Source organism: Dendropsophus ebraccatus, chromosome 12 (genome assembly GCF_027789765.1).
Source record: "Dendropsophus ebraccatus isolate aDenEbr1 chromosome 12, aDenEbr1.pat, whole genome shotgun sequence".
Classification (NCBI taxonomy): domain Eukaryota; kingdom Metazoa; phylum Chordata; class Amphibia; order Anura; family Hylidae; genus Dendropsophus; species Dendropsophus ebraccatus.
Window position 1 is genome coordinate 10,089,768 of NC_091465.1, and position 110,081 is coordinate 10,199,848.

Below are 110,081 nucleotides of genomic sequence, written 5' to 3' on the forward strand. Positions count from 1 at the left end.
GGTGATAAGAGGAGACTGCAGTAAAGTGACCTGTACAGCATTGCAGCGTCATGTGACATCAGTAGATAGAGGAGACAATAGCAGCTCCCTGTGGAATGACCTCTGCACAGGTCACAGAGCGTGCTCAGTAATGTCTCACATTCATCTCATGAGAACAGTGTCTATGTAGTCTATGTACATGTAATGCTTTATAAAGAGGCAATATGGCCGCCCCCATAACAATGTCCAAATAGTAAAATAATTAAAAATAAAGTCAGAAAATAGAAACAGATTAGAATAAAAGAACAAATTTTAATATCTGACTCTAATCAGTAAAAGAAACTTTAGGTGACACATTCCCTTTAAGCATTTACGTTGGCCGGCAGTCACCTGACCTGAATCTTACTGAGTCTTTGTGTGGAGAAAAAGGTTAGGAGTAGATTCCCACGTCCTCCTCTTCCTCCTCCTCCTCCTTCCATTAGAAAATCAATATCTGGATTACCTGGAGGGAGGGGGGGAAGGGTGGTAACTGATGTATATGTCTGTGATTCACATGTTGTCTATTTCTCAATGTATTTCATCTGTAGGTGCATGAGGGGGGGGGGGGGAGAATCTCAACTCTGTTGTGGTTCCTCCTGCCTCTTCTCTTCCTCCTCTGCACACTCTGATCTCTGCTCCTCCTGCCTCTTCCTCTGCACACTCTGGTGCTGTTGCTGCAGCTCTTCCTGCCTCTTTCTCCTCTGACCTTTACTGCAGCTCCTCCTGCCTCTTCCTCTTCTGCACACTCTGATCTCTGCTGCCTCTTCCTCCTCTGCACACTCTGATCTCTGCTGCTGCAGCTCCTCCTGCCTCTTCCTCCTCTGCACACTCTGATCTCTGCAGCTGCGGCTCCTCCTGCCTCTTCCTCCTCTGCACACTCTGATCTCTGCTGCCTCTTCCTCCTCTGCACACTCTGATCTCTGCTGCCTCTTCCTCCTCTGCACACTCTGATCTCTGCAGCTCCTCCTGCCTCTTCCTCCTCTGCACACTCTGATCTCTGCTGCCTCTTCCTCCTCTGCACACTCTGATTTCTGCAGCTGCAGCTCCTCCTGCCTCTTCCTCCTCTGCACACTCTGGTGCTGATGCTGCAGCAGCTCCCCTGCACTTCCCAGACTCACCTCTAGGGGCCGCATTCCGCCCTCAGCAGACGCATCCTCATCCTCCGCAGCCATCCTCGTCATCCTTCACTTTCCGCCCCTCCTTCATCCTCACAGCCGATTGGCTGCTGCCTGTGTATCCCGCTCAGCTATTGGCTGAGGTCCCTGCCAGTAATGTGACGCACACCGTGTGTCCTGGCTCTGGCTTCGCTCGGCATAGGGGCCTCAGTTAGAGCTAGACAGCCGAGGAGGAAGCATCGGGCCCCGGGAGGGTCAGGAAATCCTCACACTACAGCACATCCCCGGCCTCAGTCCTCCAGGTGCCCCCGGGATCTCCATGGCGGGGCTCTCCTCCGTTGGATGACTGTCCCAGCCCCACGGTAAGTCGCGACAGCTCGTCCTATCGCTGGAGAGAATCGGGATAGTGCTCGGGGTGTGGCATCCTGACCGGGAGCACAACAGGGTGACATCAGGTGACGTCACTGCGGCCCGGCAGCTGATCCCGGGAGGAGGCTGTCACCTCGGGCTCCTGTGTCACGATAGTGACGTCATATATCGCGGGAGGGGCCGTGTCTGGCGTCAGCATGAGGGAAGATTTATTATCCTGCACCCTGATGGGTCACAATAGCAGATCCAGTGCCCTACAGCCTGTCTGTGTATATATATATATATATATATATATATATATATATATATATAATAGTGTTAGTGTGATACAATGTGTAATATATAAATATACACACATCACATCTCCATATACACACTGATACATTGTATATAGATATATTGTTACATTGTATCCAGCTGTTATGCTCCATGACTGGTGATCTCATCTGTCCTATAGATTAACCCCTTCCTGCCTGTATTATGGATGGATTTGGGGTGGGGTGGTGACTGTTCTATATACTGGGCCGGACAGTCGCTGTACGCAGACACAACAGGGCGTCAGCCGCCCTTCTATACGGTGGAGGATGCGGGCGATCACAGGGAGTCGATTCATGGTGCATTTTCCTTAGGGAGATATTAACCCCTTGCTGTGCAGAGACTGACATTAACCCTTTCATTGTCTTAACCTCTTCCTGAGCGGTCTCGGTGCTGATGCAGCAGTCAGTGGATTATAGATAGTGATGTAGGAGTATATGTGGTTGGGGTCCCCTCGGTGATTCCCCCCCCCCCCCCATCAGGCCGGTGTTTATATCAGTATGGCCCCCCACCCCTTTCTCTGCTGCCGGTGCGTATTCTGGATCAGTCGCCTGCTGCTGGCTCTCCCCCCCCCCCCCCCCCCCCCCTTCCCCTGATCTATATTTTCTTCCAGCATAAGCAGAGATGTGAGCGGCCTGTGTTCTCCGGCCAAATGAGCTTTACAGATGTCTGCTGGCCTGGATTCATGAGCTCCAGCAGCCATATTATGTGAGGAGAGCCCAAGATGGCAGCTCTGTGCGTGGCCCCGGCCCCTGCAGCCATCATATCCCCTCCTATAGCTGAGAATACCTGCCGGTTGTATATAATATGGGGGGGATAAACCATATTATATGTTATCTATCTATCTATCTATCTATCTCCTATCTATCTATCTCCTATCTATCTATCTATCTCCTATCTATCTCCTATTTATCTATCTATCTATCTATCTATCTATTTATCTATCTATCTCTCTACTATCTATCTATCTCCTTTCTGATTTGTATGGTGTATTAGCATTCCCTGTCTCCTGTATGGCAGTATTTGGCCTACAGATGTAGTAGAGCTGGCTCAGTCATTAAGGATATTATATGAGTCATCATACAGTGTTGGCACAACACTGATCAGCCATAGCATTAAAACCACTGGCAGAGGAAGGGAATACCATGGAGTATCTGGTGACACTGGGGTCTGTATCTGGAGAAGTGACTACTCAGATCCCATTGAAGTTGATGTGGGAAACAGGAAATCAAACAAGTGTAAGGATCTGAGCAGGGGTGAATAGTGATGTGTAGATCCAGAGCGACCTGTCTTGTGGGGTCTCCATTATGTAGTGGTCAGTACTGGGTCATGAAGGCCCAAGGCTTATTGATGAGTGTGGGCTTGAGGGCCCATCTGGTCCAATCCTACAGAAGAGCTGATGTGTGGCCTACTGGGGGAGCAGAGTTGTGTTTGGCTTCTTACTTAGTTGTTAAATGTTTTTTTGATGGCGGCTTTAAGATAATGTCTAGGCTTACCTGCAGTCCTATGTAAAAGCAACAAGTCGGTGCTACATCAAACATGTTTGTTTTTTAGGGACCACAAGTGACCATCAATATACATGTGCCAAATGACTAACTCAGCTCTGCTTCATCTTACAGCTCCTTGTGTGGTGGTGGTGGTGTTTTCTGGTATACCCATAGCTCTATCATGGGACAGACAGGAATGGGGAACTTTGGCCCTCCAGGGTCCAGCTGTTGCAAAACTACAATTCCTATCATGCCTGAACAGACCATGCTTTAGCATGATGGGAGTTATAGTTTTGCAATAGCTGGAGGGCCAAAGGTTCCTCATCCCTGGAGAGTGACGGACTTGGCTCTGCTGTATTTAGTGACACGGCTTAGATCAGGTTGTTACCGGAGGATAAACCTTGTATCACAAGTAACAAATTCACTCCTGCTGCATTAAGCAATCTCAGCTCTGCTACATCATTGTGAATTTATAAGAGATACTGAATTGCAGCTTCTGTGTGACTTTGGCCGTTGTTTGATGGTCAGAGATTCGCAGCTGAAGGGTCACTTTGCATATGAAACGTTTCCCCACCCCGGCTCCACCGCTGGTGATACGAGTGATCTCCCCCGTGCGCGGATTAGTGCACTTCACTAGTGCGGCTCCAATCTCTCCCAGACACAAGTGTTTTCCTATGATGTCACTGCTCGCTGGAGCCGGTTTCCATGGAAACCTGATGACGGAAAAGAGCTCCGACTAATGATTTATTAAGACAGGATTTCTCGTTACGGTGCCGGCAGAAATAGCCGTGACGTCATGTGGGCCGTGATTCAACCGCCTCATCGATGACCAGGGGCTGACGGGGTTCTTATTCATCTTGGAAAGCTGAGGATCATGCATGATGCATTATATTTAGCTTTGTGATTGCACCTCGAGCCGTGCCAGGTGACAACCTCGGCTCTGCCCCATCTGTTCATATAAAGAGAATATGTAACGTTAGATTCATTGTGGCTGGTTCTGGATGTCTGCACTGACAGGCAACACAAATGGTTGGTACCGTGTCTGTGGTGAATGTTACTGGAATAGCAATGGGTTATATACCTAGTGCAGGCCTCTAGGGGGAGGAGAATGACACCAAAGAGGGAGTGGCTATATCAAGCGCCGCCCCTTTTGGCCCTGCACTGTGTATAACAGTGTGTCAAGTTTACCTAGAGCGGGGATGTCACACTGCAGGCAATTCCCATCATTCCTGCACAGGCAAAGCATGATGGGAATTGTAGTATTGCTATAGCTGAAGGGCCGTACGTTTAATACCATCATTCTGTGAGTTGTACCCCAAGATTCTGTGGTGTTCATGCATCAATGAGCGGTGATTCTGTGAAATTAGGAACAATGAAATATAACGTAGGACCTTGTTCACACTGAGTTTTGTTTTTTTGTTTTTTAGTGAATCCTGCCTAGAAATCTGCATGAAGTATAAATCTCATTGACGTAAATACACACGGTGCATTTTTTTTCTCCCCCCCCCAGTGACACTTAAGAAGTTTGTCTTAATATCATGTGGGCTGCGATAGAGATGGCGTCAAAATCATTGGCCAAATAAAAAAAAAAAAAAAATTCTAAAATCCTCACGTTTACAGAAGAATTCTAGAATTTCTACCCTAATTCTGAGCTTTGCTATGGGGAAATTGTTACGTTGTATCAAAATACCAAACAAAAGCAGCCAATCAGATGACAGGGAAGTATCGCAAATGAGAAAAGGAATGTGATTGGCTCCTGGACTCCTGGTGTGTTGTATGATTGTTAGCAGCTTAGGGTATGATAGTCCGGGTTTGGTGGCCTGGGGGTGATGGTCCTGGTTTGGTGGTCTGGAGGTGATGGTCTGGGATTGGTGGTCTGGAGGTGATGGTCTGGGATTGGTGGTCTGGGGGTGATGGTCTGGGATTGGTGGTCTGGGGGTGATGGTCCGGGATTGGGGGTCATGGTCCAGGATTGGTGGTCCAGTGGTGATGGTCCTTGTTTGGGGGTGACAATCTGGGTTCGGTGGTCTAGGGGTGATGGTTCGGGATTGGTGGTCTGGCGGTGATGGTCTGGGATTGTTGGTCTGGAGGTGATGGTCTGGGATTGGGGGTCATGGTCCAGGATTGGTGGTCCAGTGGTGATGGTCCTGGTTTGGGGGTGACAATCTGGGTTTGGTGGCCTGGGGGTGATGGTCCTGGTTTGGTGGTCTGGAGGTGATGGTGTGGGATTGTTGGTCTGGGGGTGATGGTCCGGGATTGGGGGTCATGGTCCAGGATTGGTGGTCCAGTGGTGATGGTCCTGGTTTGGGGGTGACAATCTGGGTTCGGTGGTCTAGGGGTTATGGTTCGGGATTGGTGGTCTGGCGTTGGATCTATAGGATGGGTATCTAATATGTGGTAGTGGTTACGCCCGGCCCTCGGGACATTCCTCGGCATTCTGCTGTCACATCGCTGGAGCGTTACTTTATATGAACATTTACACATGTGAAATTCCCATCATTCATCTACCAGATCTGGTTCCTCCATTGTCCGGAGCCGCACCCGGCGTGTGGGATTTGTCTCCATATCACGAGAGTGCTGGAATATCCCTGCATTATAACCCAGGACCCTATGGAACCCATCTGAGGTCATTATAGGATTGCCCGGGTTATGCTAGTTTGATTCTAGAGGCTTTCGGGTTATAGATTATGACCTCACACAGTGATAGTAGATGGCACATAGTGGTGGGCCGGCCTGATAACCCCCAAATAATAAGCTCCATCCTGATCTGTGATCTTAGTAGGGTCCAGGCTTGTGACCTTACTATGAACGCTTGAAACATTAGGCATTTTAGTCTGGGTTTGCATATCGCAGTAAAGTACCATGCTGCAAAACCACATGTTTTGCTGCAGTTTGAATGAGAGCAACCTCTCTTGTTGGTGGCGTCATTTTATGGGCTGTAGTCATCACACAGACGTTAGCCCACCAGCCCGTATTCACATGCATGCTCTGTTCAGATGAGCATCCATTCCTTGTGCTTACCTGTTATAGCTGATGTGGAAGACGTAGGATTTATGTCATCTTGGTTTATATTTTCCCTTCGATTTCTAATGCTGCCTACCTACATTTCCCATGAATCCTCTGGCTTTGCAGAGAGAGGGGGCGGAGTCTCATTACTGCAGTTCCTAATGAGATCACCTGGTGAGGAAAAGATCAGATAGTTGATGATGTCATCTTGTAGTTCACAGGAAGTCAGCTGACCCAGAACAAACCATTTCCTTTGAGACCCTGTGATTTTCTGTGGGTCAGGCTGCTGATCACATGACCCACTACAGTGATGAAATGCATGGAGAAGCCTTCTATAACACTTCAGGCACCCCTATACACAGTCCCACTAATCCTCAGGCACCCCTATACACAGTCCCACTAATCCTCAGGCACCCCTATACACAGTCCCACTGATCCTCAGACATCCCTATACACAGTCCCACTAATCCTCAGACATCCCTATATACAGTCCCACTAATCCTCAGGCACCCCTATACACAGTCCCACTAATCCTCAGACATCCCTATATACAGTCCCCCTAATCCTCAGGCACCCCTATATACAGTCCCACTAATCCTCAGACATCGCTATACACAGTCCCACTAATCCTCAGGGACCCCTATATACAGTCCCACTAATCCTCAGGGACCCCTATATACAGTCCCACTAATTCTCAGGCACCCCTATATACAGTCCCACTAATCCTCAGACATCGCTATACACAGTCCCACTAATCCTCAGGGACCCCTATACACAGTCCCACTAATCCTCAGGCACCCCTATATACAGCCCCACTAATCCTCAGGCACCCCTATATACAGCCCCACTAATCCTCAGGCACCCCTATATACAGCCCCACTAATCCTCAGGCACCCCTATATACAGTCCTGCTAATCCTCAGGCACCCCTATATAAATAATAATAATAATCTCCCTAACCCCAATAAAGCTGTAATCCTGAAGAAGAACTAATCTAGATCCAGTGATCAGCACAAGGATCTGCCGCGCTGCCTGTAGATCTGACTCCTTCATAGTAACCAGAGATTGCTGTGTCCAGGTGTAGGATCTCACCATTGGTTACACCGGACTCTGCTGTGTTGGTGCTCCGGAGATGAGTATGTCATGTGCAGTGTGTGTTGTGGATGAGCTATAATTACAGATGGCGGCCCGGTCATTACAGCCTCATACAACAGGTTCCTTTATTACCTTTATTCATTGCTTTGCAATAAAACCGCCCACCCAACCCATCCGTCGGCCCGTGTTATTCTACATTCTCTTCATTACCTAGAAGAACCTATGGGCAGATGAAAATATCAAAGTCACTGCAGCACCGAGCACTTTAGGAGACATTGTGGTATGGCGGTCTCAGTAGCGTGGGCGTGCAGCGGTGTGCCTGGCGGTCTCAGTAGTGTGGGCGTGCAGCGGTGTGCCTGGCGGTCTCAGTAGCGTGGGCGTGCAGCGGTGTGTCTGGCGGTTTCAGTAGTGTGGGCATGCAGCGGTGTGTCTGGCAGTCTCAGTAGTGTGGGCATGCAGCGGTGTGTCTGGCGGTCTCAGTAGTGTGGGCGTGCAGCGGTGTGTCTGGCGGTCTCAGTAGTGTGGGCGTGCAGCGGTGTGTCTCGCGGTCTCAGGAGTGTGGACGTGCAGCGATGTCTCTGGCGCTCTCAGTGATGTGGACGTGCAGCGGTGTGTCTCACGGTCTCAGTAGTGTGGGTGTGCAGCGGTGTGTCTGGCGGTCTCAGTGATGTGGGCGTGCAGCGATGTGTCTGGCGGTCTCAGTAGTGTGGGCGTGCAGCGGTGTGCCTGGTGGTCTCAGTAGTGTGGGCGTGCAGCGGTGTGTCTGGCGGTCTCAGTAGTGTGGGCATGCAGCAGTGTGTCTGGCGGTCTCAGTAGTGTGGGCATGCAGCGGTGTGTCTCGCAGTCTCAGTAGTGTGGGCGTGCAGCGGTGTGTCTGGCGGTCTCAGTAGTGTGGGCGTGCAGCGGTGTGCCTGGCGGTCTCAGTAGTGTGGGGATGCAGCGGTGTGTCTGGCAGTCTCAGTAGTGTGGGCGTGCAGCGGTGTGTCTGGCGGTCTCAGTAGTGTGGGCGTGCAGCGGTGTGTCTGGCGGTCTCAGTAGTGTGGGCATGCAGCGGTGTGTCTCGCAGTCTCAGTAGTGTGGGCATGCAGTGGTGTGCCTGCTGGTTTCAGTAGTGTGGCCATGCAGCGGTGTGTGTCTGGCAGTCTCAGTAGTGTGGGCGTGCAGCGGTGTGTCTGGCGGTCTCAGTAGTGTGGGCGTGCAGCGGTGTGTCTGGCGGTCTCAGTAGTGTGGGCGTGCAGCGGTGTGTCTGGCGGTCTCAGTAGTGTGGCCGTGCAGCGGTGTGTCTAGCGGTCTCAGTGATGTGGGTGTACAGCGGTGTGTCTAGCGGTCTCAGTCCCAGTAGAGAAGTGAAAGTTTTTGGTTTTGGGTCCTGGGACATCTTTCATTTTCAGTTTTGGTATGAGATAGTAGCGGATGTAGAGGAATTATGGTTGCCTGCTGCAGATGCAGAGAGCTATTGTATCGAGATGGCAGGATGTGAAGGATGGGTGGGTATTGATTGTGTTTGTTAGTGGGGGTGAGCATTGGTTGTATTAGTTAGAGGGGTGAGTATTGGTTGTATTTGTTAGAGGGGGTGAGTATTGGTTGTATTTGTTAGAGGGGGGTGGGTATTGATTGTATTTGTTAGTGGGGGGTGAGTATTGGTTGTATTTGTTAGGGGGGTGGGTATTGATTGTTAGTGGGGATGAGTATTGGTTGTATTTGTTTCAGGGGTGAGTATTGATTGTATTTGTTAGTGGGGGGTGAGTATTCGTTGTATTTGTTAGTGGGGGGTGAGTATTCGTTTATTATTAGTGGGGGGTGAGTATTCGTTGTATTAGTTAGTGGGAGGTGAGTATTCGTTGTATTTGTTAGTGGGGGCGAGTATTGGTTGTATTTGTTAGTGGGGGGTGAGTATTAGTTGTATTTGTTTCAGGGGTGAGTATTGATTGTATTTGTTAGTGGGGGTGAGTATTGATTGTATTTGTTAGTGGGGGTGAGTATTAGTTGTATTAGTTAGAGGGGTGAGTATTTGTTGTATTTGTTAGAGGGGGGTGAGTATTGGTTGTATTTGTTTCAGGGGTGAGTATTGATTGTATGTGTTAGTGGGGGTGAGTATTCGTTGTATTTGTTAGTGGGGGGTGAGTATTGGTTGTATTATTAGTGGGGGGTGAGTATTGGTTGTATTTGTTAGTGGGGGGTGAGTATTTGTTGTATTTGTTAGTGGGGGGTGAGTATTGGTTGTATTTGTTAGTGGGGAGTGAGTATTGGTTGTATTTGTTAGTGGGGGGTGAGTATTTGTTGTATTTGTTTCAGGGGTGAGTATTGATTGTATTTGTTAGTGGGGGTGAGTATTCGTTGTATTTGTTAGTGGGGGGTGAGTATTGGTTGTATTATTAGTGGGGGGTGAGTATTGGTTGTATTTGTTAGTGGGGGTGAGTATTTGTTGTATTTGTTAGTGGGGGGTGAGTATTGGTTGTATTTGTTAGTGGGGAGTGAGTATTGGTTGTATTTGTTAGTGGGGGGTGAGTATTTGTTGTATTTGTTAGTGGGGGGTGAGTATTGGTTGTATTTGTTAGTGGGGGTGAGTATTGGTTGTATTTGTTAGTGGGGGGTGAGTATTGGTTGTATTTGTTAGTGGGGGGTAAGTATTGGTTGTATTTGTTAGAGGGGGGTGAGTATTGGTTGTATTTGTTAGAGGGGGTGAGTATTGGTTGTATTTGTTAGAGGGGGGTGGGTATTGGTTGTATTTGTTAGAGGGGGGTGGGTATTGGTTGTATTTGTTAGAGGGGGGTGGGTATTGGTTGTATTTGTTAGAGGGGGGTGGGTATTGGTTGTATTTGTTAGAGGGGGAGGGTATTAGTTGTATTTGTTGCTGTTTATTTGGCGTCTCTGGATGTGTGGAATTCCAGCTAGCTATGGTTTGTGTCACGCTTCTGGAAGAAAGTAGGATCAGGGTCGGCCTCTGTTATAAATTACGTAGCGCTCTGGCATCTTCTATGGAGATCCCTATTTTATGGCGACTTACAGTCCGGCTTTCATAATTAGTTTCAGTCTTTTTACTGGAAAAAAGTTTTGCTAGGAATTTCTGCTGGTTTGTGATGGCAGCTTCAGGCCTAAGCCGTAGAGTCATGTGATAGCGGCATCAAGCTCATTGCAGGCAGTGTAGCTGATGCATGATGGGAGTTGTAGTTTTGCAACAGCCAGAGAGTCACATCTCAGGGAGAACAAGAAGCTCCCATGCCGCCAGGTCCAGAGACGTGCAGAGAGTTTTATTCCCTCTGATATAGGTTTTGCGTGTTCAGTTTTTCCCAAGATGCATTGCTTCTAAAGAAGACTATCCCTAGGTCCAGTGTGGTATAGAAGCACCATACAGCTCTGTGCCAGGGACCCTGTGCACCCGTCCAGGCTCTGGGCCTACCATGGACTTCAGATGTAATGATAGTAAATGAGGCGTCCTGGCTGTGCCGGTGCCCACATGGCGTGTGTACAGTATGTCCCGTGCTGCCGCTCTATATAAGGTCCCGTTCATGTAACAGCTTGAAGAAGAAAGGCAAAAACCAGAAGTATCCACCCTGGGTCTCCATAAACAAATCCGGCGTGTGTCTGGAGATGAAAGACATGTCCTACATTTATAGGCTTTAGAGGAAGATGGCCGCTTCCTCTGTCATATCGTGCACATGGCGTCCCCCCCCCCGAAGGCGCTGACTGTGTTTGGGTTTCATCGGGTCCTTCTTAAAGGGGTTGTCCAGCTTCAGAAAAACATAACTTTTTTTTTTTCTTTACAAAAACAACGCCACACCTGTTCACAGGTTGTGTGTGGTATTGCAGCTCAGCCCCATTGCTGTTTTTGGAAGAAAGCAGCCATATTTTTCTAATCCCTTAGATCCCCGGTGATCTAGAATAATGTTCATGTGCACAGGCCTCCTGCAGAATAGGGCACCTATTTACACAGAAAGATTATCTGCCAAAGATTTGAAGCCAAAGCCAGAAACAGACTATAAACACAGATCATATAATCTTTCTGTGTAAATGGACCCTAAGGCTAACCAGCTTCTTGTTGAAGTCAGTGCTATTCTCAATGTAAAAAATGGCCGCTTCATGAGCTGTGAGCATTCGGTGCCAACACCATCCAGAACGGGGCGAGAATCTCCAGCACTCGGGAAACTTCAGCAGAATGATGCTAGATGTTGGAGTGATCTCATCGGGAGGAGGGGGCTCCGCTCTTTGTCTGGCCTCCCAGCCCCCTACCATGGCTCCTCACAGGTTCATTCTCTTACACTCCCTTTTAGAGGTCAAATTCTTCACATCCAAATGCCAGGACAGCAAAAAACCCTCTATTATTCCAATTCCCTGGAGTCGGAGGAGAGTCATTTACCACACTGAGGTTTATTTTTCCTCGTGCAGCGTTCTCTATAACCTCCAAGGTCCGGCCGCCAGACGTTAAGGTTTAGCCGATAGCTGTTGCTTTTTATTAGTTAAATCAAAGTTAATTCTTTTTTGACCCTAATAAGAGTCTGTAAATGTCATCCATTTACAGCATTGACCGTGAGGGTTGTTTTGCTTGTAATACTCTGTTTTCCCTGCGGAGGCGCTGCAGAGAAAACCAGCACTTGTGCACATTTTGTTTGTTTTGATTGGGCCATTCTTGTTTTTACTTACCTAAAACCAGGTACCTGTAGAGATGAGTGTGGGTCCCAGATTATACGTGCGATGGGGATACCCCATTAATAAAGATGTCACCAGGGGACCTGACCTTGTGGGTGTCTGTCATCCTAAGAACCATAGCCTTGCCAGGTCAGTGCTGGTGTTCAGGCACTATGCAGGAGCTACACGATGATTGTGTGATCCCTGATGGTGGATGTTGGAAGAAAGGAAGATGTCATCATGCCTGTTCCGGCCAGAGGAGTCTGTTAGCAGCTTAGGCCGGGTTCACACTGCGTTTTTGCTATGTTTTGTTTTTTCCTTCCATTTTATGCAAAAAAAACGATAAAAAAGACGCGTTTGTGTGCATCCATTTTGTTTTACAAAAAATATGGTGGACCGTATTATTGTGTACTCTAAAAAACTGGTGCATTTTGAGCCGTTTCCCTCACCACCACCACCGCTACCTTTCGTTTCGCGATCGCGCGCCCGCAGCCCGCCCCCCCCCCCCCCCCCCCCCCCCTGCTCGCAGCCCGGCCCCCTGCTCATCCGCAGCCCGGCCCCACGGTCAACCGCAGCCCCCTGCGCCGCTCCGATCGCCACCCCCGCTGCTCCGATGGCCCGTGACCCCCCCCCCGCACGCCGCTGCCACTCCGATCGCCCCTGCCCCGGCCATGAGCATACGTTACATGCTCCGCGTTACAGGTCTTCGACATCCCCGGCTCCGCTCTTCAGTGCACTGATTGGCTGAAGAGGGGAGCTGGACTATCGCGCGACGACTGTTTACACGGAACGATTGGCGAATTTTTTGCGAACGGCGATTTATGAACATGTTAAAAGATCAAAATGAACGATTTTTCGATCGTTCGCCGCGTTTACACGTACGATTATCGTTCGAATTCAATCGTTATCGCAAAAATTTGCCCGATAATTGTTCCGTGTAAACCCAGCATTGGGGTCCATTTACACAGAAAGATTATCTGACAGATTATCTGCCAAAGATTTGAAGCCAAAGCCAGGAATGGATTTGAAAAGAGGAGAAATCTCAGACTTTCCTTTTTAACCTGTTCTCTGTTTATAGTCTGTTCCGGGCTTTGGCTTCAAAAATCTGTCAGATAAATCTGTCTGTGTAAACGCACCATTAGATGAAGACGAATTATAAACGTTCGCAAACAAAATTGTTTATTGTTAACCTGAAATCGTTCACCATATTACACAGAACCATAATCGTTAGTTATGATCGTTACTACAACCGTTTACTCCATCTGATCCCAGTAAAAGGATGAACGATTAGTGAACGAATATGGAATTACAGCGAAGGATTAACAATGATTTTAGGGTCAGATCTAAATCAACGATCAATGACACACGAACAATATTTCGATTGTTGCCTGCAATTACACAGAAAAATTATCGTTTAAATCCAAACGATATAACGATTTTCCGCCTGGTAATCGCCCTGTGTAATTGGGCCCTTATAAAGAATAGTTATTAGCTGGATAAGCCTTCACCCAAAAGCTATTGAAGGTGTCTTTGCAGCTTTAGGGCCCGTTCACACTAGTGAATCCGCGCAGAATTTCTGCTCAAAACCTCCGCCCCCAGACTCTGCACCAAGTCCAGCCTGCGATCTCTTTCAATACCTCCGCGCCTTTCTGCTCAAAGAATTGACATGTCAATCGTTTGAGCGGATAGGCGCGTGAGGCCTCCCATTGAAAGAGATAGCAGGTGGGATTCGGCGCAGTGTTTACAGGGGGGTCTAAGAGTAATTTCAACAACAATTCCGTAGTGTGAACAGGCCCTTAGGCATGTTCAGCCGGTGTATACGTTCATCTTTGGATACATGATTGCTATAACTATTTTTGATTTTATTATTGTTTAGTATTTTTTCCCCCTTTTTTTTATGCTGTCATCATACTGCACAGGTGGAATGGGGTTGGAGCCTGCCTCTAGTAAAGTGCATCTATTCTTCAGTGCTGGATATACATGGAGGGAGCGGTTGCCATGGAGCGCCCCGTATACTGCAATAGTCACAGAATTAGTGTCACAGTATTAGTGGCACGGCAGTCTTTACGGCTCATGCATTGTTATGTAACACTGGTTCAAGGGTTTCCTTGGAGGGGGGGATGCTTGTGACCATGGTGACAAAAAGTTCTGTATAGGAGATTTCAGTAATACATTTTAATTTTTTTTTATACTTTTTTTTTTTTTTTTTTTTTAATTATTATTTGGGTTACACTAGAGCAGGGATAGGGAACGATCGTCCCTCTGGCTGTTGCACAACTACAACTCCTAACATGCTAAAGCTTTGGCTGTCCAGGCATAATGGGGGTTGTAGTTTTGAAATAACTGGAGAGCCAAGGTTCCCTACCCTCGCACTAGAGCAATGTAAAAAAAAAAAAAGTAGACCTACCCTTTAAGGTCTGATCTCTGTCATTATAACATTGTGTGCTGGAGCTCATCATTCCCAATAGTAAGGATGGGGATATCTGACATATTACATCTAATAATGTGGATCCAGTTGCTGCCTTCCATACAGTGTGATTTGAGGTAAAGAAATGGCTGGTATAAATCAGCGCCATGTCCTGGATGTGCTCAGCCCTTTTCCTGCGTCACATACCACCCGCTGGGTCATTGACATAACACAAGCTGCTCCCGGCGGGTGACAAATCTTTCCTCTCTAGCGCAGATATTAATAAGTGATGCCGGGCACTGGCACAGATATATATTTAGACTCACTGTGGATGGGATGGGGGGTGGGGGGGTGGGGGGGTCGCCGTATAGAAGACACAATACGGGGGGAGAATTCTTTATGCTAAATTTACATTTTATTTCTCTACCGTGTACATGCACTGACTTTATGCTGGGCTTAAGCTTGTACTTAGAAGCCAATCTGAAAAAACTGAGTTGCAGTGTAAAGCATGAAACCATCGTCAGACTATTACTCGGGATGTTAGCATGTATTTTCCTCCTGACCTAGATCTTATACCCCCCATCCATCGGTTCTTCATTCAGCATTAGGGATATTTAAGGGTGTAGTTGACAAAAATAATCTATTAAATCAACGGGTGCCAGAGATTTGTCACTTACTTCCACTAAAAAAATCTTGTCTTCCAGTGGTGTATTCTTTCCAGTCTGACACAGTGCTCTCTGCTGCCACCTCTGTCCATGTCAGGAACTGTCCAGAGCAGCAGCAAATCCTCATAAACCTCTCCTGCTCTCCAGACTGGAACAAATACACCACAGGACATGCAGCAGCTGATAAGCACTGGAAGACTTGGGAATTTTTAATAGAATTAAGTAAAAAATCTCAGGAACTTTCTGGCACCAGTTGATTTTAAAGAATACATTTTTTTGGTGAAGTATCCTTTAAAACCCAGCAGAACATCAGTTCGAGTGCTGAGATGCAAGGTCCAAGATGAAGACTATGGAGGATGGGAAGAGACTATATAGAGACCCTGCCAGACCCTATCTATAAAGCATCATCTGCAGTGCTGGGTATCCTGCCCAGACTATATACATCCAGCATAGATGAATAATAACCCCGGAGCATTGCCGGAGCTCACTATGTGAAGGGGCGGTAGGAATTTATTTTTGCTTCAGAGCACAATTCCTCTGGGATGTGAATGGCGGAGGTTTATGAGCTGGAAATGTTCCTGCTGTTTGCAGTGGACAATGGCGAAACAATGACTTTGTAGTCTGAGCCGCGTCCTATTGTCCCTGCGAGGTGGGGGCTGCTCAGGAAGAACAGCTGTGGACCCCCCTCTTGGGCTATTGAAGCCCCCCTCTAGGTCCTGGGATATGCGGATTCCTGGAGAGAGAGGAATTCTATTTCGGGATTGAAACAGACAAAATTAACTTTCCTAGAACCTCTTACCCTTCAGTATTCTGTCTGTAGGAGAGTTGGGTGACAACTACATCTAGCTTTCCCAGGCTCCTGAGTGGCAGTGATGCTCTAGTGCAGGGATGTGGAACCCTCGGCCCTCCAGCTATTGCAAAACTACAGTTCCCATCAGCCGGAGGGCCGCAGGTTCCCCATCCCTGTTCTATTATATCTTTTTCTGAATGATGTGCATCTTGGTTGTCACCCAGCTTCCTTCCCTGCTGGGTCTGCTATCTACCATTCCTTTAACAATGGCCGACACAGCGCAGAGGTAGTTTTTCTACTTGGGCGAGTTGGAGAATGCTAATTGACTGTGACTACTTTCTCATCGTGATATCGGAGTGGGGTGGGGGGAGTAATGGCCCAGCTAATGGCTGCAGCGTTACGCAATGCCGAGATTTCTGGTGACCCAAATATATTTAGGAGAATATGGGAACCTAATCCTATTGTGCTCCATACACCAAGAAGCCGAGCGCTTGTCTCTGTGATCTCCCGAGAAGCATCTGAGGAGCTTTGAAGTCTGGGAAGCAAAGCGGAAGGAGATTTTTTACTTCTCCCTAGAACTGTAGACATTGTTATCCAGCGCTCGTGGGTGAAGGTGACGGCTGGGAGAAAGTGGATCAATCTATAATAGGAGTAGATTCCGATAATCTGGGATCCACTAGTCTGGTAATGACTGGAAAACTTAAGTACGCCACCAGTCCTTGTCCAAACTGAGGCAGAACTACAACTCCCATAATACCCTGACAACCTGGGGCTACACAAGGCCTCTTGTGTCCCCCAAACTGTGGCCCTCCACCTGTTTTAAAACTACAACTCCCATCTTGTAGAAGTTACACTGTTCTGCAACTCTTAGGCTGTCGTTAAACTACAACTCCCAACAAGATGAAGGCTGTCAGGGCATGCTGAGAGATGTAGTTTAGCGGCAGCAGAGGAGACACATGTTTGGGAATAGAGCACTGTTTTTGCAAAACTATAACTCCCATCATGCCCTGACAGAGCAAGATGGAAGGAGAAGAGACTCTTATTAGGGAACACAGCATTTCTGTGCTATTGTGTCCAGTAAATGCCAGGCACCATGACAGAAACCCTACGAATCACATTATACTCAATGGAATCTGTTAGGCACTGTGCGTATCTGTCTTTTTGATGGATCCATCAATGTCGCATTGTTGTATGATAAGACTGAACAATGTAAATGTTTAATGCAGATGCGAACGAGCCCTAGGTGCCTCCAGATTACAGTAAAATTTGCAGTTTCGGGCAGTTCCCCTTTAAGAGAGGGCCTTCTCCACAGGGAAACTGAGCCTGTTGCCTGTAGCAACCAGTCACAGCTCAGCTGTGTAGGGAAGGTGAAAGCAGCTCTGTGATTGGTTGCTAACAGTATAACAGTGAGGCCTAATCTAGATACATGTTGGCCTTGTTGCCCATAGCAACCAGTCAGAGCTCAGCTTTTATTTCCTTTAAAGTGCAGATAAAATGAAAGCTACTCTGTGATTGGTTGCTACTGTAGACTAGTAAGACAGTGAGGCTTAATCTAGATACATACCGGCCTTGTTGCCCATAGCAACCAGTCAGAGCTCAGCTTTAATTTCTTATACTGCACTAGAAAAATGAAAGCTACTCTGTGATTGGTTTCTATGGGTTATGGTTTCTCATCATCTGGCTCTGGGGCATGATGGGAATTGTAGTTTTGCAACAGCTGGGGAGCCACAGGCGGGTGAACATCGTGCTAGACAATGAGGCCCATAAATCATTATGGCGGCTTCTCAGTTTCATCTCCACGTTCTTCTAGGAAGCCTCAGTCAGGCATGTGGGATGAGGTTCAGGTGACCGTGTCACTAAGAAATACTCGGCACTTTACCATTCTGCATGACTCTGCACTGAGTGAGTGGCCGAGTGACAGCTGCGGAGGATCAGCGATCTGTACATGACACCTGCCTAGGAGGTCGGCCAGGGCACAGCGCATACAGTTTGGCCTAAGTGATATATCTGGTCTGGTGCATGAGGTAAAACTGAGCGGTACTCATAGCATGGCTTGTGGCCTTTTTTCAGTTTGTGGTGGTTTACACACACTCGTGTGTAAATGTTATTTTGTGGTTTTTGTGGCATTTTTCAGATTACAAACTATGTGACTCAACAATGAATCAATGAATCACATGACTGACAGGATTTGCTCTGGAGAAAAACACTCGTAATACTGGGGAGATAAAAGACACACCAAAAAAAAGAATAAACAAAAAGTGTTATGATCCTCTCCTGCCTGATCACCCCCCACTGCCGTTCTGATGGTGTCAGGTCCCATACGGTAAAGTACAACGAGTTCCAGCGGCACAGTCAATATAGAATCCAGATATAAATGAGTGCGCGCCTCACCAAACCGAACCCAGGTTAGTCATCAATCCAAACAAAGCATGAAGAAGAGATAGCACGACTCCAGTTCAGGTACGGTTTGCATTTAAAGGGGTTATCAAGCGCTACAAAAACATGGCCACTTTTCCCCCCTCTCTTGTCTCCAGATTGGGTGGGGTGTGGAGTAAATGGAGCTTAATTGCAAACCACACCTGAACTGGAGACAAGAGAGGGGGAAAAGTGGCCATGTTTTTGTAGCGCTGAATAACCCCTTTAAGCTCCATTCACTTTAATGGAACTGAGCAGAAAAACCCCGCCGAAGCTGGATACAAGAGTGGGGCTGTCTCTGCGAGAAAGTGGCCATGTTTTTGTAGCACTTGATAACCCCTTTAATACACACCAGTGCGACGTTTCAGCACTGCTTAAAAAAGGCTTCATTTATGCCGAAATGTCGCACTGGTGTGTATTAGGCTCTAAAATTCACATGGACATGCTATCTCTTCATGATTTTTTAGGTCCCAGATGGTGACACAAGGAAAGTCCCGCTCAGCCGATCAGTGGCTGAAGCAAGTTACCACTATGGCTATTGAGACAAGGACCAGCAAGTGCTGATCATAACGACTGGTGGGATCAGTCTTCTAAGTATCCTGAACAACCCCTTTAGGCCCCATGCACATGTCTTTTAAAAGGCTTGGTCAGTATTTCCTGACTGTAAAAAATAAAAACACAGCTTGTCTTCTTCCTTCACGCTCCCTCTCATGTGCTGGAGTGCTGGGGAGAGAGCGGCCTCTTGTGGCAGGAGGCATATTGCTGCTTCTGGCCACAAAGGTGACTGACAGGGTGGGGAGCCAATGGCTCACCATCCTGTCAAACATGGCTCTGCATTTGTATGCTCTCCTGAGTTTTACAGGCCAGCACAGCAGGGCACTTGCCTGGGTGCTTACACTGGCCCCGGGCTACATAGCAGCACATCTGGAGCTGTCTAAAATTCCATTATATAGGGCCTTTGTGCCAGAATTCTTGATAGAAAATAAAAACAGGACAAGATCCAAATTTTCCTGACTTTTTTTTTTCCAACACGGACTCCCTTCAGGAATATACAGGAAGGACGAAGCGCTTTCCCTATCTGTATTCCGCTCATCGGGCTGCCGCGCTTTGAAGTGTGCTCCGCTCCGTGCCGCTCCTTCCCAAGTGCTGGGAAAAGATGGATCCCGTCCTGGGAATCTTCATCAGGTGATTGGTGCAGAGCATACCCTAAGAGGGTCCCTAAAGGGGTGTTCCAGATAGATGCATTATTATATATAGTCCTGGGCCCGCTGTGATAATAAAAAACAACCAATAATCATCTACCCCGCTACCTTGGGGAATTCACTGTGTTGTTTTCTGGTTTTGTTACTTCCTAGTCTCGGCAGTGAGGGCCACTCATTGCAGAGCTGTCTTGTCAGCGATTGGCTGAGCAAGCTAAATGTTATATTTTCTTTAGGGAAAGCTGGGTGACAGCATTGTAGGGATCCCTAATGATTGCCGTATTGTTTGTCTTCTGTTGACCATGAATAACCTGTAAATCTTTCCGGCGGCCATGTTCCTGGTTGGACCTTGTGAATGCTGCGTCAGGTCGGCCTGGTTGTGATAAGGCTTTGGGAGACGTCTGTATTGTACACACAGTTTTCTTAGCCGGCTGTTGACATTTCCCTATAGCACAATAGTCCCTGTGCAGACAGACTTCCCCTCAGATCCGGCCCTTGTGTCCAGTGTTGTTACTGTCTTCTTACACTGTTGTCATTGTGTTCCGTTTTCACTTATTAACGTCTCATTGTTTCATTTTGTTTTCCAGAATGAGGACCTGAGATTTATCACCCCCGCCAGACTTTCTATTCTTTAATTTATCCAATTGGCACGTCCCTCCCGCCGCCAACCACCACCATGTCGGGCGCTTCTGTGAAAGTGGCCGTTCGGGTTCGCCCCTTCAACAACCGGGAACTCGGCAAGGAATCAAAATGCATCATCCAGATGCAGGGAAATTCAACCAGTAAGTGCAAAGCCTTACCTATACACATTCACATTACATTGGGCGGCTGCAGAGGCAAGATAATCTGCATTGGGGCAATGAAACCTGCAGTTTATGTTCAGTTTTGAAACCCAATTTTACATATTGTATATGGCACAGGTGTCAAACTTGCCGCTCTCCAGCTGTTGCAAAACTACAATTCCCATCATGCCTGGACAGCCAAACCTAATGCTTTGGCTGTCCCGGCATGATGGGAATTGTAGTTTTTCATGGCTGGAGGGCCAGGAGTTTGACACCTCTAGAATATGGAAACGATCTACATCAGGGGTGTCAAACTCAGGCCCTCCAGCTGTTGCAAAACTACAGTTCTCATCTTTGGCTGTCCAGGCATGATGGGAATTGTAGTTTTGTAACAGCTGGAGGACATGACTTTGACACCTGTGATCTATATAACATGTTGAGTAATGGTGGTTTTACACGGAACGATGTATCGTTCGAATTTGCACAACAACGGTCGAATTGGAACGATAATCGTATGTGTAAACGCAGCGAACGATCAAGCGACGAGCGAAAAATCGTTCATTTTGATCTTTCAACAAGTTCTCAAATCGTCGTTGATCGCAAAAAATTTGCAGATCGTTCAGTGTAAACATCTTTCGACGATTTCCCCTATGTGTGAGATAGGCTTAAGCGATCGCAAAACGAATATTCCGTACGATGTATCTTTCCGTCTAAACGGCGATCGTTATAAAAATAAAATTGTTCATTCAAAATCGTTAATCGTGCGATTGGGCGAATTATCGCTCCGTGTAAAACCACCATTACTTTGTGAATGCCTTGCATTACTTAGTCCGGAGGTACAGTCACAGTTCGGATGGATTTTATTGGAAACAGCCATCAATCTTGTCATCGGATGTCATAGATGAGGACAAATTGGGGTATAGCACTCTATTCAGACACTGAACAAGCAGTAGATACTCAGAGATCTCAACTCTGACGTTTTTAGTGTCATTAATCTAACTCAATACAGTAAATTACTCAGGATCAGTAATATAATGCATGTGCACAGCAGCAGAATACTGAGTGCAGCTCTGGAGTATAACAGGATATAAATCACTCAGTGCTAGAGAGGTAATGTATTGTATTCACAAGTAACTCGACTCATTTATCAGCTATCCCCCTCCTTAGCCAGGATGCCTGGCTGCAGGAATACAGCTTTTTCCTTTATACTACAGTGTTGAGCGTACTTGTTCAGCATGCAGCCTGCATACACCCTGCAGTTTCTCAGGCTCTCTCGCTGAATGTGGCCGGCTCCTCCCTGCCCTGGGCGATTGTCATCAGTCGGGTCACAGAGGAGATACAGCATACAAACAACACAACCCAGAGGCGTCACAGCCTGGACTTTGTCCTTCTTCTGAGTATAGTGGGGACTGACCTGACATGAATCTATTGTTATGAGGTTGTATATATTGGCTATGATGTTCAATAACATGTGATCATTTGGTATTTGCATTTGCGAAATGTGCAGGTATAGGCGTCATGTGACCCATGGCTGAAGGAGGGGGCGCTATATAGTGCATAGAATGTAAAGGTAGATGTTCTTTCAATGTGTCGTCAGAAAATGACTTATTACATAAATAATGTTTTTATGATAAACATATTTGTTAAGAATTTTTGGTGATTTTTTATAATATTCCATTTTTCTATCTATATTATACAATAATCCTGATATCTTGTAGTTTTCATTCTCACCACTGGGGCTAAAACTAAGCAGAGACTTCCTGTTGTGTCTGTGGTAATAAGAGGAGGCTGCTGTAAAGTGATCTGTACAGCATTGCAGCGTCATGTGACACCAGTAGATGGAGGAGACAATAGCAGCTCCCTGTGGAATGACCTCTTCACAGGTCACAAATGTTTTACATTCATCTCACGGGGACAGAGTCTGTCTATAGTCATCTATGTCCATGAGTCTTGCCGTAAAGCATGTCACTAAATGCTGTTAACAATGTACAAAAAGTGAAGAAAAAAAATTGCAGTCAGAAGATAGAAACGGATTGGAATAAGAACAGGTTTTAAAATCTCATTCTAATCAGTAAAAGAAACTTTAGGTGATCCATTCCCTTTCAGTTTGCATTGTGTTTTATGCAAAGTTTGATTCATTTTGGGGTCTTTCTCAGGTGAGCAGATCCTTCTAAGCAATGTAAACCAATGCAGGTCCATAGAGACGCTGGACAAATTCAGCTCTGCTAATTCTGCCTCCTCGTGATTTTGCTTTGTGATCTGACAGTCGGAGTGTAATATATTATTTACCTTCCAGTGCGATCTAATGGAGCGAATGAGAGGAAACCGCGTCACGTGTTTATGGCAGCAGGTTACTGAGAAGGAATTTTAACAGGTTGTCCGCCTCGCTGGAGAATGAAATATTTACAGATTGTCCAAACTTCAGAGCTCCTTCGTGTATCGCGCAGCATGTGATTCTTGGTGTTTTTCAGGCTATTTAGGGCTCATACCAGAGTTAGGAAAGAATGCAGGAGAGATGGCAGCTCAGCGGTGGGAAGGGCCGAGCCGCACAGGGACGCAGGCTGCCAAGTCCATCAGGGCTGTGGTGGGTGTGAGGAGAGAGGGGCTTTGTGTCTGCTACTGTCTTACGCTTTGTTACTTTGTATTGCTCTAGCTTCTGAGGTCTCATAATAGATAGATAGTGATGAGGCCTCATCCTGTGGCTCGCTAACTTCTACCATGGAGAGCATGATGGGGGTTGTAGTTTTGCAACTGTACATGTAAAATATAACCATATAGCATTGATTCAAAAATCTCTCATTGTTTTATATATACTGCTTCTTTATGAAAACCTGTGTGTCTCCATAGTAACAGACTACAGACAAATCCTTTTGTAGTCTGACCCTGCAGTCTTGTTACTCCACTCCCTCTGTAGACAGTAGAAGAGGAGGGGGACACATAGGAAGAAAAAAACTTCAGTGTTTTACCCAGAATATTTGATCATCTGGTTTCTATCACATTCTATCGACACAGTCTTAGTCATTTTAGATATTTTTGATAAGAAATACTTTATCGCCTTCGTCCATTGTCATATGTGTGCATACGTCCTGCTGTCTTGTCTCATATGTCTCTTTATGACAAGGCGAAGCCACCTGGGCAGGAAGACACCCCCTGATTTCCAAAACTCTCTGCTGCGTGACCCTCACCCCTTCCCGCTGAGTCTGTATTGTAACCAGACCTCGGGGTTTTTTTGTACTTTGCGCCGTATGAAGAGCCCAGAGAGGATGAACATTACCAGTGAAAACATCAGGCGTGGAGCTGGGATTCCACATCCTTTCACAGTGAATCATGGCAATGTTATGGGTTGCAAGTGCCAAAAGAGAGGAAAAAAAAAGAAAGATAGATGGGGGCTTTGGGCGTCTCACACTGTGGACATCAAAGAGCACCTGTCACCTCCATATAAGTGTCGGGAGGGTGAGCCTTGTCTCATGCGCTAATAGTAAAGGGCCATCCTTTTTGCATATTTCAGCACCCTGGGAAAGCTGGGTGGCAGCCCCTATAGGAGCTGTAGGTAAAGCTAGTTTGTATTTCAGCCACTTTTCCCAGAAAGTCCTAGAAAACTAAGAACTTGACACAATTTTCGGAGTTTAGATGAAGCCTCTTTAGACTCTGTTCACATGTTACAGTTTCTTTCCAGTACCGTGTAATCCCAGTATAAATGCTGCAGTACTGCAAAAAATTTGCAACATGTGAACACAGCATATGCAGAACTCCCATCATGCCCTGGCAGCCTTTGATGGGGGTTGTGGTTTAGCATCAGCTGAAGAGTCACAAATTGGGGAAAGCTTGTGTGGAGTAACTACTTCAAGTAGACCGGTCAGAGCCTGATGGGAGCTGTAGTTACCCATAAGACCAGTTAGAAATCTAATGGGGGTTGTCGAGGGAGGGTTATCCTCATAGTATAAATTGAAAACATATTACTGGGGTACACCATCACTAAGATCAGCTTCAGGACGCCCACTGATCCTGAGGATGAGGGGACTAGCTCAGTCCTGCATCCTGACATGTTTCTGATCATCTGGCTGTGAAGGGAAGTGCAGGGTGGTCTCATTCACTTCTATGGGGTCACACTGTGGTTCCCTACATAGCTGCTGGGAAGGCAGTGCTATGCAGGGGAGACAGTAAAGGTAATGCAGCGCTGATTCAACATTGTGGCCCCTGGTTTTTTGGATGATTGGGGTTCCAGCGGTTGTACCTCCACAAGTCATAGAGTGATGGTATATCCTAGCAATGGGACTATATCACTTTCAGACTTCTACATCAACAACGGATGGTGGCGGTTGTCATCTCCTGTCGCCTCCTTGACAATTTATTTTTGCGGGGGCAGGGGGTCTGTGTTCCTTAATCCTGTATCCAAGGCCTGAACAAGCAGAGCCCCCAGATATACACTTGGAATGAAACATTTGCCCGGCACAATGTGTTGCGGCCAGTTCCTGGTTTTCAGGCCTCTCCTGTTTCCATTGCTTAGGAACAGTAATATTTGTGTGGGGAAGAGTCGGCCCAGCTGCCGTCACATGAGCCCGCTCCATTAATGCTGGTATGCTGGCAGCGGGCCCGGCCTGTGTGCACATGGGACGCATTGGAAGGCTTTAGCTTCAGGATGTGATTGAAGTGTGGCCGACACAATGAGGAGAAGAGTGAGGCAGGTCTTGTCTGATGTATCTCCAGCCCTGTATACAGCTGCTGGGATCCATGTATACAACATCGGCCCTGTATACAGCTGCTGGGATCCATGTATACAACATCGGCCCTGTATACAGCTGCTGGGATCCATGTATACATCATCAGCCCTGTATACAGCTGTTGGGATCCATGTATACAGCAGCATCGGCCCTGTATACAGCTGCTGGGATCCATGTATAAATGATCAGCCCTGTATACAGCTGTTGGGATCCATGTATACAGCAGCATCGGCCTTGTATACAGCTGCTGGGATCCATGTATACATCATCAGCCCTGTATACAGCTGTTGGGATCCATGTATACAGCAGCATCGGCCCTGTATACAGCTGCTGGGATCCATGTATACAGAAGCATCGGCCCTGTATACAGCTGCTGGGATCCATGTATACATCATCAGCCCTGTATACAGCTGTTGGGATCCATGTATACAGCAGCATCGGCCCTGTATACAGCTGCTGGGATCCATGTATACAGCAGCATCGGCCCTGTATACAGCTGCTGGGATCCATGTATACAGCAGCATCGGCCCTGTATACAGCTGCTGGGATTCATGTATACATCATCAGCCCTGTATACAGCTGTTGGGATCCATGTATACAGCAGCATGGGCCCTGTATACAGCTGCTGGGATCCATGTATACATCATCAGCCCTGTATACAGCTGCTGGGATCCATGTATACATCATCAGCCCTGTATGGAGCTGCTGGGATCCATGTATACAGCAGCATCAGCCCTGTATACAGCTGCATTGCAGTTGATCAGGACCTTGTATACAGTAGCATTATCCTTAGTAGGATCCATGTTTTTATTTCAGTGGGCCTGTATATACTGTAGCTGCATTGTTCTTACTATGGGCCCTGTATACAGCAGCATTGCCCTCACTATGGGCCCTGTATACAGCAGCATTGCCCTCACTATGGGCCCTGTATACAGCAGCATTGCCCTCACTATGGGCCCTGTATACAGCTCTCGCCCTGCCTATAGCCCCTGTATCCATCTGTATATCCACATGACACATCCATCTATCTATATCCTTGCTGATAAGAGGGCCCACAGCCTGGGTGTCTCCCGCTCACAGAGGCCGCTGGGTGAGGAAGCCCTTTTGTTTTCCCAGCCGGGGAGGAACGATTTCCTGGCTCCGGGTTCAGGTCGTCCTCTAGGGGCTGACATTCACCTTTTCTGTGGTTGTAAAGATTTGGGCCTTTTGATAAATCTCTGTCTGTGTTGCAGCCAATGACTCGATGGTTTCCAGCACTGCTGCAATGTCACGGCCATTGTTTTGGGGATGTTTGGGACATAGCGTGATGCTCACCCCCATGTAACCTCTGCCTTACTGTGTGCAATACTGCAGATTTCTCCACTTCTTGTCCTCTTCCCTGTAGGACAGAGGATACATAGAGGATCTCTATTGTTCACCCATTGTTTCCCAATTCAGTCTGTTAATTCGTGAACCAGGAAGCTCAGCCTGAACTAAACTGTGATTTTGGATTTTTGCTCCCATATGTGCAGATACAAATGTATATGGGGCAGTGGTCTCTCCCGCTCTCCAGCTGTTGCAAAACTACAGATCCCAGCATGCTGGGCAGCCTTTGGCTTTGTTATCGATCATGCAGAGACGCTCAGAGCATCAAGCTTCTGTTCCGAGAAGACCTCAGTTTCATTAGTAATATTCTCGCGGTCTTCAGATGTCTCTTTGCTGTAGAAGCCGAACGCTGCAGAACATAATGATCCATCTTGTCGTAGTCTCGGATTAGATCGGCCTCCTGCATCGATTTTCTGCACTTGATGGCTCAGTTCCATATTGACCATTTGGCCTTTCTCTTTTTGGCTGTCGCTAATGCCTTAGATTGCACAGAGCCCAACTGTGAGGATGGTAGAATAGTAATAGTAATATAATAATTAACCCCTTCCTGTAATAAAGCCCCCCCCCAACTTTGCATTGCTCTATCTTTTGGCCAGTTTTTTGTCTGGAAGGTTTGCATTATGGAAGCTATGAAAAGCATGAAATGCAGTATAATAATAAGCAAAAAAAAAATGCAGTAAAAGTAACATTTGCTGATATCATTGGTGTGGACAGTAGCACCCCCTAGTTTTTGTAAAGCATCTGAATTATCCACCTTCAGTATGTGTTTCTTAAAGGGGTTATCACTATGCAATTAAGCTCCATTCACTTCAACGGAACTGAGTTACAAAACCTGCACCCAAACTGGAGACAAGAGCGGAAGAAAGCGGTCATGTTTTTGTAGTGCTGGATAACCCCTTTAAGTTGCCCACATAACAGGTACTGTAGGTATTCCTGCACCAGTACAAAGCAAGAAAATTAAAGGGGCAATCTAGCCTTATAATATTGATTACTTATCCTCAGGTTATTAGTATTAGACTTGTGGGGGTCCCAACCCCAGCACCCTCACCTATCGGGGCCATGGTGCAACCTCTTCATTGTTTTTCATTGCTCACTCCTGCAGGTGCTGTACTGTTAGTAGCTGTGGTGAATGGTGCAGCATTGTTGCTCCATTCACGTCTTAGCAGTCACCCTGCCAGAGGCAGGATAACAAAGAAAGGTAATACCAGTTTATAGGAAACACAGGCTCATCCAGTCACAGTAGGGGATAATCACAGCTTACCCATCCCTGCCAAGGAACCTCTGCATGTGTCACAGAGCATGCCCACAACACTCTACAATCAGTAGGGGATGATCACAACTCACTCTTCCTTCCTAGGGACCTCTATACGTGTCACAGAGCATTCCCATAAAACTCTACAATCAGTAGGGGATGATCCCAGCTCACCCTGCCCTGCCTAGGGACCTCTGCACTTGTCAAAGAGCATTCCCACAACACTATACGATCATTAGGGGATGATCACAACTCACCCTTCCCTGCCAAGGGACCTTTGCACTTGTCACAGAGCATGCCCACAACACTCTATGATCAGCAGGGGATGATCACAGCTCACCTACTCCCCTTCCCTGAACAATGACATGTGAGCAGGTTACAGAGCATGCCCACAACACTCCACAATCAGCAGGGGATGATCACAGCTCACCTACTCCCCTTCCCTGCTCAATGACCTGTGAGCAGGTTACAGAGCATGCCCACAGCACTCTCCCTTAGAGTCGTCTCCAGACCCCAAGTCTCTGTGATCCATGTAGCTGCTGTATGTATATGGAACATGCATAAAATCAGATTTATTTGGTTTGTGCTTACATTATATAGTATTAGGTTAGGGGTAACCCTATTATTTGCATTGGGATGTTGTGTTCTCCTCTCTTGTGCACAGTGTATGGCTTCTGTGCAATGTGACCAATGTGGCACTGACTTGGTTGCCATTCCTGAGATACTTCTTTGTTTTACTTGTTGCCCTCAGTGTAATAATTCATGATTTTCTGCCACTAGTTTGGTAGATGCAATTATATTCTGTGTGACCCCTGACCCGTAAGTCGCTCGGCGTTGCCCTTCACACATCCTGCACGCTCAGCTGAAGGGGTTTTGTATCAAATGACTCTGTTAATCCTTCAGTGTTGTGCCAGGACGGATACTGACCAGCCAGGCTTCTAGAAAAGACCGTACAATGTGCAGGACTGTAGTATCCTTGTATGAATGTGAGTGTGTGTGTGTATTATTGTATGAATGTATGTGTAGTTGTATGAATGTGTGTGTGTATGGTTGTATAAGTGTTTGTATGGTTGCGTGGATGTGTATTATTGCATGTGTTTGAGTGTGTGCATGATTGTATGAATCCGTGTGTGGAGGGGTTTCTGAATGGGTGTGTGTATCAATGTGTGTGTGTGTATGTGTGGTTATATGAATGTGTCTCTGTGATTGTATGAATTGATATGTACGGTTGTATAAGTGTGTTTGTGAATGTGTGTGTATGGTTTTCTGAATAGGTGTGTGCATGAATCTGTGTATTTGTTTGATGTAACGTGGATTTTGGATGAGATGTATTATGTTGTATATCTATGACACCTGTGTACACGGACCCTTTATTTGTACCCTCATGTGATACCACCATAATAAATTGTGCCCCAATCTGCCCATACACCTTCAGTAGCCAATGCCCGGACACCTGTTCAGCCAACAATTAATCCCCCTTATCCCGTATACACATGAGCGCTTGGTTTGGAGGAGTGTGTGTGTGTTTCCGGTAGAGAAGGGAAGGAGCAGCCATAGCCAGACCTGTCTAGTCTCATCTCAATGGAGAACAAAAGTGTCTGATGTCATCTGTCACAGTCTGCAGGGCCCACATACATTAAAGATGGCTCACAATTTACCTACATTTCCAGACATGTCTTTGCAGCTGGAGATGGTGCAGAATGTCCTCTGTGTCTGTGATGGATCTTCTGGCCTTGTGCAGGATGCCGTGTGCATCTTCTCCATATATATATATCTATATATATATATATATATATATATATAATATATAATGGCTTTATCATCCAGCAGCTGCACAGACTCGCTGCCGTCCAGACTTCATTCACCTCCCTCTTCCCTGGAGTCTTTGATTAGCGGGGGCTGCTGAACTTGGATAAAGCTCTAAGGTTGTCTGGAAAACATGGATACAACCAATGACTATATCCATGATTTCCACATAGCCTTAGGGCTTTATCCAAGTTCAGCAGCCACCGCTAATCAAATGCTGAAAGCATGCTCCAGGTTCGCTCATCTCTATTGGCAGCCGATCACAGATCATGGATCAGATTTTACACATCTCATCAGCTTTCTGCGTGGACGCTGACCGGCAGTGCAGATTCTTCAGTTCCCACCGTGTCTGTATCTGACCGCTCATCAGCATGGACTTCTAGGTCTTCCCAATGAGTTCAGTGATGGAACAATTCACAATAAATTCACAATGGTCGTGTACAATTCCTCTACCCTCCTATTTGTATAATCTGCAGCAAATCTGATTTTGTCCTTATAAAAAGTCATATAGATGTAGCTGCACAATATACCAATGTCCCCCACAGAACCATACCAACAATATCTATCTATCTATCTATCTATCTATCTATCTATCTATCTATCTATCACCTATCTATCTATCTATCCATCCATCCATCCATCCATCCATCCATCCTTTCATGTCTTCCGATTTGCAGACACTTTCCTCACTCATCTTGATGTGCCAGTGACCTACATCAGTATGTCAGACATTGCAAGGAGTTGGCTCTTAGTTGTGTGGCAGACGTTTGCCGGGCTCCCCTCCCCCTATCACCCAGATTGAGGATCTTTGAGGTCTGTTCCTGCTGAGGCCCCCTGATCCAGCTCCAGACGACGAGGGGTTTATGTGTGATCCTGGTACCATCTGTTCTGCGCTGTTCCTTATACCACCACGCTGTAGCTTTGCTGGATCTCTCCTCTTTGTGTCTGGATTTTCAGGTGCAGAACACGAGATCCTGCAGCCGGCGTTTGCGCGTTTTGATGTTAAAAGTCGTTTTCAATGTAGGGAGAACACAGTGCACTTATATCCTGACATTGACAGCTACAGAGAGATGAGTCATGTGCCAGCAGTGATAATGGGATGATGTCATCTGCTCTTCACCAACAGCAATGACATCACCGCTCAATTTATATAAGGGCTTAAACGTAACTTGATGCTCTTAAAATCTACGCATTGATAAGGGTTGTGGCTCAGCTGCTCCCCTCCTCCACATCCTCAGAATTCTATGGTGTACTGTTATATTGTCAGAAAAGGCTTTTTGCAGAAATCAATAGTACAAGCGATTTTAAGAAACTCTGTAATTGGGTTTATTAGCCGAAAAATGGATTTTTATCATGAAAAAGCAGTTTGAAGCTCTCCCCTCTGTCTTCATGGTTCTCTATAGCAGTGATTTTCAACCTTTTTTGAACTGCGGCACATTTTTTATACTTAAAAAATCCTGGGGCACACCACCAACCAAAATGGCACAAAATGACACTAAAACAGTACATATTATATATATAGTTAATAATATAGATTCTAAATGTATTCATACTTCTCCCCCCTACTTCTCTCCTGTGCTTCTCTCCACCATACTTCTCCCCCCTGCTTCTCTCCTGTGCTTCTCTCCACCATACTTCTCCCCCCTGCTTCTCTCCTGTGCTTCTCTCCCCCATGCTTCTCTCCTGTGCTTCTCTCCTGTGCCTCTCTCCACCATACTTCTCCCCCCTGCTTCTCTCCTGTGCTTCTCTCCACCATACTTCTCCCCCCTGCTTCTCTCCTGTGCTTCTCTCCCCCATGCTTCTCTCCTGTGCTTCTCTCCACCATACTTCTCCCCCCTGCTTCTCTCCTGTGCTTCTCTCCCCATGCTTCTCTCCTGTGCTTCTCTCCACCATACTTCTCCCCCCTGCTTCTCTCCTGTGCTTCTCTTCACCATACTTCTCCCCCCTGCTTCTCTCCTGTGCTTCTCTCCCCCATGCTTCTCTCCACCATACTTCTCCCCCTGCTTCTCTCCACCATACTTCTCCCCCCTGCTTCTCTCCTGTGCTTCTCTCCACCATACTTCTACCCCCTGCTTCTCTCCCCCATGCTTCTCTCCTGTGCTTCTCTCCACCATACTTCTCCCCCCTGCTTCTCTCCTGTGCTTCTCTCCCCCATGCTTCTCTCCTGTGCTTCTCTCCACCATACTTCTCCCCCCTGTGCTTCTCTCCTGTGCTTCTCTCCACCATACTTCTCCCCCCTACTTCTCTCCTGTGCTTTTCTCCACCATACTTCTCCCCCCTGCTTCTCTCCTGTGCTTCTCTCCACCATACTTCTCCCCCCTGCTTCTCTCCCCCATGCTTCTCTCCTGTGCTTCTCTCCCCCATGCTTCTCTCCTGTGCTTCTCTCCACCATACTTCTCCCCCCTGCTTCTCTCCTGTGCTTCTCTCCACCATACTTCTCCCCCCTGCTTCTCTCCTGTGCTTCTCTCCCCCATGCTTCTCTCCTGTGCTTCTCTCCACCATACTTCTCCCCCCTGCTTCTCTCCTGTGCTTCTCTCCCCATGCTTCTCTCCTGTGCTTCTCTCCACCATACTTCTCCCCCCTGCTTCTCTCCTGTGCTTCTCTCCACCATACTTCTCCCCCCTGCTTCTCTCCTGTGCTTCTCTCCGCCATGCTTCTCTCCACCATACTTCTCCCCCTGCTTCTCTCTACCATACTTCTCCCCCCTGCTTCTCTCCTGTGCTTCTCTCCACCATACTTCTCCCCCTTCTTCTCTCCTGTGCTTCTCTCCCCCATGCTTCTCTCCTGTGCTTCTCTCCACCATACGTCTCCCCCCTGCTTCTCTCCTGTGCTTCTCTCCCCCATGCTTCTCTCCTGTGCTTCTCTCCACCATACTTCTCCCCCCTGCTTCTCTCCTGTGCTTCTCTCCACCATACTTCTCCCCCCTGCTTCTCTCCTGTGCTTCTCTCCCCCATGCTTCTCTCCACCATACTTCTCCCCCCTGCTTCTCTCCTGTGCTTCTCTCCCCCATGCTTCTCTCCTGTGCTTCTCTCCACCATACTTCTCTCCTGTGCTTCTCTCCACCATACTTCTCCCCCCTGCTTCTCTCCTGTGCTTCTCTCCCCCATGCCTCTCTCCACCATACTTCTCCCCCCTGCTTCTCTCCACCATACTTCTCCCCCCTGCTTCTCTTCTGTGCTTCTCTCCACCATACTTCTCCCCCCTGCTTCTCTCCTGTGCTTCTCCCCCCTGCTTCTCTCCTGTGCTTCTCTCCACCATACTTCTCCCCCCTACTTCTCTCCTGTGCTTCTCTCCCCCATGCTTCTCTCCCGTGCTTCACTCCACCATACTTCTCCCCCCTGCTTCTCTCCTGTGCTTCTCTCCACCATACTTCTCCCCCCTGCTTCTCTCCTGTGCTTCTCTCCACCATACTTCTCCCCCCTGCTTCTCTCCTGTGCTTCTCTCCCCCATGCTTCTCTCCTGTGCTTCTCTCCACGTAGCGCACACGTTGATTGGATGCGTGCATCACGGCCCGCCGCAGCGCACCACGCAACTGCCCACATTATACACTCACGGGCCACTTTATTAGGTACGCCATGCTAGTAACGGGTTGGACCCCCTTTTGCCTCCTTCAGAACTGCCTCAATTCTTCGTGTCATAGATACAACAAGGTGCTAGAAACATTCCTCAGAGATTTTGGTCCATATTGACATGATGGCATCACACAGTTGCCGCAGATTTGTCGGCTGCACATCCATGATGCGAATCTCCCGTTCCACCACATCCCAAAGATGCTCTATTGGATTGAGATCTGGTGACTGTGGAGGCCATTTGAGTACAGTGAACTCATTGTCATGTTCAAGAAACCAGTCTGAGATGATTCTAGCTTTATGACAGGGCGCATTATCCTGCTGAAAGTCGCCATCAGATGTTGGGTCCATTGTGGTCATAAAGGGATGGACATGGTCAGCAACAATACTCAGGTAGGCTGTGGCGTTGCAACGATGCTCAATTGGTACCAAGGGGCCCAAAGTGTGCCAAGAAAATATTCTCCACACCATGACACCACCATCACCAGCCTGAACCGTTGATACAAGGCAGGATGGATCCATGCTTTCATATTGTTGACGCCAAATTCTGACCCTACCATCCGAATTTCGCAGCAGAAATCGAGACTCATCAGACCAGGCAACATTTTTCCAATCTTCTACTGTCCAATTTCGATGAGCTTGTGCAAATTGTAGCCTCAGTTTCCTGTTCTTAGGAGTGGCACCCGGTGTGGTCTTCTGCTGCTGTAGCCCATCTGCCTCAAAGTTCGACGTACTGTGCGTTCAGAGATGCTCTTCTGCCTACCTTGGTTGTAACGGTTGGCTATTTGAGTCACTGTTGCCTTTCTATCAGCTCGAACCAGTCTGCCCATTCTCCTCTGACCTCTGGCATCAACAAGGCATTTCCACCCACAGAACTGCCGCTCACTGCATGTTTTTTCTTGTTCGGACCATTATCTGTAAACCCTAGAGATGGTTGTGCGTGAAATTCCAAGTAGATCAGCAGTTTCTGAAATACTCAGACCAGCCCTTCTGGCACCAACAACCATGCCACGTTCAAAGGCACTCAAATCACCTTTCTTCCCCATACTGATGCTCTGTTTGAACTGCAGGAGATTGTCTTGAACATGTCTACATGGTTGCCGCCATGTGATTGGCTGATTAGAAATTAAGTGGTAACGTGCAGTTGGACAGGTGTACCTAATAAAGTGGCCGGTGAGTGTAATCCGCCACTGATCGCTGCGCATTGCTGGGGAACAAAACACAGGGGCACCATAGTTTGGGGAACTTTCCCCGCGGCACACCCGACCATGTGTCGCGGCACACTAGTGTGCCGCGGCACACTGGTTGAAAATCACTGCTCTATAGAGATGGGAGGGCTGGAGGGAGATGAGGCACTAAAACAGGACAACAAAGAGTTAATTTACAGCTACATCACAGGGCTATCTCCTCTAAAGTCAGCACTGACCTCTCTGACCATTGAATACTGGCTTTTTCTGCTCTCTGCTGGCGACAAATCTCCCTCCTCCCCCCTCCCCTCTCCCCTCTCCATAGGTTACACAGGGCCCAACTGATGTGAAAGAGTCGAGATTTCCTGATAATGAGCCGCAGATGAGAGAGAAGAGAGGGGGGGACCTGGGGAAAGTCTTCTTGAATGCAAATAATGGTATATGGCCTAATAAACCCAATTACAAAGTTTTTTTTAAATCGCCTGGACTATTGATTTCTGCAAAAAAAAAAGACACTTTAAAGGGGTAGTCCACCCAAAAAAAAATTCTTTCAAATCAACTGGTGCCATAAAGTGCCAGAGATTTGTAATTCACTTCTATTAAAAAATCTTAAGTCTTCCAGTACTTATCAGCTGCTGTATGCCCAACAGGAAGTTGTATTATTTCCAGTCTGGAGAGCAGGGGAGGTTTTCTATGGGGATTTGCTGCTGCTTTGGACAATTCCTGACATGGACAGAGGAGGCAACAAAGAGCACTGGGTCAGACAGGAAAGAAAACACCACTTCCTGCTGGACACACAGCAGCTGATAAGTACTGGAAGACTTAAGATTTTTTAATAGAAGTGAATTACAAATCTCTGGCACTTTATGGCACCAGTTGATTTGAAAGAAAATTTTTTTGGGTGGACTACCCCTTTAAAGGAGTTTTCCAGGCTTAGGGTATAAACCCACACACCGTATACACAGCGTATTTACTGCTGCGATACGCAGCGAATACGCAGCAAAAACGCAACAAAAACGCAGCAGATTAGATCTAAATAACTGAACTCAGCATTAAATCTTCACCATCAAACTGCTGCGTATTTGCTGCGTATTTGTTGCGTATTTGCTGCGTATACGGTGTGTGGGTTTGTACCCTTAGGGTATAAACCCACACACCGTATATGCAGCGTATTTACTGCTGCGATACGCAGCAAATACGCAGCAAAAATGCAGCAAAAACGCAGCAGATTAGATCTAAATAACTGAACACAGCATCAAATCTGTACCAACAAATCTGCTGCGTATTTGTTGCGTATCTGCTGCGTATACGGTGTGTGGGTTTGTACCCTAAGGGTACAAACCCACTTGACGTATTTGCTGCGTGAATCAGTCTTAAAAATAAGCAGGCAAAACGCAGGTTGGCTTTATACGATTGTTCTGTGTTAAAATACGCAATTGCGTATTTTTGAAGCGTGAAGCTTGTTGTTAGCAAAGCATAAGTTGTTAAAATACGCAATTGCGTATTTTTGAAGCATGAAGCTACATGCGTTTTTCGCACAGGTTGTTAACAACTGATGCTTTGCTAACAACAAGCTTCACGCTTCAAAAATACGCAATTGTATAAAGCCAACCTGCGTTTTGCCTGCTTATTTTTAAGACTGATTCACGCAGCAAATACGTCAAGTGGGTTTGTACCCTTAGGGTACAAACCCACACACCGTATACCCAGCAGATACGCAACAAATAAGCAGCAAACACGCAGCAGATTTGTTGGTGCAGATTTGATGCTGTGTTCAGTTATTTAGATCTAATCTGCTGCGTATTTGCTGCGTATTTGCTGCGTATCGCAGCAGTAAATACGCTGCTTATACGGTGTGTGGGTTTATACCCTTAAGGGTACAAACACAAACAGCAGATATGCAGCTGATCTGCAGCAGATACGCAGCAGATTTGATACTGTGTTCAGTTATTTAGATCTAATCTGCTGCGTATCTGCTGCGTATCGCAGCAGTAAATACGCAGCGTATATGCCGTGTGTGTTTGTACCCTAAACAAAACATGTCCACTTTCTTTCAGAAACAGCCCCACTTTTGTCCTCAGTTTAGGTATGCAGTTTTGCAGCTTATTTCTATTAAAGTGAATGGCGCTGAATTGTAATACCACACACAACCTGAGGACAGGGGTGGCGCTGTTTTTGCAAAAAATAGCTGTGTTTTTTTCTTATTCTGGATAACCCCTTTAATATATGACAGCCAGCATGTTTCTCTTGATCAGTATGTTCATCATTATATTTCCATCTTTTTCTTACCCAGTATTTCCAAACCTGCGGCCTTCCTTCTGTTACAAAACTACAGCTCCCATCATGCCCTGACAGTCCCAAAAGTGTCACATGTTGCCCCTATGTGGATCCTCTCAGCGAAGGAACGTTTCTTGGTGCTGCCCCCTCTCCGCAGGACAGGCTATGCATTACTTACATCCATGAGGCTTTCTCCTGTACGTTAATTTTCCATAAACGTCATTGTTCGCCTTTGCTTTCATGCGTCATTTATTCCTGTTGGTTTTTACAGTCCTGCAGCAGTGCATCGTGGGTAACATGTAATTATATGAACTTCGACTATTGTTTTCCTCCAAGATAATTTCCCTGGAACAAAGCACCAGCAGGCCGCACTCCTAATAGGCTCCCAAATTAGATTTCTTTCTTTCTAGGAACACCATACCCCGGCCATGATGACGATGATGTTCAGGGCCCCGTCACACAGCGCTCACTTGTCATGGACAGGATTACTGCTGTTACACGCATCATTGGCGAGTTGCATCATGGCTTATTGTCTAGTCACATCCACATCTGCATTCAGGATGGAGTAGATTGCACCAATCGAGAACACGCTCCTAACATTGAATGAACATGTATACGTAATGCAGGGAAGTATTGGTGCCCCATACATCAGGGATGGGGAGACTTCAGCCCTCTAGCTGTTGCAAAACTACAATTCCCATCATGCCTGGACAGCCAAAGCGAATTGTAGTTTTTCTGGAGGGCTTAGGGCATAGCGGGGTCTACAGCCCTGTACTCTGACCCAGGAAGTCTCCCTCATCTTCCAAATCATAGCAGATCCACTTCAGGCTGGGGCTTACATCTGGGGACAGGACTGTGGAGGTAATCTCTTCACAACTGTAACCCCTCTGTGTGCCCACATCTGCCCTGCTTATTCTATCATGCTCACTGCAGTCTCCGTCAGCCCTTGTGTTTCCCATTCTCTCCGTACCTGCTATAATGTGTCTGCACTTACTCTCAGCTATACACACTGCTGCTATAATGTTCCTGCACTTACACTCAGCTATACACATTGCTGCTATAATGTTCCTGCACTTACACTCAGCTATACACACTGCTGCTATAATGTGCCTGCACTTACTCTCAGCTATACACACTGCTGCTATAATGTGTCTGCACTTACACTCAGCTATACACACTGCTGTATATAGACGTTTCTGTCACTGTCCTCCTGCACAGCTCTGTGATTCTCACTTCCTGATTGTTCCATGCTAAATACACACTCCTTCCCCATTGCTGTCATGTGACCACACAGACCTCTGACAGCAGCCCTGCTTCTCTATTCTAGCCTGTTGTACTACACTACTGCATTTGGACCTAAGCTGTTAGGGCATGCTGGGAGTTGTAGTTTTGGAACAGTTGGACCTTAGCAGTCAGGACATGCTGGGAGTTGTAGTTTTGGAATAGTTGGACCTAAGCTGTCAGGACATACTGGGAGTTGTAGTTTTGGAACAGCTGATTGAGCCACAGGTGGGGGATCACTTCCCTAAAGTCTAGGAACCATGAGGTGGGTGGGTGAGTCCTGGCCCATTGACCCTCCTCAGCCGTCACTTCCACGTCCATTGTGATCCCCCCCCCCCCCCACAAGCCTCTTCCTATAAGTTCTTTTGGGTCCGGTTTCCTCGGGAGACGTCCCCACCCTCTCCTTGTCGGGATTTACCATAAGTGAAGGTTATAGAAATTACTTAGATTACCAAACACTCACAGATACCGAAATCCTCTCAGGCCCCGGAACGCAGCTGGTGCTGAAGGCGTTAAGAGGCTGCCGGCGAGATCCGGGCCGCGTATAATACCATCAGTGCGGAGTCGCTGGTTTCTGCCACTTCTGAGCGGTTAATTATAACCGAGGTGACAGATCTCAGGAAACTTTTATTCTTTTGTTTGCAAACAGGAGTTTATAATTACAGCTCCGCAAAAGAAGGGATCGGCTGCGGCCGACACCGGAGGATGAAACATCCGCTCCACATCCCCGTCTGCACCATGGCATTGCACCAAGGCATCTAAACATAGCAGCACTGCCAGCCGACAGGCGCGAGAAAGCCAATCCAGAGAAACCGCATCCACAGAAAATGCCAAATTCTGGGGCATCTGGATGCAGATTTTAACCCCTTAAAGGGGTAGCTCAGCAAAATCAACTGGTGCCAGAGATTTGTAATTTACTACTATTAAAAAATCTCAAGTCTTCCAGTGCTTGTCAGCTGCTGTATGTCCTGCAGCAAGTGGTGTATTCTCTCCAGTCTGACACAGTGCTCTCTGCTGCCACCTCTGTCCATGTCAGGAACTGTCCAGAGCAGGAGAGGTTTTCTATGGGGATTTGCTGCTGCTCTGGCAGTTCCTGACATGGACAGAGGTGGCAGCAGAGAGCACTGTGTCAGACTGGAGAGAATACACCACTTCCTGCAGGACATACAGCAGCTGATAAGTACTGGAAGACTGGAGATTATTATTATTATTTATTTTTATTTTTTTTAATCTACAGTTATATCTACTGTATAACTTCCTGATACCAGTTGATTTAAAAAAAAAAAAACCTGAACTCCAGGGCATTAAGGGGCAGAAAAAAGAAATAATTAACCATTTCACCGCCGTTACAGCTGATCTTGGGGGGCATCTAATGGGGGACCCCCTAAGACTGGCAGGTTTTGTGGGTACACAACCCAAATGTAGTCAGACCTGGAAGGCCTACCATGTAGTATGCTCTTGTTTGGCTCGGATGAACCCTTGAAGGCACCTTGTTGTATACGGTTGGCGTGTAATTATACGGTCCTGGCGTGCTGCTTCGATGCCGCCGGTGACTCACGTGTAATTGGAAATAGTGAGGCGCGGGGTTTGGGAGGATTGTTCACCTCTCGCTTTCTCTTTTGGAAACAGAATGTTCACTGTGAGTCACCATTATCCCTAATCCTTTCAGGCCCGGCCTCTGCAGCTGCTTCCATATCCCCCGGGGAGGGACGTTATCGCCTGGCAACCGAGCGCCAGGGTAATGTGCTGCTAAACAGGGACCCTGCTTCTATTTATACCCCCCACACCCTCCGGCCACCATCTTTATCTGTGTAATAGTCACCTGCTGTGCTGGGCCTGACCTGTTAAGGAGAATGATAGACCGTAGTACGGCCATCAGGTGCACCCTCTATTACACCGTTATATACCTGCCTTTACTTACTGCTCTCATTGACCTTCCATTGCTTTATTCTATTTCAGTCACAACAGGTGTAACCGCAAAGCCCTTTAAAGTCCTTCTTTTAGGCAGCATTTCAGCCTTTTCTACCCTTAAAACATGTCTTACAAGGGTCCCTGCCCATACCCTCCTTTTTCATGGTGGTTTAGACTCCAAAACTGGAAAAAGTTATTACAGTCTCTCCCGACTTTAATGGATAGGGATACCCCTTTAAGTCATGTTTATGATAATATATCTACTCATTCTCTCTTCCTGCTCATCTGAACCAAATCCATGTATTCTTCATTCATTCTCTATAACCATCAATGATTCTTGGGCCGTCACTATGTATTCTTCATTCACTCTCTATAACCATCAATGATTCTTGGGCCGTCAGGTTGGATGATGTAAGCAACGTGATCTGATTGGAAGCGTCTAGGCCGGCAGTGATGTGACATTGATCATCGTCCCCTTGTCTGTCTGCAGTAGTCTGCACAGTCCCCCGCAGCTGTTGCCCGCAGGAGTCAGCCCTCCAAGCCTGTGATGATAGATGACAGGCAGGAGCAGGCCAGCGGCTGCAGTTTTTATGTGACATTATTGGCAGTGATTTTGCATGGGATTTTTTTTTAGAGAACATTTTGTTCTTGTTATATACAGTTTGTTGGTTGATGACGTAGGACATTGCTAGGAGCCGCCATTTTATGGTATATATATATCATCCCTATACACATAAACAGTTCCTTATACCTGGTGCATATTACGTGATACAGATAATGACATCTAAGTAAATCAAAGGGGTTGTTCACAATTTTTTTCTTTCTTTCAAATCAACTGGTACCAGAAAGAGCCAGAGATTTGTTATTTACCTCTATTAAAAAATTCCACGTCCAATACTTAACAGCTGCTGTACGTCCTGCAGTGACACACTGCTCTCTGCTTCCACCTCTGTCCATGTCAGGAACTGTCCAGAGCAGTAGGAAATTTCCATAGAAAACCTCTCCTGCTCTCCAGACTGGAAAGAATACACCACTTCCTTCAGGCCATACAGCAGCTGATGAGTACTGGAAGACTTGAGATTTTTTTTTAATAGAAGTAAATTACAAATCTCCGGCACTTTCTGGCACCAGTTGATTTGAAAGGAAAAAAAACAGAGGAAGTAATTTTAAACCTATGGTTGCAAAACTACAATCCCAGCCGTTGTCTGTCTGGGCATGCTGGGAGTTGTAGTTTTGAAACAGCTGAAGAGCTACAGGTTGAAGCCCAGTGCTCTAGACACTGTTTGGCCAGGGCCCCCTCCTATAGCTTTTATGGGTTAAATTCCATTCTGTATACCTTATAAGACATGCATCAGTCCTCTCAGATAGGAGGGATTACATAGGATGAGCTTTTATGGCCGCCTATGTTTCTTTTGCCTCTAGAAAATATTGATCTCAGCATTTTTTATACCTTCATTGCTTTTCCTCTGTGATCCTGCAGCCCAAAAGGGCAGAGTCTGAAATAGCGCTTACAGTTTGGCTAATGCGGCTATTTCTGGTGGGCCGGAGACTTCTTCCAGGGAATCACAGGGACATTACATCTGCTAGAAAGCTTAGCACATACCAGGTGGTGGCCTGATCCCTGGGGCCGGCTGTCAGTTCCTGGGAATCCTCCTCTTACCTGTCCTCCTCTCCCTATGACACAGACAGTGATCAGGAATAAGCGTCCTTTCACCTAGGCTAAAGTGGCTAAATAGTAGTTCACGGCAGCGGGTACATGGTAACCCGGGACACAGGGGCATTACTATATGGGGTTGCAGAGGTCGCAGTTGCACCAGGGCCCTAGGGCACCGCTTCCCCATAAGACATCAGTATTACAAATGGCACATGGTAGACACAGGGCCCTGTTACTGACTGCAAGTGACATCTCTGCCTGGGTGTCCGTGTTACCAGGATTGTCAGTCCCTGAATGACAGTCGTACTGAAGTTTAGGCATTGGCTTAGCTACGATTCTAGGTACTGAACTCTGTTGTCATGGCTTTGGATCTGTGGATTGTGTTGCCATGTGCTTGGTTGCTGGTGTTGCTATGGTTCTGGGTCCTTGCCTGGGTGATGGTGTTGCTATGGTTCTGGGTCCTTGCCTGGGTGATGGTGTTGCTATGGTTCTGGGTCCCTGCCTGGGTGATGGTGTTGCTATGGTTTTGGGTTCCTGGGTGATGGTGTTGCTATGGTTTTGGGTTCCTGGGTGATGGTGTTGCTATGGTTCTGGGTCCCTGGGTGATGGTGTTGCTATGGTTCTGGGTTCCTGGGTGATGGTGTTGCTATGGTTCTGGGTCCCTGGGTGATCATGTTGCTATGGTTCTGGGTCCCTGGGTGATAGTGTTGTCATGGTTTTGGATCTGTGGATTGTGTTTCCATGTGCTTGGTTGCTGGGTGATGGTGTTGCTATGGTTCTAGGTCCATGGGTGGTGGTGTTGCTATGGTTCCGGGTCCCTGGGTGATAGTGTTGTCATGGTTTTGGATCAATGGTGGTGGTGTTCTTATGGTTCTTGTTCCCTGGGTGATGATGGTGGTGTTATTGTTCTGGGCCCCTGGGTGATGGCACTGCCATGGCTCTGGGCCCCCGGGTGATGGCGCTGCCATGGTTTTGGGTCCGTGGGTGATGGCGCTGCCATGGTTTTTGATCCATGTTTTCTTGTTTTGATTGCAGGGTTATGGTGTGTCCCAGGCTGTCATGGTGTTAGACCCCTGAATGTTAATATTGACGTGGTTCTGGACACTGGTGTTGCTATAGTTCTGGATCCATTTTTTTTTTTTTGCCTTGTTCTGGATCACTGGATGGAGATGTCATGGTCTCTAGGAGGTGGGGATTCTGGGTTTGCGGTTGTTGTGTTTTCTGTGGTTCTGGGTTACCCTGGGTAATAGTGATGCCATGATTCTGGTTCCATGGTTGCTGTCTAAGGTTATGACCACTTCCGCTTGTGTGTTTAAGAGTATTGCAACTGTATATTGTCACCTCTCCGTTGTAACTCACATCTTTCTTCTCTTGTCATTCTAGGTATTATCAATCCAAAGAATCCCAAGGAACCAGCTAAAAGTTTCAGCTTTGACTACTCCTACTGGTCTCACACCTCGGTAAGTCACCCCTTCTATGGTGCTGCACATTTACCAGTAGATGGTCTTACACCTCAGTAAGTCACCCTTTCTATGGTGCTGCACATTGACCAGTTGATGGTCTCACACCTCGGTAAGTCACCCTTTCTATGGTGCTGCACATTTACCAGTAGATGGTCTTACACCTCAGTAAGTCACCCTTTCTATGGTGCTGCACATTGACCTGTAGATGGTCTCACACCTCAGTAAGTCACCCCTTCTATGGTGCTGCACATTGACCAGTAGGTGGTCATTGACCAGTAGATGGTCTCGGTACTGGCATTACTTGCTGAAGCGTTTGTAAAGTTTTGTCACCCATATCTAAGGACACACTTACTGATTATGTCATTTCTTTCTTTATACAGCCAGATGATCCCTGCTTTGCATCCCAAAGTCGCGTGTACAATGACATTGGAAAAGAGATGCTGGAACATGCCTTCGAGGGCTACAACGTTTGTATATTCGCCTATGGGCAGACGGGTGCCGGCAAGTCCTATACGATGATGGGTAAACAGGAGGAGACACAGGCGGGCATTATCCCTCAGGTACAGTCATAGTCTAATCACTGTCTCCGGGCTCTCATCTAAATCTTCCGATATCTGACATGCACACACAGGCCTGAGCTCAGTTTATAGGCAGCTAGTTAAACTAGGCATGTTTATAGAGGACGGGATGAAACTGAAGAGAACTCAAACCATGCACTAGATGATACTGAAGAGAACCGACACCATGCAATACATGATACTGAAGAGAACAGAGACCATGCATTACATGATACTGAAGAGAACAGAGACCATGCATTACATGATACTAAAAAGAACAGAGAACATGCACTAGATGACACTGAAGAGAACAGACACCATGCATTACATGACACTAAAGAGAACAGACACCATGCATTACATGATACTAAAGAGAACAGACACCATGCATTACATGACACTAAAGAGAACAGAGACCATGCATTTACATGATACTGAAGACAACAGAGACCATGCACTAGATTAGTGCTTCTCAAACTCTATGGTGCTCGCTCGTCCCTGGCTGCAAAAATTTTGTACTTATTTTGTTGTTAAATACAAATGAAGGGTAGACTGAGCAATAGTTTTATTTTTGCATGGACTTCCACCACAGTTGATGAGGCTCTAGCATCCTCTCTGTCAGTCTGGTGAGGCCCTGTCATCCTCTCTGTCAGTCTGGTGAGGCCCTGTCATCCTCTCAGTCAGTCTGGTGAGGCCCGGCATCCTCTCCCTCATTCTGGTGAGGCCCGGGCATCCTCTCCGTGTCAGTCTGGTGAGGCCCCAGCATCCTCTCCGTCAGTCTGGTGAGGCCCCAGCATCCTCTCCGTCAGTCTGGTGAGGCCCCGGCATCCTCTCCGTCAGTCTGGTGAGGCCCCGGCATCCTCTCCGTCAGTCTGGTGAGGCCCTGTCATCCTCTCTGTCAGTCTGGTGAGGCCCTGTCATCCTCTCAGTCAGTCTGGTGAGGCCCGGCATCCTCTCCGTCAGTCTGGTGAGGCCCCGGCATCCTCTCCCTCATTCTGGTGAGGCCTAGGCATCCTCTCCGTGTCAGTCTGGTGAGGCCCGGGCATCCTCTCCGTCAGTCTGGTGAGGCCCCAGCATCCTCTCCGTCAGTCTGGTGAGGCCCCGGCATCCTCTCCGTCAGTCTGGTGAGGCCCCGGCATCCTCTCCGTCAGTCTGGTGAGGCCCCGGCATCCTCTCCGTCAGTCTGGTGAGGCCCCGGCACCCTCTCCGTCAGTCTGGTGAGGCCCCGCCACCCTCTCCGTCAGTTTGGTGAGGCCCCGGCACCCTCTCCGTCAGTCTGGTGAGGCCCCGGCATCCTCTCCGTCAGTCTGGTGAGGCCCCGGCATCCTCTCCGTCAGTCTGGTGAGGTCCGGGCATCCTCTCCGTCAGTCTGGTGAGGTCCGGGCATCCTCTCCGTCAGCCTGGTGAGGCCCGGGCATCCTCTTTGACAGGCATCACTGTGCTCTGTTGGGTGAGGCCCCACTAGGAAAAGTTTGAGAAGCACTGGATAGGAATAACCCTTTAAAGTGACACTGACATCTCTACATAGGTGTTAAGGGTAAATTTAGCGTTTTTCATACCTTATTTCATATCATACGTCATGGTGCTTGTTCAAGTAAAAAGTGTCCTTTTATCAACTGCAGATTGTATTAAGTGGGCGTGGCCTCAAGGCATTAGCGCCACTTAGTCCACAACGGTGGCGCTGGCTCCGCCCGCTTAAAGCCCATTGGTTGGCCGACGTAAAGGGGTGGGGTCTAGACCTTTCGGCCAGCCTGTTCCAATGGCCGGTGAGGAGGCGGGGCCAATGGTGCCGTTGTGGGCGGGGCTAAGTGGTGTTAATGCCGCCCACTTAACACAATCTGCAGTTGATAAAAGATGACTTTTTACTTGAACAAGCACCATGACGTATGATATAAAATAATGTATGAAAACCGCTAAATATACTCTTTACACCTGTGTAGAGATGTCAGAATGCAAAAAGGAGGTGACAGTGTCACTTTAAACTGAGGAAAAGGGGACACATGTCATATATCAGCCTGTGCTTCCATAATGTAAAAAAAATATTTTATTCTCCAGTGCTAAGTGTCAGAGAGGCGTTCTTAAGCTACTGAACTCCTAAAATCTGTAACATCTCCTTGCTCCCCCTCACATCCCTGTTTCTGCTTGATTGACAATAACCTGGCAGCTGAGTCCTAAGCAGGGTCAGGAACAGGGATGGGAGGGGGGCAAGGAGATATTACAACCCTCAGTAGATCAGGAGTTTGGGAACGCCTCTTTGACACTTTACACTGGAGAATAAAAGCATTTTCTACATTCTGGAAGCCCAGAGGGATATATGAAAAGTATCAGGTGTCACGCTGACCTCATGGCATATAACAGTGTCATCCGTTTAGAATCCATATGGCAGATGACAGATTCCCCTAGTCGGCCATTTTTCCTCTAACCCTTCTCCTTTTTTCTTTCCCCAGCTCTGCGAGGAACTGTTTGAGAAAATCAACTGTAATAACAACGATGAGGTCTCCTTCTCTGTAGAGGTGAGTAGTCATGTGACACAAGGGCTGACAACACATCGCACTCGCGTCTCTGTAGCATGCCGGTAGGCCTTATATATCTGTGGGAAACATCTCCACTGTCTACAGTCTGTACTAGTGGTCAACATATGGCCTTCAGATACTGCAAAACTACAACTACCAATCAGACCTTGACTGCCTTGGGGCATCGCCGGATGGCCCAGAGCACCAGCTCAGCCCGCACAGCCTGCCCCCTCCCAGGCTGCCCCCTCCCAGGCTCTAGTATGAAAGCTGATAACTGCTTGGATGGTAGTATATGTTATACATGTCATATATGAATGTCTTCTTGCTCTCCGCTGTAAGTCGTCCTTTAGTACAGCTCCCCGACAAGGCTGCCGGCTGACGTGACGATCATCCCTGCTCTTTGCCATCCCCTGTATTTCTGTTCCGCTTGGAGCACTTTATATGATTACATAAGATTACATGCCGCCATACAAAGCGCTGGGGCTTGTGGTATCCGTGCCGGCAGGTTACACAGCTTTCTTGGCATAAGCAGGTTAGAAATTGCAGTGCCTGTTATGGGGACCGGATAATTGCAGGTTCTGATAACAAGGTCAGAGCTTTTATCTGCGTCACACAAGTAACTTAAGCTGTGAATCACTGCAGGGCAATGATATTAAGTAGGACCCTGCTTCCAGGGAGATGGTGATGACTAATGCAGAGTCATGGGGCACTTCTGACTATTAGTTAATGCAGTCCCTTTAGTCAATTCGCTGCTGACATCATATAGTTGTGTTACAGATACGTTATATATACACTCATCATACACTTGTTCAGATAATCACTGTCTCCCCTGGACTCCTCCATATTCATGTGGAGAGAAGGAACAAAGTTGATGCCAGACACCTCTGGTGGTGGCTTATCTCACAGAGAACAAACATCCAACATGCCTGATTCTGTCCCTTGACAGATAATGTGGGGAGGAGTTTAAAGGCCCCCCCATACACATTAGAAAGCCATCCGGTCTCGCCAACTCATATGTAACGCGTATGGTCATTCCTACAGACACTTGGTGTCACGATTCAGGGAGGGGAAGGTCATGCATGGCAGCCATCAATGCTGTAGCTTTCATTTCAGGGGCTTCTTTCCATTAGATTGGATGCTTCTCTTTAGCGTAGCATCACAATTTGCGGTGTCAGCATCGAAAACCATACATTATGTATAGGAATTGATTCCCTTGAAAATCCATATCTAACTATTAGCTCTTCAGTGACACATGTGAAGGAATCTGGTGGCTTTTCCCCGTATTAAACCCGATCCCATCCCCCTCGAATGAGACGGACCTGCAGATTATTGATGATTTTAGTCAGGGGTAAAATAAAGCCCTGAAACAAGGGGTCCCCTATAAACCATAATTTTGGGGATTTTTGCCAATATAATTTTTCATACAATAGTCAAATAAATTCTTCATTTTAAACCACAGAACAGATGTCGCTGGATCAAAACTGGTCATCTTCCTTGCAAATTGATTGATCCCCCCCCCCCCCCATTGTGTGTGCAACAGATACTTAGCAACAAGGTGCCTGTACTAAAGGATTCTGGGAAGTAGATGTTATGGAGATAATAATGGATTTGATTACAGCCTTGTGTACCGCAGCACACTTTACATTTTATACGCACGGGTATAAACTGCTCTCACGATTCTCCCAGATCCAGGGCTTACCGTCGCTGGTTATATGCAGCAATTGAAGATCCCGACTCTTAGTGAATTATTCATTGCTTCCTTCTAAAAGTTTAATGCATACATTACTAATGTGCACATAAGAGCCTAACAGCTTCTTCCCATTCACATGATAACAAATGAATAGATTTATTTTTTCTCTACAATGATGAGGTTTCAGTCTTCCGAGCCCACCAGCCTCTGTAATGGGAGCACATAGTAAGCTATCGGATCAGTAGAGCACCACTGAATGCAGTCTCTTTATTCCTACGTGTATTGTATGGGCTACATGTATTTATTTCAATTGCTCCAAAGTTTTAAGCTACAAACTAATGAAATATTGCAGGGAAATTTTGGTTTGGTTTATAGAGCACCTATGCATGTCTGTGTGGCTCCTGACTACAAAACAAACCCTGCGTTGTCAGATACGGTGGCAGTGTGTCATGGCCCTCCCACTGTGGCTGCTCTTTGTGGACAGAAGGAGGAGACTTGACACATGGCTGTAAGATCTGACTGCACAGGGTCTGTTTGTAGTCTGTAACCATGGAGACACAAAGGTCTGCATTGGAACCATAGACACTAAACAGTAGATTTTTAAGAAGGACTATAAATAAATTTGCTTAATTTTTACTCAGGAATAAAACAATAATTGGGGTCAGATTGGGGAATGGACAGAACATGCTATTCCTGAGGATCCTTGACTATAGTGGGAAATGAGAATCCTATCCATAACACTTTTTATGTCATCTCCTCCCCCTTTTTATCTCCCTACAGGTTAGTTATATGGAAATTTACTGTGAGCGAGTCCGGGACCTGCTAAACCCTAAGAACAAAGGTAACCTGCGGGTAAGGGAACATCCACTGCTCGGGCCGTATGTAGAAGACTTGTCCAAGTTGGCCGTCACCTCTTACACAGATATTGCGGACCTGATGGATGCAGGAAATAAGGCCAGGTAGGTGCTATTGGTGCGGCTACTGTATTTGCCCATGTGTCTGCAACTTGATCACAGGGCACATGGTGACCATGGGGCCAGCTTTATCACTTTGAATGGGCACTGTCCCTTAAAAAAACAACTTCTGACATGTCCTAGATACAAGAGAAATGTCTCTAGAGCATGTCAAAAGTTTTTTTTAAATTGACAGGGACACGTTAAAGGGGTAATCTAGTGCTACAAAAACATGGCCACTTTCTTTCAGAGACAACACGACTCTTGTCTCCAGTTAAGGTGCGGTTTGCAATTCAGCAAAACCCCACCCAAGCTGGAGACAAGAGTGGGGCTGTCTCTGGAAGAAAGTGGCCATGTTTTTGTAGCGCTGGATAACCCCTTTAAGAGTTGACCACTTTGGATAATAGATACTTGGGTAATAACTTTATCCACAGAGATTTGTAATGTTGATGTGTGATAATTAGGCTGTAGGCCTGGATCTGTAGATATGTCAATAAATCCTTCTATACATTGTTGGAATCAGATGCTTACATTTGCTATGACTGGATGTAAATCATTCCTGTTATTGTCTTTGTCAGGACTGTGGCCGCCACAAACATGAATGAGACCAGCAGTCGCTCCCATGCAGTCTTCACCATAGTCTTTACTCAAAGGAGGCTGGACGTAGAGACTAACCTCTCCACAGAAAAGGTGATCAGAAACAAATCAATCTCTTATGGATCTAGTAAGCTGTGTGATATTACATGTGCTTTATGTGTGTCATGCGATGTATGATGAATGTGTCAGGCTGATGGGTAACATAAGAAAGTCCTAATACATTGACAGTGTATCTCCCTGGTAGTGTTGCCGTTCAATTAATCAGGCTATGATCTTCTCTACAGGTCAGTAAAATAAGCCTGGTAGATCTGGCCGGGAGCGAAAGAGCCGATTCCACAGGAGCAAAGGGGACCCGACTAAAAGTAAGTATTCATCCTTGTTAACATCCCACAATCCTATGGACTTGGCATCTTTATTAACACATAAACTGATCAGCAGTATTAGTATGTGTTTGATTGAGCCTGTTTTCCTATTGGATAAGAACTGATCAAAACTACACTAATAATACTTCAGTATAAAGTATAAAGTATAAATATTCATAGCTTCATTATGGCAGCTCACAGTCTGCATTCACTCTGCTTGTATCTCCCAACGACAACACTTCCTGTCTCTGCACTGGCCTTGTCATAGGTACATTGTTCCTGCTTTTCAGGTAGGGTATGGATATTGTAATGGATGTCGATTCGGTCCCATGCAGTGTTCCTATGATGTGGTTGAACAAGGCCAAAACATGTACACAAAGGGGAGATTTATCAAAGGGTGTAAAATTTAGACTGGTGCAAACTGCCCAAAGAAACCAATCACAGCTCAGCTTTAGGTGGTGCTGAAAGGAAAGCTGAGCTGTGATTGGTTGCTGTGGGCAGTTTGCACCAGTCTAAATTTTACACCCTTTCATAAATCTCCCCCAAAGTGTTGTCATGGGGAAGCAGGAGAAGAATTGTAGCAGGCTTTTATATCCAAGCTCTGTTACTCTAGAAAATAAGTTTTGCCATGGATGAGGAGAGACCTTATATGTTACATTGCACAAATGCTGATCCACAGCAGAGAGTACACAATAAATTGGGAAACTTTTCTGTGGATTTCCCAAAACCCCACAGTTGTGCATTTTGCTTTGGATCTGCAGCAAAATCTAATACACTGCCATTTTTTTTTATTTCCCCCTTTAAGTCAGTGGGGAAAATATACAATACATTTGCAGCATTGCTGCAGCATACATTGACAAGCTGTGAATTTTAGATCTGCACCACAGGCCAATATCCCTGTGGAAATCTGGCTGATTTATAGCCGCTCTCTATTCCTGTTAGAGGTCAATTTCCCTGTGGAAATCATGGTTATTCTTTCCAATGTATATGGCTAAGGTGTCATCAGATCTCCTCCACATTGCTGGTACTGGAAACAATGCAGATTATGCTGAATGCCGCTGTACAACTTGACATGGTGACAAGTGTTTTCTGCACCTCCACGTCCACAATATCTGCAGGATTCATAAGTAATACACAGTGTCAGGTAGAGTAGGGCTGTGTGTTCCTTTAAGCCCTTGTCAAGCTACCTTTAAACTTCTCCAACCACATTACATGCTAATAGTGAGCCTGACGTTACCATAGATCATGAACCTTGGCCCTCCAGCTGTTGCAAAGCTTTAGCTTTGGCTGTTCAGGCATGATGGGAGTTGTAGTTTTGCAACAGCTGGAGGGCCAAGGTTCCCTACCCCTGCCCTAGATTGTAACTTGGCTAAAGGTAAAGAGAAAAAATTCCTGTTCAACTAGTTTTGAAATAGCCAAAGCCAAATAGCCAAATACCCTATGGGTATTCAGAGAACTTGTCGAGTTTTTGTGATCTTGGCGATTTCCAAGTTGTAGCTGATCTACAGTGAAAGTGAACTGAATGTCTTGTAGCGTCTTGAGATGAGAAGTAATCTGGTGATGCTTTGTGTTTGCAGGAAGGGGCTAATATCAACAAATCTCTGACCACTCTGGGGAAGGTCATCTCCGCCCTCGCAGAGGTGGTAAGTGTTCCTGTAGGGTATAGATCCTGGATTCTGCTGGAATTCGCCTGGTCTACCTAGTGCCAGACTAGATGGACCAAGTGCTCTTTTTTTCTGCCGACAATCTTACACAAAATAATTCAGCTTAATAGTAAATGAGCAATAAAGCGAAGCAATACAATAAAATCCTAAACGTAACCATCATTTGAAAAAACCTTTAACATCTTCTATAAACATGTCATAAGTTGTGATCAGCAAGGGGCCCTATATCACATGGAGCGATAATTGTCCTGAACCAGGCCGAAATCCCTCCGTGTAATATAGACAACGGTCAGACAAAGAGCCAATGGTCAACTGATTAAAAATCATTGGCCGTGGACTGCACGTTGCTCCATGTAACAGAACAGATAGCACAGCCCACGCCTGGTGATTCAGTGTATAAAACAATGAAGTTATTACTTACATGTCCAGGCAAGGGCTGCATTGACATTGCTTACGAGATATATATATATACACACACACACACAGCCCTTGCTACACAATAATTGAGCTGTGTAATAGGCTCTGTGAACAAGGGTCTAGATGCTTCCTAGCTGCTTCTCCTCCCAGCTTCCTGCAGGAGTCAGGCTCCATAGACTCGCTATAGATCCTGCAATGAGATTGGCTGAGCAGCTCTAAGCTAAGCATTCTAAGTTTGTTCTAAACAGCCAGTACTCAGCAGACCAAAATTTTCACTTGTCTGTATGACATGTCACATAGTAATGTGTTAAAGGCTTTTTCTATTCTTAGGATATCAGTCATTGAAAGGGCCAAGGCGCTCTGATGTGCACCACATCCCCTTAATAGTTTACCAAACACAGCGACTGGGCCTAGTTCTGAAGCCATATGCAACTCTGGACCATTGAAGCAAATGGGTTTTTGCTGCATTGTTATGTTTAGTTGCTAGTAGGGAGAGCTGAACTTAGGCAACAATGTTGTGGCTGTATCTAATACTGCACATGAATGGGACTGAGTTGCAGTACCAGACACAGCCACTACAAGGCGAACGGCACTGTGCTTGATGAACAATCAAGGGAATGTGATGCTAGCCATGGCCTGTTGTGGGGGCTGGGAGCTGGACCCCTACCAATCTGATATTTAATGTGCCTTCAGTAGCTGAATTCCAAAAAACCCTAATGTCTCTTTAGATTTACTTTTACCTTTGATGCAATTTTACCTTTGACCCTTAAAATTTTAGTATGAGAGTTTTTGCTCCCTCTGAATCTAACATCAGGACTCAGTTTCTCATTCTAGTTCCTTAATGCAAACCACACGCAACTCAGGTGCCCCATTTGGGTCCTGAAGACGTCACACTACTACAGGAGCTTGGTATGTGCTATGCAGGTCTGCACCCACAGCACCAAGTATTGCCTAGACTAGGAAAATATCCTACACCAGCTTATATTTTGTAGTTTTTAATATAGTAGAGATAGAGATTTCCCATGGTGCATCTGTAGACTATGCTTCACGCTCTATGATTTTCTACAGGCTCCAAATGCAACCACTGAGGATGTGAATGTATATTAGGGCAGTGCAGATAGTCGGGTAACAGCGCATCTCTCGCATGTAAAACCTGTGCACGGGGTAGTCATAGGCTGCATTGTCATGATCCTTAGGCCAGACTGTGAGAAGCATAACTAATACCTATTACAGTACATGAATTAAAGATCAGGGATTTTATCTAAGGGATACACCAAGGAGCCTGTCTGGCTCTGAAGTGCATTGCTTTACAAGCTGGATTTATTTTTGCACATACGCAGTTGTATAGGAGCCCCCCTCCCCCATGTTTTTTTTTTGTAATTCTTTGATGCAAGGCAGGAACTGGGAACCTGTTGTCCTCCAGCTGTTGCAAAACTACAATTCCCATCATGCCTTTGGCTGTCCAGGCATTATAGGAATTGTAGTTTTTGCAACAGCTGGAGGGCCGCAGGTTCCCCATCCCTGATGTAAGGGTTAGAGGTCCACTTTGCGTTGCACACAATGACATGTAAGGTATATGTGCATATGGCCTTTTCTGACGTCTGTGCTCTCCTCCTCCATGCTGTCATATCAGGATAACTGTCCCAGCAAGGTACGTGTAGCTGCTCAGTGTGAACACTGTCCGGTGTTGTACAGGATGCTGCATTATTTTTCCTTTTACCTGTTTCGCCATTATGTTGTCAATGTGTTTCTGACATAGTTGCATATATCATAACTAGGAGCCGATAGTTAAAGAGTTTTTTATGCGTTTGAGGTTTTACTTTAATGTCTTTGTATTATTTTAGAGCAAAAAGAAGAAAAAGACAGACTTCATTCCCTATAGAGATTCTGTACTCACATGGCTGCTGCGGGAGAATTTAGGTATGAAGTGCTGCTCTGGAGGCAATATCCATGAAGAATTTGTGAACCATCATGGTGGGCTGCGTGGATGTGTCTGCTAAACTACTTAATCCTTCTCTTCTCTTAGGTGGAAACTCTCGCACTGCTATGGTGGCAGCTCTGAGTCCAGCAGATATAAATTATGATGAAACTCTCAGCACATTAAGGTGAGGAGGAAGAAAAGACTGTGATAGATTAAAGAGCCTCTGTCAGTAGGTTTATGGGTAGTATAAACTAGTGACAGGGAAGCTGAACAGAATGATGTATCACTTACATTGTTGTGTGCAGCTGATCCAGAGATATTCTCCTGAATAACATGGAGAAGTCCTGGATATGCATGAGCAGCAGCAAACTCCACCCACCAGCTTCTGATTGGCAGTTATCTTTCCATGCTGTGTATAGGCTGTCAAGTGTCAATCAGCAGCTTGAGGACAGGGGAAGGGGTGTGGCACAAATCCAATTCTCCTGCATATTAGGAGAACGACTGAACAAAATTATGTAGGTGATACACCGATCTATTCAGCATTTCTGTCACTAGTTTATGTTGCTTTCATTTTAGGCACCATAAACCTACCGACAGATTCCCTTCAAAGGGGTTGCTTAGCAATGTCCCATTGTAGAAAAATAGATAAGCAGCATGCATGCAAGACCACCACTCCATTCATCGTTGGTCAGACCCCCACCATAATACAATGCTTGTAATATATCTACATAGAGATCCATATATGACTTTACCTGTGGGTGTCTTTCTAACAGATATGCAGATCGAGCGAAACAGATCAAATGTAACGCTATTATCAATGAAGATCCCAATGCTAAACTGGTGCGCGAACTTAAGGATGAAGTGTCCCGTCTGAAGGAACTGCTGCGGGCCCAGGGCTTGGGTGATATCATCGACAGTAAGTAACATGGAGTTTACACAGTGTCCTCCACATTTTCCGTACTCAGGATTCTCCTTCTGATGAGGATCCTGAAGGCAGGGATGGAGCATTTATACACGTCTTCCATAATAATAATAATTCCTTTATGCATATAGCGCCATCTTTTTCCATAGGCCCTACCTAAGGACAGGACAGCAATGTTAAAGGGGTACTTTGTTTTTTGTTTTAACAACTGGTGCCAGAATGTTATGTAGATTTGTAAATTATTTCTATTTAAAAAATGTCCAGTCCTCCCGTACTTAACAGCTTCTGTATGCCCTGCAGAAAATGGTGTATTCTTTCCAGTGTAACACAGTGCTCTCTGCTGCCACCTCTGTCCATTTCAGGAACTGTCCAGAGCACTGTCTCTTGATCTGGACAGTTCCTGACATGGACAGAGGTGGCAGCAGAGAGCACTGTGTCAGACTGGAAAGAATACACCACTTCCTGCAGGACATACAGCAGCTGATAAGTACTGGAATACTGGAGATTTTTTTTTTATAGAAATAATTTACAAATATGTGTAACTTTCTGAGTTAAAAGCTATTTTTTCTCTGGAGTACTCCTGAAGTACTCCCTTCCTCTACACATCATGGAGTCTTTCTGAATACTAAAAATTCCTTCCGTCTTGTCTTTCCTCCTGCCTTCCGTCAGTTGATTCTATTGAAGACAATTTCCCCGGAGTGAAATGTGTGTATATCCGTAATCTTTATTCTCATCGGCCTCGCTTTTCAGCCAAGCAGCTTCAGGCTGACTCTTGCATGCCAGCACAGACCGCAACGAAATCCCAGACAGAATTGTGGAGCTTAGGAAAAAAAATACGAGAAAATCTGCAATATGCTGTAAATGTATATAAGAGAGCAGAGACAGAAGGATGGCAGCAGCTCAGGGGTAGTGGGAGGCTGAGCCCATACATAGGTTGTGGTTACTCCTGGTCCTGGTACTATGTGTGAACCCAGGCTGAGAATGATATAGAGTATATATGAAGTATAACTCACGGCTGGTCAGTATTGCTAGGAAAGCATTCACATCCTGTGTGACATGGAGGTGTCCACCCATGAGCACTATGTTACTGCTCTTATGTATAGATATGGTAACATTTTTATCACTTTGTGACTAGTATTGATCCTTTTATAATTCTCAGTTATATATTACACTCCAAAGCTGCACTCACAATTCAGCTGATGGTGCATGGTGTACATATGTTACAATACCCACCTGCAATATACTCCAGAGCTGCAGTGCATGTAATACAGTTACCCCATTAGCAGAATGGTGAGTGCAGCTCTGGAGTTTAAAACAGGATGTAACTCAGGATCAGTAGTGTAATATATGTACACAGTTACACCATTAGCAGAATAGTGAGTGCAGCTCTGGAGTATAATACAGGATGTAACTCAGGATCAGTAGTGTAATATATGTACACAGTTACACCATTAGCAGAATAGTGAGTGCAGCTCTGGAGTATAATACAGGATGTAACTCAGGATCAGTAATGTAATGTATGTACACAGTTACCCCACCAACATAATAGTGAGTGCAGCTCTGGAGTATAATACAGGATGTAACTCAGGATTAGTAATGTATGTACACAGTGACCCCACCAGCAGAATAGTGAGTGCAGCTCTGGGGTGTAATACAGGGTTTAACTCAGTATTAATACAGGATCAGTAATGTAATGCATGTACACAGTGACCTCAACAGCAGAATAGTGAGTGCAGCTCTGGAGTATAATACAGGATGTAACTCAGGATCAGTACAGGATCAGTAATGTACGTACACAGTGACTCCACCAGCAGAATAGTGAGTGCGGCTCTGGAGTATAATTCTGGATGTAACTCGGTATGCTATAGAATGGTTTTCATTGGTGGACTAAGACTTATGGTTGTGTAATGTAAAGGAGACATGTGATGGGTTACATTGGTTAGATATGTGGGACCCTGGGATCCTGGAGCAGTAAGATGAATGCTTGTGTGGTTTATATGTAGACTTAGGGAAGTATAGTTGCTATAGGCTTGATGAGCCTTTAAGTGGCTTTGACCCTTCTTTTCTGGGTTACATTAAGAATTTATAGAAGGTGCTATAAGGATCTGTCTGAGATTTCCTGCCCATTATGAAAGTCTCTGCTGCTGCTGCGCTCAGGATACTTATTGCTCTGCTGAGGAAACTTTGCATGATGGCTTTGCAGTCTCTTACTAAGCGGTCGCCATGTTCTCTTGTCAGTGGCGCCTGGTTTCTTTATGATCTTCTGTTAAAGGGATCACCCATCCAGACGCATTTACCTCCCACCCACTGGTGGTCGGTGGGGTCCTTAGTGGGGCCCCGGCTGATCTTGCATTACCTCCTATCTGTTGAGTAGGTAATAAATGCTTGTGGCTGGATTACCCCTTTAACACTCTTCCTATTGCTGCCGATGATTTTTCTTCTTGGCTGTTTATATTATTTTAACTTTTTCTATTGGAGTTTTCAGTCTCATGCAAATAAATCTTAATCAGGTTTAATGAAGATATCCAACTTTGTTATATACAGTGTATTAGGCAATCTTCTGTGTCCTGAAGGTATATGAGACTTCTCACACTGAATTGCCTTTCCTTAAAGGGGTTGTCCAGGTTCACAAATTTTTAGCACAGTAAAAATCAAGTGGTACTCACCTATACCAGTCCCTATGCAGCTCCCATTCCACCATTTTGTAATCCCCCACTCTTTACTGTTTCTTCCTGCTCCTGAGCTGAGACATCTTAGCAGGACCTGCAATCGCTGGCCACAGAGGTGTCGGACCTCAGTCAATGATTGGCTGAACACACAGGTCCTGTTTCAATGTCAAAAGCAGCAACAAGTTAAGAAGAGCAGAGATCGAAGGGCCTTGGCCCTGGATTGGGAGCTCTGAGTCAGTGAGTAACTGTTTTTTTTTTTTTTACTGCACACCCAGCCATGTATAAAAACTTTTGTCAGGAGATGAGTTTTGTAGATAGGACAACCCCTTTAAGCTTTTAAATTTAGCAAGAATGATCCCATTCACTGATGCGCACAGAGCTCTTGTAAGTGGTGCGACATTTAGGGGGAGATCTATGGCGCCCTCTTATAGTCTTCATTCTTGTTGCCCATAACAACTATAAGATGCAGATATGTTCATTATACAGTTATTACACTTTACTTGCATAAGACTGGACGACCTTCTATAATCTTCTTTTTTTGGCCTTGCTCGCTTTTATCCCTTACCGATACTAAACCACTGGTTGGCTTTGCTGGAAGATCTCGCTCTGGCTGTGTGCCCAGGACCCCACAATGTCGTGCCGCTCGCTGCTTTTTCTGCTCAGGAAATTGACGCATTAGGATGGAACGTGTTACTATGAATGTCGCCTATAGTACAGCAGCCTCTTATATTCCCAATATGTTGCGTTCAGTGATGCATTACAATGATAATTTATGTCTGGATATTGGCAGAAAGGTATGACAGCGTACACCTTAGTGAGTCCCTTATATTTCATGTAGGCTGAACATTGACTAAAAGTGACTATGTTATGTCTGCTCCTTATGTAGATACTGTATATATTTTTTCCAAGACTTGACAACACTGCCAGGCCTTGGAGGAAAAACCTTTAAAAAAAAATAATAAAATACTCGTAGTAATTTAGGAAAATGGACTGAAGATAATCATTGTGAATTTACACCTGGTCTCAGTAGTGTAGCTACCATAAAGGAAGACCACGCCACTGCTATAGGGCCGGTGCACTAAGAGGGCTCACAGGTCGCTGGCCCTTTTAACTGATAAATGTTCACAGTTCAATGCTGCAGCGCTTTAGCTGCTGCGCTCTGCCATCCCTTGTGGCCAAAGGTTGCATTGCACCTCCAGCCACAAGAGCTCCCCCCTCCCCAATACACATACTCACCTGGCCTGGCGCAGTCCAGCGGCATTCCCGTGGGAGCACAAAGAAAGGCCCAGAGAATGGGCCAGGTAAGTATATGGGGTGGGGGCTGCCCATACAGAAATTATTGGGCCCTGTACAGTTTTTTGCTATGGGACCTAGCTATGCCTCTGCTTACTCTGTTGAAGTAAAAGGGCCCACCACGGTATATGTTGGTATGCCTTTCTTCCAATATCCTGCTGTATACCACCGATGTACAGAACCTTTCCAATGTGAACCCAGCCATATTATTTATAGGGAATCATCATTGTAGTGTCCATAAATAGTCTACCTGATAGACCCCACTAATGTCCACTTGATGGTCTATCTTATGGCCCAGCTATGCTAACTTCTGACATTTCTGTAAAGATGGTAAGCCGTAGTTATGTGCGTTTACCAAAGTACACGTCACCCTAAAATTTGCACCTCTGCACCATGAAGTAGGACATGGCTTCTCTGTAAGAAGTGTCTGCAGATGGCATGAAGGAGGACAATGCAGAATGTTTCCTTATTACGATCAATGTCTATACCAGAGGTGGGAAATTTTTGGGCCTCCAGCTGTTGCAGAAACTACAATTCCCATCATGCCTGGCTTTGGCTTTAGCTTTGGCTGTCCAGGCATGATGGGGATTGTAGTTTTGCACTAGCTGGAGAGCTGAAGGTTCCCCATCCCTGGTCTGTACACAGTGTCATTTATTGTAGTATTGTAGATCTGTATACTGTGTCATTACTGTTATTCTTCTATAATATTAGGGACACCTGACCTCCGTCTGCTCTTGTTTCCTCTCCACTCGTGTTCCTCTACCTTCTTGTGTCGCTACTTTCTGAACTGCCATCATGAATAGTGTGATGCAGAATTTCGCTGTCCTGTCTCTCACCGTGGTCTCCCCTCTCTCCTTGTTCCTCTCCTCCTTGGCTTTTCTCCTCCGTTCAGCTCTTCCTTCTGTGGCCTGCCTTCCTCTCTCAGACATCAACGATAACCAGAACCTTAAGAATAAGTACTTGCTATCCAATGAGAATCAACGGCCTGGCCATTTCTCCACAGCCTCCATGAGCTCTCTGGCATCATCCCCCTCATCCTGTTCTCTCAGTAGTCAGGTGGGGCTGTCTACGGTGACCAGCATCCAGGAGAGGATCATGTCCACCCCCGGAGGAGAGGAAGCCATTGAGCGGCTGAAGGTAAGCCTTAATACATTTACCAATATAAAGTGTATAGTGTGCACCTTCACCAACCATTCAGATCCATTCCTCTCTGCCATACTGTCAGGCATCAGCTCACTCCTTTCTCCCCATTCAGAACACATGCACACATAGTTGAGCTGAGTGTGCAAGTATATAGGGGAGTGCAACATTGTGCAGAATTGCTCTTCAGGATCCTCTTTTATTCTGTGCCTGAAGACCAATCTGTAAGTTCTGAGATTAAGATGATTTTATCTACTATGACCTCCTAACCGCATATAAGGAACCCCATATAGCATAGCGCGTTTGCCCTGACTCTGCAGTTCCTCTTTATAGCCCATTGTTCGGCCTCTTACGCAGTTTCCTGTTTTGAAATTTCCCTCAATGTCCATTTTTTTGTGTGCAGTTCTTGGAAATCCTGTAATGCAAATACCATAGGGTGGACACTTACCCTGGTCCCATCACGTGAAACACTTAAAGGGCTTGTCCAGCGAAAATCTTTTTCTTTCAAATCAACAGATATCAGAAAGTTATATAGATCTGTAATTTACTTCTATTAAAAAATCTTAAGTCTTTCCATACTTACTAGCTGCTGTATGTCCTGCAGGAAATGTTGTTTTATTTTCAGTCTGACACGGTGCTCTCTGCTGACATCTCTGGCTGGTTTTCTATGGGGATTCATAGAAAACCGAGACAGAGTTCCTGTCTCGGCCAGAGATGTCAGCAGAGAGCACTGTGTCAGGAAGCAGTGTGGGAAGACTTGAGATTTTTTAATAGAAGTAAATTACAAATCTATATAACTTTCTGATATCAGTTGATTTGAAAGAAAAATATTTTTGCTGAATAACCCCTTTAAGGGTTACAAGCGAGTGCCAGGGGTTTGTATCTTACACTGGATTGTAGATGGACCTTATTGTATGAAGGGTTAGCTGGGGGGAAAGACATTGCCCAAAGTGAGGTAACTCATAGAGAGTCCAATTATGCATCCATAATAATACTGCTATCTATATCCTACAGCTATTAAAGCATCAGTCAATGGCTTCCTATAGCACAGGGATGGGGAAACCTCCACCCTCCATCTGTTGCAAAACTACAGTTCCCATCATGCCTGGACAACATGTAGTTTTGCACAGCTTGAGAGTTGCTTTAGGATATATGTGTAATGTAAGATGGTGAAGACTATAGCACAGCGATCACCAACCTGTTGCAAAGCTAAAAAATTGGTACAAGAGCCACAGGTTTGGGTGATCACTGGTCATGGGTATGATGGGGTATTTAGGGGGAGCCCTCCTCCTCTCATCTGCTCCCATCCAGCAACTCTCTAAACAGAGACTGCACAGTCTTATGTCAGAACAGTTCTGCTATTGTATACCGCATAGAAGTGGCTCAAGCTGTGGTACATTGCATCTGTATGCAGAATGGAAAGAATAGACCTATTCTTGGGTATGATTTCTAAAGCGCTGGGATCACGCCACCCCCCGGTGCCTGATATAAACAGGAACACCACCATACGGCCTCTCTCAGTGCACACTTATCTGGACAGATGCAGTTGGCCCCTTCTGCCAGTTCTTACCATACATTTCAAATATTCCTCGCCTTTCAGTTCCTCTTAAGCGTCATCTCTGCTTTTAGTTGTTGAATGGAAACATTCATTGTAAATCTGGTCTGGTGATCGTCACACATGTGCTCAGATCTTAGCATCAGTCCATAGTACACATATACTGTTTTTTTTAATGGGGCCATAGGTGGTGAGACCTCGACTGACTGCTGAAATAAAGGGGCAGAAGTTCTTAGCTGGGCGCTGTGCTTAAAGGGGAAGTATCAGCAGGTTAGACAAATCTAACCTGCTGATATGTCCCTATTGCACGTGAGATGCCAAGGAGAAAGGTCGAACCCTGGACTTACCTGACCATGGAGCAAAGAGATATACCTTCCTCCTCGGCGTCTCCTGCACAATAGGGACATATCAGCAGGTTAGATTTGTCTAACCTGCTTATAGTTTCCCTTTAATATGTGTGCAAAAACCCAGCACTCCAGAAAGTGTAACAGTCCTAAAATATAACTTTCATATCCAATATAAACTGTATAATGGTGTGTGGTACCAACGTGTCTCACGCACATGCACTTAATAGTAGTCTAATCTAATGGGTAGGATAGCCAGGTTAAAAGCAAACGACAACCAATAAAAAAAAGTAACTATGAGTCAGTACACTACTGCTACTCCCCAGTACACTGCTGCTGTTCGGTAGTCCACTGCTGCCGCTCCCCAGTACACTGCTGCTGCTCCGTAGTACACTGCTGCCGCTCCCCAGTACACTGCTGCCGCTCCCCAGTACACTGCTGCCGCTCCCCAATACACTGCTGCCGCTCCCCGGTGCACTGCTGCCGCTCCCCAGTACACTGCTGCCGCTCCCCAGTACACTGCTGCTGCTCCCCAGTACACTGCTGCCGCTCCCCGGTGCACTGCTGCCGCTCCCCAGTGCACTGCTGCCTCTCCCCAGTACACTGCTGCCACTCCCCAATACACTGCTGACTCTCCCCAGTACACTGCTGCCGCTCCCCGGTGCACTGCTGCCGCTCCCCAGTACACTGCTGCTGCTCCGTAGTACACTGCTGCCGCTCCCCAGTACACTGCTGCCGCTCCCCAGTACACTGCTGCCGCTCCCCAATACACTGCTGCCGCTCCCCGGTGCACTGCTGCCGCTCCCCAGTACACTGCTGCCGCTCCCCAGTACACTGCTGCTGCTCCCCAGTACACTGCTGCCGCTCCCCGGTGCACTGCTGCCGCTCCCCAGTGCACTGCTGCCGCTCCCCAGTGCACTGCTGCCTCTCCCCAGTACACTGCTGCCACTCCCCAATACACTGCTGCCTCTCCCCAGTACACTGTTGCCGCTCCCCGGTGCACTGCTGCCGCTCCCCAGTGCACTGCTGCCGCTCCCCAGTGCACTGCTGCCTCTCCCCAGTACACTGCTGCCACTCCCCAATACACTGCTGCCGCCCCCCGGTGCACTGCTGCCGCCCCCTGGTGCACTGCTGCCACCCCCCCCCCCCCCCGGTGCACTGCTGCCGTCCCCCGGTGCACTGCTGCCACCCCCCCGGTGCACTGCTGCCGCCCTCCCCGTTGCACTGCTGCCGCCCTCCCCGTTGCACTGCTGCCGCCCTCCCCGGTGCACTGCTGCCGCCCCCCCCGGTGCACTGCTGCCGCCCCCCCGGTGCACTGCTGCCGCCCCCCGGTGCACTGCTGCCGCCCCCCCGGTGCACTGCTGCCGCTCCCCGGTGCACTGCTGCCGCTCCCCGGTGCACTGCTGCCGCTCCCCGGTGCACTGCTGCCGCTCCCCGGTGCACTGCTGCCGCTCCCCGGTGCACTGCTGCCGCTCCCCGGTGCACTGCTGCCGCTCCCCGGTGCACTGCTGCTGCTCCCCAATACACTGCTGCTGCTCCCCAATACACTGCTGCCGCTCCCCGGTGCACTGCTGCCGCTCCCCGGTGCACTGCTGCCGCTTCCCGGTGCACTGCTGCCGCTCCTCGGTACACTGCTGCCGCTCCCCAATACACTGCTGCCGCTCCGTAGTACACTGCTGCCGCTCCCCAATACACTGCTGCCGCTCCCCAATACACTGCTGCCGCTCCCCGGTGCACTGCTGCCGCTCCCCGGTGCACTGCTGCCGCTCCCAGGTGCACTGCTGCCGCTCCCCGGTGCACTGCTGCCGCTCCCCGGTGCACTGCTGCCGCTCCCCGGTGCACTGCTGCCGCTCCCCGGTGCACTGCTGCCGCTCCCCAATACACTGCTGCCGCTCCCCGGTGCACTGCTGCCGCTCCCCGGTGCACTGCTGCCGCTCCCCGGTGCACTGCTGCCGCTTCCCGGTGCACTGCTGCCGCTCCTCGGTACACTGCTGCCGCTCCCCAATACACTGCTGCCGCTCCCCAATACACTGCTGCCGCTCCCCAATACACTGCTGCCGCTCCCCGGTGCACTGCTGCCGCTCCCCGGTGCACTGCTGCCGCTCCCCGGTGCACTGCTGCCGCTCCCCGGTGCACTGCTGCCGCTCCCCAATACACTGCTGCCGCTCACCGGTGCACTGCTGCCGCTCACCGGTGCACTGCTGCCGCTCACCGGTGCACTGCTGCCGCTCCCCAGTACACTGCTGCCGCTCCCCTGTACACTGCTGCCGCTCCCCAATACACTGCTGCCGCTCCCCGGTGCACTGGGGCAAATACATCCGATCTCAGCTGCAGAGGCAACGATCGTAGCCCTCCTTCCCCAGCATCCTTACTCTCGCTCATCAAAACGTTGCCATTTCTTTACATGATTTACATTTTTTTTCTGGCTTGTTTTTAGTATGTAATAGTTAGTGATTGTATACACCTCATTGGCCAAAGCTGGAGTAACCATGAATCCTCATACTGACCTGTAACACATTCTCTATATGCGCGGTACTTACGTGGGTTTGTTAGATACGACTGACTTCTTTCCAATCTTCCACCAGGAATCTGAGAAAATTATTGCAGAACTCAATGAAACTTGGGAAGAGAAACTTAGAAAAACTGAAGCTATCCGCATGGAGAGGTACGATACAGAATGGTACTCCCTCCATTCACCCCTCCCCACTTTGCTGATCCTCACGTCTGCAGTGATCATGCCAGGCAATGGATGAGATCTGATATCTGTAAATCCAGCACTTGTAGGATCATATATTGTAGACAGGATCCTGATCCTTTCCATCTTTCTCTTTCAGAGAGGCGTTACTGGCAGAGATGGGGGTGGCAATTCGAGAAGATGGTGGAACGTTAGGCGTCTTCTCCCCTAAAAAGGTAAAGGCTTGTCTTACAAACCAACCTCTTACCCAGACCTTGTCCTGAGTCTTTGTCGTATGTTTTGCTGGGATGTATAGTTAAGAAGGTAACTTGTTCAGCACATTAACTAGAATCTTAAGTAAGTTAGTTGTATGAGCGCCATCTGAATGCATGCCTTCCAACCAAGACTTTGTAGGCTACGGGGTTAAAGGGGATGGGCCCTACATGTGCTGTATGAGACAGAATGTGCCCTCTCACATTAAAGGGGTGGTTCGCCAAAAGATATTTTCTTTTTAATCAGCTGGTGCCAGAGATTTGTAATTTACTTCTATTAAAACATTTCCAGTCTTCCAGTACTTATCAGCTGCTGTAAGTCCCGCAGGAAGTGGTGTATTCTCTACAGTGTGACACAGTGCTTTCTGCTGCCACCTCTGTCCATGTCAGGAACTGTCCAGAGCAGCAGCAAATCCCCCATAGAAAACTTCACCCACTATCCAGGCTGGAAAGCATACACCATTTTCTTCTGGACGTACAGCAGCTGATAAGTACTGGAAGACTTGAGATTTTTTTATACAGTTTAATTACAAATCTCTGGCACCAGTTGATTTGAGATTTTTTTTGTGAACTACCCTTTTAAGACATAATAGTCTTAAGTAGTCTTGCAGGATACTTTGGGTTGATTGGTACCCTTTAAGGTGTCCTGTAATGTTCAAGTGGTGGACATAGTGTTATGTGCCTGGTTTGGATAGTTTGCACCTTTTATCCATCCACTCACTTTTATCCAGTGAGTGGAGTCTCCATCCTCCATGCTTCTCTCCATACTCACCATTTCTAAATCTCTCTAATTTCACCTTTTACTCTGTCTCAGATTTCCTCCATGTTTTTTGATGAGTATTTTGACTCGCTTTCTGCAGAACAGGTCTGTTATAGAAACCAGTCCATGAGCAAAGTCTGTACCCTTGACCCTAGTAGTATCCCTAGGAAAATAGTGGTTAGATAGCTAGAAAGTTAGGTAGCTTTGAATAGTTTTCAAAAACCCACCCCATCCTCAGTACATGACCCCTACACACACACACTCACACTCACAATTTAAAGGGATTCTTTAAGCTGCTGAACCACCATTTTCAGCATTGACAATGTAATGTGTACAGTGACCTTCCGACTCTCCTCTAACAGCAGGTGTCAGGGGAGAGAAGTATTGAGCATGTGGATGTGCTTTATCCTACTAATTTCTCTTGGGAGATGAGGGGTGTCTGGCCTCTCCCTGTACAGAAGACATGCATGCTCAGCTGAGCTGGGGGATTACATGAGAATGAACGCTCAGCTGATGCTATGTAAAATCTGTCATATTATGGCTCCATGCTTTAGGTCTACAGAGCTGAGTGGTAATTGTAATAATCCCTTTAAATATCACCATGGACCCTTTTCTCTATGAATTATTCTGTCTTTAGTGAACACCCACCTTTACAAAATTATGTAACCCCTAGATTTTTATTATAGCTACCCATGTATTATTAAAGGGGTAATCCGTCTGGGGTCAGTTTTTCAGCAATACCCAGGGAGTGGGTAGATGAAAACAATAATATAGACCTCCCTGGCTTCAGCGCTGCCACCCGTATCTCGCCGATCCGGCCGCCCAGTTACTGGCCGTTTCCTGGCCTCTGCCTCTGAACCGCTGAGCAGGTCTGCCATGCCACCTTTCAAGTCCCATCTCAAGACTAGGAAGTGGCACCCAGGGACCGGAGCGGCTGAATGTGGGAGGCAGCACTGGAGCCAGGGAGGTAAGTGGATGTTATTGTTTTCACCCACCCCCTCCCCGGGCATTGCTGAATAAGGGGTCCCAGCTGGACTACCTATAAGTGGATGTTTTCCTGCTTGTAGTAGTAGTCCTCAGCTGGTGGGGTACACTTGGCTTTGTAGTTCTTTAGTTCCAGTAGCATTAGAAACTGTGCAGGTGATGCCATGTATCATCTCATTCTGCCTTCCATCTGTCACTGTCTTCCATGCTTTCTATCTCTGTCCTGGCTGATTCCATACAGATCTCCTCACCCAGCCCGTGCGATCTCATGGCCGACTCTTACGGGGTCTTTTCCCCAAAGAAGGTTTGTGGTAGCAGGGAGATCACCTAGAACAGACATCCTTATAAAGAGAACATTAGCTTTTGTGTTTGCAGTTTATTCCTTCCATGTGTCGTCTGGATTTTCCCAGTGTAATTGAATTTTTCTTAGTAATCTGAAGTGACTGTATTCTAGTTCTGCCTGTGAGGATGAAGGAAGCCGGGGTAAGAGATCTCTTTGGATGTGTTACTGATCCGTATAATTTTATTACAGACTCCGCATCTCGTCAACCTGAATGAAGATCCCCTCATGTCAGAGTGCCTTTTGTATTACATTAAAGACGGCATAACCAGGTGGGTTCTCCTACCGTACCCTAATAATGGCTGCACCCATGTTACAGCCACCTGGGATGATAATTCCTGTCTCTCGTCTGCAGGGTGGGTCAGGCGGATGCAGAAAGACGCCAGGACATTGTGCTGAGTGGCGCCCACATTAAGGAGGAACATTGTATATTCCGCAGTGAGAGGAAGCCCACAGGAGAAGGTAGCTAGCCGCTGTCCTATAGCACTCTCTGAATACCTATAGATATAGAAGAACACTGATCCCCAACCCGCCGCTCTCCATCTGTTGTAAAGCTTCAAGCCCAGAACATGACAGGAGTTGTAGTTTTACAAACTTTACAGAGCGGCAAATGGGGATCTTTGCATTAGAAGAACTGTAGACATAGGCTTAGGTATAAGTTTTGACTCTTCTGGAAGTGATAGCCATGCACAAGCATTGTTCCTACTGAATAGTACGCCCCCCGCTTCTCCATTTTTTGGGTCTTTGGTCAGTGCTGCATCCTGAATCCATAAATCTGTTTGCCTGTTGACTTCCATTATAATTACAGAGACATGTTTCCATTGCTGCACAGTATAACAGACTCAGACGCTTTATCCAGACATAGACCTGCCATTGCCCTGCCTTCTCTGTGCTGTATGTACACTCATCCCTATAGATATTGTTGGATGCACAGCACATAGTACAGGCCTGGTTTAGGATAGCAGCAGTGTAACTGCTATTAGCTTTATGTACATGAAAAATCCATAAACTTTTGTCTTTGTTCCCAGTGATTGTGACTCTGGAGCCCTGCGAGCTGTCAGAGACCTATGTGAACGGGAAACGGGTAGTTCTTCCAGTGCAGCTTCGTTCAGGTAAGAAACCCAGCTATAAATACACTGTATACACTGTGTAGATATAAGTAGATGTAACGCTTCTTATTCTAAGCCCCAGAAATAATATGTATAATATCATATGTAATAATATCATACAGTCTGCTTTCTCCTACCCCAGAAACAGCGCTGTAGTCTAGGACACAGCTGCAATACCAGATTCGGACATGAGTTAGCGCTATTTCCTGCACAAAAAAATAAACCTATAGGGACCTGCACTTTTCATGAGGAGGGGTGTCATTTCAACTGATCACACACTAATCACCAATCCTGTGTATAGTAGAGAAACCTTGAATGGTCGTCCACTGATCGCTAGAATGAGCCGCTTAGCATGTTCTCCCCCAGATGGACTTTCAGTGTAAGTCTATGGGACAGGGAAAGTTGAGCGAACTTCAAGCATCCAAACCCAAGGGTGCAACATTTTATTAGTGGTGGCTGCTGAATTTGGATGCATCTCTAAGGCTGTTTGGAAAATATGGATCTAGCCTGTGGCCTATGGCTGTGTCCATGTCTTCTAGGAATCCCTCCAACTTCAGCAGCCGCCGGTAATCAAATGCTGCACGTTCGGGTTCAGACAAACTTGAGCATGATCAAAGCTCTCCGAACTCTATTGCTGACCGCTTCTCTTCCTGCTCTTTGTAGTAAACGTTCAGATGTTAGATCTCAACCCATTTAAGAGTAGCGTACTCTGCTGTTTGTCCTCGTGGCAGCATCATTTCTAGTGCAGTCATTTCTCTTTGGCCATGACCAAATGCAGTACAGCGATGTGCCGCCACCTTATCCCACACACATACCGTATCTTTACAGTGAAGAGCCGCCACTTTATCCCACACACATACCGTATCTTTACAGTGAAGAGCCGCCACTTTATCCCACACACATACCATATCCTTACAGCAATGTGCCGCCACCGTATCCAACACATATACCGAATCCTTACAGCGATGTGCCGCCACCTTATCCCTCACACATACCGAATCCTTACAGCGATGTGCCGCCTCAGCGATATCCCTTATATATACCATATCCTTACAGCGATGTGCCGCCACCTTATCCCTTATATCCCTTATCCCTTATATATACCATATCCTTACAGCGATGAGCCGCCACCTTATCCTTTGTATCCCTTATCCCTTATATATACCATATCCTTACAGCGATGTGCCGCCACCTTATCCCTTATATCCCTTATCCCTTATATATACCATATCCTTTCAGCGTTGTGCCGCCATCTTATCCCACACTTCGTTGCAAAAGTTTATATGCTTTATAGCAGCCCATTTCTTGTTTGTGGATGTTGGGTCTATTTTTATTACTTTTTTAGGTAATCGCATCATCATGGGCAAGAACCATGTTTTCCGGTTTAACCACCCTGAACAGGCGCGCGCGGAGCGAGAAAAGACTCCTTCAGCCGAGACTCCTTCTGAGCCGGTAGACTGGACCTTTGCCCAGCGGGAACTCCTGGAGAAGCAGGGCATTGACATGAAGCAGGAGATGGAGAAAAGGTAGGAGGAGGGGATGGGGACGCTTTAGTATCATACATCTGTATATTGGGATGGCCTTGTTGTAGACGCCATATTGGCTGCATTATATCTGTGCCTGTGGTTTGTGTCTATACTTAATGCAGTTGTACCGTCTTGGGTTACATTGTGTTGTGCCATGTGTTTTCGGCTTGGATTGGTTCTAATCATGACGGTCTTGTCTTTCAGGCTCCAGGAAATGGAAATTCTATACAAGAAAGAGAAGGAGGAAGCTGATCTCCTCCTGGAGCAGCAGAGACTGGTAAGATCCCCCGACACTTTCCTCCACTCTCGCTTACACCTCCCTTACACCAGTGTAGTTCTGCACTTCTGAGCTTGCGTATTGCTCTTCTTCTGGATCCACATTTACAGGACACTTATAACCCGATGTATAAGTAACCTGCAGCACATTCCGCATCTACTCTGGCACTCTTTTATGCATGCTAAATCTTCTCTTAAACCATGATGCATGAAAGTCTATGGTTGCCTCTGCTTTTAGAAATGCCATCCTCTTGTTAGTAGTAAGGACCCATTAATACTAGATTGCCCCTTACAAAGGAGAGTGCAGTTGCATTGCATTATGGGGGCTGCTAATGATAGGTACAGCATATATGACTCCAGCCTTCATGTATATATCCTCTCATATTACAGATTGTTCAAGGATTTCAATTTGTGTGCAAATGGCTGCTTAAAGGAACAGTATAACCCAGCCAAAATACCTGACAAAACTGTAGAGAAAATGAAGTGGGATAGTTTCTCCATAAGGCTTAGGTTATTTATTTTGGATAGTCTTGCTATCTTCCTATGTTAATATTGTTGATTTGCACTTTTCTCCATATAATGAGTGTAGTCGTGTCTCTTTAAGGCCTCCAACTTGTTGCTTTACAGCGGTTGTAAAACTACAACTCCCATTATGCCACGGCTGTCTATTATGGGTGTGATGGGATCATAACTTGTGGTTTTGCAGCTGCAGCAGAGCCCCAGGTTGGGGAACACGTCTTTAATGCCATTGATGCATGGAGTGTACAGCGATAATACAGGTGTGTCCCTGAGATGTATAGTTCCTTTATGTCTTAGCTGTATTAACCCTTGCCTGCACAGAATCTGTGCGGCTAAGTACTGTGCATGTTCTCTCCTGTCGCTGCATGTAGTCCGGATCCCATCTCTTACACAACAGGACGCAACGTCCAGACACACTGTACAGTGCGTGCTGCTACATAAAGCCTGGGCATCAGATGGTAGAGCAGGACCCGATTCTATAGAACTTATATAGACTCCCATCCTTCCTATATATGGGCCATTGCTATTGGAAGGTGTATATTCACCCGATATCTTGGTGACACTCTCATCGGCATGGCATAATGATGTTGGGCGATGGAGCTTCCATTTGCAATCTCCTCTAGTGCTGTTGCATCTTCTTAAACCTTGGCCATTATATTTATGGTCTTTGCCCTGTAAGTAGAAGATGCCACCGTGCTATGAGCAGGTTGATGCTGCCAGTAGCAGGTATTGCAGCAGATCAGAATGGGGTTTGGCCTCTTTTCCAGAATAGCCAGACTGGCAGTATGAATATTGTGGTGCAAAGACCTAAAGGCTTGAAGGGGTATAAAGCCACTGGTAGGGCAACACTCCGGAATATCTTTTTGCTCTTTTCCTATTTTGTAAAATGACCGAATGGTATGAGTGCATATAGCACAGCGGAAGATATCAGCGCTATAGACCTCGTGAATAATAAATAGTCAAATAAAAATCGATTTTTAAGGACACTGAGTAAATGAAATATTTAGGTCTGATGGAGCTTGTAATAAAGGGACTGCAGATATAGCCAAGTATTTTAGGTGGAGGATTTGTCTCCACATCATAGACAGCAGTAACAGTAGCGCCACCTGCAGGAAATACACTAGTTCTGTAATCCGGTAGGTTTTTATTAAGTCGCTGAGTTGCAAGGATTATGCACTAGAAGTAAGGGTGTGTTCACACTGAGGAATGGAAGAGGAAAGTTTTCTGCTTGAAATTTCCTCTTGAGCTCTGGCAGAATAATTTGAGCGGAAATTCAAATCTCCATTGAATTCTATGGGATTTCTCTAGTAGAGTCCGCTCAAACAATTGAACATGTCAATTCTTTGGGCGGAAAGCGGTTTGGCGGTGGAACATTCTGCGCATAAATTTCGCCGTGTAAAAAAAACAGAGCAGAAATCCTATTGAACACAATGGGACATTTCTCTGCACATATTTTACAGGCGCAATTTCAAGTAGAACATGCGTAAAATTAATTGTGGATTCCGCTTGAAATTTCTCAGTGTGAACATACCCTTATACTGATACTATGAGATGACATTAAACTCTTTATGCTTATTGACATGTTCAGCTGTGTTACATTCTCTGGTTTATAGCCTTTGTCAAAATCTTTCCTTTGGTATTCAATTTGCTATAGGTAAGAACAGTAGAATGCTTCTCGCTATGTTATACTATGTGTATTCAGATTCGCCAGGCTTTATTGTACAGTGTAGTGAAGGTTTATCTTTTTAGCCATCAGAATTAGTTTTTGCTTTAGTGATGGATAAATTATAGATAATCATGGAGATTATAAACTGGGTGTTCATATATAGCAGGGATGGGGAACCTTCGGCCCTCCAGCTGTTGCAAAACTACAATTCCCATCATGCCTGGAGAGCTAAAGCTTTGGCTGTCCAGGCATGATGGGAATTGTAGTTTTGCAACAGCTGGAGGGCCGAAGGTTCCCCATCCCTGATATAGAGTAAATGTTGGTCCTCTAGTGCAAGGCACACATTAGATGTGCGCAAAACCCGAATATTTCAGTAAGACCGGTCATCCATCTAATGTGTATAGGGTGTCCCAACTCTTACCCAACTGCCTATGTCAGAGGGGAGAAGAATGTTGGATTTCAACTTTGTTTCAGGGGAGATAAGCTGCAGCAGAAGGGTCTGGCAGCATATTTCTCCCCTCCAGTTCAGAACATGTGCATGCTCGGCTGAACTGTGCATGCATGTATATAGAGGGATCAGAAGCTATTAGCCAAATACTTGCTTCTTATGTGTATTTCTCAGTTTTCTCTTAAAAACCTACATGGAGTGGGGTAATCAAACACAGACAATGCCCCCATATAGCATTATTGATAAAGGTTATAACTGCAGGAGGGCTGGCTAGTATCCATGATGCGCCTATAGGTCGTGGACTATCTGGGTGGCTGCAGAGGGGCTATGGTGAATTTAGTTTCTCGGGTTATCCAGGGTTAGAAAAAGCACCCCTGTCCTCAGGTTGTGTGTGGTATTACTTTCACTCCTACAATTACAATTCACTTCAATAGAACTGAGCTGCAAACTGAGGACAGGAGCAGCGCTGATTCTAAAAGAAAGCGGCCATGTTTTTCTGTGTCTGAATAACTTCATTTAGGGAATTTCCAGTAATGATCTATTAGCAGTCAGCTCTCTCCATTATATATCAGTAAATGCATTTAGCAGCTTTCTAGGATGCAAAGGTCCCCAAACGTGTGGAATAAAGCAGTCATCTAGTCGACACCTCCAATAAGGTCACAGGCGCTCTTACGCTCACATAAGATTGTCAACAAGAAGGGATGTAGCTGGCACTCATAGACACACACACGTCTACACCGAGAGCTCGTGTAACACATCTTTTCTGTGGAATACCGTATATAACTTACTGTCTGTTCTGCAACTGAGCTGAGCACCAGCCTCTGAGATCTGCAACTACTAACCTGCGTGTACTCACCTTCTTCTTGGCTGACCTGTCCTTCTTGCATCTTGGAGTGGTGGGTTTGCTGTGCAGAGAGATACAGGATTTGGCCTGTGTGCCGTGGGCATGGGGTTGTGTTTCCTGCACCTCTAACCGCTGCCTGTCTTCTCTTCAAACCTTTCACACGTTCTATAGGTGAGGACTAAATATTTCTTTCACCCTTTCCAAAATCACCCCTTGGTTTTTTATTTTCCCATCCCTTTTTACGTTTCATGCCTTCTCTGTTTGTCTATTATTTTTGTGTTTTCCATTTTTTTAGTTTCTTTTGGGGCCATTTTGATTTTTTTTCTTTCTCAAGGATGCGGACTCAGATAGTGGGGACGACTCCGAGAAGCGATCGTGCGAAGAGAGCTGGCGCTTGATCACCTCTTTACGGGAGAAGCTCCCTCCCAGCAAAGTGCAAAGCATCGTCAAGAAATGCGGCCTCCCCAGCAGCGGCAAGAAACGCGAGACCAACAAGATGTACCATATCCCCCAGAGACGTCGCCTGAGCAAAGATTCCAAGTGGGTGACCATCTCTGATCTCAAAATCCAAGCCGTGAAGGAGATCTGTTACGAGGTGGCTCTTAACGACTTTCAGCACAGCCGACAGGAGATCGAAGCTCTTGCCATTGTTAAAATGAAGGAGCTGTGTGCCATGTACGGAAAGAAGGATCCCAATGAGCGGGATTCCTGGCGGGCGGTGGCTCGGGATGTGTGGGATACAGTAGGTGTGGGTGATGAAAGGATTGAGGATGTGGTGCCGGTTGGTAAGGGACCAGCCGATGTCGATGAACTTAAGGTTCACGTTGACAAACTGGAAGACATACTACAGGAAGTGAAGAATCAGAACAACATGAAGGACGAGGAGATAAAAGTGCTCAGAAACAAAATGTTGAAGATGGAGAAAGTGTTACCACTAATGGGCCCACAGCCCGAACGTAAGAATCGAGAGTCTAGTACCGAAAGTGACAAAGAAATGGTAGGTGAACCATGTAAAACGCCCCCTGAAGACCCTGAGAAAGCTAGCCAACTATTGGACAGTGATTCCTTGTTTCATCGAGGACGTTCCAACTGGATGAGGCAAGAACAGGTCAAGTTTAAGAACCTCCAACAACAGGAAATTGCCAAGCAGCTACGGAGGAATAATGGTCCGCACCGATTCATCCCGCCAGAGAATCGCAAACCGCGCTTCCCTTTCAAGAGCAATCCCAGCCACCGGAGCTCCTGGAGTCCAGGCACTCATATCATCATCACCGATAAGAAGGTCATAGAGGTTAAAATCCCCAAAGAGGCCCAAATCCAGGAACAGGAGGAGGTGGATCCAGACAGGCAGATCTGGAGCCCCTACAGCCAAATGCGGAACCAACACTTAACCCAACACCGGGGGCAACAAAATAATCCTAGCAACCCGCCTAGTCGCTGGAGAAGCAACTCTCTCAATGGGTATCAAAAGGGACTAAGACGCCAAGCGTCAGGCTCCTCCGAATCCCTTCAGTCCTGTGACTCTCAGATGACTGACTCGCAGAACTTCTACCATCAAACTAGTCCACAAAAGCAACAAAACTGGGGCCTGTACCACGGCGACAGCAATACCGGCAACAACAACAACTCTTACAACAAACAGTCCGACCGACCCCATCACTACAACCAGTTTGTCACTCCTCCTCGTATGAGACGTCAGTACTCCGCTCCCAACCTCAAATCTGGGAGGGAGACCATGGTGTGAGCCACTTTCCGGGAGGGACTGTAATGTGCTGGCTGCGTGCATTAGACAGGGAGGTTTGTGCAGATTTGTGCCATGTCATTCGCCCCCCCCCCCCCCCCCCCCCAAACCGGTTGATCAACTATAACAGTGTTGGGTGCATCGGAAGTTCCTACTTTTTTGTTGTTTTTTGTTTGTTTGTGGAGCCCAGGAGAGAGCGACACGTCTAGCTTAGTCTCCATGATCTGTGGGAGTCTCTCCGTCCACGTTCTCAAGACTCGCTACCTCTCCCACCTTCAGTATTAACTATGGCTACACACTACCTAACCACCCCATAGACTTATCTCAGACCCCATGTTGTGGTTTACTCTATTAAGTGCACTGACTTTTTTTTTTCTTTTACATTTTTATGTTTCTTTTTTGTTTGTATTAAAGTCAATGTTAAACCACTAGTCAAGGAAAATGGCTCCTAATAAAGGGAGAACACTGACCCCCAACACTAAACCCTTTTCCCATCGAACTCTCTAGAGCGGAAGGACGGCTCTGGCTTTACACAGGACATGTATTCCATTGTATAATCATGGCTTTCCTTTCTTCTTCTGGTCGCGGTAACATATAACCACATTAGCTTTTGGCACTCCCTTGGTTTCGCTAACACTCATTTTCTTGTCTCAGACGCTATCTATTGCATTGAATATTACACATTCGCAGAGATTAGAGGCTTACATGGCGGCCCCCAGACTGCAGAGATTCTATTACTACAGGATTTGGTATGAAGAACGCCTGAGGGGTAGAAGCCGTATCGTACTGTGCTCCATTTCTGGCCTGTTTCCTTCAGGCGCTGGGGATATATAGCTATACAGAATAAGGCTCTGTTCACACTGCCATCCTGATGGGCTACGTAGTGTAATGTAGTAACCCATTAGAAGCCAGGATCCATAAGGTTACAATGAGATTGGCCTTGTATCCTGTAAATATGGTGTACATGACATCAATGTGAACATGGCCAAATGAAGTTCTAGGTACACAATGTATATACTGCCTGTCTGCTGCTGATGTTGTATGATGGCATCAACAGACATGATGCGATAGACCTCTGAAGGCTTATGGGTCTTCGTCTTCTAATTGAGTCTCACACCATCTTGTTTGCTACACTACATAATGAGAACTTACATAAAGATGTTGGCCAAGGACCCTTGCACATGTCCATAGAAAATGGTTCACATACTGTCCACCATCACGGACAATATAGGACCCGTCGTATTCTATGGGCCAGTGCACATGGCGGTCCGTGCATTTGCTTGGACTGCAAATAGTCTGGACTTGACAATATATGGGCCAAATGTGCAGTCCAGGCCCCTAGACTTCTCTTGGCCTCATGGTCCATGTTGGCGGGTGGCCCACGGTGACACTCCACCATTACGGATCCATCGTTTTCTGGTCCTCATAACCTGTCATACAAATGACAAAAACTGACCGAAGCTTTCCCATATTGGGGAAATCGGCCTACCATCTAATGTGTGAGGGAGTCTCCAGATCTCTGGGGATACAAGAACTGGGCATGTTGGAGTTCAGTATATCCAATCCCTATTCCTGTAGAAGATAAGAGAGATCTGGCAGCGACTGAATCCTCTCCACAGAAAACACGTGCACCCTCAACTGAGTCAGGCGTGCAGGTTTATGGCACAGTCAGCAAAGATAGCATGCGGCTCAATATTTCACAGGCAGCTATTTTAGGTGTATGGTCAGCTGTAGCATCTGTGCATACTCATTATATAGGAGCTGTGCCCACTTATTATATAAGAGCTGTGCCCGCTCATTATGTATTGGCTGTGCCCGCTCATTATATAGGAGCTGTGCCCACTCATTATATATTGGCTGTGCCCGCTCATTATATAGGAGCTGTGCCCACTCATTATATAGGAGCTGTGCCCACTCATTATGTAGGAGCTGTGCCCGCTCATTATATAGGAGCTGTGCCCACTCATTACATAGGAGCTGTGTCCTCTCCTTATATATTGGCTGTGCCCGCTCATTATATATTGGCTGTGCCCGCTCATTATATATTGGCTGTGCCCGCTCATTATATATTGGCTGTGCCCGCTCATTATATATTGGCTGTGCCTGCTTATTATATATTGGCTGTGCCCGCTCATTATATAGGAGCTGTGCCCGCTCATTATATAGGTGCTGGGCACACGTGGTTACCCTCTTATCAATGAGATTATTCTGTAGTGTAGCACTACTCCCCACTAGGGGGCACCATGAAAGTACAAACCACTTCTACTGCCTGACTTTTACGCTACTAGGGTATTGGGACGGAGATTGACTCTTGGCCCAAACGCTTTTTGCACCCGGCTTTTTTGTTAGAATCCCAAAGATTTTCTTATTCATTATGTTTGGAAACCGTCAGCAAGTAGAAAGCTGCAGAAGGTTTACTTATAGTTTGTTAGTAGGTTTAGCTCGGAAACTATGTTGAGGTAACAGAAGCTGATCTGTTTTTTTGTGCTTTGATAGGTAGGTAAGTTTGCGCCATGCTATGTTACTAGCATTGCCTCATGGCGAGAGACGACGCAAGTGTCTCAGATGGAGCTTTTCTGAAGAATTAAAGGGGCTTTGCAGGATTAAAAAAATGGGTTTGATTTTGTTTTCCTCACAACAGCGCCACATCTGTCTACGTCTGGTATGGCAGCTTATCTTTAGTCATGTAAATCATGTACACTCTCATTGTTAGGAAATGACGACTCTCATCGTATGCAGAGTTTTAGTTTAACAATGGCTGGAGGCCACGGCTCTTCACACGCTCACTATTAGTGTGACTCCATGGAATGATGTCCTGCTAGGGCCTCACATGTATCACACACATCCCATCCTTGGTCTTTGTAATCTGGGCCCCTGTGACAAGGCGTCCTATGGATGTGCCGACACGGCCGACACCCTGTGGTGCTTCCCGTTTCGTCCTGAGAATGCATGTGCCGCCATGATTGTGTGTGTATACGTCTCGTCAGCTTATACGCCATCAGGATCTTTCCATCCACCCAGCACTGAGTATCTTGGTCTCCCGCCATTCTTCTGAGTCTGACGTCATACTACCTATAGGTGCCTCCCACCCCCTCACCTCGGAGGAGGGTCTGGTCACTCCATATAACCACGTTATGGGGTGAGACATCCTTGTTTCAGTAAAACTGTTAAACCTGGAAATAGTAAGTAAGAACCTGATCCTGTGGGGGCCCGCGGGGCCCAGACCCTTTTTTGTATGGATTGTAAGCTGTCCGATGAGCAGGTTACTGTACAGAGTTTACAACCTGTCTGTTTTATGGCTGCTCTATAAATAAACTTTGAACTGATCCTGAAGTCGCCTCATGTCACTCTCATCATTGTGTCCTGTATGTTATTCCTCACCAGATACACAGTCCGAGGGGTGGAGCATGACACAGGGATTCTGCATTCTTTTCTCATGCTCCACCCCCCCCAGGATAGTACAACATTTCTGTTATGCCTAAAGTGTCCCTTTAAGAAAGATTACATTATAGTCCTGTTAAGAAACCATATTCCTATGTGAAATCCCTATGTATATTCAAAGGGGACTGCCAGAAGGCCCTTGGGATGGGTCATCCATATGAAATTGGTGGGGTCTGACTTCCAGCACCCCATTGTCAGCTGTTTGCCAGGGCCTTATAGAGAGCAGATAGTGCCATAAATTGTGTAGGGACTTTACTGGGTTACTGCAGCTCCTATTAAGGTAAATAGGGACTGAGCTGCAGTACCCATAATGGCCACTACACAAGTACGGCGCTGTCTGTTTCCAGCTTGGTCCTTTTTGTATAAGAGCACTGGGGCTTTGGAAATAGTGCTTGGCTTTGGACCCCCACTTATCGTGAGAATAGGTTTTCAATACATTTAGCCTAAAAGAAAAACTTTTATAATCTGTAGCTGCATTCTAGATTTTTTCCCCTGATATCTCTTCAAACGCTGCTGGTTCAGTGTCTGTACATTTCCTAGAATCATAATTCATGCTATTCTGGGATCTCAGTTTAGATATTAGGCATGAAATGGCATGCCGTAGTCTGCTACTGGTGAGCCCATTCACTTAAATGGACTGAATGTAATCTATTAGTGACTGCATCCTGTCTGTTTCATATGAACATATACAGGGCTAAAGAGCATGGTAGACCACATTCAGTCCACTATTGCAGTTTTTCTGCGACCCTCATTGAAGTCAATGGGTGGTAAAATCCACTGTGGACATGTGAATGTACCGTTTCTGTCAGGACAGAGTGTATTGGTTTAATGATCTGTAATATGCAGAAGGAGTTGTGGTGAGCTTCTCCAATGCTGGGATTAGTATCTGACACACTTCAGGGTGGTGTATAGTTTTACATAGGACTGCATGTAAATCCACATCTATTGTTATCATAGTACGTCACATAGATGATGAATTCAGCTCTGCTACATCTGCATTTAGGTTATATCTAGGATGTAGAATCCTTATCTTATAAATAACAGAACATTCTACTGTGGCTCCACATCGCCATCTACAGGCTGAGATATAGAGTACATGCTCCCTGTGTGCATTCGTTGTCCATTATTGTCTTTTGATTAACATCATTGTCTACAAATGTAACCATTGTTCAGCTTTGTGTTTTTTTTTTCTTTCTTTTTTTTCCATTTAATTTTTCTGTAAGGTGTAGAAATTTTTTTTTTCCCTGGAAACCATCAACAAGCTAATGTTGGGTCTCCTCTTTTTAAAGGGTTAAACCAGCATTAGAAAAAAACAGCTGTATTCTTCCAAAAATAGCACCACCCCCATCCTTAGGTTGTGTGTGGTATTACATCGCCATTCACTTCAATAGAGCTAACTCAACACAACCTGTAAATGAGAGTGGCGCTGTTTCTGGAAGAAAGCAATATATGTCTCTGTTTAGAGCAGTGGTCTCCAACCTGTGCCTTTCCAACTGTTGCAAAACCACAACTCCCAGCATGCCCGGACAGCTGTTGGTTTTGCTGGGAGTATGCTGGAAGTTGTAGTTTTAAAACAGCTGGAGAGCCACAGGTTCAGGACTATTGGGTTAGTCTGGCTTATTGACTAATAAACAGTCTGTAGGTTCTTTTGTTTGTTTCCTTTGTTTTAGAGTACCCAAAACTTGTCGCCTGGTACAGCCACCTTGTCTTCCTTTCGACTATACATCCACACACCTAGGGGGGGCTCCTGTATAAAATCTTGTGATGTCAAAGTTTTGGTGTTCCCTGTATCAACCAATCAGGTTACAGTTGTTTCAGTTTGAAGGCTTTTTTTTTTTTTTATGTTCGGGTCACATGGTTCTTTTCTCCCAAATTGCGAGCATTTACATGACACTGCTGCACTGTTGGCGCCTTTTCTGTAGGTGAAATAAGCTTTCCTCCAAGTTTTCTCCCCACCCCCATATCCGAGTTAGTGAAACCCTCCTCCCTTCTGTTATCTCTAATACTGAAAGAGCCTGAAACAAATGAACATAAAAAAAACTGTGTAAACATAGCCCTAGGGTACGTTCACACATACTAGATCCGCAACAAATTTCTCGCTGCGTATTTGCAGCGAGATCTGGTGCAGATCCCTGCCCAGTAAACTCTATGGGCAGACAGACTCGCAGCGCACTGATTGGACAAGCGGGTTGTGCCGAGAACCCCTGAAGCAAGCGGGGACCAGGTGAAGTATAGGCTCCAGCGGCCGGGGGGTTAACGGGACGGGCTGCTGACAAACTCGCAGCAGGATGTTCATCCTGCTGCGAGTTTGTCTGCCCATACAGTTTACTAGGCAGCAATCCGCTGCGGATCCGATACGTGTGAACGTACCCTAAAAGTGTCACTGTCGTTTAAATGTTTTTTCAGAAATCAATAGTACAGGTGATTTTAAGAAACGTAATTGGGTTTATTAGCTGCAAAATGCATTTTTATCATGAGAAAGCAGTTTGAAGCTCTCCCCCTGTCTTCATTGTTCTCTATGGAGAGGCGAGGGGTGGAGGGAGATGAGGCATCAAAACAGAACAACAAAGAGTTAATTTACAGCTACATCACCGGGCTATCTCCTCTCCATCTATTGCTTCTTGCCTTTTCTATCAAAATGCAATGATATATACAGTATCAGGCAGAGACCTCATGAACAGGACTGTTTGAGTCCATGTAGTGCAGCCATGCGTCTCTGAATTTATACACAGCCCATCAGAAAACAGTTGTAGCATGTTCTACTGTATGAGGCATTACACAAGTATATATGCAAGAATATATTGCTGCACCTTATGAATACACATGGAATGTCCATAGCTCTATAGTGACTGTAGGGACGGCTAAGCAGAGTCCATGCACACAGCTATAGATTGGTTTGGACTTGGACATCTGATTGAGCCGTCACATTACGTCTGCTGTAGGTGAGGGGAGACTGTGGGACGTGGTCCGTTTCCTAATCCCTGGCTCTTACCTCATGTTGTCTTAGTGTCAGCCCCGCTGTGACCTGTTATATACTGTGTCATAAGAGCTTACAGGATAAGGGCATTAACCTGTACAAGTCCTGGTCACCTACGGGCACTAGGCTTATAGACTTTATTCTGTGTCCCTGGAAATCAGAGTTTACTCATCATCTCCCATTATTATCTTCTCTGACCAGTGCTGCTTGATAGATAGAGAGTTAGGGTGGTATTACACGAAGCGATTATCGTTCGAATAATCGTTCAATCGGTCGTATTTGAACGATTATCTTTAAGTGTAATAGTAGACAACGATTAAACGACGAACGATTGGTCGTTGGTCGTTTAATAGGTTTTGGATCTATTTTTATCGTTTGTCTTTTACACATCGTTCGCACATCGTTCGTTTGAATAAGATGTCGTTAGCCGTTCCCTGTTCATTCGCAAATTGAAAGGGGAGTGTTCTTGAACTTTGTTGCTCCAATTCAACCGATAATCTTTCCGTGTAGTAAAACGAACGATTATTAGGCAACCGCTATTGCGATCGTTGGAGATCGTTTATCGTTAATCGTTAATTGAAAAAAATCGCTTCGTGTAATACCACCCTTAGATAGACACAGACAGATAGATAGATAGATAGATAGATAGATAGATAGATAGATAGGAGATAGATAGAGAGTTAGATAGACAGACGGATAGATGATAGATAGATAGATAGATAGATAGATGGATAGATAGGAGATGGATAGATAGATAGATAGATAGATAGATAGATAGGAGATAGATAGAGAGTTAGATAGACAGACGGATAGATGATAGATAGATAGATAGATAGACAGACGGATAGATAGGAGATAGATAGATAGATGGATAGATAGGAGATGGATAGATAGATAGATAGATAGATAGATAGATAGATAGGAGATAGATAGAGAGTTAGATAGACAGACGGATAGATAGATAGATAGATAGATAGATAGATAGATAGATAAATAGATAGGAGATGGATAGATAGATAGAGAGATAGATAGATAGGAGATATATAGATAGATAGGAGATATATAGATAGATAGGAGATATATAGATAGGAGATAGATAAATAGATAGATAGGAGATAGATAGATAGATAGATAGATAGATAGATAGGAGATGAGAGATCACCATTTACATAACTCCCTGTCCCCAGTACACATGTTCTTTCCCGTCTCTTCTATACGACCTGTCTCTCCATCCATAGGACTATGAAAGCAAACTCCTCGCTCTTCAGAAGCAGGTGGAGACCCGGTCACTGACAGCTGAGACCACCGAGGAAGAGGATGAAGAGGAAGAGGAGGGTAAGTGTCAGTATTGTTAGTGTGATATATGGGTTATGGGATGCAGATCAGCATATGTGGATCCAGTCGGACTCCCCAGTCAACAAACATTAATGGACTATTCCAAAAGAAACCCCTATAGAATGTTCAGAGGTTTCTGCCAAAGCCCCTGACTCCAAGACATTGTCCCACCAACAATACTAATGGGGGGTAAATGTATGATCATCATTGGTACTATTGTTACATTTGGACTTGTGAGGACCCCTATTCTGAAGATTACAGGGTGTCCCAGCAGATGGACCGCCAGCCATCATGAATCTATCCTCTATACTGTGACTAGAAGGAAAGGTATTGTTGTAGGACAACCCCTTTAAATGGTAAATCATGGCTAATTCTGGCTACAGGCAGTACACATTATATAATTCATTGGAAGTTATATAGGTCTGTTTGCAGAGAGCTCCCCCAAGTGGTGGCTGTAGGCAGCAATCATTTATCATTTACCTCTGGGGAGCTGGGGATTTGGGGCTCAGACCCCTATGAAGATATATTATGAAGTAATATAACCCAGTGTTAATAAATCTAATTCCTGGGCAGTGTCATTGTGCAGCACAGGCTTTGTGATGCCCATTGTCCCTAACCTTGCACATTTGACTCTTTAGTACCCTGGACGCAGCATGAGTTTGAGCTTGCCCAGTGGGCATTCAAGAAGTGGAAGCATCATCAGTTCACATCTCTGCGGGACCTGCTGTGGGGGAATGCTGTGTACCTAAAGGAGGCCAACGCCATCAGTGTGGAGCTGAAGAAGAAGGTCAGGAGCTTGTGTGCACTTCATTGAGTACCAAGGAGGGGAGATCTGCAAGGCATGCTGGGAGTAGTAGTTTCCTAACATATCCCCCTATTGCATTTGATATCCATTGTGAACAAGAATGGCTATCAGTCAGTAAGATATCATTCATCGGATCCCCTGTCTGACTACTAGGTTGAGTCTGTCTGGGCAGCTTAAATTGTTACTTTCATATAAATAAACTTTTAAAGACTCTGTCAGCAGGATTATGGTGTCCTATCTAAGGAAAGCATAAACTAGTGATAGAAAAGCTGAACAGAATGATGTATCACTTACACTGTTCTGTGCAGCCGATCCAGAGCTATCCTCCTGAATAACATGGACAATAACTAGTCCTCTCCATTATGTTCATGAGCTCAATAGTCCTGGATATTCATGAGAAGCAGAAAACTCCGCGCCACTAGAAGCTTGGTAGTTATCTATCCATGCTATGTATAGGCAGCAACTGTCAATCAGCAGCTGGAGGGCGGGGGGAAGGGTGCAGCAAGAATCCTATTCTCCTGCATATTAGGAGAACGGCAGAACAGAATGATGTAAGTAATACACCCATCTGTTCAGCATTTTTGTCACTAGTTTATGCTGTCTTCATTTAAGGCCTACTGACAGATTCCCTTTAACATGTCAAAGGTTTAGTTCAGTGAAGGTCTCAGTGCTTAGACCCCTTCAGTCTTGATCCAGGCCAAGTGATCACCTCTGTAAATATTCCTGATATGGGCCTGTGCTTTCACCAGGTAGATCATGTGATCATCATGATAATAATAATAATATACCTGTCTCCCGAGAGGTGCACCCAGTGTAATGTACAGGTTTCTGTTCTGGGGTTTAACCCTTTGTTCTCCGCCCTCCCATCAGGTGCAGTTCCAGTTTGTGCTGTTGACAGATACCCTGTACTCTCCACTTCCGCCGGAGCTGCTGCCTCCCGAGTCTGAGAAGATAGACGAAGATCAACCCTTTCCCCGTACAGTGGTGGCTGTAGAAGTCCAGGACCTGAAAAATGGGGCCACACACTACTGGTCACTAGAAAAGCTCAGGTAAGTGGGCCCTGTACTGATAATACTTACCCGTCAGAAGCCTCATGGTGCCCAAAATACAGCATGAAACAGGGAGCGATCCTCGTTCATGACAGCACAGAATACACTGTGATCATAACAACTCCCATCCTCCATTCAAACCTGTGTCTTTCCTCCTATAGGTTACGTCTGGAACAGATGCGAGAGATGTACGACCGAGCTGGAGAAATGGCGTCCAATGTGCAAGATGAACCCGACACAGTAATAAGCGGCGGCGACCCGTTCTACGATAGATTTCACTGGTTCAAGCTTGTCGGGAGGTAGGTCTGTTTCCCGTCAGTGATAATCTGGCTCCACACAAGGTCTCCATGACATCACTGTACCTGACAATAATCAGGATGTGATGTCATTAGAATCTCTCAGTAGTGCAGCCTCAGTATCTGGGCCTGTGAATTCACATGATCAGATCTCAGCCTAGAAATAAAGTATTTCCATATATTACTGTATTGGCAATTTTCTGGTGGGTCTCATTGCTGTACGGTAGTGTTACGTGTGGCGACTGGATAGGTCCTAGCTACACATGGTCCGATGTCATGGGCAGCACCACTGGTTGACCTGGTTTTATGCTTTGTCCATATTGCAAAGTTTTCAGCCTCTTCAACTCTGAATAAAGTTATCGTCATGTATACGGTTTTATTTTTTTTTCTATTGAATAAGTTCAATATGCATTTGCCCCCCCCCCCCATACTTTATTTTGATTTGTTTTTGCACCTTGCTTGTCCCCCTTTACTGATTCCCCCTTCCCTGACGGTCTTGCTCTCCTTCATTTTGCTTTATGCTTTGTTTTACTGGTGATCTATGAAGTATACGACCCCGCCGCCCCTCCCCCCTTCCTCTTGTGCCTCTGGGTTATGATAACAACTCTCCCATTGCAAATATCTAGTTCTCCCATATTCCACGGCTGCGTCAACGAGCGGCTGGCAGACCGCACCCCATCCCCCACCTTTTCAACAGCCGACTCCGACATCACCGAACTGGCGGACGAACAGCAGGACCAAATGGAAGATTTCGACGATGAGCCCTTTGTGGATGACACCGGCTCAGATGTGGGGAATGAGGAAGGATCTGATCTCTTCAGCGATGGGCACGACCCGTTTTATGACCGCTCCCCATGGTTCATTTTAGTAGGAAGGTTGGTGAGGTTGTGCAAGGATTCGGTAGGGAAGGACAAGTTCTTAACATTAACCCCACATTCACTATATGAAAATTTTCCTTTTTTTATTTTTTTTCCGACAAAATAAAAAAAAAATTAGAAATTGTTTAGACCAGCCTGTGGCCTTTGCCTATGAGCACACTCATAATCTTATGACTTTGTACAGAGGCTTAGTTGCATCCCAGATTATATACTGGAGATATCCCTGGCTGACATGTAGACATCAATTGTAATGTACAGTCGTCTCCTACATAAGGATTCTGCGCATGGTCGTATCAAAACTGAAGAAATAGACACAATGACAAAAATGTAAGCTCCACCCCTCTGACTCGAAGAGCACTTCCTGCTTTCTAAAGAGTCAGGTTTAGTTGAAAGTGTCATGTGACCGCAGTTACCTGTGCTCATTGGCTGAGAGGGACAAGAGAAGGAGCATAAAGGACAGTGCCGTCTAAGGGGGCATTCGTGTTTCATGCACCAGCCGTATATACAGACGATGGGCTATGAAAAGGACTTTAAAACTCATGGTAATGCTGGAAGTTCTAAAACTGGAAGATTTAAAGAGACTCCTGGATATTCATGAGCAGCAGCAAACTCTGCCCACCAGCTGCTGATTGGCAGTTATCTATCCATGCTGTATATAGGCAGTCAACTGTCAATCAGCAGCTGGAGGGCGGGGGAGAGGTGTGGCATAAATCCTATTCTCCTGCATATTAGGAGAAAGGCTGAACAGAATGATGTAAGTACACTGATCTGTTCAGCATTTCTGTCACTAGATTGGGCTGCCCTCATTTAGGGCACCACAAACCCAGTGACAGATTCCTTTTAAAGTGATACTGTCACCCCAGTTTTCGTGTTTGCTTTTATCATTGTTGGACAGTGTCATTAAGGCAGGGCTTAGCGTCTGTTAAACCTGCCTCATCACTGGGGGAGCATTGCTAACAGCTCTGGACCAAGGCAGGGAAAGGGGGCTCAACCGATGCTAAGCCCCGCCTTTATGACACTGTCCGCCAATTTTAGAGCATAAAGAAGGCAAAGGCAGGTTTTAAGCTCGTGGATGGTGCAGAAAATTGCGCATAAAATAAGGGAGGTGAGAGTATCACTTTGAACTGTTTTGGAGCTCACGGCATCATCATGATTGGACGTGCACGTGCTGTAAGTGCAGAATGTGTGAATGCGCCCTTACACTCCCACACTGGCACAAGCATTATGATAAGGCAGGCAGACGTCCATGTATATTATGGCAGCCACGGTTTTAGATACAAGACACATACAGAATATAGCCGTACACTTTCATCATCTTGCAGGGTCTTCCTCCTCTGGATTTTCCCCTCTTTGATGGGCAAATGTGAGAACTTGTCCTTTCCGTCCCTTGTCAGATGCAGGAATGCTAAGGAAGCTTGACAGGACCATCACCCAATTTTCATTCATTTTTAAAATTTTTTTCTTTTTTCCACTGAAAAAGGAAAACAAAGCATATTTTCTTTTATTTTTCCTTATAGTTTGGTTTGTAGTTTGTTTTGTGTTGCCATTACCTCACCAACCTCGCTGCTAATACTCTGTTCCCTTCCTCTTGTCCCTGGCTGTGGATGAGGGACATAGCAGAAGGACGAATATGGAACCCCTGATTGGAAGGGTTTGGTCATCCACAGTCCTTTTAGGCAGGCAATTTAGTATGTGAGCAAGTAGGTTTATGCTGCCCTATCTATGGGGAAGCATAAACTAGTGACAGAGAAGCTGGACAGAATGATGTATCACTTATATTGTTCTGTACAGTTGTTTCAGAGATATCCTCCTGAATAACAACTCTGAGTATAGCAAACCAATCCTCCTCATTATGTGTGTGTGTGCTCAGTAGTCCTGGATATTCATCAGAGCCAGCACACTTTGCCCACCAGACGCTGAGTGGCAGTTATCTGTCCATTCTGTGTATAGGCAGTTTACTGTCAATTAACAGCTGGAGGGCGGGAGGAGGGGTACGGCAAGAATCACATTCTCCTGCATATTAGGAGGACAGCTGAACCAAATATTGAACCAAGTAATACACCGATTTGTTCAGCATTCCTGTCACTGGTTTATGCTGTCTTCATTTAAGGTGGCATAAACCTACCGACAGATTCCCTTTAAAAGGGTTTTCCAATAATTAACTAGTAACTTTTTAAAACACATTTGACTGTGCACTTCTAAATAGTAAATATAATTCTACTCATATACTGTATACTAAGTATTAAAACAATACAGAACAACTTTGTACAGTAAACCACCCCTCATAACAGTGCTATCCTATGGTAGGGCCATCATAGCTCTGTATCCTATACACAGCAGCAGGACAGACATATTCCAGTACATGGGCCAGACACCAGCACTGACCATGATATTCATTGTGGGAAGACTCTTACAGTATGTATTACTTTAATGTCCTGCATTTTGGAACTGCTTGGTGGATCAAGGGGAATTTACCGTGTAAAGGCCTTTAATAACAGTTCTCTCTCCTGTCCTCCCTATACATAGGAACATTCGGCACGGCTGAGTGTTCCTGTGTTCTCTCATTGTAGATAATTTCTCTAAGAACAAAGGGGTTGGGCAGTGATTTTCCATCACACCTGACCCCCTATATCCACCAACGTCACCTGTCCATAGTCGTTTTAGAGAGCCCCATACAACTTATTATAAGGTGTAAAGGAGTGTTCCCCTCAGGTGAATACCATACGTATCATCTTATCAGTCTCCTTGCCCCAGTTCTCAACTGCTGATTTACCCTAAAGAGACAGAAAACTGTGTGTGAGCTGTTCTTTCCCCTCTGAACCCCTCCCTTTTGAGACAGCTGATGTAAAGAAGTCCCTCACTGGCTGTCTCCGCACTCTGTGATGCCAGGAGGGTTTATCTGAGGTGAAGTTGCTGCGACCACATTGTGATTAATCTTCCCTACAGAGTGCAGAGACAGCCAGTCAGGGCTTGTTTACATCAGCCGTCTCAGAAGGGAGGGGGAGGAGGAGGTTCAGAGGGGAGAGAACAGCTTAGACACAGTTTTCTGTCTCTTCAGCGGAAAGCAGCAGCTTGGAACTGGGGGAAGGAGACTGAAAAGTTAATAACAAGTATGAAAGGAATTGTTAGTCTCCAGGACTGGGGATGACTCAGCATGTATGATATCTGAGGGGAATACTCCTTTAAGGCCCGGTTTAAATTTACTGCATATCTGTGATTTTTACATAGGACTGCAGGCACCAGGTCTATTTCTATTCACTGTCAGTAAGCAGAGATTTGGAAAAAGCTAGAAGCACAAATTATTTCAGAACTTTACATTGAGCTTATTATAAAGTTATTATATAGCAGAGGGAGGGACCCTCCAGCCTTTTCCTATTGACTACCATGAGGATCTGTCACTGATCCAGATTTGTGCCCCTCCACCCTAGAGACATCTGAGGTCTGGAACACAATAGTATTTTTTTTTTAATCTTCTGATTTCCTTTGCAGCTACTTACTTTCCGTTGTGTTTGTAGTGACTATAACATGGCTTATTAATCCCGGTTTCCGTTTCCGTTCGGATTATGTTTGTAACTTTACGTTAATTTTTTTATTTTGGTTTCTTTCCGTTCTGATCCCTGTAACCCGCAGCGGATGAGCATGGATCCATGGTGTATGATGGTGTCATGGTGTCCATCGTTTGGTGCTGTCTGTATCACATCTGTCACTCATGAGATCTGGGTGGACACAGGCGACATGTTCTGAGGTCCGGATATAGAGAGAAGGGACCTGTGAATAGGCAGCGGCTCTCAGTGCAGCTATGTAATACAATGCCCTGTGTGCTTTCTCTTGCAGAGCATTTGTCTATCTCAGTAACCTGTTCTTCCCAGTGCCCCTGGTCCATCGCGTGGCCATAGTGAGTGAGAAAGGGGACGTACGAGGGTTCCTGCGGGTTGCTGTGCAAGCGATTGCTGGTAAGTAGCCATTCTCTTTTATATGAAACCTATCTTTAGCAAGCTGCTTTATATACAGTATCATACATGCTGCCACACGCAGGGGAGGACTTGTTATAATATTACAGTCCTCCTCCGTATGTATGTGTGTACTGTGTGTATCCCGTCACTGACAGCAAACACCGAGCCTGACAGTGAGGAGGAATAAAAAGACAAAAGTACATTTGAATGCTGCAAAACTAAATATAGACTCACCATATTGGTTTATGTGTATGTATGTGTGTACCCCAGGTATGTATGTGTGTATTATGTGTATGTATGTGTGTAATCTAGGTATGTAAGTGTGTGTGTGTGTGTGTACCATGTGTATGTATGTGTGTACCCCAGGTATGTATGTGTGTATTGTGTGTATGTATGTGTGTAATCTAGGTATGTAAGTGTGTGTGTGTGTGTGTGTGTGTACCATGTGTATGTATGTGTGTACCCTAGGTATGTATGTGTGTGTACCATGTGTAACTATGTGTATACACTAGGTATGTATGTGTGTACCCTAGGTATGTATGTGTGTGGTATGTATATGTGTGTGTACCCTAGGTTTGTATGCGTGTACCCTAGGTATGTATGTGTGTACCCTAGGTATGTATGTGTGTGCCATGTGTATGTGTGTACGCTAGGTAGGTAGGTATGTATGTCTGTGCCATGTGTATGTGTGTACGCTAGGTATGTATGTGTGTGCCATGTGTATGTGTGTACGCTAGGTATGTATGTGTGTGCCATGTGTATGTGTGCAACCTAGGTATGTATGTGTGTGGTATGTATGTGTGTGCCATGTGCATGTGTGTACCCTAGTTGTCTACCATACCTATTTATGTTTATGGGTACCATACTGTTAAACCATACCTGATACCTGAGCATATCTCAGCTGGCCTAGTAAAGACTGGTACATGCTTTGTGAAGATTTATAGCAAGAGGAACCCCATTATTGATCAGATATACTGAGATGTTGAGGCTTATTATAATGTGATTTTTTTTTCTTCTCTGCCCCCCCCTCCCCCCTTAGGTGATGAGGAAGCACCAGATTATGGATCAGGCATCAGACAGTCAGGAACAGCCAAGATCTCATTTGACGATAATGATTACTTCAAAAAGGTAATTTACCAAAGAAGATTGCCATAAATGTGCAACAGTGCCATAAAACAATCACCACTAAGGATCCCCTACAGAGGTAGAAGACAGCATGGATTCTCATGCATTAGGATTTTTTATGATGACTTATCCTTAGGACAGGCCATCAGTATCTGATCAGTAATCCTGTGGACCACCCTGACCCTACGAACCATAAGTAACCATAGATGTTTTTAGTGTTTCTGTATTTCTGCTCTGATACATTAATAACCTTACATGCAGAATGATGTCTCGTCCACCGTCCTCACTCGCGCTGGGCTGTCTCTGGAAGAACTGCGCATCGTAGAGGGACAGGGTCAGAACTCGGAGATGAACACTCCCATGGAGGAGGTCAACCGGCTGGCTGAGATGGGTAAGTGTCTAAGAAGTACACAATCACTCCGCTCCTCTCCTTCAGCCATATCTTATACAATCTTATAATCACGCAGACATGAAATCAGGTAGTCTTCTGGATGGCAAGATGATGATGGAAGGGTTCTCTGAAGAGGTTGGAGAACATCTGAAGATCGGCAGTGTCTTCACCTTCAGGGTCACAGTACTACAGGCCAGCGGCATCCCCCAGGAATACGCTGATATCTTCTGCCAGTTCAAGTATGATATCATTGAGATGGGCTCTAGGTCTATATTATGTTTCCTTGCAGCGGGGTGCCCCTATACATGTATACTCATTCTGCGTATTTTGCAGCTTTTTACATCGGCACGATGAAGCCTTTTCCACAGAACCCCTTAAGAACAATGGACGTGGAAACCCACTGGGCTTCTACCACGTACAGAATGTAAGTGACCAGAGACCACAAATGCGTGACTACCATAGTGTATGCTATAGAATAACATATAACCAAAACTCCTCTACTTTTTCCACTTAGCTTACATTGCTTTCTTCTTCTCACAGATTGCAGTAGAAGTGACGGAATCGTTCATGGAGTATATCAAAACCAAGCCCATTGTGTTTGAGGTGTTCGGCCACTATCAGCAGCACCCACTACACTCCCAGGGTCAGGACCTCAGGTAGGATTGTATACATTTTACATATATAATATATATCCTTAAAGGGGAACTATGAGCAGATTAGACAAATCTAACCTGCTTATAGCCCCTTATTGTGCACAGGACGCAGAGGAGGAAGGTATGTCTCTTACCTTCCTCCTCTGCGCTGTTCCTGTGCTGTTAGCCGTGTAATCCTCGGTCCGGAGCACCATTTGGAGCACTGCCCCACCTCCAGAGCGCCGATGGGGCCGGGGCAGCGCTCCTAATGGTGCTCCGGGCCATAGATTCAACTACTACCTACACGGGAACAGCGTTGAGGAAGAAGGTAAGAGACTAGAGATGAGCGAACCGGGTTCGGGTTCGAGTCCATCCGAACCCGTACGTTCGGCATTTGATTAGCTGGGGCTGCTGAACTTGGATAAAGCTCTAAGGTTGTCTGGAAAACATGGATACAGCCAATGACTATATCCATGTTTTCCACATAGCCTTAGGGCTTTATCCAACTTCAGCAGCCACCGCTAATCAAATGCCGAACGATCGGGTTCGGATGGACTCGAGCATGCTCCAGGTTTGCTCATCTCTATAAGAGACACCCCTTCCTCTTCTACGCCTTGTGCACAATAAGGGGCCACCAGCAGGTTAGATTCCCCTTTAATACTTCAGTATCTAACTTATTCCTTTCTATTACAGCCCAGCACAGCCTTCCCGCCGCCATTTCCCTCCACCAATGCCCCTCTCTAAACCCGGTAAGTACATGAAGCACCAGTCATAGGATGGCCCAGTTACTATAATAGCAGAAGGAACACTTACAGACACCTGACCACCCTAAACCCTATTATTTTGCCCTTTAAGCCCCATTGATGGTTGCCGCTCTGCATGCTTGTCATACATTAACTTCTTATTTTTTATGTATTTTCCTTTGCTGCATGATGACTTTTTCTTGCCCTGCTTTGATCCCTTTACCTCGCCCTCTCCTTTTCTATTGTACTTCCTCCTTCCGTTTTTTTCCCCCCTTTTGGTCCACATCCATGATAGCTGGCGAGAGGAAGATAAATTTGGTCAGGTACCTCATGTCCAACTATGTCAGTGTGCCAGTTTTGGACACACTATCTGAGCACGCCCATGCAATCTCTGCAACATTGCAAGACAGGGCCGAACAGATCCCATCCTTTCTCTCTCTGCCATTGCCTACCAGCCTGCCGGAGAGGGCTCCCAAGAGAGATGGTTAGTAGTCGAGGTCTCAGTGATGTAGCTGTGCTCCGGTCCTGTAGGTTTTCCCTGTATATTTGGACATAATGCCTTTACTTATACCCTGCCGCCTTATTACAGTTCCAGCCACCAAACTAAACCCTCTAAGCAAGCCGAGCCTTGGACAGAGCGTCAGCAAATACGACCTGTTGGTTTGGTTTGAGATCAGCGAACTGGAGCCTACGGGAGAGTAAGTCAGGATGATCAGACATATTGTGAGTACATATATCCTTCATATACATGTGTTCACCTTTCTGTGCTGCTGTCCTCCCAGGTACATCCCAGCTGTTGTCGACCACTCCGGAGGTCTGTCCTGTCAGGGAACCTTCCTGTTACACCAGGTATGTAGTGACAAGATACACATCCAGGAATAAAAACACATTTTGTTTTTTTTACCCATCTGATTTTATAAAGCTAAATAATATATTTATTTTTTTTCATCCATCTTTTTTGCGTGCATCCGTTTTGATGCGTTTTTTCCATTGACTTTTATTTAAAAAAAAAAAGATCAGAATGCATCCTTTTTTTTTTTTCATTCACAAAAAACTTGGTCAACCACATTTCCATGTACGTTAAAGATTATACTGTTATACTGGGGTTTTTTTTATAATGAAAGTCAATGGAAAATGGATGGTAAAAAAATTTAGATTATACCCAACCTAAATCTTAAAATAACAGCAAATTTTAGAGTCATACTACATATCATGCAAGAACCTAAACATCAAGTGAACCAAACTCAGATTGCTATAGGGTGCTATGGTAATCTAAGTGCAGTTCACCTAACTGCAGAGTCCAGGTATTGTAGGAAGTCTTAGGGCCCTATTACATGGGGTGATTATCTGCCCAATTGGGCAGATATGGACGCTTGTAATAAAGACAACAATCTGTGTCTTTGACAACATCACTGTCTTTGAGCAAGGCTAAAAATCATCAGCCGCCGACCGCGCATCATGCCAGCTGATGACACTAAAGTTAAATAATAAACATTATACTTACCTGTCCACACTCCCCAGTGTCCTGCTGCCTCCTTCCCGTGTTCCCTGCTTATTGCAGCCGTCGTTGACGCTTCTGAACCTGTCTCTGAAGTGACAGGCCGTTCAACCATTCACTGACTGAGATGGGACAGTGCCACAGCCAGTGATTGGTTGAACGGCCTGTCACTTCAGAGAGGCTCAGAAGTGTTAGCGGTGGCTTTGACGAGTGGGGAACAGGCAGGAGGACACCGGGGTACTGTGGACAGGTAAGTATAGAACATCTGTATCATTTTACCACTTTAAAGCAAGGGCTGCACGCTACAGCACGATTATCGAGCTGTAAAATACACTGGGTTACAGTGAGTGTCAGGCCGTCTAATACGCTGGGTTACAGTGAGTGTGGGGCCATCTAATACACTGGGTTACAGTGAGTGTGGGGCCGTCTAATACGCTGGGTTACAGTGAGTGTCGGACCATCTAATACACTGGGTTACAGTGAGTGTGGGGCCATCTAATACACTGGGTTACAGTGAGTGTGGGGCCGTCTAATACGCTGGGTTACAGTGAGTGTCGGACCATCTAATACACTGGGTTACAGTGAGTGTGGGGCCGTCTAATACGCTGGGTTACAGTGAGTGTGGGGCCATCTAATACACTGGGTTACAGTGAGTGTGGGGCCATCTAATACACTGGGTTACAGTGAGTGTGGGGCCGTCTAATACGCTGGGTTACAGTGAGTGTGGGGCCATCTAATACACTGGGTTACAGTGAGTGTCGGGCCATCTAATACACTGGGTTACAGTGAGTGTGGGGCCATCTAATACACTGGGTTACAGTGAGTGTGGGGCCGTCTAATACACTGGGTTACAGTGAGTGTGGGGCCATCTAATACGCTGGGTTACAGTGAGTGTGGGGCCGTCTAATACGCTGGGTTACAGTGAGTGTCGGACCATCTAATACACTGGGTTACAGTGAGTGTGGGGCCATCTAATACACTGGGTTACAGTGAGTGTGGGGCCGTCTAATACGCTGGGTTACAGTGAGTGTCGGACCATCTAATACACTGGGTTACAGTGAGTGTGGGGCCGTCTAATACGCTGGGTTACAGTGAGTGTGGGGCCATCTAATACACTGGGTTACAGTGAGTGTGGGGCCATCTAATACACTGGGTTACAGTGAGTGTGGGGCCGTCTAATACGCTGGGTTACAGTGAGTGTCGGACCATCTAATACACTGGGTTACAGTGAGTGTGGGGCCGTCTAATACACTGGGTTACAGTGAGTGTGGGGCCGTCTAATACGCTGGGTTACAGTGAGTGTCGGACCATCTAATACACTGGGTTACAGTGAGTGTGGGGCCGTCTAATACGCTGGGTTACAGTGAGTGTGGGGCCATCTAATACACTGGGTTACAGTGAGTGTGGGGCCTACTAATACGCTGGGTTACAGTGAGTGTCGGTCCATCTATTACACTGGGTTACAGTGAGTGTCGGGCCATCTAATACACTGGGTTACAGTGAGTGTGGGGCCATCTAATACACTGGGTTACAGTGAGTGTGGGGCCGTCTAATACGCTGGGTTACAGTGAGTGTGGGGCCATCTAATACACTGGGTTACAGTGAGTGTGGGGCCATCTAATACACTGGATTACAGTGAGTGTGGGGCCATCTAATACACTGGGTTACAGTGAGTGTGGGGCCTACTAATACGCTGGGTTACAGTGAGTGTCGGTCCATCTATTACACTGGTTACAGTGAGTGTCGGGCCGTCTAATACGCTGGGTTACAGTGAGTGTCGGTCTATCTATTACACTGGGTTACAGTGAGTGTCGGGCCGTCTAATACACTGGGTTACAGTAAGTGTCGGGCCGTCTAATACACTGGGTTACAGTGAGTGTCGGACCATCTAATACACTGGGTTACAATGAGTGTCGGGCCATCTAATACGCTGGGTTACAGTGAGTGTCGGTCAATCTATTACACTGGGTTACAGTGAGTGTGGGGCCGTCTATTACACTGGGTTACAGTGAGTGTCGGGCCGTCTAATACACTGGGTTACAGTAAGTGTGGGGCCGTCTAATACACTGGGTTACAGTGAGTGTGGGGCCGTCTAATACACTGGGTTACAGTGAGTGTGGGGCCGTCTAATACACTGGGTTACAGTGAGTGTCGGGTCGTCTAATACACTGGGTTAGAATGAGTGTGGGGCCATCTAATACGTTGGGTTACAGTGAGTGTCGGGCCATCTGATACGCTGGGTTACAGTGAGTGTGGGGCCATCTAATACACTGGGTTACAGTGAGTGTGGGGCCGTCTAATACACTGGGTTACAGTGAGTGTGGGGCCGTCTAATACACTGGGTTACAGTGAGTGTCGGGCCGTCTAATACACTGGGTTACAGTGAGTGTCGGGCCATCTAATACGCTGGGTTACAGTGAGTGTCGGGCCATCTAATACGTTGGGTTACAGTGAGTGTCGGGCCATCTAATACACTGGGTTACAGTGAGTGTCAGGCGGTCTAATATGCTGGGTTGCAGTGAGTGTCAGGCGGTCTAATATGCTGGGTTACAGTGAGTGTCAGGCTGTCTAATATGCTGGGTTACAGTGAGTGTCAGGCCGTCTAATACGCTGGGTTACAGAGTGTGGGGCCCGTTTAATACGGCCTTAGGATGGATCCAGAATTTGTAGACAAGTGCTGGGTTTATCCTAAAACTCCATTCGAGATTGCACCAAGACCGCCATGGTTAACCCTTTCATGCCGTGCCTGGGTTAGGTATTGAATGGTAGATAGTGAGCGGTGCTTTCTATCTCTTTTTTCTTTCTATGTGAGCGTCCTGCAGATGACGTGTAAATGCTAGACTGCTGCCTGAGGTTTATGCTGCAAATTGACATTTTTATTTAATGGTTAACAATTTATAAAAAATCCAGGATGTCAATACTACACAATTAAAGTCCTACAGCTCTATCATGACAGCCATGTTTATTGTGACAGGGGATCCAGCGCAGAATTACCGTCACTATCATACACGAGAAAGGAAATGAGCTGCACTGGAAGGATGTACGAGAGCTGGTGGTCGGTGAGTGCCAAAAGAAATTGACCATGTATTGTAAGAATGGACATATAAGCAGGCGTATGTCAAAGTCACTGTCCATAAGGATGGCTTGCATCAGTAGGATTGCATTGTGTAAGATTAGGAAACCTCAATATGTGAAACAGCACTCCTAGTGGTCAGTCATCCGAAAGCTTACTATGACAGCCCATAGGTCACCTTGTGCACGACTATTAACTTCATAACTGTGTATCTCTCGTCTGCCTAGGGAGGGTACGAAATAAACCGGAGGTGGATGAAGCAGCTGCTGACGCGGTTCTTTCCCTGAACATAATCTCTGCCAAATACCTCAAAAATCACAGCAGCAGCAGGTAACTTCTAGGTCTAAACAGCCAAAGAATTCTGGGTCATATTGTCATCAGGGTCCATTAAAGTGTCCCCGTCACTTAAAAAAACCAAAAACGTTGGCGGTCTTCATAGACTTACAATAGAGCCCATCCCCAGCAGTGAGTTGGAGAGTGAAGTGCACAGCTGTGCTCTTCTCCTGGTTTTCTCTGATGATTGGTGGGGGTCTGAAAACCCAGGCACATATCTGTGTGATGTTAAAGTTTTTTGTTTTTTTTTTTGTTTTTTTTTAAGTAACAATGACGCGTTATCCTTTTCCTTTCCAGTGGAGATATATATATTTATATATATATATGTATTATGGCTTTGCTGTCATTCTCCATTGTATGTTTTTCTTTGATTTGCTCTTCATTTTTGTTATTTTCTCCTCTCTGCTAACCCCTTGTCTCTCGGCTGCCGGGACTCCCCCCAGTTTTTGTACCCCTGACTGTCTCTGTCACTAATAGCAGCTTCTTCTTCTGTGTCTTTCAGGCTGTTTCTTGATAAGGATATGCCTAGGTATTTTATGTTTTGCTTCTCCTTTCTGCGCACATAAAGATTCTCGGGCCTGGCACAGAATACTTTATGTCTCCCAACCCTCTGCTCCCCCCCAGCTTTACTCCCTACTCACCCCGCCTAGCGCTTATATAGTAACTAGATGTTCTGTTTAGTAGATTGTAGTATTCATGGCAAAGTTTTATGGGACACTATTGTGTTTTCTCATATATTCAGATTGCATAGAATCATAGTCAATGGTCAAGTTTGTTGCATTGGACCAACAACAAAAACCAATATGGCATTGGTTTTCATGATAGTGTCTCTGTAGCAGTAGACTCATATAGATGGGATATGAATCATTTGCTCACTATGAAAATTGACCTTGCATTGTTAGAATGGGTTAGATGTGATAATTTCTGTATGTAGAAATAGCTTGACCATGCAACTTGCTAGATCAGGATACATCCATGTTTGAAACAGCGCTCCTAGTGGTCAGTCATCCAGAATACTATGCTTACCTAAGCTGTGATTCTTACCTTGCTTACCTTAAGCTGTTGCAGGACTACAACTCTCAGCATGTCTGAATACCGTATGGCTGTCCGGATATGCTGGGAGTTGTAGTGCCACAACAGCTTGGACAGCATTGTAAATAGAAGAACCCATAATTCCATAGTAATAGATAACTGGGTAATATTCTGTGTCGTGTCTCTAGGCGTGTCCGTGTCACTGTGTGTCCTGTGCTGTGTGTTTGGAGTCTGTTCTGTGTTGGGCATGGGATGCGTCATTGTGGCGGATAACTCATATCATTCATGGCCCTGCAGGACGTTCTATCGGTTTGAGGCGGTCTGGGACAGTTCCCTGCATAATTCCTTACTCCTGAACCGAGTGACCCCCTATGGAGAGAAGATCTTCATGACGTTGTCAGCCTATTTGGAGGTATTTATTGTTAGGTTTGCTTTAGTCCACAATGTGAATATACAGCTATAATTGGGCAAGGAGATGATGAGATGATGAGTGATACCACATAATAACAGACAGAGCGTCAAAGTAACAGATTTCCATACATAATCATGGATTCCAAGCGTCAACAGGAGTCTCTCTTGCTCTGGAAGACTTGTCCTGTCCTTTATTACACAGATAACCCTACTGTTTTTCTGCTGTAATGCTTTATTTCTCCTATGGTGGCGCTGCATGAAAATTGGAACACTTTCCCCACAGATCACTGAGGTCCTCTGCTTTCCTAAGGGTTGTGCATACCCTTTGCACAGACATTTGGTCTGGATATGCTTTAATTTAAAGTAACTTTCTGTATTCTTCCCAGCTCGACCACTGCATCCAGCCAGCAGTTATTACCAAGGATGTATGCATGGTCTTTTATTCCCGCGATGCCAAGATCTCCCCTCCACGCTCCCTGCGCAGTCTCTTTGGCAGTGGTTACTCCAAATCTCCTGACTGGTAAATGCTTGTATATCTGGGATCATTGAGCGTACCAGGGTTCCCTTATTCCATTACATAATGGGTTAATTGTATAGTATGGGTCCCAGTGTGTGGGTTATAAGTAGGAGTATTAGATTGTGAGCTTTTCGGGGACAGATTGAAGTGCTGAATGTATAGACATAGTATAAAAGCTAGAACTAAGGATACTACGGGCAGCATTGTAGGTGTTCTATGGTATTATATATAAAATCACATCTATTATTATTCCCTTTGCAGTAACAAAGTAACTGGAATCTATGAGCTCAGTTTGTGCAAAATGGCCGACACAGGAAGCCCAGGTAAGAAACCACATGAGCTGGACCAAATTTATAGACTTTTGACTGGTCTTCACTTAGAATGGAGGCTAAACCTCCTTGAGAGTCCTAAATCAGTCATTAAGGCACCCTAACTAAATCTTTAAAGGGGAACTGTCAGCAGGTTAGATAAATCTAACCTGCTTATATGTCCCTATTGCACAGGAGACGCCGAGGAGTGAAAAAAAGACAGATTTGGTCAGCTCTTCTACAACACCATTCACACTAGGCAGGAGCATGTTGCTATGGCTGAAATTGGAAACACACAAAAACACAAAAAGTGGAACAGCTCACCGCAATGGCAAGATACAGACCCACTACAGATATCAAAACCGCTAAAAGCAGCTCTTATTTACCATTTGCAAATAGTGTGAACCATCTCACCATGTTAAGGTGGCCTCATGCCGGGACAGTCATACACTGTACTTCGGCCTCTCCATGGCAATATATATAATAAGCCTATGCTCTGGGCATGCAGGATCCATCTAATATTGGCAATAATAATAAACCACCTGGGTGGGATGGGTGGAGTGAACGACCAAGTAGAGGCAGCCACTCCATTTATTATTATTAGAAAGGGGCAGGTTGGCTTGGGGTGGATTGGCTATGGGGGTGGGCAGGGCTCCTAATGGTCTCACTGGACCATGGAGCAAACTACCAACTGCACCAGAACGGCACCAAGGAGGGAAGGTAAGAGACAAACTATAAGAGACATACCTACCTCCTCAGGGTGTCCTGTGCAATAGGGACATATCAGCAGGTTAGATTCGTCCAACCTGCTGATCGTTCCCTTTTAAAGGGGTGTGTTACAAAGAGGTAAACATAAATATAAAAAAATGACATAGATCCATTGTAAATATGCAAATAGCCAAGAATGTTTGGTGCTTCAATTGTTTTTCATTTTTTATCTTTTCTACCGTTTAGGAATGCAGAGAAGGAGAAGAAAGATCCTGGACACCTCAGTGGCTTATGTCCGAGGGGAGGAGAACCTGGCTGGCTGGAGGCCCCGGGGAGACAGCCTGATACTCGAGCATCAGTGGGAGCTTGAGAAAATGGAACAGTTACACGAGGTATAATAATATATGGAAATTATGTTTTGATAAATCAGAGTCATCGTTCAGAACTGAGTAAAATGATCTTTAAGACGACCCTAAGAAATAAGGCTCCTCATATGTGTGTACAATTATAAGGGGTTTGGGGGACTTTAATATTTAGGGCTTATCTTAAGATCCCAACTATCTGCACCCCCAGCGATCTGCTTAAAGCAGTGCTTCTCAAACTGTGAGGCGCCCCCTAGCTGTTGGTGAGGCCCAGCTGAGGAGCCAGTTTTCACAAAGTAACTAAAATCTGCATAATCCTTTTGCTGTTTGCAGAAATCTCGATTTTAGCAACATTACTAATTTATTTTGTACTTAATTTATTAGTATATAGTGTTTGGGAGACAGGTGAAAGGCAGCCCTAGCATTATTTTCAACTTTTAAATGGACTTTCACCACAGAAAGTGAGGCCCAGGCATCCTCTTGGTAAGTCTGGTGAGGCCCAGGCATTACCTTGGTCTTTTGGGTGAGGCTCCAATAGAAAAAGTTTGAGAAGCACTGGCTTACAGGATCCGCCAAGCTTTATTGTTTCCCAGGAATAGCGCCATACCTTTTGTAGTGGCTGTATCTGGTACTACATGTAGCTCAGTCCCATTCACTTGAATGGTACTAAGCTACAGTACCAGGCAGAATCACTGCAGAGTGTACTGACCAATGTCTGGTGGTGGTGCTCATTTGTACTGCCGTTTACTTCGAGATACGTGGCTAATGAACAAGGATTTTTAGCACGTTCAAATGATGCAATCAGCTGCTAAACAAACCTTCCTCATCTGTCGGCTGATTACTGGCCCTATTACACAGGGCGATACAGCTTCTGAATGTTTGTTACTAACATGGCATAGGTCCTACAACTAAATCAATGTAGGAATTGTATATAATTCAACCCTGTATTCAGTCATTGTGATCAAACCGCCTCAGGCAGGTTTTGTGCTAAAGACATCCCTAGCCTGGCTCCTAATGCTCAGCCGTAGCATTGTGTTATTGGCAGGCTGGATGCTTTGGCATTGGGATATGTTTAGGTCACAAAACGTGTTCAGATTTGCCTTGTGATCCTCACCCTTCTAAAAATAATAGCTCAGAATTTACAGGCTCCACTTGGAAAAACCCAGTACGTGACAAAGGAGAGGTGTCAATTAGAGATGAGCGAATCTCTTGATTACCGATGGCTGCAGAAGTTGGATGCAGCCAGTATTGAACCAGTGAGAAATGACATGTCAGTCAGTGTTACTGCAGGTTCTGAGCTGGGTGCCCACCGGAGGATCCTCTGGTCCTCTGGTGGACCAGTCCGACACTGGATGCAGCCCTAGGAAGTCCTGGTAAACATGGATAAATCAATAGGCTATATCCATGTATTTCAGGACTCCCTAGGGCTGCATCCAACTTCTGTAATGAAATGCCGCACGCTGTGGTTCAGAGATTTGCTTGTCTCTAGTGTCAATGTACATTATAAAGTGTCATTCTCACGTTCTTACAACCAACCCCCTGCTTATTCCTCAAGGTGGAGAAGACCCGACATCTCCTCCTGCTCAGAGAGAAGCTAGGCGACAGTATCCCCAAATCCCTAAGTGACTCCATATCCCCCAGTCTGAGCAGTGGAACCCTCAGCACCTCCACCAGCATCTCCTCCCAGATATCCACCACCACCTTCGAAAGTGCCATCACCCCAAGTGAGAGCAGTGGATACGACTCCACCGACGTTGAGAGCCTGGTGGATCGTGAGAAGGAGCTGGCAACCAAGGTAGTCGGGGTTCTGCACAATGGCTGTGACCTCTGCACTCTGTCTCTCTATTGGCTATTTGTTAACTGTTCCCTTACGTCACAGTTGCCAATGTCTTCACCACTTTTCTTGCAGTGCTTACGACTCCTCACTCATACGTATAACCGGGAGCTGACCCAAGTATGCAACAGCATTAGTGATTGTAAGGTGAGATGTGCATTATACTACATGTCACTACTTTGCAGTAGATCTAGGGCATGACATCATTTTGACATGGATATTTCCTTTCCAGTTGTCCGATATTTCCCCCATTGGTCGAGACCCATCGGTCTCCAGCTTTAGCAGTGCCACCCTGACCCCATCTTCTACCTGTCCATCATTGGCAGACTCCAGATGCAGCTCTGTGGATCAGAAGTGAGTTATCAGCTAATACATACATGCATTTACATACAAGCTGCCTCCTGTCATGTTCTTCATCAGTTCTGTTTTTTGCAGGACCCCTGAAGCCAATTCCCGTGCTTCCAGCCCATGCACAGAGTTTGAGCAATTCCATATAATCCCCCCAGCAGAAAGTTCATACCTGGCCCGTGCTGGAAAGAACGAGTTCCTGAACCTAGTACCCGATATCGAAGAGCTGCGACCTGGGTATGAGAGACCTAAAAGCTGCCATATTGGAATTTAGCAATCCTACACCTGTCACAAATATAGACGCTTATGTTATAGAATAAACGTGATTTCCTTTGCCCTTAGGTCGGTGGTCTCTAAAAAGGGTTACTTGAATTTTAAGGAGCCTCACTCTCATTCATGGGCCAAGCAGTATGTGGTTGTTCGGCGTCCGTATGTCTTCATCTACAACAGTGACAAGGATCCAGTAGAGCGGTGTCTTATTAACCTTTCCACGGCTCAAGTGGAGTACAGCGAAGACCAACAGGCCATGGTCAAGGTTTGTTCTCAGACCAATGTATTGAATTTCTAGTATAGCAAAAAAAAAAAAAAAAAAATCCCGGGACAGCACCAGTCTAGCTTTGTCATATCTGAGGAAACTACAGTCTTTCCAATAAAGTTTCATGCCTAGTTGCTAAGGATACAATTAGTCATTTCATTGAGGTTGCTGGCCTGGTTGCCAAGGGTACATTGCCTAACAACCACAGTATTTTCATTGAGGTTGTCAGCCAGGTTACTAAGGATACAGTACATAGCAACCAGTCTTTTCATTGAGGTTGTTAGGGAACACTTCCATAGTAACCAGTGTGCTAGATTACTCCAATCATCAGAATTGTCATTGCTCTGATGGGGGGGGGGACTTTACCATCCTATGTTTCACAGCCGCGTTACTATCTGTTCATGTAGATTTTGGCTAATATCCTCCTTGTGTTGAATTCTCTTTCCATCAGAGTCCCAATATATTTGCCGTGTGTACCAAGCACCGCGGGATCCTGCTGCAAGCCATCAATGATAAAGATATGAACGACTGGCTGTACGCCTTTAACCCCTTGCTGGCTGGTACAATACGGTGAGTAGGGCTATATATATATTCCTTCCCATGAGTCTCAGTAATGGGGCGCAGTTTAGGAGAAATCCTTGGGTTTCTCTAGGTTGAACCTGATGGGCTCTTGTCTTCTTTCAACCTTATTAACTATGTTACTATGTACTCTGTAAACTCTGCAATTTGTTCTGATTTCTACAGATCGAAGCTTGCAAGACGTCGTTCCCTCTCCCAGTACTGAGCAGCTCCTCGCCTCTCTCCGGTCGCCTTCCCACGTGAAGGGTCTCCTCCCCCCTTTTGTGATTCTTGACGTTTCTCTTGTCTGTAAAACTGTGGCTTTTCCCCGGCTCCTCTTCCGTCTGTGCTGAAAACGAACCCATCTTGTCGCATGTGGCCGACCAAAGAAGAAAGGACAGAGAGAAACAGACTCCCGATTCTTCTGGATGCGTGTCCCCCCCCAGTTCCTACTTTCCCCGCAGTCTCTAGTGTCTGTAACGTAACTCGTCTGTCGGAAAATGCATCGTTTTGCATTTTTTCGCCTCACTTTTTTTTTCTCAAAAACAAATACTACTCAGTTGATTGGTGGCTATGGAAACCTCCGGCGCTCCCCAAGATGTTACTCATTCCCCTGTATTCCTCCCGTCGTGCTGCTAACCACTCCTGGGGAGGGCAGGAGGTTCCTCGTCTACGGCTTTCTCTGTCTCTTCTCCTCCAGCCGCGGCACCGCCAATGCCAGGGGCTGCACTGTGACCATTCCACAGGTTGGGGCTATAACAGTGGGCAAGTTTCAGATTACCCCCACCCCCAAAGGAAACGTGTTTTCCCATTGCAAAGTTTTGAAATTTTTGAAAACTTTTATCGATGTTGCTAGCGCCATACGGCACAGTCGTACTCATGCCCTGCAAAGACCTGCAAAGGTACCGGCGCCCCGTACTGTAGGGATCATTGACTTTAATGCACAACAGGATTTGGGGAGTTTTTTTTTTTTTGGGGTTATGGATATTGGAAATTGTATGACTACAAAAATGCTGCTTATGTTTTCTTATCTGTATCTAGGAGGTCACATGGAACAAAAAGAGCAGGGAACCGAACCCTTATTGTAGTGGGGGGGGCAGTCTATACTATACCATCTCTATCTCAGGCCAAACGCACTCATCTTAATGTCCTGAAAGCCACATGTGCATCAAGCAAAGTGAACCCGGACGATCTGGTAACCAGGATCGGTGTGGTGAAGGGGTTACATTGTACATTGGTTTTTAAGACCAAATCTCTGAAGGTTTTTCAGGAGACACTCGGTGCCCCCCCCCCCCCCCCCCAGGAGCTTAACCAGGTGAGCTGAGAGGTCTGATGATGAGAGTTCTGTTACCTTAACCCTTTCCCTTAACATGCTCTACAACAAATGGGTTATAGCCTTGATATAAACTTATATTTCTACATATTATATATAAATATATAAATATATTGGTTTTAAGGAAACAAATTGTCTTACGGTCTTTGCTTCGAGTGACCCCAGAGCGTTTGTTAATGAAGTTAGCAATGTTGTCTATATGTTGCCGATCCTGCCCAATCTTTAGATATTATTTGCAGGCTTATATATTAGGTTGTCCTGAACAAAGTCCAGTCTGGTGATATTGATCAGCTGGTACATCTATATAAAAGCACGCTCAGCTTAACTGGATGTGCATGCATTGTGGATAGGGAGAAGGGAGAAAGCCGCCGACAGACTCCTCCAGCAGAGGCGTGGCTTTCTCAAAACTAAAGGTTTGGTCGGTTCAAATCCAACCATTCCAGTCACTTACCTAATGTGTATGGCTAAGTTTACTTCCCCATGGGTCATAGTGCTCGCTGTATTTAATTCGCCCAGTCAAACAATTAACGATTATGAAGTAACGATGTGTTTTTCATAACAATCAGTGTTTAGACAGAACGATATATCATTTGGAAAAATCGTTATTGCCATCGTTTTAAGATCGCTTACGCCCATCTCACACATAGGGTGAATCGGTGAAAGACTGTTTAGATGAAGCGATCTGCAAATTTTCAGTGAATGACCAACGATGATTTGAGAACTTGTTGAAAGAACACGATGAACGATTTATCGCTCGTCACTTGATCGTTCGCTGTGTTTACACAAGCCGATTATCGCTCAAATGCGATCATTATCGCGGCAATTTGAAGGATAAACGTTCCGTGTAAACGCACCGCCACTCACACCAATGGCTGCCTCCACAATAAGGAGGTGATATGTAACGGCTAAGCCCTCTTAAAGAGACAGACACATTTAGTAACAGGACAAGCGTATTTCTGATTGAAGCCCCTGTCACATAGAGTCAGCCAGCTCTGTGACGCCCTGTATAGATCATGCCATGGGCCAGCAAACCCAGCGAGCATGTGCCAGGGAAAGACAGCTCCAAAGCAGAAATATCCTTCTTCACAAAACTAAATGTGTCTTCTATATACATAACAGGGAGCCTATCCATTAATAGTACAAACTATTATATATAAATTCAGGCTGGGACCCAATAGGTGAAGATATCTTAAGGACAGTGGTAGTCCTCAATGTTAGCTTAAGATAGCTAGAACACTCCTATGGCCCATGTAATACCATGATATAGTGTGCTAATAATTCCTCCTTAAAGAACCTGAATAATACTGCCTTAGAGTGTCCTAGTAATATTCCCACAGGGAGCCCACATAATACCACTATATAGAACTTGATAATATGCCCCTAATACCACTATATAGAACTCAATAATATGCCCCTAATACCACTACACTATATTAGTGCCCTAATAATACTCCCATAAAAGCCTATGTAATACCACTATATACTTCTGTAATAATACTCCCGTAAAAGCCTATGTAATACCACTACATAGTGCCCTAATAATACTTCCATAAATAGTGCCCTAATAATACTCCCATAAAAGCCTATGTAATACCACTATATACTTCTGTAATAATACTCCCATAAAAGCCTATGTAATACCACTACATAGTGCCCTAATAATACTCCCATAAATGTAATACCGCTATATACTGCTCTAATAATAGTCCCATAAAAGCCTATGTAATATCACGATATACTGCTGTAATAATACTCCCATAAAAGCCTATGTAATATCACGATATACTGCTGTAATAATACTCCCATAAAAGCCTATATAATACCACTATATAGTGCCCTAATACTCTCATTAAAGCCTATGTAATACCACTATATAGTGCCCTAATAATTCTCCCATAAAAGCCTATATAATACCACTATATACTGCTGTAATAATACTCCCATGAAAGCCTATATAATACCACTATATAGTGCCCTAATAATACTCCCATAAAAGCCTATGTAATACCGCTATATACTGCTGTAATAATACTCCCATAAAAGCCTATGTAATACCGCTATATACTGCTGTAATAATACTCCCATAAAAGCCTATGTAATACCGCTATATACTGCTGTAATAATACTCCCATAAAAGCCTATGTAATATCGCTATATACTGCTGTAATAATACTCCCATAAAAGCCTATGTAATACCACTATTTGCTGCCCTACTGACACTGTAATTCACAATACTAATAAATGTTCTCTGACACTGACCCTGCCTTTGCTTCAGTGAGCCGGTCTGATATATATTATAGCCCCCCCCCCATGCCCCTGCAACGTTCACTTTATTGCTAGTTGTTCCCCTTTAACTTGCACCTTGTGACTGATGATCCCGTCACTGCAGCTTTAACCTGACACACGTGCACTTTGGTTTTAATGTCATTTTTTTGCTTTTTATTCGCTCTGGGCTCACCTCAAAGCCAAGTCTGCCGTTTTGCTTTTTTACTGATTTAAAGGGACGTTTCCTTGTTTTTTTCGGTGTTTTGTGTATTGTATTTATGCCTGCGTTTACTTGCACATGATGGAGGGGAGAGAACAGCATTGTTCGGTTGTTGTCGCACCTTAGCGGGGGAGCGGACTATGCATATCACAGCTACATTAAACCTCACCGCGGCACGAGGCCTGTGTGTGGCCTCGCGTCTTACATGAAGGATTTCTACTTCTCCAGGTGCCCCGTGTCCACTGCCCATAGGAAGGTTAGTATGAATGTATATTAAACTGGATCTCAGATTTAATGTTTATTCAAGCATTTCATCTATGTCTGTCGGGACACTACAACCCCCAGCATGTACAAAACCACTGCATGCTGGGAGATCTGGTGTCAGGACAACTGGTGACAGGCAAAGATGGCGGACGTCTGGTTTGGACCATTGTCCGGGCTGTGTTTACTGGAATGTATTCGTACATTTTGTGCTTCCTCATCCAGAAATCAGGCAACATTAGTGTCATTTATGAACGCACAATTTTTACTTTGATAAAAATCACGAAAATCGCCCTCCCCCCTCCAAACCCTGCAGGCCATCAGGCGGTCTTAAAGGGCCGGTACGGACTGTATACTGCAGACTACAATTCTTGATCCTTAGCGTCATGTCTGTTGCTGAAGAGCGACTACTTAGGTTTTATATGTGTCAAACCCGCAGCAAGACCAAACATTCTCATGAATCATGACCACTGAAAGATGACTGTCTGCTTAAAGGGCCGGTAGCAGAAGATTCTGGGCACTTATAGGGGAAGCTAAATGTTTACCTCCATTACTAATTAAACACTACAATTGTATCAGTTTCTACTACAGTATCAGCAAAAGCCAGAATAGACCCCATTCTGGTCATTTTGGATATCTTGAAGTGAATGTCCCTCTAAGAGCCAGCATCACTATAGTTAAAGCATATCAGAATTTTAAGGAGGCATCAACCTAAATTAATATCAGATAGATGCAGACTGATTCATGTGTCCTGTTCTGACAGATCTGAGACAAACTGGTTGCTAGGCACTTTACTGCCTAACAACCATTTAGAAAACTCTGCAGGATTTTAGGATTTTCCTGTATGTATCTACTAATATTAGTAAGGATGTAGATGAGTAGGGATGATAGGGAGGAGACAATATGGGGACCATTATTAGGATATAGCCAGGGGACATATCACCAGGTATAGAGAAGGATACAAAACCTGCTGTGCCTGTGCCATATCTGTGGTCCCAAATCTACAGAAGTCTTATATAAAATAGTTTTTTCCTCCTCTACCCTCTTAGTAATTTGCTATTGGAGTTCCTATAGAACAGGGGTAGGGAACCTTGGCTCTCCAGCTGTTGCAAAACTACAACTCCCATCATGCCTGGACAGCCAAAGCTTTAGCTTTGGCTGTCCAGGCATGATGGGAGTTGTAGTTTTGCAACAGCTGGAGAGCCAAGGTTCCCTACCCCTGCTCTAGAACGTTCCGTTCCGTTGGTGCCATGGGTTGCCGATTCCATACCAGATCTTGCACCCCTTCATTTAGTAGAGGGTAACTGGCTGCTGGGGAGGGGTCCTATATATTAAGAGGGTCAATGTTTCTCTGAGACAGCACCACTGTTGTCTCTAGGTCAGGTGTGGTTTGCATTGTTTGCTATTAAGCTCTATTCACTTCAATAGAACGGAGTAGCAACACTCCACCCAAACTGGAGACAAGGGCGGTTTTGTCTCTGGAAAAAGGAAGCCATGCTTTTGTAGATCTGGATAATCCCTTTAAAGGGGTTATCCAGCGCTACAAAAACATGGCCACTTTTCCCCCTCTCTTGTCTCCAGATTGGGTGGGATTTCAAACTCAGTTCCATTGACGTAAATGGAGCTTAAAGGGGTTATCCAGCGCTACAAAAACATGGCCACTTTTCCCCCTACTGTTGTCTCCAGTTCAGGTGCAGTTTAAAATTAAGCTCCATTTACTTCAATGGAACTGAGTTTCAAAACTCCACCCAAACTGGAGACAACAGTAGGGGAAAAGTGGCCATGTTTTTGTAGCGCTGGATAACCCCTTTAAGAAGTTCCCCCTCCCCCAGACTCGCTTCCTTCACTCACTTTTACCATGTGATGTTCGTCTTGATTCTGCCAGTCATGGGATCTTTTATTGGACCAAAGCAGTGATGTATCGGCCATTGGTTTTTACAGAATTCCCGACTCCGCCAGTATTCAGGGTGGAGTATATCTCCTTACCAGTCACCATACACTTACCTGACTAGGACAAAAGATGGCGCACTGTGCCCCCAGCCAACGTAAATATAGGAGGATGCAGCCTATGAATATATAACGGTGACATCACTCGTACTCCAGTGATGTCATCATCCACTGTCAGCACACTCAGGCTGCAGCCCGGCAGACCTCACCTCAGGCCACCCTGTACAGCGGACAGGAAGACGCTTGGTCAGGTTCCCGGCAGTGTAAGGGTTACATGGCTCCCACTAACATGAATAATCTCTCTAGGAATAGGACGGAACCTCTCATCACGGTTTTAATTTCTGTGTTTTACTTTGTAAATATAACTGGATGTGTGGGCTTGA

General features: G+C 45.9%; 1 protein-coding gene across 11 annotated transcripts; it reads left to right on the top strand.

Moving 5' to 3' along the window:
- The first annotated feature begins 1,273 nt into the window (after positions 1-1,273).
- KIF1B (kinesin family member 1B) lies at positions 1,274-108,852 on the top strand. Of its 11 annotated transcripts, none has more exons than XM_069946976.1 (48): positions 1,274-1,495; positions 20,094-20,288; positions 42,695-42,771; positions 43,155-43,334; positions 45,779-45,844; positions 48,315-48,493; positions 49,066-49,177; positions 49,369-49,446; positions 51,024-51,089; positions 53,372-53,447; positions 53,554-53,632; positions 54,222-54,364; positions 55,040-55,075; positions 59,225-59,469; positions 63,957-64,036; positions 64,206-64,281; positions 66,594-66,673; positions 66,757-66,863; positions 67,430-67,513; positions 68,856-69,036; positions 69,241-69,313; positions 82,187-82,283; positions 82,922-83,070; positions 83,959-84,137; positions 84,299-84,436; positions 85,060-85,308; positions 89,146-89,264; positions 90,304-90,392; positions 90,651-90,780; positions 90,857-91,019; positions 91,114-91,204; positions 91,321-91,436; positions 92,106-92,161; positions 92,745-92,853; positions 92,938-93,004; positions 96,628-96,712; positions 96,954-97,056; positions 98,389-98,503; positions 98,889-99,022; positions 99,281-99,342; positions 100,282-100,427; positions 101,953-102,192; positions 102,307-102,378; positions 102,464-102,585; positions 102,652-102,816; positions 102,922-103,114; positions 103,566-103,684; positions 103,859-108,852. In XM_069946976.1, exons 2-48 carry the CDS (start codon positions 20,183-20,185, stop codon positions 103,896-103,898), a joined length of 5,472 nt encoding a protein of 1,823 aa, XP_069803077.1. In that variant the 5' UTR covers positions 1,274-1,495; positions 20,094-20,182; the 3' UTR covers positions 103,899-108,852. The 11 variants fall into 11 exon arrangements, with proteins under 11 accessions (XP_069803077.1, XP_069803079.1, XP_069803080.1 ...); XM_069946978.1 differs by having other exon boundaries at positions 102,667-102,816; XM_069946979.1 differs by lacking the exon at positions 55,040-55,075.
- Positions 108,853-110,081: the final 1,229 nt, after the last annotated feature.

Excerpts from the sequence above, each read along its gene's own strand:
- KIF1B (XM_069946976.1), top strand. The coding sequence starts at position 20,183 with ATGTCGGGCGCTTCTGTGAAAGTGGCCGTTCGGGTTCGCCCCTTCAAC. Across the intron at positions 84,437-85,059 it reads TGGTTCAAGCTTGTCGGGAG|TTCTCCCATATTCCACGGCT; the intron begins GTAGGTCTGTTT and ends GCAAATATCTAG. Across the intron at positions 102,586-102,651 it reads TGCAGCTCTGTGGATCAGAA|TTCTGTTTTTTGCAGGACCC; the intron begins GTGAGTTATCAG and ends GTTCTTCATCAG.